General features: G+C 38.6%; 4 protein-coding genes across 5 annotated transcripts; 3 read left to right on the plus strand and 1 right to left on the minus strand.

The window, feature by feature from the left end:
* Positions 1-14,038: 14,038 nt before the first annotated feature.
* On the plus strand, positions 14,039-20,187 carry UPK3A (uroplakin 3A; the record flags this gene model as incomplete). The annotated part of the gene is made up of 6 exons (XM_084283711.1): positions 14,039-14,093; positions 14,273-14,428; positions 17,119-17,398; positions 18,601-18,683; positions 19,144-19,276; positions 20,100-20,187. The coding sequence occupies 6 exons, from the start codon at positions 14,039-14,041 to the stop codon at positions 20,185-20,187; spliced, it is 795 nt and encodes a 264-aa protein (XP_084139837.1).
* Positions 20,188-42,801: 22,614 nt separating this feature from the next.
* Positions 42,802-54,389, plus strand: FAM118A (family with sequence similarity 118 member A). Of its 2 annotated transcripts, XR_014619276.1 has the most exons (7): positions 42,802-42,976; positions 45,832-45,887; positions 47,220-47,472; positions 48,799-49,020; positions 49,580-49,708; positions 50,474-50,759; positions 54,271-54,389. XR_014619276.1 is itself a non-coding variant. In XM_084304534.1 (6 exons), the coding sequence occupies exons 2-6, from the start codon at positions 45,841-45,843 to the stop codon at positions 50,702-50,704; spliced, it is 882 nt and encodes a 293-aa protein (XP_084160660.1). In that variant the 5' UTR covers positions 42,802-42,976; positions 45,832-45,840; the 3' UTR covers positions 50,705-50,981. The 2 variants fall into 2 exon arrangements, 1 of the variants encoding a protein (XP_084160660.1); XM_084304534.1 differs by lacking the exon at positions 54,271-54,389 and having other exon boundaries at positions 50,474-50,981.
* Positions 54,390-54,407: 18 nt separating this feature from the next.
* SMC1B (structural maintenance of chromosomes 1B) lies at positions 54,408-93,982 on the minus strand (the record flags this gene model as incomplete). The annotated part of the gene is made up of 25 exons (XM_084304517.1): positions 54,408-59,109; positions 59,367-59,477; positions 62,469-62,538; positions 62,763-62,914; positions 64,272-64,426; positions 65,228-65,384; positions 66,266-66,361; positions 67,787-67,940; positions 68,742-68,887; positions 70,408-70,549; positions 72,276-72,382; positions 76,032-76,148; positions 76,643-76,780; positions 77,399-77,545; positions 78,555-78,734; positions 81,471-81,656; positions 84,572-84,779; positions 85,723-85,805; positions 87,166-87,306; positions 88,698-88,956; positions 89,325-89,563; positions 89,905-90,108; positions 91,322-91,434; positions 92,005-92,193; positions 93,874-93,982. 25 exons carry the CDS (start codon positions 93,980-93,982, stop codon positions 59,011-59,013), a joined length of 3,702 nt encoding a protein of 1,233 aa, XP_084160643.1. The 3' UTR covers positions 54,408-59,010.
* A 249-nt stretch (positions 93,983-94,231) lies between these two features.
* On the plus strand, positions 94,232-108,339 carry RIBC2 (RIB43A domain with coiled-coils 2; the record flags this gene model as incomplete). Its single annotated transcript, XM_084283363.1, has 7 exons — positions 94,232-94,354; positions 97,469-97,550; positions 98,230-98,574; positions 99,222-99,340; positions 105,158-105,385; positions 106,978-107,144; positions 108,258-108,339. The coding sequence occupies 7 exons, from the start codon at positions 94,232-94,234 to the stop codon at positions 108,337-108,339; spliced, it is 1,146 nt and encodes a 381-aa protein (XP_084139489.1).
* Between the last annotated feature and the right edge of the window lie 23,924 nt (positions 108,340-132,263).

The following is a 132,263-nucleotide window of genomic DNA, read 5'->3' on the forward strand; positions in this document are numbered from 1 at the left end:
TGTAAAACCAAGTACTGCTTGTACAAAAAGAAAATGGGGGAATTGTTGGGAATTGGCATAATTGTTCGATCTAAGCTTGCTTTAAGCAACCAGGGGTATGCCTTAGAAATCTCAGGGCCTGCTGTAGCTGAGCAAACCAAGCTGCCAGAGTAACTGTGAGAAGCTCCCACTGCAATGACTCCCACATCACCCAATTAAGGAACTCAGATAATATTGTTATCAGCAGCTGGCCTCAAGGACTAGGTCTACGTGGCCGTTAAGCACAAAGGGGGTTGTTTTCCTAACTTCTAATCAAAAGGGGGGTTCTTTTCTTGCAGGTGGTGTTATTTTCTTAACAGTTTGTCTGAGTGCTTTTGACCAATAATCTTGTGTGAAACACTGTCCACCCCTGTAAAATTCACTGTAAAAGTTGGGCTATTCGGGCAATAAAATGGTGAAGCATGATCTGACTCTGCTGGTGTCTGTCGTGCTTTCGTCCGTGCTTCGCAACAGTCATGCTAAACAATATATAGGGGTGGCTAGCTGGGGGAAGGGGGCCGGACTGCTCGGGGTTAGGCTGGGCATCGGTCAGCGGGTGGTGAGCAATTGCATTTTCTTTATCCTGTTTGCCAGCATTACTACACTTTGTAACTCATTCCCTCCCGTCACCATCACAGAATGCTGCCACCATGTCTGCGTAAGGCGTAGACCAGTGCTCTCAGCCCATATCATTCTCTCTGGATCTTTCATCAGAAAGCATCTTTCTGATTATCCACTTTACAACTGACTATCTAAAATGAACTAAAGGCTGTCTCAAATTAGAGGACATGGAGAGAAACAGGGGCATTGTGCCCCAGGAGGTCCTGCCACAGCTCTTTGGACACAGCTGAGCCTCAGGCTTGCAGTGCCAGCAGGCAGAGAGGTGCTGAGATATGGTGAAGCAGAGAGGAGAGGGTGGCCATGAGGCACCAAGGAGCCACCTCTGAAATGTGGCAGGAGGGGGCAGGCAGTGTCTCTGGATGGTGTACAACACCTGGGAATACTATACAGAGAATAAAATTTCAAATAATTTTTACATTCTTTTGTTTCTATTTTGATACTGATTGTGGTTTCAGGCAAACATGATATAATTACAAACTCTTGTCCTTGGCTATGAATGCATTCACAACTCAGTGCTTTTTTTTTTTTTTTTTTTGGGGGGGGTGGTGGTTAGTTCTAATTGCTGTTGCAGCTTTCTTTCTTTCTTCTTTTTTTTTTTTTTTCTTTCCAAAAAAAAAAAAAAGCCCTTTCTCCTTTTTCTCTCCCACCATCAGACCGACTTGCTTATAATTTTGAAATGTGACCAACAGAAGCACTGCTTGTATGCGGCACGGACTGGCACAGGTGGCATTCCCAGAGCCTGGCTGAAGGCTCAGCATTGCTTCAGTGTCACCCTGACAGCAGAAAGCAACACAGAGGGAACCTCAGTGCCAGACAGTGCTCACAGATGTGCAGCTTAGGAGGCATTTGCTGCTTCTCTGTTTTCTTCTTGTTGCTTAAAAGGAGCAGGTCCCCATGTTTGGGATGTGTAAGGTACTCTGACAAAATATAGAAAAACTTGATTTGGTATGTGCTGGCTGTCTCTTCACATTGGTCATGGAGCACTTTCTCTCTTTGTTTCTGGCATAACAGACCTTTTAGCTTGGGTCTAATGCTTATGATTTCAAACATATCCACTACCATTTTTTTTCCCCTCAAGTCTCTTCATCAACTTCTGTTCTGTTCCTTTTTGTCCTATTCAAGAGTCCTTTTTAAAGAATTACTAGTGGCACTAAGGAATGCAAGGCACATCTGGCATGTGTGGTTTACATGTATTTGCTTTTTCACTCTTTCCTCAAGGAAAGGTTTGTGCATGCAGAGTAACGCTTCATCTCAGGAAGCCTTTGTTTGCACTTTTTTCTATATGGCATTTTACATATTATATATATGCTGTGTTCTTGGATGTTTCGTTTTCTGGCAGTCATTAGTTTTCACAGAAGTTCCTTACGCATGCTGAGAAATCTGTCTCCTTCACATGTGCTGTATAATGTCTTTCGTCAAACCTTTTTTGGAGGAAACACAGATTTGCCATCCCCTTCCCTGTGTCTTTTCCTCTCATTGTTTGCAGAACATTTAAGGAGCCTACTGTCTATTAAGAAGGATTACTGCATGGAGGATTGTACAGATGTAACACTTGGTATAAACTTGGGTAGCTCCATTGGGTTTGGCTTACTGTATTAGCTCTATAATCATATTTATGACACTGAATTTATGATGTTATCCTTCTAGACGATAGCTATCTGTTGTTACTCTGTAACACAGCTGGAATGGTGGCAGTGACTTTTTATAAAAATAGTTAGATAATATTATTTAAAATGTATTTTTGCTGCTCTGATTAGTGAGGTACTTCAGTATTTAATGTAGAAAGCCATACATGATAATGTTAAACCTGTATTAAACATGCTGTACAAATTCCAGCATGTCAGTGTGAGTACATGTATCACTAGAGGTGGTTTTTAGTAGAAAAATTGCTTTGACTAAGCAGGATTGTGTCTGTGTAACACAGCTGCAGATGCCTGAGATGCTGGATGGTTCTTATTAAATATCATCTGTGTTGTATCCCATACATCCTCTGCATTTTGTAGAACTGACTCTAAAGAGAAAACTTTAGGCCTATATGATTATAAATCCACTTGCAGAAAGCTTGGTGGAATAAAGATCTATAATAAGCAATCGTCTTTGGGATGTGCAATTCTTTGTTAACAGAAGAATTGCTATATGAAGTTAAGCAAGGATACAAATTAAGCTTTCCTGAAGGAAATCTCTGAGTATGAGTTTGGAGCTTTTTGTTTGGTTGGTTGGTTTAGTTTGGTTGTGTATCTGCCTAAGTCTTGCCACTACCAGACAGGATACTTGAAAAGCAGTGCTACTGATAGGAAGTCATTGGGTTGGGTAAGTGCTGAACTAAACATAATCCTTTTTTAAGCTTGAAGACTAGATGAATTAAGCTTGCTCAAATCTTTCTCTCCAAGTTACCAGTGTGACTGATGTGTGATCTGTACGTATAAATGCTCAGATTCCCCTGTTTTAATGCTCTATTATTCATCAAATGAGATGTATTGACTGGCAGCATAATGTGCTTTTACACTGCTGCAGCTGTGTAATGAAACATGGCAGCTTAAGTGGTTTAAGTTACCTCATTTTCCTCCACAATGGCTGGGAGACCACAACACCCATCTCTCATGGCTCAGTTGACAAGCTGGAAGCTGGTAAATCCCAGCAATTTACTGATTACCTGTGATTATTTCTATCCAGTCACCAATGATACATTCATTGTGCTAGTTACTGTGAAAGAAGACATTGGGTTAAATTTCATGCCCAGTTTTAAAAGTATGAGGCTAGAGGAGCACATGGTTCCTTAATGTTTACAATGACCTGGGATGCCGAACTTCCAGAATTATGTCTGCTGAAATAGAATAATTCCACCAAACAGGAATGGCCTCTTGAAGCTGTGATTTGCTCTTGAGTATTTAGCAACAAAGATAGGGGAAAATGTCTTGAAAATGTAAAAGGCAAAAGACAGCAATGAACAATTCTGGTCTGCCTGGTAGAACAAGAATTACAGCTAGATTGAAAAAGGTGAAAAAGCTCATATGCATTTGACAAAGTCTATTTAATACATTTCCATCCTCATTTTCAAGGTTTGTGGATCAGAATACACTCTAGCAGACACTGTATGTGGATGTTTGCTATTAATCCCCAACCCAGCATAGAAAAAGAGGTTCAGATATCACAGAATCAGAGAACTGTAGGGGTTGGAAGGGACTTCAAGAGATCATCGGGTCCAACCCCCCTGCCAAAGCAAGTTCCCTAGAGCAGGTTGCCCAGGTAGGTGTCCAGATGGGCCTTGAATATCTCCAAAGGAGACTCCACAACCTCCCTGGGCAGCCTGTTCCAATGCTCCATCACCCTCACTGTGAAGAAGTTCTTTTGCGTGTTGGTGTGGAGGCACTTCCTGTGCTCCATTTTTTTGACCATTGCCCCTTGTCCTATCCCCATAAACCACTGAAAAGAGGTTGGCCAAATCCCTCTGTCTCCTGCACTTAAGATATTTGTAAACATTGATAAGATCCCCTCTCAGTCTTCTCTTCTCCAGGCTGAACAGACACAGGTCTCTCAGCCTTTCCTCATAGTGGAGGTGCTCCAGGCCCCATATCATCTTTGTGGCCCTCCACTGGACTCTTTCCAGGAGATCCCTGTCTTTCTTGTACTGGGGAGCCCAGAACTGGACACAGTACTCCAGGTGAGGCCTGACCAGGGCAGAGTAGAGGGGGAGGATCACCTCCCTTGACCTGCTGGCCACCCTCCTTTTAATGCACACCAGGATCCCATTGGCCTTCTTGGCCACAGGGGCACAGTGCTGGCTCATGGTCAACCTGTTGTCCACCAGGACCCCCAGGTCCTTCTCCTCAGAGCTCCTCTCCAGCAGGTCGTCCCCCAGCCTGTACTGATACGTCTGGTTGTTCCTTCCCAGGTGCAGGACTCTATACTCGCTCTTATTAAACCTCATTTGGTTTCTTCCTGCCCATCTCTCCAGCCTGTCCAGGTCTTGCTGAATGCACAGCCTTCTGGCATGTCAGCCACTCCTCCCAGCTTTGTGTCATCGGCGTACTTGCTGAGGGCAGACACTATTCCCTCATCAAGGTGGCCGATGAAGATGTTGAACAAGACCCCTGGGGAACACCGCCAGTCACAGGCCTCCAGCTGGACTCTGCTCCACTGATCACCACCCTCTGAGCTTGGCCAGTCAGCCGATTCCCAACCCACGTTACTGTCCACTCCTCTATCCCACACTTCCTCAGCTTTGCTATTAGGATGTTGTGGGAGTATCAACTTCAGTACCAAAAGCCTTGCTAAAGTCAAGGTAGATGACATCCACTGCTCTCTCCCCATCTACCCAGCTGGTGATGCCATCATAGAAGGCAACGAGGTTGGTCAAACGCAATTTTCCCTTGGTGAATCTATGCTCTCAATATCATCTGCTTTAGTTTTATCACAAAGGAGGTCTAAAGATGAATAATGGTGTTTTTGTCTGCAAATGAAGTTTTACACACTTTGTTCATGGTTCTGGGATCCAGGCAGTCTGCTTGGTCTCTGGTCTAGATTACAGCAGTTTCAGTCTACATAGTTCCACATGGGCATCTTCTAATCTGATGCGGTTGCTGATTATCATAATTGCAATATACTTAGGAATAGAACTCACATCATGCTTGGCTTATAGCCTTCCTGACATAGCTTTTCTTAAAAATTTGAATGAGTTTTAGAGCAAGCCATTTTCTCACTGCCTATTGTTTACATTGCTGATGGACACCCCTTAGTACAGCATACAGTATCTTCATTTGGTGCTATTTTTCCACGTTTCTTTCTTTGTCTCCCTTCTTGCTATAGATTCTCTCTCATCACATATTTACACACATTGACCAGGTCCCCCTAGCTTTCTCTTCTCTAGGCTAAACAACTGCAGCACTCAGGAAGCCTCCTATGCCAGGTTCTCCAATCCTTTATCCCTCTTAGTGGCCCTTCCCTGGACTCATGTCTGTTGCTACATCTCTCTCCTGTACTGGGGAGCTCAGAACTGAGCCCAGTGATGCTGACGTCTCGCCAGTGCTGAGCAGAGAGGAAGGATCACCTCCCTTGACCTGCTGTCAATAATCTGTCAATGATCTTAATGCAGCCCATGCTGTTGCTGGCCACCTTTGCCACCAGGGCACGTCCTGCCTGGGTTAGTTTTTTGTCCATCAGGGCCACAGCTCCTCTTCTGTAGTGCTACTTCCCAGCCTGTTGGTATCCTGTGTACTGGTGTATAAGGTTATTCCTTCCCAGGTGCAGGACTTTGCACTTTCCTTTGTTCAACCTCATGAGATTCCTGTTGGTCCATTTCTTGTCCAGCTCCCTGTGAAAGGCAGCACAGCCCTGGTGTGTCAGCAGCTCCTCCCAGTTTTGTATTATCTGCAGATGTGCTGACGGTGTGCTCTGCCCCATCACCTGGGTCATTAATGAAGATATTAGATAGCATTGGCCCATGTCTCCTCTCATGGGGTTCACCATTACTGACTGGCCTCCAAATGGACTTAATGCTGCCAGTCACAATGCTCCACTTGTCCAGATTCCAGTGCCCCTTACTGTCCACTTACCCAGTCTGCACTTCATCAGCTGGTCTATGAGGACGTGCATATTGTTATATGCATAGATTAAACATTGAGCTCTAGAATTTGAGCTCGTGGTATGTGGCAATAACGAAAACAGCTTGCTCAAGTACCAAGCCCTGTCATGCTACAAAATGGTGTGTACGCAGAAAAAAAAATAGCTGGGTCTCAGCCCCTGATCAGGAATATCTATGTAGGCTGTGTTCATGTAAAGTTCATTCTTGCAAGCCAGATGTATTTAAATTATTTTGATAGCTTGTACATATGACAAGCTGTTCATTGAGGGCTTTCTTTCCAGAGGTTTTGTGTACACACTTGGAAACTGAAAGTGAGCTTGAGGGTTGTATTCTCTGCCTACCCAGAGCTGACTAGTGAATTGTATTACTCTGAAGCCTAATTCTTCTTTTAAAAACTAAAATAGCCAGTACATATATATAATAGAGAGTAATCTTTTCCCCAAAACATATATAGCCCGAATAGATAGGAAAACCAAAAGCTGTGAGAGGAACAACTTTATTCCTATTTTATAAGTGGGCAGCTGAAAAACAGAAATTGAGTGGGTTGTTTTCAGAAGGAGTCCCTAACCCCACATAATCTTTTGGATCCTCAACCCACATCCTAGCCACCAAATAACTCTTCTTTGAGGGAGTAATTAGCAACTGAGAGCTGAAACAAGTGGACTGCAGCTGTGTGCAGACTGGAGATGACGACAAGATAGGCAATTAGAAATGAAGTTTAGAAAGCAGGTTATAACAAAATATTGCTTACTGAATCCCACTTAGAGCACCTTGAAAGGAGAAAGAGAAGGTTTAAGTAGCTTTATATAAGAAAAGCAAGCTTCTGCCTACCAAGTTAAGTAAAAAAACTTAGCTCAGTCTATTAGGTATTGGATTAGGAGCCATGAGAGTAGAGACCTGGGTTTTCTTTACTACTGTAATACAAGTCCTTGTAGTTTACATGCCTCTGTTTTCACATGTACATATCAGTTTAAAGCAAGCAATGCTTGCTTTTTTCAGATAACCTTTTTTTTTTTTTTTTTTTTTTTTAATAAAATTGGAATTTAACTTCTCCTCTCTTTAAGGACTGTGGGTTTATCCCTGTTGATGGCAAAGGAACTCACACCAGCATAGCTGAAATTCTAATACTGCTTTATCTATTGCATCGCTCCTCCAGCAACTATTTACACTGAATCCTGCCTGCGATCAATTATTAACTTATATTTGCCAGTAAAATCAGCTGAAACTTCAGATCATCAGAAGCGCATGAATCAGGAGAAGTTTCTTAATTTTTTTTAGTATTGTTTCTTGAGTGGCTGCTTCACTTTTCAACATCAGAAATTACCCTGGGATGGATTTTTGCAAATGTTTTGTAGTATAAAATTGGCATTTCTTCAGCCTTCAGTCACTGACCAAAGCTATTTACAGCCAAGCATATCTAACATACAAGCATATCTAACAGTCTTAAAGGAACTGTAGAAAAACTGTAAAGTACCTCAGTTTATATTAAATTGAAACTATAAACAGTGTGTTAAACTAGAAACCATACAAACACAGTTTGGGTCAAGTGTTTCTCTAAAGGCAACTGTGATTCACAGTACTTGACTGCATCGTGACACTTCTTCCCAAATGAAAGATTTCCCCAAATGCAAATTTTCCACAAATTTCTTGGTCTAGTCATATTCCAGATGTATTTGTGCATCGTGATACATTTGGGACATTCCTTTAAAGGGGCTTTGAGAAGTTACTGTACATGTATATCATGTTATTAGACCATGAGAATGAGCTCTTTAAATGAGCAGTCTTCTGATGCTGCTGTTCATTGGCTTACAGATTATTCAGTACAGGACTGGCAGCATTCCTGCTTGACAAGTTCTTACAGCTTTCATTCAAGTCAAGAGCTGAACAAGAAGTCAGTACTCAGAAGAACAGTTTGTATAATATACAAAGAGGAACAGACCTGAAACTGGATCATTCAAACTTTATCAGTAGGAACATATACGTAGATTTTATAGAGAACTACAGGTAGCCAGGCATATGAGCACTGTATGGAACAAATTCTGACTAGCAGCAGATGGACATTCAGTGTCCTCCTTGTAGCTTACTCCATCTCCCTGCATAGTCTGCAATGGAACCACAGGTATGAAGACCAGGGACCTGGATACCAGAATTGTTTCACAAAACACATTTACTGTTCTTGGGAAGCAACAGAATGGGGCATTTCTGTGATATTGTCTGAAGAATGAAGATCCAGACTAGGCAACATATAATTAATTTATACACTTTTTTCTATGGGGTAGTTCTGTTCTAGCACTTATTTGGCTCTAATCTTCAAACAGCATCTATCAGAATTGAGCTTAAAGTATTTTGGCTACAACCTGTAGACTGCAGACACAGCAGCGTATATTTTTTTTTCCTCCTGGGAACAATTAATAAACTGGTGGAGTCACAATTCAGTGAGTAAAGGAAATCCTCATGGAAGGCTTTTTCAATGTACAATTATGATATTATGATATAATTCATCATACAATTCTGATATAATTAATCATTTTGTTAGAAAACTTTTACATGGATGTGAGCGCAGTGGAATTTGGCACACTACTCAGCACAGGAGCCTGGTTGTGTTGTACTTAACATTCATTTAAAACCACAGCCACTGCGCTGAAGTTCAGCCGAGTGTCAAAGGTACTCAAGTGGTTCCATGAAGGGACATTTCAGGACTCTAGACTTAGAGGGGTGTTCCAAGCACTAATAGAATCTATGTGAGTAAAGAGCCTACACTCCAGCCCTTATACAGAGATCCCTCCTAAACCTCAAATATTAATTAAGTTCCATCCCATTAAAATTCACTCTTGGAGTAAAGTTTTTAATTTAATTTAAATTAAAAGTACTCCATCATACAAATACTCTGGGCCATCCTGAGGACAAAGGTGGGAGATTACACTCACCATGTGGGAAGGGCTGCTTCCTTTCACCAGCCATCACATTCACTGATGTCGTGCCAACACAGTGAAGTTACTTTTGCAGCTCCATCCTCTGTCACCTTTGCTTAGCTCTTCATCAAAAACCGTATCACTTGGTCATAGATATAACACAATTATCCAGCTGATGACATTTTATCTTCCCTTTCTTCTACATCAGTGACTCCTCATTGTAACTGCTGCTTAGAACAAGCTCCTCAACCAACAGCGGATTCACTGAAGCAGAAAACTATTATTATCACCATTTGTAAATGCAGAAGTGTGGGACTGACCTATATGGACCTGCCTGGCATGAACGATCCCTCACAAGGGGCAGTTCTGAAAAGGCTGCAGCAAACAAAGGGTGCTTGCTTTTTATTAGGGACATCTCTACCATCACGTAAGCCCAGGAATTTCTTAAACAGAAGTACTTCTTAGTGGTTCTCAGCACTAACAGATTAAAGTTCAAGCAGATATCTGTAGATGATAAGACGTTTCCTCAGCAAAGAAAACACTAACTTCTGTGTAACAAAGGGGCCTTCCATTTTAATCCCTGGCTCCTCCAAGCTGCAGATGTTCCACTGTTCTGAGATTGTCTGGGGTTTGCTGCAACAATAACGTCTTGTACATGATTTCTGGGGGGACCAGTTCTGTTAGTAAAAAATTCATCTCAATGGAGCCATGCCAATTTATATTTGACAATGGTGTGGCCCTGATTTCCTGTGTAGAAAGCTGCTTTCCCAGTCCTGATGTTTCTACTGCTTCATCTTCCAGGTTTGCACAGAATTAATTGCCACCAGATGATAAAATAAGTTCAACGATCTCATCTTTATAACTGAACCTCTCTATTTCCATATGGACACATGAAAGATGTTTGATTTAAGGAGATCAATGGCTCAGTGAGTCATATTGCTCAGATCTTTGCACAGATGGGGACCCCCACTCAGCACATAAGACTTCCTGTGCAGAGTGAATGTAGGATGGGGCTTATCTCCATCACTTTGGTCCCTTTTTAACATTGCAAGGCTCATCCTGAGATCCATAAATGCTAAGGGACTTTATTAGGAAAAGAGCAAGAGAGCCCCTGAAAATGAATCCTGAGTCTATGTTGCTAGTTGTGTAGATTTCAAGATCTGAAGTGTATGTCCCTTGTGGCAACAACAAAGGACAGAAATACTTCTCCAGGAAGCCAAAGACATATCAAAGAAATTACAGAACTGCACAAGGGTACCAAACATCCATGTGGCCTTTGTGCAGCAGAGCTTGAGATATTAATCTCTTACTCTCAAAATATTCTGGGATGACTTTGAGAGAGAAATGTCATAAAAAATATTTCACCTCCTGCTTCAGTGAGGAGTTTTTTGCTTTGGGTAGATGGAAAATTTCACCTTTTTACCAACAGCGCTATGATATAAATAGAGTGTGCTAGTGACTGAAAGTTATATAGCAATAAATGAAAGTTTCCATTGCCAGGATTTCCAGATACGGCCTGTAACAATGTTAACAGTAGCCCCCAGAACAACCACATCTGAAGTCCGTGGTGGCAGCTTATTAACCTCGGAGAACTGATGTTTGGGTTTCAGCATGACTCTCAAATGGACAAATGTCCTTCTCAGACCAGCAGCACTACAGCTGCTCTCCTTGCAGTTAGCCTCTGCAGGCCCAGTGATGCTCAAGACTGGGCAGCAGAGGTGGTTATGGATCTGCCAGATGGTCTGGAGGGGTTGGGCAGAAGGAGAAACTCTTCCATTATACCGCATTCCAACCTTTCCTCACTTTCAAGACTTTTTTTGTTGTATCTCTGTACTTCCCCATTTTTTATGTATTGGCTCTGCACCACTCTCCCAACCCCTGATCACCTGTTTCATCAACATTTTTTTTTTTCTTTTACCATCTCTGCACTCCCTTTCAGATCTCCCTTATTGATGGAAAGCTTTTTAAAAATTAATTCACAAAGGCTTTACTTCTCTCCTCTTTCTGCTCCTTCCTCAAGATTTACACCCACCAGAATATTTGCAGGAAATTGCAAGCTAATAATAGCTTTGCAGACAACCAGTGATGATGGTCAAATGTCTTTGAAATGGGTTCAGTTTTATTTGTCTTTCTCACTCTTTGGATTAGATTATCTCTTGACTTGTAGATGTCACCACCAAGTTTTTTAATCTCTTTGCTAAGCACTATAATTTCTCTACATGGAGCTCTGCTTGCAAGTTGTGCACTAATTTTAGCCTGGACCAGAGAGATGGAGCACAGTGGAGCATGGAGGGTTATCTCCACTATGTCCACAGTTGAACATGTAAAGAAGGTTTGGACTTTAGATCCTGGAGGACTCCATACGCTTCAAGGCATTTGGGACCCTATCCTCCCCAGCTCCTAATGGGCATCACACAGCACTGGGAAGCTAGGGCTACACACATTTTTTTTTCTCATATCTCCACTAATCCAAACTGGTTCTGGAGGCTTCTGTGAATTATTACAGAATTGTCCAAAAGGTAACAAAAGAAAGGAAATTGGCATTGCTACTTAAACAGACACAGAAATTTACATTTTTTTCTTCTCTTATGCTTGCTTTAGGGAACCCTATAATTATAGTAAGATTAAGTTCATGGTAACATCCTGTAAAAATCCAGACCAGGCCCCCTGAATGCAGTGGAGTTAAAATGAGTGTAAGCAAGGATGGAATCTGGCCCTAATTTAGGCCACATCTGTTGGCACTGATGGAGCTGAGGAAACTTATTGTCATGTTATTTTCCTACCTTTGAGATTCTTTTGAACATAGACCAAACCAACCATTTTAAAATCTCAGGTCACAGGCAATGTTATCCATCCTCTCATGTGTTGCCGGTGAATTCCACCACAGCACAGGATGGCCTTGTACTCACTCAGCTAAATCACGATGGCTTGAGAAAATAGCTTCATGAAAAATAATAGCTAAAATTGTCATCTTGTAACCCTTTTAAAAGGTGATTCACTTTTCTATGATGAGTAATTCTGTGGACATACTTCTGACAGCTGTAAAATTAATCAGGAGTGACAATTTGTATGACCAGCCCAAGGAGTAGTATACCACAGTCTTCATCCAGGCAAAACTCCAAGAAGGTCATGCAGAGATTTGCCTGAGTGATGAATTTATTGCTTGATGGCTGTGAATTTATTGCTTGATGGCTGTGAATCTAAAAAAAAAAAAAAAAAAGAAAAAAAAATACCTTTGAACCACATTTTGTATTGTGATCCTGAGCCTTAACTTGCTGATTTTTAAAACTTATATTCTTGCTGTTTTCCATCTGTTTTGACCCTTTCCAAAGTGAATGAGGGAGCAGCACTTTGATATAAAGCATAGAAGGGTATTCTGTACCACATGTAAGTAGCTTGCATGCCATGAAATAGAATATTTCTTTTTCTCTGACATCCAGTATATCCTGGTGTTGATTTATGTATTTAACTTAGACAAATAATGTGTGTCTTTTCTGTCTTAAGAAGGGAAAAGACTACTGCTTATTGCTCCAGAATAGTTACCATCTAAGGAATTCAGAATCTGATTTTACAGGAAACACTGTTTGGAGAAAGTACTGATTTTGTGATGGAGAAAGAGATTCCACTGTTTTTAAGCCATGCTTTTACTTCTGAGTCAGAAGCTTCCCAGGTTTTGTGCACCACTGTTAGTGCTTTAAGGGGCAAAAATACTCTTGAGCAGATGAATACCAAGTTTGTATAACTAACCCTCCTAGTGCAAATGTTAAAAATAAATTTCCCAGGAATTAAAGGTGAAGAAGGGGTAAGATTTTTTTTTCTGATTTACATGAGTATTTTTAACCTGATTTACCTGAGTATTGCCTGCACAGCCTCAGAGTTCATTGCAAACTGTGAATGAATAATAATAATATTCATCCTTACCCTATAGCAGTACAAATATGGGCTAACTCCTGTGTTCAATATTCTCCCTAAGAAGTGATGCAAGAAAAAGTCAAACCAAACACAACAAAGTTGGTGTGCAGAATTTTAAATAAAATGAGACATATGGAGAGGAAATTACAGTATAATCATTTGATTACATATTTCAAACAGATTTCAGGGGCTCATAGCATATTCATAAAGAAGATGGATTTGTTAATGTAAAAATAGTGATACTAATGTAAATCTGGAGTTGATTCACTGGCATCAAGGTAGCTCTATTTATTCTGTAAAATCTTGCTGGTATTTTTCCCCTTGGCCCATTTTTAGCAGGTAATTATTAGTTTTGTAATCTGATCTCTTATGTAATAGACCATCCATAATAACAACATTCATCAGGAATGGATAAACAATTCTGCACAACAGGTGCAATTCAGCTTTCCCAATGGATTATTATTCATGTAGATGTTCTGAATCCCACTGAGGTTATCCAGAAACAGAATTGGAAGGCTTATGTTTTTCAAGATGTAACCCAGGAAACAAAATAGAGAAGGCAGAGTTATGAATCAGAATCATCCATGATACAGACTGAATGCAGGATGCAGATATTCAGTCCTAAACCTTCCCTACACAAGAGATTTCAGAAGTTTTTAGGGAGAAGAAGGTAAAGAAAAAAGACACCCATCATCTATGCACATGAAAAAAAACAACCACTATCTTGACACTCATAGCGCCGCTGACAGATAAAAATCTTGTAACTCCCTCTCTCACCTGGGAGCAGATAACAGCTGGGGTGGTTGGCACCACCTGAGAAGGAGGGCGATAAGCACACAGGGAGGTGCTGAGCTCCTTATCCTAAGGAGCTTGTGAAAAGGAGCAGGTGTGCTCGACTTCAGGGAGGGAGTGGGCATGGGAGATCTTCAGCAGGAACTAAAAGATTTACTAGCCTTTGTTTTCTTTTTATGACTGGTCCCTGCAGGGCTCAGGCATGTGTAGCTGTTGTGTTGTGTTAGTCCTTTGCTGCTTGGGATTGCTGTCTGCAGGTAAGTGGCACCTCTCTGCAATCTCTTCTCTTTTGGTGCTCCTCTCTGCATCTCTTATCTTTCTGTCTCACTTGGGTGCTTTTGCTTCTTTTTGGATGTTAACTCTGTTTTAGGACCTGTGTAGAGAAAGATTTTGAAGTGTGTTTTTTTTTTTTCTTTTTGGTAAGTTTTTCTTCCAGATCAGAGCCTGAAACCTCAGCTTGGAGACCCTCAGCTTGCAACAAATAATCCCACTCTTACCACAGTTTCTCTAGAGAAACCTTTCTGTATGTTTGATAGCTCACTGTATCCAAACAGATCTTATACCATCTATTTGTATGTAATGAAGGAATCAGGTGAGTATCCAGCATTACTTTTTCTCTGGAAAATAATTACTTCATGTGGCTGTTGCATGTGGTTTTTCAGGATCTGGTGGGAGTGAGTCTGAATGAGGGGAAAGAGAAAAATACACAGCTGAAAGCTATGTGCAGGTTGAATGCCTGGTCTAAGTTTATAATAAGACCTTAAAAAAAAAAAAAGTGTATTATAAGCATAAAAAAAATATAAAAAATAAGTTATGACTTCAATTAGAATGATTAAAGATAACAACAGTTAGCACTGGTGTTAGCTGATTCCTAGTAGGTGCAGAGCAGTATTATCAACTATAAATGGTCTGCCCAGATCTTGCTAACAAAGCCAAGTGGTCCGTTGTCTGATACCTTTGTCTAAACATGAATATCTTATATGAAAGCCTGAACTCCCCCACGTAAATCTGCTGAAAAAAGCTGTGTAACTGCTTTGCTGCTGTTTGCTTCATAGTTAAGGTTGCCAGCCCTTACAGGGACTTGTCTTTTTTTTTGGGGGGGGAAGAGGAGGGGGGGGAGGGAGAAATAAAATAAAAGTCATGCTAGGCTTGTGGTCAAAGATGCCTGGCCCATGGGTTCATTCATAAAATGAATTTCATAACTGCTTGGCAATGAAACACTGCTGGCAGTGCCCAAGAAGCTGCCCTCACTGATCCCTGCTGTTCTGGCAGACTGCTTTGCACACCAAATAGAGCTCCTCTGTAAGCTGACAGAGACAAATGATTTCCTTGTATCATACAACTGTCTGCAAAGGCTGTAAGCAACCTCCTGTTCTGAGGGGCATGGAGAAGAGATCTTAGTGGGCAGTAGGGAGAAACTGGTCAAGAGCCAAAGCAGTCTAAAACTTCCACTGCTGAGTGTTGCTCTTTTAGGAAAAAAAAAAAAAAAAAAAAAAAAATTGAATGGAAGAGGCTTCCTTATTGCCTCAGACTAGTAGAAGACTTAGCCAGACTTAACAAGATACAGATGTGAGGGCACTGCCTTCTGAGATGCCTCCCATGAATGAAGCGTGCATTTTTGTACGTCTGAAGCAGATCATACAAGTGAATTGTATGGATATAAAAGGCTACGATGACTTGATACCAGTCTTACCTACAAATAGGCAACTGTATCTGATGTTTTTGTTTAAAAACTACATCAGCTACCCTGTGTTCCATGGGTTTTGTGGCAAAAGCTTTCTGCACAGATGGTTGAATCTCTCTGCAAAAGGGGCTATAGAGAGAGAAATCTCTGCTGCTGCTTTTAAAACAAGCAGATGCAAACTTGTTACTTGGCAGATTGGAAGGAATTTTGTTTGGATTTTTCTCTGGTCTGCAGAAAAACACATTTGCTCACCCTTGAAGGCTTTTGGAGCAGAGAGAGGGAAAACTTAGAATGTTAAGAAAATTAAATCTTAAGTTCAGCTCTGCAAGTAAGGAAATGCATCAGCTTTCAAACAGCTGAGGGTCTAGCAAATTTCTGAATGACTAATGTAATCTTTAGGTCTTTTCTTGTTAGTTCACTATCAAACTTGATCTACCTAAAGAATTTTAAAACAAACAAAAACCTGAACTTGTTTAGAAAATAGCGTTTGCTTGCTCACCACAGCCAGGCTAAGAGATATGGAGATTGGGAGAGTGAGGAGGCCTAGTTATAAGAAATTTTATAATTTGGGGAAGCCAGCCCCAGTAGAGCATGTTTTCGCTAGTCTTCACTTATACATTATTGTCTTCTGAGCCCTGGCACCTCTCTGCTCAACTAGCTTGAGCACTGACCTTGAAGTTAGATTTTGAACCTGTGCTAGAAACACTTCGCTTTCAAAGCAGATTTAATTTTGCATTGGATCATAACTAAAAACTTCACATGACCAAGCAGTTGCTGCTCTAGGAGCACAGCAGAGTGCTTACAAACTTAAGAAGTTCTCAATATACTGCAGCTTTGGAAAAACTGGCCATCTTCCACTACTGACAGCACTGAACAGCTGGAGGGAGCTCCCAGAATAAACCAACTCACAGTTGCAGAACTTGGGAACATCTCTTGAGACTTGTGCCTTGGCTTTATATTAGGAAAAGTTTGAGTTCAAACTGAGCTTTCCAAACAATGTTGTAGAGCTGGGTGTGGATGTACGCTTTCCTTGATGCTGTGAAGACTTTCAGGCTTGGTGTTGTGCTGTCTGGAAACATGGGCATGTCTGGCTGGTCAGAAGTGTAGAGAATGCATCTGCTCCAGCATGCAGGGCTGTGAGTCTGCATACTGTGGTGTTCTGAGAGGTGTAGCTGCTATGCAACCAAAGGTCTCAGGGCTTCTGTTCCAGAGGATAGAGGAGTTGTGGTCCTATAGAAACTCAGGCTTGGTTATAGTGTTAAATCTGACATGGCAGGACTTACTGGAGGCATGTAGGCTGTGGTGGAAGGGCAGCCTTTGCCACCAAGCTCCATCAGATTCTTCTTGGGAAAGACGAATTTGGGGAGGGTGGCAAAGAGAGACCTTCTACATACATCCTTCATGGACTTGTCTGAGGGACAAGTGTAGAAAGCTTCAAAAACAAGAGGAAGGGGTAAGATCACTGCACAGACTGGCAGTAGATTTCTGGCTTCCTGCTTGAGCTTTTTCTGGATAGAAGAGCAAGCAGTCAAACACAGGATGAATGGAAAGGGCTGATCTAGTTCTAACAGTATTGTTAAAAACCACCTCTCCCACAGCAAGTGTGATGAGCTCCCTCGTGACTGATGACAGTAACAAGCCCCTGGGCAGCACGTTCCAGCAAACAAGCGGGGGACATCTCGGACCTTACAATGCTGCCTTCTTCGATGTACCTGACTGTGCAGTGCCCCCCAGGCTTGCTGATGTAGGAGGCATGAACAAAGCTCCTGATGTCTTGAAGCAATATCTCTTCAGAGTTGGGGACGATGGGACTTGTCTGTATGACCCGAACTTCCTAGGGGTCTGTAACCCACCGCTTGCCCCAGACACTACATACAGGTATAATTCTTGTTTCTGAAATGGTGGTTGCTGCTCTGAGTACTCAATAGGAAGCAAAATTTACCCTGTTGTAGACCTTTGAAATAGTATGATGTGAATTACCTCTCTCTACCAGAACTTCTCTATTGCAGGGGCAGTTGTGAGGCTGGCTTAGCTTTGGTCCAGCACCCTGCAGATGGTGTTCTGTGGTGCTCTTGCTGGGGTGAGCTCTATCAGGTTAAATTAATGGATCAGTAGAAAAATTCACATGTGAACTGCTGGCTCTATACTGAAGCTGGAGCATCTGATCAGAAACTGCTGGAAGAAAAGGATTTGACTGGAAAATGATGTCAGAATGATTCACTGTGTATTGTGTTAGATGAGTCTGCCAAACCGCAGACACGGGCTTGGCCCTGCTTGCTTTGTTTTGATGGGGCTCTGGGGAGCCAGACCTCTAAGTGGCCTCCAGCTCCGTCCAGGAAGTCCATGATGTGACTGGAGACTTCACAGTGAGAGCCAGGTGGCTTGCAGGCTCATCTGACCCCTGCTGTCTGGGGAAGCTGGCCCTCAGGAGAGTCTGGGAGCCCTGACAGCTGTCACCTGTGACACTTGGTTTGCTGCTGCCTGCTCTTTAAAAGCTATATTAAAGGCAGCAGTCACATGAAGCTGTGGAGACTGAATATGCTTCTGAAACAAAATATTATGGGCAGGTTTTCAGAACTGTTTTGCTTCCTCTGTCTCCATGGGACAATTCTGTAAACTCAAACTATTGCAGGATGGAAACTTAATTCCTTTGCCAAATCTGTTGTTAGCCTGTCTTTTCAATGCTTTCTCTAACAGGGAAAGTGCCAAAGGTTTCTATTGTTGGACAAAATCTTTGACTTCCATATGGAAATCAAAACCACTTGCTGTTCTAAATAATGAGGCCCTTCACAACAGGGAATAGCAAGCTGGGAAAAACTGTTTTTGGAAAGCTATCATCTGTCAAGGTTCACAAGAATGGAGCACAAGCTCTGCGTGACATAGCACAGAATACTTTTTCTATTATTAATTCTGTTTGTTCCCTATAAGGTCTCTGGAAAAAAGCTGGTTACCTTTGATTGTTTCTGCTGAATGCTTTTCCAAAAACTGGAGTCTGACTAGCTAATCTGGTAGCTTACAAAATGATAGAAAGGCAACTCAAACTTTGAAATACCTAATTTAATGCTTTTTTCCCCCCACAGGTTTAAATACGTGTTGGTGGATAACTCTGAAGGTATGATGAAAGATCAAACTCTTTGGTCTGATCCAATCAAAACCAGAAGAGGTAAGTCTGTGGCTCTGCTCAGGTCTTCTGAGCAGCCATACTTGCCTTAGGACAATGTTGATCTTCTAGTGAGCAATGTCTAGTCTTTTCCTACAGTTTCAGCAATTTTGTCAGCTGTCCAGCACTGGAGTAGCAGACTTTAATATGGAATACTGATCTGCTTCTTTTGTATACTTCAGAACAGTTCTCTGATAAAGGTTGTACGCACAGTTTATGATTTGGTGCTTGCCATGGTATCTTGTGCTGAAGAAATTTCTAGGTAATGCAGGTACTTGCCACCCTGGCTAACCTGCTGAGCCAAGCTAATAACCTCTAAATGCTGACATTGTCTTAAAACTTTTTCCTACAAATCACTTAGTCATCCGTTTTCCTCTCCAAAACAACTAGTTTTCCCTCATTTAGTAAGGGCACACATGGTGAAAAATAGTTCATAGCAGCATTCTTTCCATGATTTTTCTAGCCAAACTTCCCATGAAAATTGATACCTGGCCTGGTCGAAGGAGTGGAGGCATGATTGTCATCACATCAATTCTAAGTGTTTTGGTGTTCCTTCTGCTTACTGGCTTTCTTGCTTCTGTGTTTTTTGCTGTTATGTAAGTACTGCTACACCTTGCAACTTCTAGTCAGAGTGCCTAACACATTAGTAATCAGACTTCTTGCCCCTAGTTCCAAGCTGCTGTTGCTAGCGATGTTTAAGGTGATGTACCAGAGGATGTCCTTTTAATTTTGGACCTGGTAACAGAGGAAAAAGGCTACTTCTGTCATAATCTTCCCTACCGAGGCTAAGATCGATGCCTCTCATAATTATCATGTAGACCGAAACTCACTGGCTGTCAGACTTCAGTAAGGACAGCTGGGGGCTGGGGGGGAAAGTAGAGCTGTACATACCTAAAGTTTATGTATTCTTTTACATATGACAGCTTTCCATTTATTAATGAGTTTGGAAACAGTCTTAAGGAGTTCAGGTCTTCATAGAGATCACATACTGTGCTAATTAGAGCCTGCTTAACTGTTTTACCTCTTCCACAGGAGAAAGAAGTTACCACTTTGAATTAATAACTGAGGTCTTCCTGATGCTGTATAACTGAATTAGTCTATGCATGTTCCTGACTTCTATGTCCCCTGCCTCAGGAAATTAAGGCAGCCTGGTTGATCCCTAAGCTGGGAGAATTAATCAAATTTCAGAAACTGGGTTTCAGGGATAATAAAATCTAACTCTTTTACTTGAAAATAATGCAAGTACTCTGTATTCAATGTGGAAAGCAAATACTGCAGATTATCTTAAAAATAATAATAAAATCCATAGGCTTCTCTGATACTAAGTGATTTAAGTAGCAATTGGCCTCTGCAAAATGTTCTGACAGTAGGCTCCACTTAGTCTCTGCTGGAACTTAAAGCCTTTCACTTCCATGTTAGGAGATCAGAAGATGCTTCTGAAGAGACAAAGGGCACATCTCCAACTGTTCAACAAAGTGAATCAAGACCACAGCTGAGCTCTGAGTGAAAAACCTGGTTCATGTCAAGCTGGAAACACAATTGAATTGTTACAGGTGTTAGACCTACAGGACTGTCTCCTACTGGACTCAACACTGGTCCACTGCTACAGTATGCAAACATGCAACTGCACATGAATAACACGGATGAAATAAGGACAATTTTAAAAAATAATAATGCAGTCTGTGATATCCTGTCTTTCCCTAATGAGATTTCATTTAGCTAACTGGCTTTTACAACACCCATCAGGTACGTGGTCTGAAGTAAGAAGATTAATGAGATCCTTCAACTTCAGTGGTGTGATGACAGGTTGTCTTGTACGTGTTCTCATGTTGAGTCTGCAGACTTCTGATGTGCTTCTCATGATCAGACTAACATGATGCAGCCATTTGTATCTCAACCTTTCTCTATAGTGACTGCTGTGAAACTAAAGAAAAACAGGCTGCTTTAGAAAAAGATGTTCTTAGATAAAAAGATATTCTTAGAGAAAACTAAGGATTAAAAGGTAGACAACAGGGTACAAAAGGTACCTGCTTCCTCAGGATTTTGGTGACCATTTGTCATAAGTCATCCATTCTTTTCTCTCTTTCCTTAAAAAGAAGCAACCAAGTTCCAATTGCCCTGTATGTAGCAGAATAATTTTCATCTCCAGTACTTAAATACTTTCAAACAGCTTTACAAGGTCAATAGCAAACAAAATTACTTTAATTAATGTGTGCTCTTTCAGAGCTCAGTATAATCTGTTGATGGGCTAGTAACGGGGAGATACTGCTTCAGTGGAAAAAACATGAGTATATTCACTGCACTCAGGGTTGGCCTCATTCCTGACCTTTACCTTAGGCAGCAGCAAGCCAGAACTCCTCACATCTTAGTATCTGGGTTGGGGGGAGTTGGAGGGTCGTTTGAACTATTTCTCTGTTTCTTCATTTTATGATCAGTTGGAGAGTAGAAATAAAGTTTTGCATCGGATTTAAATTATGTGCTACTCTTTTTTTGTTCCCCCATTGATGCCAGTTTCTTTACACACTGTTTTGTCTCTGTAAATGACTTATGATGATTCACTTTCAAAGCCCTCTTCAGGAGGTATAAGCAACTGTCCCACTGTAGCAAGTGTTTCCTGGTGATAAGCAGAGAGCTGTAAGTGGTTATTATTGATGTTCTTCTAAATTATCTTTAAATTAGTTGTCTCAGTTTATAAATGAGTAACAACTCTTTCAACACAGGTAGTTTACTGTCACTAGTACAACTAGACAATTCTTGTACCACAACTTACTTCAGGGAGTGGGACTTATTCTCCTCAGAGCACGAAAATTAACATTTTTTGTGTAAAGTGAAACACTGTCAGGATGGAGTGCTGAGACTCCAGCTTCTGGTGACTGCAAAACTTAGGCCCAAGAGATTTGTATGTGAGGTCCCTCTGTTCAGTTGTCCTGAAGTGCAGCGTGTTAAAGCTTGCCTGCTTGCTGCCTGGGTTTCAGGCTGGGCTGACAGGGAGGTGGGAGAAAGCACTTTAAGGTGGTTGCTGTGCCTGCTGATGGGAAATAATGGATGCCAAAGTACCAGGAATGCTATGGGTGGTTTTCTGTTGATGTTTGTTTTGTGTGTTTGTGTTTAAATTGGTGCCTTGCCTTCCCTGTTCTTTGCTGCCTAGAGGCTGCTCTAAACACTGTTCTGAGGTGCTTTCCCATCCATCTATTGGGTAATCTGGAAGCAAGGGATATCTGGAGGAAAAGGCAGCATGAGCTGTAGGCGTGCAATGCTGAGCATCAGAGTACATAAGAGATCCTTGTCCTGTTTGGCAAACATTTTGCTGAAGATGACAATTCTAAAAATACTCTTTCTAGGCAGTCCTGTTCTTAATCAGGGGGGGCTGTGAATGGAGTAGCTTTGGATTTTTGCAAGATCTTGCATGTCAGTGCCCATTTGTTATGCTGTGAACTAACAGGACTCTATATGGATAAAACAGCAGCCACGATGAATACCAGAACGTGTTCACAACTACTTTTGCCTCTCCATGTGGTATTTTCACTGACTTAAATACTGACTTTTCTCCTCTGCTTCTGACTCCTTACTGAAGAAATGGTATGGAAATTCCTGTTTGGAGCCTATCAGAGGCTCCTGACTTTCATCCTGGTCACACAGGAAAAAAATATAAGAGATTAATAGCATTTCTTCAGTACACAGGTTTAAGATATGGAAGGTTTGGAGGGCATTGCCTAATTTTTGAAAGAGTGCAGATGCAAAAAGACTACATCAATTTTTTTCATGAATTGTTGCCAAGTCTATTTGCATTTTTGTTCAAATATGATATGGATAAAACAAAAGGATATTTTCTGACCCTTACATAGGTTTCCATTACAGCACCAACAGAAATGAGACAAAACTGAACTATGATACTTGCTAGATGTTTTCTAGGTATTGTAGGTGACCCCACAAAATGTATTGAAAATGCTGATTGCAAGTGCTGTTTTGTGGTGGAAAAGAAAAATGCCATCTATGGAGAGAGTCCAGGAACTGAAGTTCTGCTTGCACTTAACACTTTTATGTTGTACTCAGGTTTTAACAATGTTACACACAATGATGATGAACAAGCTGAACTTGAGATCCCTTTTCAAGAGCAGCTCTGAGACTTTGACCCATGCCTGCTGTTCTGCGCAGAGGAAAATGTAAACCTAATGGCATTAACTTGCCTGTAGTTGCGATCTCTGCTTCTGTTATTTTTTATTTGGATCTGGTATTTCTCTGGATGCTGCAATGATTTAATCACAGAAATCACAGAATTTTCTAGGTTGGAAGAGACCTCAAGATCATCGAGTCCAACCTCTGACCTAACGCTAACAGTCCCCACTAAACCATTTCCCTAAGCTCTACATCTAAACGTCTTTTGAAGACTTCCAGGGATGGTGACTCCACCACTTCCCTGGGCAGCCTGTTCCAGTGCCTCACAACCCTTTCAGTGAAGAAGTTCTTCCTAACATCTAACCTAAAACTCCCCTGGCTCAACTTAAGCCCATTCCCCCTCGTCCTGTCACCAGGCACGTGGGAGAACAGGCCAACCCCCAAACAATAAATAAATAAATGAATAAACCAAACTGTGCTGTAGAAAAACTAGTGCTAGGATGCAGCTGTGGTAAATGTTTTTACCTATACTCTAGGTTGAGATTCTAATACTGGTCTTCAGGACTGACTGGCAAACTATATTAAATTGTGTCTGCATCCCTCACCCCAGCATGCTCTCAGCTGAGGCCCCAGCAGAAAGTTGCCTCAGGTTCATTAGCAGAAGGACTGACTGCACTGAGATTCAGTACAGCTGAAAGCTGAAGTTCGCCACTAGCAGCTATGTGACCCAACTTGTTTGTGGAACTTGGATGTGGAAGAGAAGTGGGACAGGGTAAGAGCTAGACAATATGTCTGGTTTCAGGCACTCCCTTGATTGTGTGGTTTTGCCGATCCTGGGGCTGTCAGCTGCTAAAACATGGCTTTAATAACAGTGAATCATGTGAGTCTTGGGTTAACTAAAGACTCTTTTCTGTGCCAACTGTAATGATTTTTGTGAGGCATACAGAAGCAGATTGCTAAATTGTAGCATATCAAATAAAAATAACCTTTTAACGGGGGATAAATGAGCATAAATATGGCAAAGACATGAAACAGGAGAAACAGTACATTGTGTTTCTTGAATGAGGTGTGTTCAGAAGACAAGGCCTTCTGCTGCTTCAAACAAGTCTTCTCTGCTTTACTTTCACAAAACAAGTGCATAATTTATCACAAAAAAATATTTTATATTATTTATATTTTTTTATTTATTATTTTTAGGTAGATCTGTGCGGTGTCAAGAGTTGGACTTGATGATCCTTAAGGGTCCCTTCCAACTCAGGATATTCTATGATTCTATGATTTAATATTCCCCAGGGTGAGGGGAAGAGGTCATCGTCTCCAAACCTACTTTTTCTTATTGTAAGCAATTCTGCAAATTATTTAATTGATTGTATGTTAGTAATAGACATTGTTTATGTCTTGGCTTATGTCACTGCAACAGCCAATGCAGTAATGCATACACAATGAGAAGGTCTATCAGGCACCAATGAACTCCCTCCCATTTTGAGCCTACCCCTAACAGTTGGAAACAGGACTAAGATGAAGGACATTGGTCTCAACAATATATACAGCCTTATTACTATGTTTCTGTTCTTTGAATTTATCAAAAGTATTTTTACTAGTTTTCAAATTTGGAAATGGTTTTGGAATGCTGGCTGTAACTGCATACATTGACTGTTATTTCAGACAGGCCCTAGCTTATTTCTGCTTTACTTAGAAGCACGTGCCTGCTTGGGGGGAAAAATCTGAGTGCTACTGCATTATAACTGCTGGCAGCTGCTATTCTACTTGGTTAAAGTACAGTTCTTACCCTGGTTTTGGGAGGTCACAATCCAATGAGCAATCAATACATTTAGCAACTCAGAGAAGCTGTAATAACGTGGCACTGAACACCTCTCAAACCTCTCAAATCTAAATCCTAAGGAACTAGCAATGAGCTTTTGGCCTTAAGTAAGCGGCTTTGTTCTCACTCTTTCCTGCATCTTGTCCCATCTTATAACATCTGCCTGGTTAAGGTTAATGTTTAGTATGCTTTTCTATACAGAACAGCTAAACATTATCTAACTGTGAAAAATAGTAACAGGCTGGCAATTCTTTCATGTATAGCTGAAGCTTATTGTGGCCAAAAAATATTACAATAAGTTGTCTGCTTTTATGGGAGACTAGTTTGTGAGTTTTGAGCCATTCTCATTTGAACAAGTGTGTGTATATTGCAAATCCTCTACCGTAATTAGTAACACCTTTCAATGGCAAAGTCACAGCAGAATGAACTAGTTGCAAATGGCTTTTAAATGGCATTTAATCCTCCACTGGCTACACTCGGTAAACTACACCATCCTCTGTACATGGTTTATTGCAAGTTCTGACTGATGCAATAAAGTATGCCAACTGTCAATCTAAGCATTGACAGTGCTGCTTGAAGAAATGTTCTGACTTTTTGCATCTTTGCTTGCAGGGGCTACGTGCTAACCTAAGCAAAATAACTGAGTACTGATTGCCTCATGCATTCATATGTCTGGCTGAGGGATTCAGGCTTCACAGTAGCGGAGGCCAGGTATAATGAATTGAAATTGTTTGGATTAAAATACAACAATTTTGTGTATGCTGAATGCTAGGTAGAGTTTAGTGGCATGAAGTTAAAATACAAAAACTTTCCCAATATTACAGATATTTTTAGCTGTTGTGTTTGCACAAATGTTTTTTGCTTTGTGCAGCCAGAACTGGGGTGCAGCCAGAACTGGGGTGCAGTGAGGTAGGCGTATCTCACTGGTATCATTATAATGCATTGGACAACAGTTTTGCAGGCATGAAAAGCCTATACCGGGAGACTACAAAACACTTTGCAACTAAAGATCATCAAACTTAAATTAGCTGTTGTGATGTTTATCAAATATCAAAATAATCCAGGCATTACTCTGCGTTCATTCCTTTGTAGGTTTGTTGTTTCATCCTAAAACATCCTGTAAATTCCTCCAGATTAAGACTGCCTTTGGGTGACATGCAAGCTCACCGTATTGCTGTTTCACAACTGGACATATTTTGATGTACAGCTATAATGTTGTTAATATTGTCAAAATGTATCAATGCTGCAGGATGCATTTGCCTTTGCAGAATATATGTATCTAGGATACTAGGTAAGGTACTACTTTTATCCCGCAACATTCCCGTCATAGAACAGTTTTAGTTGCAAGGGACCTTAAAGATCTACACCAACCCCTCTGCTGTGGGCAGGGACATCTTTCATGAGATCAGGTTGCTCAAAGCCCCCATCACACCTGGACCTGAACGCTTTCAGTGTTTCAATTGACTGCAGTTGATAGCATGTCATCTACCATCATTCACGTCCTCAATATCCAACATCAATATATTTATATAATGCTTTGTCTGCACACTTCTAGTTCTAGCCAAGTTTCAGTAATGTTGATAAAAATCAGACATTTCAGACCTCTTTTGCCATTTTGCCTACCTAGAGCTCTACTGGAGAAGTCTATGCCTCAGTCAGTAATAGAAAACTGATTATTTGCTGACTGATTATTTGCTATCTATTCTTCCTCAAGCCTTCTAATAGAACAACAGCCAAAGATTCCAGAAAAGATTACTTACATTCTGTAAACAAAGTTGGTGACATTTTCTGCATTATCTCTATAATCTAAAACTGTACATTAAGAAACATAGTAAGACTCCCTAGAAACTTTAATGTCTCATCCCTAGAAAAAACTTTTTGAATACTGGATGGATTTTGCCACATCTTTGGCTGATCCACAGAATGTTAACGATCTTCCACATGTGCTAAAGGAAACTGAAAGGATACAAATCTGATCACAGGGTAATGTATTGCTTTCTCATATCTAATCGTTAAGGACATCATTATATTAGTCTTCATGCCTTGGTTCATTCCAGATAATATTCTCAATCCATTCTTTATTTAAATAGTATGCAATATTTGGAAAAGAGAAAATGGATGCAACACTTCTAGCAGAATGTTGCAGTTCTACAGTTATACAAATTGTACAAACTCAGCTCAATTTTTCTCCATTCAAAAAGCAGTAACCAGAGAAATTCAGAATCTTTTAGTTCTACTTCTCTTTTCCTTTCCATTAATACATTTTCTGTAGAGATTCTTGACTTGAAATTTTTGGATAATCTTACTCTTGAAACCGCCTGTAGCATTGTAAGGGAAATGCTTTCTGTTGAACAGAACCTGTTTTATTTTAAAAAGAAAAGGGGTTTTGGTTTCTGCTAGGATATGGATCTTTTAGCTGAATATAATTTGCTGTGAGTTATCAAACTAATGTTTATTAATTTCTGAGAGCATCAACCATCTTTAGTACATAATATCAAATCAGAATTTTTTATTAAAGGCCACATGATAAAAAGTGTTGTTTTAAAGATTATGTGCATCAGCATCTTCTCTTTTCCTTTTTCCATATGTTTCTGCTTTGCTTCTATTTAATGAAAGTAAATCTGTCTCTCTTTCCAATGATGCAAACTCAACAGCCCCAGAACAGCCTCTCACCAGGCTGACAAGCTGGAGTACTTCCTGTACTGTGCCTTGGAATTGGAAGGGCTGTTCAGTTCAGACAGCGTCTACAAGTGCCCTTTGGTCATTTCAGCATTTGGGTTTTATACCACGATATATACCAAATTGCTGATTGGGGGCTGCTAATTTTATGTAGCGGTTCTTAAACACAAAGTTCTGTGTGTCTGTTGCTTCTGATTATATATGTGAAAAACAATAATATTACTCTGGATACATCCATCTAGAAGGTATATTGATCTTTCAAACTGCATAACAATAGCATACCTACCAAAGAATGAGAAAGGACAGGAATACTATTGTATGCAACTGAAAAGATATCCTTTAAAATCTGGTTCTTTACTAATAACAGTGTTTGAATTTAGCCTCAGGACAGGAATTTCTTTTTTCCAAAGTAGCTTGCAAGAGTATGGGAGAAGCTTGTGCTGCGGTATAACCATTTTGCCCAGTTCAGGCAGACTTCAGCAGCATATATATGAAGGCTTAAAAGCACTTGGAATAATTTTCCCTATATTTCCCTGACAAAAGAAGGCAAAAAGGATAGTTGTTTACAATATCTAGTTCTACATCAACACGTTCAGGACTAAAGGGGAAACAGAAGTACACAGGTGCAACATGAGGGTTTGCTATGAGACTGATGTTTCTGAGGGAAATGCCTAATTTCCTTGTTTATCTGTAAGCTAGTATTTATAGACACAATCGGTGGGTGTCCTCAGTCTTCAACTGTTGTGACATTTCATTATTGCACTTAGTCATTTGGTGCTTTATGGCCAAAAATGAAGCACCAGCTGAATTCAGTTAGTCTTTCCACTGATTTTGTTTAAAATAGCTCTTGTATTATGACTTTGGGGAATGATATATATATATTCTTCAAAACACTGTAAATTCCTTCTGGATGAAAGGAGTTATTTAAATACTGTTATAATTTCCTTAATGGTATGAGTAACTTTGGGATAGACTCTGTTCCACACTTGCCAGTGTAATACAAGCCAAATCCACTGCAGCCTGTCCATTTTCTCTGCATTTATACAAGGGGACTTAGCAGCAGAATGCACTCTAGGACTGCAGTCCATTCTCAGGCAACACCCCGCTGAGATTAGCTGAAGGTTTGAAAGATTCTGCACAGTTGGAATCAGTTTATCAATACATGTTTTCTCCCATGGCTCTTTCCACCTCCTGGCATTAGCACAGCTGGCTAGAGTCCAGCTAGAGCACACAGAACCAGACCCATTGAAGAACATCAGTCTGCAGGCCCACTGAAGTGGTGATTCTGCTCTTGGCAGGCACAGTAGAATCCTAGGGGCTAACTCAAATTTGGCTTAAGGGAAGGAATTCTCAGCTTAAAACATCAGTAAAGATTCATGCATTACTGATAGCATAAAAGGCAATTACAAGAGGATATGATGGGAATGGTTCTGTGTATTTTTGTATGCCTTTTAAACCCAATTCAATTAGAAGTTTAAGCCTGAACCTAGTTTTTAAGAATGAATAAGGACAATGACTTTTCAATACAGAGACCTCTACGATCAACAAGTCCAACCGTTAACCTGGCACTGCCAAGTCTATCTCTAAACTGTGACCCTAAGCACCTCTAATAGAAAGGAACTGGCTTTGAGAACAGTACTATATGAAGAGTAGTGTTCTTCTGAGCTACTATGAAGAATATGAAACAGTGCAAACTGGGTAGTGGTGATGTGTAATTTATCAAGTGTATGCAGTGACAGTGTTCGCCCCAATTCATCAAAGAGAATGACTACGGACATATGACGCTGGGGACATATGTATGCTTATAGCCTTCAGTCAGAAATCATCATCTTCTGCCTATGATTCAAGCCTGATATTTCAAATCAGTAGGAAAATTCACAGTTTGGTGTAGTTGTCTCAAGTATCTGATCATCAGAGTAGCTGAACAAGTTATTCTGTTGATTCAGTTTTAAAGGCTCCGTACAAATATTTGAAAGCTGAAGTTCTTAGTGCATCTTCAAATCCAGTCTTAAAGATGTGCTGTGGATGACCTGAGAAATTTCCTGCTTCATATGCCAAATTACTGTATCATTTAATCTCCTAAATATTTCAGGCATCCATTATCACTTGAAATATTTTGGCTGACATTACTTAGGCTTCTTGAATAACCGATAGTTTTCACCTGGAATAGTATTTAGTGGTTGTATATCTCATTCTCATATCTCGTCAGTGACCAGAACTTATTTTGATCTTGTAACAGTCACACTTGCATCTAAAAAACTGCTGCTGTGATCTCAAGGAAGAAAGATGCCAAGTCATTTTTGCAAAATAATGTTGAAAAATGTTACTGTGATGCTAGAGTGACTAAAATAGCAATACAGCAAGAATGCAGAATTCTGTAGTAATTTTCACATAATACATGGTCCATAATTAGGTATAAATATCAACTTCAATTCACCATTCTCAATTGGATTCTATTTTCAATCTAACTCATGGAAGGTCCATTGAGTTCAATGGGAACTTGCATGTTTAAGCACAGACAGACTATTTCTTTGGGCTTGATCCAAAGACCATTAAATTCATACAGAGAACATTCCATACACATGCAGTGGACTTAAAATTAACCTCTCTTGGTTGTTTATCTTTCAGGAAATTAGTATTTTTGATTCCTAAGAATTAGCTAAAGACAGTGACTGGTGATTACTTGCATAAAATGGCAATGGTATATCAAAGTTCTTGGCAACATACAGCAAGAAACCGAAGGGAACAATAATAATGGAAATGTAGCTGCAGTACTCAGATAACCCATACTGATGAAAAGGATGCTTGTCCAGCCCATGCCAGGGAAAAAAGCTCTGTGACACTCCATGGAATTTACTGACTGTTATAAAAGCAATAAATATAATCCAAATTTACCTTGTATTGTTGCTGAAATTAAAAACACACAAGCTATATACCTGAAATATGATATTAACAAAGTTACAGTTAACAAAGTTAACAATAATATGGTATTTGCAAAGTTGTCTTGTGTCTACCATTACCATTAGCTGTAATTTCACTGTTCTTATTTTCTAATTAGACATTTGCATCTTTTAGCTGAAAAAAATACACAGTAGTCTATATTTTTTGGTCTTGATAAATTACATTTGGACTTCCAACAAACAGGAATTCTTCCCCCACCTCTCTCATTTGTTTTTCTCTCCCCCCCTACCCCTCTATTCTGGCCATTATTTATAGAGTTAAATAAAAATGAATGATGTTCATAAGCTAAAGATAAACACAAATATGTCCTGATTCAAACTGCAATACCTCTGAACTTTGGTTTAAAGGAAAGCTATTCGTTAGTTAATAGAGAAAGGGATTCAAATAATTTACTTGTAAAGGTGTATTATTAAAGAAGCTAAAACCACATCATAAAATATTTAAAAAGAATTTTCTTAGCATTTTCTATATGCTTTCCAAGTCAACTAAACCTGCTCAATACTTGGGAGTTCCACCTGTCCATCTACATGAAACTGGGCTGTGAATTTTTAAAATCCTATGAAAGTATACTTGCAATCAAAATCCCTTCTATGGGCATAACTGCATATTCACACTGTTGGTGACTCTGGTCACTCATGAATCATACTCGTTATGTACATTTAGTGAACCAGTGATTTAAGAGAAACTTTGGCAAGTCCTGTATCCTGGCTGGTAGCATCTGGCACAGCGGAAAGCTCAGCAAAAGCGTGGGTGAAGCATAATTTGGCTATCATTACAAATCCTAGAGAGAGACACATTCTTAACACACAGCACAGAGGTGCCCAAATTCTGCCACAAAGCAGCTAAGCCCCAGGCAGTCTTGGTACTGTCTTCTGCTTGATGAACAAAAGCAGAGGATGAACACTGCAGGACCCAGATAACTCACTTCCTCTGTGGTAAAAGGCAGGGAGTCCCAGACGAAGACAAAAGAGACACCCAAAGACAAACTGTGGGTGTCCCTTAGATGCACTATGGTGTCCCTTTCGCTTCACCTGGACAAAGTACCTTTAACTACCTGGTACTTTTAAAGGTATAAAATATAACATCTCTAGTGGTATAATGTCCATCATCTTCCATGGATTAAAGTTTTCACTCTGTTTTACTTCCAGATTTTCTTTATTATTTGTGAAAAGTCATGGGAAACTTTCGTTGTTAATGTTTGGAATGTTACTACTATGCAAGGTGAGAGAAAAGCACCAGTTCTTCTTATCACTGAGTTACCTCAATCCAGGGATTATTTCAATAGCTTTAGGAGAATACACTGCAAATGAATTACACAACAGCATGAAACCCCAAATATTTATTAATAACCTGGATGATAGGATGCAGTATGCTCTCAGCAAACTTGTGAACCACACCAAATTGGAGTGAGCAATTGATAAACTGAGGTGCAGGACTGCTATTCAGCAAGACCTCAACAGGCTGGAAAAAGTGGCTGGCATGAACTTCATGAAGTTCAGCAAAGACAAATACCAGGTTTTGAGCCTGAGATGGAATAACCCAACACAACAATCCAGCCTGATATGAACTGATTAGAAGGCAGCTTTGCAAAAATAAAATAAATATATAAATATATATACTGTCAATAGACAAGTTGAGCATGAACCAGCATTTTGCCAACCACGTCCTGAGCAGTGATGCAGCCTGCTGGTTGAGAGGAGCAATTCTCCTACATTTGGCATCTGTGATACCACATTTGGACCATTGCATCCAGTTCTGGATCCCTCACTGGGAGAAGGAACAACAAATCAGAAGGGCCAGCAAGGGGTTGTATGCATTGTATAAAAGGAGAGGTTGAGAGATTTTTTTTTTTCAGCCTTGAGATAAATAGGCTGAGGGGAAGATCTTATTACTGTCTTCAGTCACGTAATGGGAGAGTATAGCAAAGACAGGCAGACTTTTACTGTAGGTAAAAGTGTTAGGAGAAGAAATAGAGAAAAGCTAGAACACAGGAAATTCTGGCTCAACATACAGAAAAACTTCTCCATGAGGTCAAACAGTGGGACAGGTGCTCAGAGAATTTGTGGATTCTCCATCCTTGGAGATATTCAAAACTCAATTAGACAAGACACTATTGGTTCTGCTTTAAAAGTTGAACTAGATGATCGCCAGAGGTCTCTTCTAACATAAATTATTGTATAATTTTATGATATTACACAGTTTACATACTCATTTGTATGCATCAGGAACTAAGTATGTATCTGTCTTGTAACACAGAAATAAACTGTCCACAAATGCACAATTATACAGTTAAAAATAATTATGATATGAATAGAGTACATAAACTATACAGTAGAGTTGCCACACATATGAACTGTAATAAAGAGGGTATCCTCCAAAGAATTATTATCATAATACTTTAGGTTACTCCTCTCTAAATACCATTTGACAGATGCATCTGCTGCGGGACATTATGCCAATGTTTAAAATGTCCTACAAGTCATAAAGCACTATTCAGAGTTCATTTCTAAAGAGAGTTATTTCAGCCTGAGTGTGCAGTTCTGGTTCATAGGAACCATTAAGATACACAGGGCACTGAGAGTTGAACTACTTGTGTAAATACTTGTGCCCTTATTTGCATTTTGCAACATTTAAAAGCTCCTCTTGTAAAAACAAGACCTCACTGTGCTATCTGATCTGGAAAGAGAGAGCAAACCTGGCCCAGAGCATAGCTGGGTGAAGCAGCCCAACGCTGCTTCTTTTGGTACCAGAGAAACTTCCACACAACTGAGGCAAGCCCCAGATCCCATACCTGAAAAAGACTGATTTTTGAAAACAGATGACCAGGTTGTTAGTACAGAACTACTGCAACAGAAAAAAATAAATAAATAATAATCGTAAATGGAATGCAAGATTCCCCTTATATTATTCAAGGGGAATACTTCCCCAGAGGATGAAAAGTATAATGTTTGCTTGAAGGCAAACATCTGTATCATACATTTGATCATTCAAGCCCATAAATTCATTTTTTTATTCCCCCACTGTATGCACTGGGGCAGTGCATTCGCCTGGCATGCTTCCTATGTTATGCATTGTTTTCTAAGAGATGGAATCATTACTTCCAAAGCGTTATCTGCACTCAGAATTGAATCATCTGTAGCTGAACCAGTGTATATTGTTTCAGATACAATGTGCCCTTGGCACTCATCCCACAGGTCCTGGATCCAAGCCCAGAAGCAGTGGGTTCTGGGAGAATTTTAAAACCACTTTTGAACTGTTGGATGACAGACAACTAAATAAAGTTTTTAACTACATTTAGTTGAGAAGAAAAAAATCCAGGAAACATTTACATTTCTTTACTTGTAGTGTACTAGTTTGATTTGGAAAGTTATATTCCACATCAGCTTCATGCATTACCTGTACCAAGCATGCTCACCGACATCAGAAGCTCGTGCATTTTCACTATGTACTGCATATTATCTATATATTATTAATGACCATCTGAAAATAGGCATCAGGTAAAATATTTAATTGAGTTTTCTGGCAGAAGTTTCTTCACAAATAATCTTGCATTTCTATCATGTCTCTACTCTATGGGATATCTTTTTATAATAGGACCAATAGTGAAGTTTTCCTATCCATTAAGGGGCCTAATCTTTAGCTGTTTTATGATCTACTCAATGTCTAACCAATCTGTCTGACATTTTGCAAGAGGGCAAGAAATACTCCAGAAAATGAACTTAAACAATTCAGCACTTTCTAAGAGCAAGGCTAAGGAGAATCATTTGTTTCATCCCTGTTAAATAGGCAAGAGAGAAAGAGAAGAGAAAAGAGAGGAGAAGGAGAAGGAGAAGGAGAAGGAGAAGGAGAAGGAGAAGGAGAAGGAGAAGGAGAAGGAGAAGGAGAAGGAGAAGGAGAAGGAGAAGGAGAAGGAGAAGGAGAAGGAGAAGGAGAAGGAGAAGGAGAAGGAGAAGGAGGAGAGAAAAAGAGTGCCTATAGCACTTTGGTGTCTTGTGGCAGGAATGTGCAGTTTCATGAATGGGTGAGGAAAGACATAGAATGTGTTCAGAATAGAAACTGCCTTACCATCTTCTCCTCGTAAAGGCCAACCTTAACAAGCTAAAGCATACTTAATACATATTTCTATGTGGGAAAGGCCAAGCAAGCCCCTGGTGAGCCCTAGCAATCTCCCCTCCTGCCTTCTGACTTTGCTCTCACCTCCCAAGTGCCGCCTCTCCAAAACTGGATGTACCAGCTGGGGACACCAGAGGGACGGGGTAGTATGGCTGTCACCTACAGCACCAGGGCCAACAAATTTGGCTGCACAGAAGGCCAAAGGGAGGATATTGAGGACGGCGAGGATGTGTGGCCCTGCCCTCCTCTATGGGCCCTGTGTGGAGGTGGCCTGGCTGCCTTGTAGTCAGCTTCTACTTGACAAAATGGCGAGGGGGGTAGGTTCTCTTTTTCTGGTGTTTAGGACAAAACAGGAACAAATCTACAGGTATCTCTTGGAGAACTGGGGGTGAAGTAACTCTTGGGAGCCACAGGGGAGGCAGGTGAGCAGCAGGGCTCCTGGCTCAAGGGCTGAAGGGGTGGCAGAGCCATGATGGCACAGGGGAGAAAGGTGGCTCCTGGGACCATGGCCGCCTGGCCACTCAGCTGGGGAATGTATACTGGTTCTCAGGCAGACTGACACAGAAACGGACAGGGGATTAATCTCCTAAAACATCTCCAATGAGAGAAAAAAAACAAACAAACAAACAAAAAAACACCCACTCCCAGCTACTTAATCTCTGGCTTTCCTCCTCCTGCTGACTGAAGACTGAGTTTTCCTCAGCAACAATAGGCAATCTTGGGACAGGCAGACCTTGCAGGTCCATACTCTGCAGCCAGGCCCTGGTGGCACCAAGATAACTACTATTCACCTTAATTAGCAACAGTGCCAGCAGCTGGGCTGAGAAGGTAGCTGTCCTGCTGCAGGGAAGGTGAAGAACTGTCACTGGGACAGCCTGGACAGGGACTCTGTGACTGGGTGGTTTGGCAGTGAGCCTGGTTTAGCAATGACAAGTCTGACAGGGAGCCAAGATGCTCAAGGAAAAGGGGTTTGTAGGGCACAAGGAGCCAGAAAAGGGACAAAGTAGGACAGGACCTTACTGTGCAAGGGTGAGAAAAGAACAGGCTAGGTGCTGAGGAATAAGGAAAGAGGAAATTACATGTGATCTGGCAAAGAAACTGTATTGAATGTATTAGCAATCAGTGGCTCTCCCTCAGGCTGAGGGGCAGGCTGGCTGGGTAAAGAAACTGAGACTGGACTAGGAAGAATGAGGAACATGGAAGGTACTAGGGACAAAGGATCAACGTGCATAGAGACAGGACTCCAACAGACGGGTTGAGACACAACAGAAATCGTATAGTGTGGGTGAAACTGAAAATACAGAATATAAAACACTTCCTTACTTAGCACACTTAGCAAACTTAGCACACAAATCCATGGGTCCTGATGGGATGCATCTGTGTATGCTAAGGGAGCTGGCAGATGTGATCACCAAACCGCTCTCTATCATCTTTGAAAGGTCCTGGAGAACGGGTGAGGTGCCTGAAGACTGGAGGATAGCCAATGTCACTCCGGTCTTCAAGAAGGGCAGGAAGGAGGATCCAGGAAACTACAGGCCAGTCAGTCTCACCTCTGTTCCTGGAAACATATTGGAGCAGCTTGTTCTGGATGCCATCTCCAAGCAACTGGAAGAGAAGAAGGTTATGAGGAGTAGTCAGCATGGATTCACTGAGGGTGAATCCATGGGTTGGGCTCAACCCATCTCGTTGCCTTCTATGATGGCATCACCAGCTGGGTAGATGGGGGAAGAGCGGTGGATGTCATCTACCTTGACTTTAGCAAGGCTTTCAATACTGTCTCCCATGACATCCTACTAGCAAAGCTGAGAAAGTGTGGGATAGATGAGTGGATGGCAAGGTAGGTTGAGAACTGGCTGACTGGCCAAGCTCAGAGGGTGGTGATCGGTGGAGCAGAGTCTGGCTGGAGGCCTGTGACTAGCGGTGTTCCCCAGGGGTCTTGTTCAACATCTTCATTGACGACCTTGATGAGGGAATAGTGTCTGCCCTCAGCAAGTACGCCGATGACACAAAGCTGGGAGGAGTGGCTGACATGCCAGAAGGCTGTGCATTCAGCAAGACCTGGACAGGCTGGAGAGATGGGCAGGAAGAAACCAAATGAGGTTTAACAAGAGCAAGTGTAGAGTCCTGCACCTGGGAAGGAACAACCAGACGTATCAGTACAGGCTGGGGGACGACCTGCTGGAGAGGAGCTCTGAGGAGAAGGACCTGGGGGTTCTGGTGGACAACAGGTTGACCATGAGCCAGCACTGTGCCCTTGTGGCCAAGAGGGCCAATGGGATCCTGGTGTGCATTAAAAGGAGCATGGCCAGCAGGTCAAGGGAGGTGATCCTCCCCCTCTACTCTGCCCTGGTCAGGCCTCACCTGGAGTACTGTGTCCAGTTCTGGGCTCCCCAGTACAAGAAAGACAGGGATCTCCTGGAAAGAGTCCAGTGGAGGGCCACAAAGATGATACGGGGCCTGGAGCATCTTCCCTATGAGGAAAGGCTGAAAGACCTGGGTCTGTTCAGCCTGGAGAAGAAAAGACTGAGAGGGGATCTCCTCAGTGTATATAAATATCTGAGGGGTGGGGGTCAGAAGGATGTAGCCAACCTCTTCTCAGTGGTTTGTGGGGATAGGACAAGGGGCAATGGCCACAAAATGAAGCACGGGAAGTTCTGCACTGACATGCAAAAGAACTTCTTCACAGTGAGGGTGATGGAGCATTGGAACAGGCTGCCCAGGGAGGTTGTGGAGTCTCTTTTGGAGATATTCAAGGCCTGTCTGGACACCTACCTGGGCAACCTGCTCTAGGGAACTTGCTTTGGCAGGGGGGTTGGACCCGATGATCTCTTGAGGTCCCTTCCAACCCCTACAGTTCTGTGATTCTGTGATTCAAAGAGAGCCCAGGTTTCCTGAATCTCAGCATTCCTCTGCTGTCCCCTGTTATCTGTGAAACCCATGGGGAAAGAGCTCCACCCATTACAAGTGTCTGTGTATTCAGAGCACATTAAATTTTCTTTTATCAGTTGCTTTGTTCCCTTAAGTGACAAAGGTCCTTGAATTGCTTCTAAAGTTGCCAGTCCTAAAGTCACATAATGGAATTTTGTTTGTCTTTCACTGAAGTTACACTCAAAACAGTGTTAAAAGAATGCTAAGGCTGCAAAGTCAGGTTAGTTAAAAGAGTGGAAATCAGTATTATGGACATTTCTTCAATATTAATTTAGCCTCTTATTTATAGATATTATGGTACCATCCTGAATTACACAATCAGTTATTATTTCTTCCATACGCTTGCAGCCCCTGCAGATGAGTCAGGTCTGTATGTCAGATGACAACACTGCTTTGCATCAAAGAGGGAAAGAAAACTTATGATATTAAAGTTAAGGCAGTCAACACTACTCAGGAGGTAGGTTTAGTCTCTTCAGCTATCTTAGTGTTCCTGTGCTAATCTCGACAAACCACTTCAACAAAAAAGTTTGTTGTAATGAGTAGTATTTTGTTCTTTGTTACCAGGGTACAAAGTTTGAGGATCCAAATCTGATTTGGAGAAATACTTAATGTTGCCAGCTACCACTGAAGTCAGTGGAAACTGTGCTTTGAATATTTAAGGCACTCTAAAATGCAAGGAAGTAGAAGAAAACAGATTCTAGTCACCTATACCTAGGCACCAAAATTAATAAATATTTTTGATGCCTCATTGGAGGCTTGGAGACAGCAAAATAAAAGAATGAAAACTGATTACAGGAATTTCTTACAGTAGTGAATAAACTCAAGTAAAATTTGAAAACTCAAAAGTAACTTATTAACTGTTCTAGTTCTGTATGAAGCAGGACTTTCATATTATACCTTTTCAAGAATTTATTTGTTACATAGAATTCATATGGATAAAACTAAGGCCTGAAGACTTTGTTATGATAATCCTGCCTGAATGTCCTGTTTCTGTGTTATAGTATCTACAGGTTTCTGTGTGAAGGCCCAGATTCTCAAATGAAAAAATGGAGATGAGCATCCAAATATCCCTGACTCATAGGCCTGTATCTGCCTTTTAACAGATGAAGACCTTAGTCTTTATTGGAACGAGATGACACATTACAGCAAAACACATTGTTACATCATGGATTTAAATGAGATTTTTAACTGAGATATCTCACGCCAAAAATTATATATGACACGTTTCTCATATGTTGGTGATGGTAATCCAAGCAAATGTAACAGCAGGGTGGTGGATTCTTCATTTTGTTTAAATCCTTCATTCTCTTTAGGTATAGTACAGAGTATAAGGCATGGCAGCTGGCTGGATACAAAGAACTTTGCTTCTTAAGTAAGATTTGGCTTGCATTCCTGGACTAAAGTGCTACATTTGCAGTTTCCCTATAGACTGTCATGACTGCACAGGAATTAGGAATATAGACAACTGCAGCTATACCCGCAAATTAGGAGCTAGGCCTAACTATTTGGACAAAATTTGATTATTTGCAACTTCCTAGCCTTCTCTCTGACCAGTGTTTACAGTAACACGCTTGTTTTAAATCCATTCTTTCAAGTCTCCATGTCTTCTTTCATTTTACCTTTTTTTCTTGCATTGTCTTCTATTTGGTTTTGGTTTTCCTACTTTATTACAATTCTGTCTCTCCTTAGCAAGAGCTTTTCTCCCTTTCACACTGCACTGCTTCATACATTGTCACAATTCAGAAATGATATGGGCCTTGTGACAGGGCTCCTTTGTTTTTTTCCTGGAAAGGTGCAAAAGGCCACCTGTGTTATAAAAGGACATTCCAGTCAGTTACACTCCCCAGTTTTCAAATATTCAGTCTATGTTATAAATAGTTCAAGGTCAGAAAGACTGCAACTAACAGAGCTAATTTCCCTCACCATTTACCTTTTTTTTTTTTTTTTAAATGTATTTTTCCATATTTGACTTCACTGAAATGATTATACTCTCACTAATGCTGATGTTACTGTACTCTAGAAAATGGATTTTCTCTTTTAATTTGTTATTGGAAAAAAAAAAAGCCATGGTAAATGAATTTAACAGGTTGTGTTTGATCCTAAAAGGGGTGAGATTGTATCCTGTATTCACTGTAAAGTCAAATCTATTATTAAAATCTTTTACTATTAAAGCTTATACTGCTATTCAACACAGACTTCAACAGTTTTTTCCCCAGGAAGATGCAGCTTGTCATTTTTTCCGTGTGTCACTGAAAGCATGGGACAGCATTAGCAAATTATGTACACGGAAGAACTGACAATGTGAGAGAGGTAGGTGGAAAGTAATGCAAAACTTGCATGTAGCTATGCTCTATTAAGTAAGAGTTCTCTGCAGACAACAAAGGAAAGCTTTGTAAGCATCTGTCACTGAGGATGCGCTTATCACTTGGCAATTTTAAAAGCAAACTCAAATGTGCACTTGCATTTACATACTGGGTTATTTCAAAGATCTTGTCACTAGATCTTGCAGGTCTTATGCACATACAATTCTGGAAGTAACAATTTAAAGGTTGCCTTAGAAAATTCATTTCTATATTCAATCATAGTTAAACTCCAAGTGAACTGACACTGGCTTTTGAAAACATACTTTGAATTTCTGATAGTATCTTTCTTCTTCAAAGCATTTTACAAGCTCTTCTGTTTACAAAGATGACAAACTAGTAAGATCCAGCCAGCTCTGAGTTAGAAAAGACTAATCAACTATCAGGGAGTAACTAGCCACTCCATTGTGCATGTTGAAGGAATTTTATCTCAATCAACAGGGGCATATGGGCTTCCTGTTATGAATAAACTTAAGAAACGAGTTGGTCGGTGTCTTAAAGATACTTCTCAGCAAGCTCAATAAATTTTAATTGAGAGTTTTACTTGTTTTCTTTTAAATCAGAAGAATCTGGCGTAATATAAGCAAGGATTTATTTTATCATAACTTATTAAACAGCAAGATGTCAAAAGTAAATCAACATTACATCTCATTGCATACAAACACAGCTGAATAACCAGACCCATTGCCTCTTCTAGCCAAAAACAACCAGCTGCATTGCTTATCCTGATTACATCAATTTAAGCAGTATTTCCAAAAGCAGCAAGAAAGCCCAAAATAAGCAATTGAATGAAAATATTGTTTGGTACATTTGGATAAACATATGAATTTACTGTAATAGGAGAGATAGATCTTAGGTTGAATCAAGTGGTAAGCTTCTGTAGCTATTTAATTTAAAACATATTCTACCTGTCACTGAGTTTCTCAGTTACAGTGACACCACTCACCTTTCTTTGTTGCTTCCTGGAAGAAAATCCTTCCAATTTGAGAGTTTAAGTTTCAACACACTTTATCATTCTTTTTTAACTGTGACGTTTGTTACCAACTTTATGCCAGTATTCTTGCAACAGTGTTTGCTTGTCTCTGCCATAAGGGAAAGGAAATGTAATGAAAAATGTAATGAAAAAATAATACATTGTTGTCTCCTTGTAGGTTTGGAAAACTATACAAAAGCTCCTTTTTATTTTATTTTATCTGGATATATGTGGACTGTATTTAATTGGAAAGTATTGATATTCTTTGTCCTTAGTGACTTTTGCAACCACTTGCAAGTGAAATCTAGAGCTTATATAATTTATTATTGTTGTGATTACTGCTGCTGTTTTTAAATAATAGTTATTGTAGTCTAAGAATATAAAAGGGGCAAGACTTACAGGAAAAGGTAATAACATTTTTGAGATTAATTCGCACAGACTAAAAAATGGAAAAACTTTTAAGAGCTTTTCTTCACAAATATTTCCTCTCATATTACTTTTTCCATTAATGTGAAACAAAGAAGAATATTAAGTATTGTAAATCAACAGGTGGTCTGACCTTGAGTCTCAAGCTCTGGAAAATATTTGGCAATATGACTCCTATCCACAGCTAGCAAAATATTCAAAGATATTCAGCAAATTATTTAGTAATACATTCCTACTTTATTGCAAGGCAGTGTCAAATAGCATTCCAAGCACAATGATGCTGGGTTTCACACTGGGGTCTCTGGGCAGAATATCACCTGTTTGTTTGTTTTTTTCTTAAACACAAGATCATTGACTTTCAATATTTCATCTAAATACCATCATGTTAAAATTCCTTTCTGACTGGCAATAGTGAATGGTGAGAGGCAAAATAGCTAGAAGCGTTGTAGGGCTCCTTTAACTCACTCAATCTTAAATTTTCAGGTTGGACTATGGGTTAGACTGTATTCTTTCTTCTCCCTTTCTGTTCTCTCTGATCCTATATTCTATCTTTCTTATCACTACGAACGTGCTTCTCCAAATGTTTGTTAAGACTTTCTATGGACAGTGCAATATAGTAACAATAAAATATGACTAAGTGAGAAATGACGTCTAGGGAAGATTACATTAATATTTCATGAGGACACAGTGTTCTTATGCAAACTAAGAGTAAAGTCAGTGGGGTAAACACAGATATTCTTGCCAAAAGTATCACAGGCTATGGAGTATAAACACTGTGGGTTTTCTTGTTGTTTGTTTGTTTCATCTGTAAAACTGGCCATCCTTACCAAAATTCTTCCTAAATCTACATCAGAATATCAATACAACACTGATATTTGACAGATGAAAGAGAATGTTCATATACTATCATACAGGCATACAGCTCCCCTGAATCCTGACTGTACTCCACAGGCATACAGCTCCCCTGAATCCTGACTGTACTCCAAAACAATAGGACTATAGGAAAAAAAATATCTACACCCTATGTTTAGGAAGCTTCTTCTCATAAGTACTTCAAGACTTCAGAAGTCCATTAAACTGGTTTCACAGGTATCCCTGAAAAGTCCTGTTAAGAAATTAGAGTTAGAAAATGACATGTTTTCAACACAGTTCAAACTGGAATTTGGGGGTACAATTTGGGCTCAAAGTACCCCTAGGTGCAACATGCAGCAGTGCAAATAAAGCTGGGCACTGCTGCTAGAAAATATGGTGGAACTGAGGTAAATATTGTTAATCAAACACCATAATAAGTCATGGTGAAGGAACATTGAGTTTTTAGGCTTCGAGAGATTAAAAGTTAAAAAAAAAAAAAAAAAAAAAGTAATTTGAAGAGGAGGAGAGCTTTAGCTATTGGCTTTTGAATGTGCCTAGCTAAGGCAAGCTAGCTGTATTTGAACAACACCCAGTGTTGCTGTCCCTGCAGATAACATATTCCACCTGCTGCCAGCACATCACAGAATCAAGCCTATCCCTGATCAGATCTGCTGAAGGTAATTCTGACGTGTCTTTTTTTTTTTTTTTTTTTTTTTTTTTTCTGTTTTGCTTTCTCATCACCCTAATACATTTCAGTGTTAGTAGGGACCGCGCCGGGCCGGCCCCTCGCTGCCGCGGCGGCTGTTTCCCAACCGGCGGGTGAAACTTCGGCAGAGCCCGGCCCTGGGGGCATGGGGACGGGCGGGGCGGTGCCACGGCCGTAATGGCGGCAGAGAGACGGTAACGGCGGGTAACGGCCCGGCACGGCACGGCACGGCCAGGCCGTTAAAGCCGCCGTTCCGCGTCCGGCTCCGTGTTTGGCTCCGCCTCTGCCTGCGGGGCTGGCCGAGGGGCGGCGGCGGCGGCGGGAGCCGGCGGATGGAGGAGCCGCGTCCGTTCAGCTGCGGTTCGTAACACGGCGGGGGGAGGGCGGCCGCTAGCTCGTCCCCGAGCTGCCTCAGGAAGCCTCAGCCGGGTAAAAGCCACTACTAAGGTCTAAAGCACCAGGTGGTGATAGCATTTTGTTCGTTTGGGCAAGTTAATCGTGTAGTTGTTCAAGTTTTTTTTTTCTCCTTTTTTTTTTCTTTTTCTTTTTTTTTTTTTTTTTTTTCTTCTCCCAAATGCTTCAATGAAACAGTTTCTTTTCTAAGTAAATGAGTCCCATTTCCTTCATGAGGGGTTTTTGCATTGGGAACTCATACATTTTCTGTAGAGAAAGGTATTTTGTTCTCCAGATCTTTGAGTATTTTGCTCGAGATTGCTTATTCTACGTATTAAGCATGGTAGTGTTCTTTAGCTTATAGTATAGTGCTTTTATAGGATGCTGTTTGCAAATGGAGTGTGGAGAAAATAACTGTCACAAGAAAAGATTTTTCTACTTGAAAAGAATCCTTGGATGCTTTCCTCAGAAACGTTGATGTCTGTGTGTCAGATGATCTCCAGGCTTAGGCCTCCTGCTTCCAAATTAGCTTTCATCAGGTGAGCTTTGGAGTTGGCAAGCCGTAGGAAGCACAGGGTCTGGTAGGGTGCTTTTCTGGGGATTTAGGGTCTGCAGTCTTGGCGGCCACAAACTAAGGTGGGTTTCAAAGCCAAACGAAAGTATGTCCTTATAAAAACAAACCTAAGAATTAATATAATTAAACTTGGTGATTTTTAAGTTTTGATACTGTAGCCAAAGTCTCTTGTCAACATTATTCCTATGCTTTAGATTGAAATTGGCTTGAGAAGATTGTTGGAGAGAGACAGACTAAAAGAAAGTTTTCTATACTTAAAGATTGTTATAGAAAGATGACATCTTGGACCTTACCCCGATGAATGAGCTTCTTGAGAGGAGGAGTAGTTTTACAGTAGCTTGCTAATCGTGTGTTGGAAGCCACAGAGACAAATAAGGATCTGCCCAATATGAACGTCATGGTGGGGAGAGATGCAGGGTTATCTGCCTAAATGCTGTTAACTTGTGAAACGAATTAGATCAGATTCCTGATTATTTAGGTTACTGTTTTTCTTTTTTTTTTTTTTTTTTTCCTCTATCTGATGTGTTGTGTTTATAACGTGAAGCCCTGAGCAAATGTTTCTGTGGTCTTATGGACTTCAGAGTATGAGACACAATTGCAATGTTGATGATAACAGTAAAAGCCTAGAATAACTCCAGAGTGTCTTAATTCTAGGTTTACAGTTGGTAGCAGAGTTTCTCTTCATTTTAACTATGCATTTTTCAATAAAGAGCTCAAACTGGTTCTGCCTTTGAAACATATCATAGAGCTTCAATGAACTAGAAGGTAGAATTAGGAATTTCATTTAATGTCTGACTTACAGAGAACCCATTGCTGAGATCCTTGTGCAGGGTTGTTTCTTCTGGGTCAGTTAGCGTGAATAATGCATACAAGATGAAAACTTACAGGGGTTTGCAGTGTGAATTGTAGTTGCCTGCTTAATATTTGTGACTTTGCTTATGTATATGGCATGTGTTAAACAAAATGTACCATAGAAATAGGAGTTACTAATAGCCTTTACTAGAGGGAGACTAATTAAAACTATAAATGCTGAACTTCTCATCTGAAAAGTATGTTTTCTTTTTTTTTTTTTATTATTTTTTTATTTGTTGTGTCTATAATGTTAGTGTTTTGATTGTGTAATTTAATTTACGGTAATAAAAATGTAGTACTTGTTTTAGGCTGCACTGAGTTGTTCAGAACATGCAGAACTCTAAAATCTGAATGTGTAGCTGCTGTTCTAGAAGTACCTGATGAGATCTTTCAGGTTCCTGTGGAAAACTGGCTTTGTAGGTGTTTTTTTTATTTTTTTTTTAATGAAATGTTGAACCTAATATTTTGTCTATCAGCTTGGTTTTGGGAAAAGAATTTTCGCTCTCAAGAACATTTTTCATTTCTTTAGTAGGAAAGTAGGAGACCGCATGCACAAATACCATTACAGAGGGATCCTGTAGTAGTTTGATTTTTGGTATAAGATTTGTGTCTATAATTTTGAAAGTATAATGCTTTTTATATTTTGTTCTTTCTTTGGCTTATATTGTCTAAAAAGTGCACTTTTCTGCTCTGCATTCCATAATCTGCTGAAACTGTAATGAATGAATTGCTGTTTGTTTAGATTTTCAGAAACTTACATGGTTGTTTGCAAACAGAAATGATGCCTAAGTTTTGTAGAAGTTAAACTGAAAAAAAAATAATAAATAATTTGGAACAGTTATCTGACAATTCTGGGACAAGGATCTTGACTGGATGCTAGTTCAAGTGATAGTATAGAAGATACAGAAAGAAGTTTCTATTTAAAAATCCTTCTGAGGGGGTGGAAAATCTTCTTTATATTTTGGTGTGGTAGGGTAATTAATAATAATTACAAATTAAGTCTTGATTATTCAATCATTGCTTTTTTTTTTTTTAGCAGTTAGGTCTTCTATGATCAAGAATCTGTGTGTGCATTTACTTATTTTTAAGAAAAGCATTCTTTTACTTGAAATGAATTAACATTTTTGTGGTTATGATAAACTTTAACTGAAATGCACCTGTATCTAAATTCAAGATGTGTTAAAAGCTCCGTCTCCATTAGCATCAAAATACCTACTGGCTGAGCTAACATGGAACTGTGGCAGTTCGTCTTGCTTAACTGGGACATGATATAGAGATTATTATTATTTTTTTTTTTTAATAATTTTAAATACTTGATAAAAATAAACAGAAATGCTGACTAATGCTGTTCTAAGGTAGATGCATTAAGAGTTATTTTACTTTTTCTTTTACTTAGGGCTCAGAGATGGATTCTTTGGAAAGGTCAACAATTAGAAGTGAGCAAAAATCCAGGTAACTAGTGTTGCAGAGACTAGTTATTCTGCAAAACTATTAATGAAAATCTGAAAACATAATGGAAATACATTATTGAAAGTCAAGTATGAGAACAACATCATACTTGACAACTTGAAATGATCTTCAAAAACTAGTTTCTCCTCTAACCATGTGCTTCTTATTTGCTTAATTTGTTCTTGGGGCATGAATAATATGCTTGCTGAGTAGAAACAATTCCTGCTCAATGTAGCAGGAAGACAAGGGGGTTATCAACAACATTTTCTTTGTAGGCTTTAGCTACAAGCATTACCATTATGAACAGGATTATTAATTTCTTTGCCTGAGGCCATTTCAAATTAAATGTTTCAGTTTTAGTTAGTTTCAGGTGATTGTGAAATAAGAGGTATTGAAGAACTGTGATACTGGATTAACAGTAATTAACTGTAGAGGTAGGTTTGAAAGTCAAGGGAATGTTGTTTTTTATTACTGAAATCTTTGTTTGTCTACAGTGATTTAAATGTCTTTACACTTCTTTGCAGAGTAATGGTGGAAAGAATAATTGGTGAGGAAACATCAGTTCTTTTACACTGGCTTGGTGCTAAAATACATATTTGGAATAAGGGGTTAAATGGAATTATTTTGTATAAACATCAGGATTATTACTGAAACACAGCCAGACTCTCGTGGTAGTTTCTTCTGCTGTCTTGTTCAGTGAATACTGGGATACTCTCAAAGGTGCATTTGGCTGTAACCTGTAGCATCAGAACAGGGGGCTAGATAAACCCTTGGTCTGAACAAGCATGACTGTTCTTATGTTTGTGTGTCCTAACGTGAGAATAAGTGGGAATAAATACACTGCTTTTTTTTTTTTGTTTTTTTTGCTAGATAAAAACAAGTTTTGTTTGAAATAGTAGAACCTTCCCATTTCTAATAGTTCTAATTACTTTCTGTCTTGTGCATTAAATAAATGATTGGGCAGTCCTCTGACTGCTTTTTCAAAATTTCGTTTGAAATGGTGTCTGGCTAGCCCAGTGAACTGAAAATTGTTAGTCAACTGTTTTGGGTCTCAAAAGTATTAGTGATTTAAAGTTGCTGTCATCTTACGGCTTTTATTATGCATGTTAACGTGGGGGGAGAAGTCCATTTTAGCTTTGGGGAAGATTGTTAACTGCTGCCATGCTTCTGCACAGAAAAGGAGGACTCACTTCCTTCTGGGTGTTCAATATTTTGCACAAGTGTTAATATCTCATACAAACTTCTTGAGTGACAGGAAATCTTCAGACAAGTTAGAAATAGAAAATGTGCTAAACTGCAGAAAATGATCTGTGTTTTTTGTTTGCTTCTTTTGAGAAAATTCTTAAAAAGCCTAATAACAAAGCAGCCTCGGGACCTTCTTCTTGTAATTGGAACCGGAGTAAGTGCTGCTGTTGCACCAGGAATCCCAGCGCTGTGCTCCTGGAGAAGCTGCATCGAGGCTGTAATTGAAGCAGCAGAACAGTTGAAGGTGCTGCATCCAGGAGACATGGCTGAATTTCGTAAAAAAGTGATCAAAGATAGAGACCTGCTTGTGGTTGCACATGATCTCATCAGGAAAATGTCACCAGTGAGTGTTTTTATAACATATGCTGACTTCTGGAATTATTATACATTTTTACTTTGTCACCAACTAAAATTTTTGCCTGTTTGCCAAAACTCAAATTTTACTGTTTAAAATTGAAATTTTGCTCATACTCATATAGTAAACTGAACATGTGGAGAGGCTTAAAAACAAAACAAAAATAACAACAACAAAACACCTGTGTTTTAGTGTAAGTAAGCTTTCATCATAATTAATGCAAGCAAGAATCTTGACTATTAAATATTCTCCATAATGTTGCCTGCCATTGAAAGAGAAACTTACAGCTCTGCTTGCTAAAGGTAGCGAGACCGTGAAAATACAGGTAGACTTAGACCCCATTGACAGCTTTAGATCACACAAACTGAACTGCTGTAGCTCACACTTCACTGAAGTCAGTCCATACATGCCTGGGTTCTCAGCCTTTGATTCTAGGCCCCAGAGGTTTTCAGATTGTGTATTAATAGGTTTGCCAAGTCTTTGCCAATTAGTGACATACAAGCAGAGTGATGTAAATGTGATGTTCTGCAACAGGTGGTGAGGATTACAAGCTTCTCTACAGGTGAAGTATAATAGTAACCTCCCTTTTGGGAGGAGTCTGTTAGGCTTTGCAGCAAATTTAATGTTTAAGAAATTCTTTCACAATTGGGAAGCAAAAATACAAACAAAACCACAAAACAACCCACACCCTCTAGTAGTATATCACAAACTTCACATCTAGGGAATGATAATTTTAGTACACTAGCTGATATTCAAAGCAGTAAAAGCATATTGAGAAAGATGAGGTTTCCATGTAGGTAGGCAGTAACTGCTTGAGGTGTAGACATTTGTTCTGTGTTTATTGAATATGAAGTCTGTACATTTTATAGAATTGATGTATGGTCGTGACTGTCCCAGCAGGTACTCAGGGCAAAAAAAAAAAGCCACCAGTGCTTTTAGGACAGCAGACCTTCATGTTTATTGTGCCTTTTTTTTTTTTTTTTTTTTTTACAGTGAGGATTTAACTGTAGCGAAACAATTTGGTTTTACTGTACCTACATTACAAACTTCCTTGAGCAAACTACAGTATTACTTTTAAGTGGTATAAAGTGGAGGCAAGAGCACCTGAATAATTTGTGATTATTTCTGATTTTTTTTGTACATTCTAACATTTATGCTTTATATGCTGTGCGAGTTCCTAGGTTATTACACCTATTTCTCTTTTAAAGAAATGCTTTGGAATTAAGTAAATATGGGTTTTCTGTTAGAGGTATTCATGTCACACGTCCTACTTATGAAGTGTTCATCTTTATTTTATTTTTTTTCCTTCTTCAGCGTACTGGGGATACAAAGCCCAACTTCTTCCAGGATTGCTTAATGGAGGTGTTTGATAACTTAGAACAACACATTCAGAACCCTGTTGTTCTGCAAGCAATCCTGAGACTAATGGAGAGAGGCACAATTGTTCTGACTACAAATTATGACAATTTACTTGAAATATTTGGTCATCAACAGGGTAAACCTATGGAGTCTTTGGACTTGAAAGATAAGGATAAGGTATGACTTAAAAGAGAAGGCAGCTCTGAGTCTTCATTGACAGATTGTTTTTCTGTGTAAAGCCTGTTAAGGCTAAAACTTCTTAATTGTTAAAGCATACTTTTAAGTTAACAGCTGATGCACTAACATTTATTTTCAGTATTTGTTTATTCTGAATAATCTGATAACAAATCACCAAATGACATTTCAGCAGCACGTTTATTAACCGCTCCCTACATTCCCTGGAAAAATAAAAACTGATAACTTTCATGAAATAATTGTAACAATCACAAATAAGATTTCACCTAGCGGATAATTAATTTGCTTTTCATATATTTTCTGTCAGCATTGCTGGAATTTGCTTGTTGGTTGAATGCTTGTTTGGACTGAAAAGCTGCAACTATCTTCAGTATCAGTAATCACCTCTTTGTAATTTAAAATAAGCTTAGGGATGAAATTAAACTCTTGCTGCAGGAAAAATGCAGAAGTTACTTCTGCTTTAAGTGGGTTTAGATGTTAGGACAGTTGTATATTTTTGCAATATCTTACTATAGTAGACGTAATGTTTAATTTTCTTTAGGTTCTTCAGTGGGCAAGAGGTCATATAAAATATGGAGTTCTTCATATTCATGGCTTGTATATGGATCCTTGTGGAATGGTGCTAGATCCTTCGGGATATAAGGATGTTACTCAAGATCCTGAAGTCATGGTTTGTGTGATCTTTAAAATACTTACCGTGTGTTTCCAAATTATTTTGTTTTTGTCATTTCATACACATTACCTTAGCCTATATGATCCAACAAAACCCTAGCTTAAATAATTGGGACACAGAAAAATGACATTATTCAGAAAGCCAGCTATGTTCTTAGGGCAGTGTATGCCCCTGTATACTGCTTCTTTGCAAGTCACAATTAAAAACCCCAGTTGTATGTCATAGTTCTAAAGCTAGTTCTAAAGCTCTTTGAATTTATCTTAAGGAAGAACACCAGACCCAGAATATCAGACAACATTGCAATAATTCTTTACCATATTTTACCATGTGGTAGGTTGGGTTCATTTTTTAGGGGCATAAGCTATAACTAGGTCCAGATCTTGGATCCTTAATGCTGTGTTACATGTTTGGAGAAATAAAACATTTGGTAAAGAATATTAATTTTCTGTACTTACTGATTGACCTATCAGGAGTCTAATATTCTATAATCATTATTCTTTCTGTTTAAAATGTCCTTACTGGAAATATTTATATGTACATAATTTTCTATGGTAACTTTTGATTTTGAGAATTTATTGTTTTGTAGAAACAGTACTTATGAAATGTCAGTTTGCTGCAATCCTAAAATATATACTTAATTCAGTTCAATAGTGATAGATGCTCTGCTTCTCCTTTTATGCCTGATGCATTTTAAAAGCTCTTACTTTGATCTTTTGGCTGTCAAAATAAATGTAGCTCTTCTGTTTTTATATTTCTGAACAGGAAGTTATCCAAAATTTGTATCAAACAAAGTCTTTTTTGTTTTTGGGCTGTGGAGAGACTCTACGTGATCATATATTCCAAGCTCTTTTTCTTTATACTGTAAAGAATAAGGTGGATTTAGAACATTACATGCTGGTGCTTAAAGAAAACGAAGAGCATTTTTTTAAGCTCCAGGCAGATATGCTTCTGCATGGAATAAAAGTAGTATCTTATGGGGACTGCTTTAAATAATTCCCAGAGTATGTACAAGATCTGACTACTCAAATCTGCAAGCACAGAAGTCCAGGTAATGTATTAATTCAGAAAATTTAGAGTAGGTACAGTTATCTGAACAGTTAGGCTGAAATGATGACAGTGTGTGTCGCTAGCACTAGGCCTGTGGAACATCTCCATTTATTATTGACTTGTAGAACTGAAACACATGCCAAAGTTGTAACCACATTTATTTCTGTAAGTTCTTTTTGTCTATTTGTAGTATTTGGTTAAGATACTCGCTCTCATGTTTGTTTGTTTATTGGTCTGGACTATTCTTGTATATTGAGTATTACATTATATGTGTCATAGTAGTAAAAGATAATTAAAAAATATGTAATAATTGGTGGGATAAACTGACCCAAAATTCATGATTACGCTTAAAGTGGGAAACTAAATCAGAAAAGGATGTAAACAGTACACCCAGTAGCATTTAGCTTAACACAGTTAGGACTGTGTTAGAGTACCTGAGTGTAAGCATAGTCTTTTGTGAAAGAAAAGTAGGAACTGTGGAATAATATTCCACTTTTTGACAGTAAATGATGTTCTGTAGAGTGTATTTTATGCTAGAATGGGAAATAATTCAATACCTTTGCAGAAGGTAACAGCTATGCATAGACAAGATAAGTTTTACCAAGTAGATCCTTCTACCCACTTTTTTTTTTTTCTTTTCCCTTGCATCCTGTGGTTTCTCATCTCTTAAAATCTCTAAGCCATAACAATAAAGAGCCTTTAGTATAAAACGGTAGAAAAAGAGCAATTTGAAGGAAAGGAGAGAGATTTCTTTACCATTTCCCAAACAAGGACAGTTCTACTATGGCTTATTCAGACAGCTGGGGAAAATAACCTTGGGAAGAATCTCATTTCAAAAATCTTATTTATGTCAGTGAAACTGCTTTGTCTACAGTTATTGCAAAGTGGTGCATAGCAGGTATCTTGTCCTTGCTCTCTACAAAAGAAGATCACAGGTAAAAGCCCAAACTATGTAATGGTTTCTGTAAGTGCATTTAGACTGGCTTTCTGTAAGTCCATTTAGACTGGCTTAGATTTTTCTGACCATGAAAGCTAGAGAAGTATTATAGCATCTAGGTTTTGGAAGGTCTGTCTGCAGTGTAGACACTGAAAAATACATTGGGGTGGAATGTCAGACACTAAAATAGCCTTAGCCTGCTAGTTTGTTTGGTCTTTGCCACACTAATATTGATTGTTATGCATATACTTTCATAGTCTGAGAAGTATCTAGAGTATGCGGAATCCAGACTATCCAATATATTGCACAGCAGCCATTGAGCTCAAAACAGGGTGAGAAATATATGTAACTGAACTCTAAATATGAAATAAAAAGGGTGATTATTGTTGGAAATGACTGCAAGATCAGACCATAATGCTGCCCTTTTCATTCAGTGGGATTACTGATTGGCATACTACTTCCAAGAAGAGGGACCTCTGACTTCTAACTCTTGTTGTTCTTATTTACAAGTCCCCAACGGACTTATTTACAAGGATCCCAAAGAAAACTGATTTTAGATGTAACTACTCCCTGTGGTACCCAACTGCCAGGTTTCATTATTTTCACTTTTGCTTTATAACAGACCTTGACAATATATTATTTTGTTATTGTTTCAGGGCTTATTCTGCAGAGAACTCTTTTCTTTCCCCTACTCATGAACTTTCAGTGATTTCTTACTGCCCATAAAAGTATTTCTTCCTTTTTTTGTGTTTTTATTTTAAACCGGGGTTCTTATGCAAAATCTATTTTTAAAAATAGCACAAGAAACTTGTCAGGCTATATGAAAGAAATATAACTTTGGTATTTTGGGGCATTACCTTAAAGGTGCAATATCTGGATGCTAACTTGTGCTGTTGCTGTGTCTCACCCTCCTCTAGATGCTGATTGAGTGGACAGCACAACGCTGTTGGATAAACAGTGTTCTTCTTTTCACAAAGTTTCATTATCTACCAGAGATACAAAAATAAGTCTGTAACTTACAATGTAATCAAATGACAACTGTGTAGTTCTCTGATTTAGTTGTAAAAGTCTACTTAACGGATTATTTCTCTTCTTTCCATATAGTAGCAGGTAACTGCTGGGTGTCATCAGTCAGTAAAATGACAAACTCCAGCAAACATATCAAAAACATATCATATTAGCGCTGATCAAATTAAGATATTAACATCGATGAGTTTTGGCTTAAATTTCCAAATGTAGATTCTCTCTTTTTAAAGATGACATTCATGTAAGGTATGTAATACTAAAGGTGAATTTTTGAAGTGTTGTACAATTATCTTTGTGATCCTTTGTGAAGATGGATCACAGGGAAGTTCCACACCAACATGCGAAAGAACTTTATCATAAGGGTGACAGAGCACTGGAACAGGCTGCCCAGGGAGGTTGTGGAGTCTCCTTCTCTGGAGATATTCAAGGCCCATCTGGATGCCTACCTGGGCAGCCTGCTCTAAGGAACCTGCTTTGGCAGCGGGATAGGACTTGATCTCTTCCAACCCCTACAATTCTGTGATCCCTCTGAAGCAGAGCAATAATACATTCACTTTTTTATTTTTTGTATAAAATAGCAAAGTATCCCTTTGAAACAACACTTCAACTTAAAAACATAGCAAAAACATAGCATTTCTAAAATCTTTGTGCTGCTGCAGCAAGTGTCAGGATTACAATGGATCAAAATTGTATAGAAGTATCACTTCATTATTGTATGTTAAGGGTCTTCTGCATTGCAGGAGATGAAAAACCCCACTCTTCCACAACCAAAAAATTATGCAAGGCCCAAGATATTTATGGGCAGGTGTAATAGATTAATTTTGGAATTTGATTTTACGCATATCCCTCTTTGAGATGAGGTCATAAATCCCTTTTTTCAGGAATGCACAACCAGGCACCAGTGGAGAAGAAACCAGAACAACTTAATCCAGTTCAACTTAGTGAGTTAGTAAGGAGCTTTTAGTTACCACCTTCCTTACAAGTAATTTTAGCACCTGTTATACTTGTATTTTGGAATACGTATCACACTAAACATCTCCTAACACAGCTTTGCATAGTAAAAATTCAAAACTAGTTTTAGGTGATGTATGTCTTAACTTTGAGGGCCTTTCCCTTCCATTAATTTTTACTGTTCACCTTTGCTGTTTCTGCTTCAGCAGTAGCTTATATCTAAAACTGCTTTTTTGAATAACAGCTCCAGACTTTTTACAGAAGCTTCTTGCCTGTGAACTCCACAGGCATTATCACACAAAACCAGAAAACTCATTTTCTTCAAAAGGCAGCTGTATAATTAGCTAGTTACTGTTTTATATCTTAGTACCACAGCTCAGTGTTGGGAGAAGCCTTGGGGTCACTGAATTGCTGCAGATGTTTACTAGGTGTTAGAATCCAAGTATAAGAACCTTAGTGGACCAGTATTGTGTTTAAATATTTAGTGCTTGTAAACAAAACAAAACAAAAACCATGTATTTATGCACATTCACACTACATGTATGTAGGATGATTAAAATACTATTTCTTACTGTTTTTTTCCCCTCTCTTTCCACAGGAACTTCATGTATGGACAGTGCTAAAAGGAAATTAAGAGAAAATGGTACTGACTCTCCCAAGAGAATCAAGCAGTCAGATAATGGTATATCTACTATTGAATGGGAGGGGGAAAAACACACACAAAACAGTTAAAATCTGCTGTTTTTAACAGCAGATGTTTTATTTCTGCATTGAAGGTTTTGAGCTAAGTATTTCCATGGTTTCAAGTGGGATAAAAATCGTGTATGTCTTAGCATTTTCTTTTCTAGGGATGTAAATGGTAATGCATGTGAAATTTTGAGTGATACTAGTCACTCTGCAGGCACTTCTGAACTAGTGAACTACTGAAACTGTATCTGTAAGGTCATTTAACAGCACAAGTTTTACCTGCCTGTTTTTGAAGCCAGATGGACCATGTTCTTAACATTTTGGCCTGAATATGGTGATTTGAAGCACAATGGAGGTGCTGTTCAGATCTGTCAATTACTGTTGGCATACTATGGAACTACCTGTTAGTTGCCTTTAAAATGAAGGATTTTTTAAAATTCTTTTTCTCATCAGCTGATCTGCAATTAGGCTGCATGAGGTTGATTTCTTCAGGGGGGGGTCTGTCAGCACAAGTTTGCAAGATTCAGACCTCTCTAAGCTGCTTTGAGCAGGAAGTGTTTTGCATTTATGGAACCTACATCACAGTAACTTCCCTATTTTATGTTTTTAGCACAAGCATTCGTTTTCACTTGTCAGTCTACTAAGGCATGAGTTTACAGGGAGGGAAATCAAGAAAAATACAGTGGCATGCATGGGGGTTTACTGACCCTTTTGCACTATATTTTCATGGAAATATTCTAGTGGTTGTCTAACCACACTATGTTGCCAGTTATCTCAGCAGATAATGGACAGTCTTAATGCAGTGGGAATAAAACAGGGTAGTATCTGATCATGTATCTGACATTTTCTAGTGTGTAACTTCGATGACAGCTGAACTACTCAAATGACTAAAGTTAGGCAGTATGCTCACTTCTTTCCTGAGTTACTGTCACTTTACCTTGCACTGAATTGTTCCAGCACTTGACTGACAGAATTACTGCTTTAGTTGCTAACACTGATCTGGCATTTTCTAGTCAGCTGCCTCTCACCTCAATGTCTGCAGGAGAGCATATTCAGGGTCATTTTTGTGCTGATACGAGCCCATTTATATCTGGGGGTCCTGGAGGTTGCTTCAGGTAGGTTTCTCTGAGGTTCCTTGTGGAGCTGATCTGTAATGCCTTGTGAGAGTGCACAACACACGTGATGTTGTATGGGGAAGTGAAAGTCATAGGGCTGGGGGGCTGGGCCCACATAGTTGTAAATGGAATAAACTCCAGCTGGAGGCCAGTCACCAGCAGTGTCCCCCAGCGCTCAGTAATAGGGTCAGTTCTCTTCAGTATCTTTATCAATGATCTGGACAAGGAGACTGCAAGCTTACTGACAGTGCACACGGTGTTGATCTGCTCGAGGGCAGGAGGGCTTTGCAGAGAGATCTGGGTAGGCTGGACCAATGGGCTGAGGCCAACTGTATGAGGTTCAACAAGGCTCAGTGCTGGGTCCTGCACCTGGGGCACAACCCCATGAAGTGCTACAGGCTGGGAGATGAGTGGCTAGCTGGAAAGCTGCCTGGCAGAAAGGGACCTGGGGGCATTGGTTGATAGCTGGCTGAATATGAGCCAGCAGTGTGCTCAGATGGCCAAGGCCAACGGCATCCTGGAGAAGAGGATGCTTAGGGGAGACCTTATTGCTCTCTACAGCTACCTGAAAGGAGGCTGTAGCGAGATGATGATTGGCCTCTTCTCTGACTGAGAAGCAATATGCCTCAAGTTGTGCCAGTAGAGGCCTAGGGTTGGTATTAGGAAAAACTTCTTCACTGAAAATTATGAAGCATTGGAAAAGGCTGCCCAAGGAACGGGTTGAGTCACCATCACTGGAGGTATTTAAGATGTGTAGATGTGGTGCTTAGGGCTATGGGTTAGTGGTAGACTTGGCAGTGCTATGTTAGTGGTTGGCCTTGATGATCTTAGAGGTCTTTTCAAAACTACATTAGTCTATGGAAAACAACTTCTGCATGTTCTGTAGTCTGTATGTTTACAAAATGAAAAGCTTGAAACTAAGACACATGCTTCTTTCTAGACTAATCACTAATGAGATGGTTAGAGTTCTTTTGGTGGGGTATGTCCTTGTCCCTTTTCTGAAGTAGGCAAATGAAAGTTCTGAAGATACTTTACATAGAAAAGCAATCTAAACAATACACATGCACTCCTATCTCAGAGGAAAATACTCCATATTTAGAAACCATACTTAAGAATACTATCTTACACCAAAACCCAAAGAACCCAACTACCGGTTCACATGTTTTCAGCTGTTTTTTTTTTTTAAAGTTAAACCAGCCGGAAAGGTGGCCATATGCATCCTCTCATTTATGGCATTGCATTTCTGCACACATCACTTTTGAAAATTGTCTTTTAGCCTCGTGTACCATTACTGGTAAGACTAACCTATGGAACTTGCCCTTTCCAATCAGCATGAATGTGTAGTTTCAGTGGTTAGGCATGCTGGCTTGGACGATGATGTATCAGATTAGAACACTTATGCTGCAGGTTGAAGCATCAGTTTAATTTACAAATAAATAGTCAGTCCTTAAGAGGTCAGTTTAAGCTGTACTCTAAAATTGTGTAGCACTTTATCCTGTGCCTCAGATCAGATCCACATTAGAAAACCACATTCCCTTCCTCTTGTAAGGATCAACTTGCAACTGAACATTAGTGATTCTTTGGTTTTGTAGACAATGGTGACTTGTACAACAGCCTTTCCTTACTCAAGTGCTTTGCATTTGAATCTGGAAAAGCAGATAAGTAATTAATGGGTTATTCTGGGGGTTATACCCCTATCACATGACTACTGTCATCCATTTACATTTTAGCCACTGTATGGAAAGGGTTGCCTTAAAGCTACCTCAGGGTTTAAAACAGTCAAAAGGGACAGAAGGTGCAGGCTGTTGCATTTGATTTATGAGTTATGCAAAAGAGTAACATGTTTAGAACTTCATTGAAATTACTACCTCTGTACAGTGAAGAAACTACCCCTAGAACTGGACATGTTAAATGTTTGCTGAGTCTACTCTAGATGGTTCTTTTTGTAATTTTTTAAAATGGGTCTAAGATACTTACTGACTGAAACAGTCTCCTTGACCATTTATTATCCTGTTTTGTTTATGCTACATAATAAGGTGGTAGGAAATCTAGTACATACTCTAATATTTAAAATCAACCATGCCAGTCTTGTATAATAGCTAATACACGTAGCTTTTACCTTTCTTCCCACATTTAGTTCTTTCCTGTATTTTTCTATTTCAACTATGTGTTCTGCAAAAATGGTTAAAACCCCAAGCTTCTGTATTTGCAATATGCAGACTGATCAGGATCAAAGATCTTTGAAAAACATTAGCAGTAGCTCTTCTATTCATCCTTCATCCAATGAATAGTGCTTCTATTCATCCAATAGAAGCACTGCCATGCTTGTTAAAAGATGTTTAAATAAGTGTTACAAACTTGCAGAGTATGTTCAGAGTAAATCATTTTTATTTAATGGAGTGTAGCAGCAACATTAACTATTTGATAAACATTTCTCTACAGTTAAGTGGACACATTCAAGTCACTGAAATGCCTTCCATAGGAACACACTAATGCTCATCTTTCATTCCTTCCTTATGCAGTAACCTCAACCATCCAGTGTTTGTGTGCAACAAGCACTATAGAAGCAAGACATTACAAGGTGTAAGTGTGTAATAAGCATGGTGGACTACAGGAAGTTAGTATATGAACACAAGATATAATTAGGAGCAAGCATAAGCCAAATGAAGGTCTTCAGTATGCACCAAGATAAAACCCAGGCCAGATTAATTGATTCTAGCTCTCAAATAATGTTCTGTAACCAACTTTGTTATTGCTGTTTCTTAGATGAAGCACAGCCAGCAAGATTGATGGCACTAGGACAGCTATACAACAGGTAGTTGTCAGCTCAACTGCAAAATAATAGCAGATAACTTTTTCTAAGGCTGCTACCTCTATGGCAGCTGCCTCACACCTGTTTTATTCTTCTCTGTTGTGGATAGGGTACAATACCTTGGAAGTTTTCTCCAGGTCACATTAAACCTCTAAAAAGGTGTAAGGCAAGCTTTTGTAAAGCTCACTCTTTTCATAAGGTATCAGGGGACAGCTGAAGTATTAAAGGCATCACACAAGTCATGCAAGACATTAGCTATATTCCTGTTTTTTAAAATACCAAGATAGTGGAAATAATCCTATCTGAAAGCAAACAGATGCACGTGCAACACAAAGACCTGTAAAGGTCCTGACAAGACCAGTGTTAACATGCACTGGAAATAAATCTAAACACATTTCTTCTCATAAAAAGTCTTACTCTCTGTAATACAGTGCGCTTATGTGAACCCATAGTCCTTCATCTTAAGACAGAAAAAAAAAAAAAAAAAACACAAAAAATACCTTTGAGGAAAAGGCTTTGCTTACCAGAATAACACACACTTAATAAGAACCTCTGTCTTGTTAACAAACTGTATCAATGAGTGACTCCCTCAAAGTTTTAGAACACTTTTTTTTTTAAATGTAAACATTTATCTATTGATCTGTAATACCCACTTTCAGATTTTAACAGTCAGCTGTAAACATGCTTTGTATCACCTGGCCCTGAAGTTATCCTTGTTTTATTTTTATAAAGAACTGTGTACATATTTCTCCATTTCTTCTTGGTCATCTGGATACTCGGTAAGATCCAAAGTCAGTACCTGACTGAACATACCATTATCATGCTGAAAAGAGGAAGAATCACACAATTCAAAACATTTCTGTTACTTGAAGTAAACACTTCATAAATGACTGCGATACAATAATGAGCTTGAGTTACCAAAGTGGTCTTTTCATCAAATCAGTACATGCAGTTACATCTGAAAACAAAATTGTTCAAACCCAGCAACAACTTCATACATAATTCACTAGTAATTCTGCACATGTAAATTGGTACTTCAACAAAACCAGCTTGTGTTAGTTAACAAAACTTAATTTTTACCTCTGGACACACTCCAATCAATGCATCTGCTTTGGAATAAAACTCTTCCTTCAGAGAAATAACTATCATTTGAAACTGTTCATGTGCCTGCTCCCTAATGAAACTTGATACCTTTAGAAAGAAGCCAAATGATAAAGTTAGTTCTGGCCAACTGAAACCACGCTGTAATTACTGTAATCACGGAATGGTGAGGAAAGAACTTAACTACATTAGCATCAGAAGTCAATGATTCAGTTGTGAAATAAGGAAGATAAAAAAGAGAAAACTGTCTTAAGACATACAGTGCATATTAAGAACCTCCCTCTGATTTGCTGCTTTGATAACAATCATTCAATCCAATGAATAAAGCTACAGAAGAACATCAGTGCCAATGGAAGTTATTTTATGTATTAGAATTTAGAAGGGAGGTAGAAATTCCCAAATCTGAATAAAAAAATGTGAAAAAGCTGTTACTGGTTGTTTACTAGTATTCATTTAATGTTAGTCCACATTGTAGGTGACAATTTTTTTCCCAATGATCTGCAAAATGAAAAGTACAAATAATAAGCTATAAACTGGAGACTGAGTAAGGCAGCACCCCATAATATAAATTACATAGTAAAGGAAAACAAGTACTTTTTTAGTCAATCTGTACAGTTTTATCCATGTGTGGTAGAAGATATTATTTGAGGAACAGCCTTTAGTGAATTACATCATTAACATTCAATTTATGATATAATTACAAGAAGATTATTGAATATCTGCTTCAGCAAATCTTTAAACCAGAAAAACATAAAGGAAAAAGATTTCTTCATTCAAAGCATAAAAGCTAGATATCACAGAGTACCAGCAACATATAACATTTCCACATATCATTTTTGCTCACTTGCTGTATTAAATGCCTGTGAATATTTGGGTGCTTTCTAGTATCAGGCTAATAAAAAATGCATTTTACTGATAAGGAAAGAGATAAGGAAGACGCTGGGAGCAGGGAAGGGAATTTTGGTTTTGCTCATTCTGCAGTTTAAGACACTTCATACATGCTTAGAGCATAGTCTAACTCTCCCTACAGGCAGCTCTAGATAGATATTCAAACTAATGAAACAATTATTTATTTAGGAAACCACTATTTTGTTACCCTTGTTCTGAATCATATGGGCAGCTACTCTGCAAGTAGCTATCAGTTACAGCCTCCATCACAGGCTGCCTGCTTTATGTGAAAAGAGCAGCCACTTTGATAAACTCCCCCAGCCCCTTCCATGCCACATCCAGTGGCAGGAGCAGCAGACAGGAACTGTTTGGTTAACAACTGTTAATGTGACTCTTTTGGAAAATACTTAGTGAGCAATGAATGTGTTTTTTAATGTAAAGAGAAGTAAATCAATCAGATCAGAAATATGTTTTAATTAAGAAACTAGGCTACTCATTGCTTATAGCATTCTGAGAAGGAATATTGCTTAGCATATTCTAAGATATAAAGTGGACATCTCTTCTGTCAGAGGTAGCAGAATAAGCCTACAGAGAGAGGCAAATTGCAGAAAACTCACTGCTGTGTCTATCATCAGTTGCGTTAAGGCACAATTTGTAGTCTCTATGGAAAGAGAGAGCGTTACCAATGAAGCCACAGACTTCAATGAATGCATACATAATTGACCAGAAAGGTAAAATAGGAGAACTTGGAGGCAGTCTGCTTAACTCTGTAGCAATCTTCAGCAGCCAGAATTAAGACTCCAGAATTAAGAATAACATCCAGAAAATGCAATACTAGTATTTAACCAAACACATCACCTTCAACTGTTGTGATAAGCCATAGTGGTCCTGAGTGAAAGGCTAGTAACTAGAGAAGTATCCTATTGGATTATGGAGGTGTTTTGTGATCACTTCATTTGTAATCTCATTAACAATCACGTAATTGACAGGCTAACTCTAATGCTTGCTTAGATATCTTCATTACAGTTCTATTACATCTGATCTAGTATCGCTGAAACATGGTAAACTGTGTTAAAACACATGCAGCATATATCATCTCCTCAAAAGTAGCGGATGATGGGTACCCCTCACGGACTTGGATCCTGTGAAACCTTTAAGGAACTTAGATTCTGGAAAAGGCGTCTCCCAAGGCTTGAGGGGTGAGTAACCTCTGAGATGGAATTCTTCCATCCAGCAGGCACAACTAATGGATCTTCCTAAGCTGTTTACTACAGAGGTACCCTCCAAGCAAACTCTGCAGTGCACTTGACACAACACAGTTAGATCCAGTAGGAAAACAAACCAAAACTGTTTGGTGTTCATAAAATTGCTCTCATTAATTAAGTTCTACCAAGACTGACATCACTGTTAATACTGCTAGAAATATGCCTCTTACTTTTAGTAGAAAGGAATATTTCCATAATAAAAAAAAAATCCATGTACATGTGGAGATCTTTTTGATTCCTCTCCTAAACAAGGACTCCGTGTACCATGTCTTCTCTTCCCAGAGACTGACACCTACAGTTGGCAATCTTTCTTTGTATTCTGTCATAATTTTCTTTCTAGTGACTAACTGCTACCAAAAGGAAAAAAAAAAATGAAGCAAGAGCAACTGGAAGCTTTTTTTCAATCAAACAAGAATTCTAAAGTGACTGGAGTGATAGCTCTTAATTGGTGCTAATGAGGATGAAAATATTTAGTAAGCCAATCAAATTAAATATATAAAATTAATACTCCAGTAATAGAATGACTTGATTTTCAACACCCAGATAGGCTCCTTTCTGCTTCTTAGTATTAAGGGAACACAAAGTCCTTAAAAATTCAAACTAAACAAACCCAGTCACGGATGACCTTTATGTTCGATTTTATCACACCCGTTCGTGCTGCGTACTTTCATAGTCCTGACCTATTTTCTCCAATTCAGTTTTGAGAATGATTAAGATACTGTTAGATTTATGAATTTAAACCTAGCCTTAGTCAAGCACCTCATATACAACATTTATTTCTGTTCTAAACATATCATATTTTGAAATGGGTTAACACAGTGTAATCAATCTCTTTATCCCTACAACCTCTAACAGTAAGTAGCCATCCTTCTGCAAAACATACCATTATATTGCAAATAAAAGGATAAGGTAAAAGGGACCAACTTACTTTATCAATGTTTGTGTTATCCAGGGCAGCATCTATCTCATCTAAAATAAAAAAAGGTGCTGGCCGAAAACTGTGAAAGAAAATACAGTACTTTGCATTTAGGTACAAAAATATTAATAAACATTTTGATTACTTTGCAAGTTACTATCATAAAATTCTCATAAAAAGTAATGACAGGTAAGGGATTTTAGTAAGTGACTGCATACTGTATTAGCATGTTTGTAGCATATATAAGTATGCTTTCTTCTTGCAACTTAAGCAGCCGAATACTTGGAAAATACAAGAATTTCTTACCTGTGTATAGCAAATATAAGAGCCAGAGCTGCCACAGTTTTTTCTCCTCCTGACAAACTGTCCATTGGCATAAATCGCTTCCCTGGAGCCACACAGTTAAAGCCAATGCCTTCTAGGTAAGGCTCCTCGGGATTTTCAGGACTAAGGAATGCCTGGAAATGCATACATTTCAATATTAATGACATTTATAAAATTATTATGATGGGTATTTCTAAGATTAAATACGGAGTGAGCTATGTTTGAAGCTGGTAAATCAGTTTCATTTGTTGAAAACACTTGTTCATCCATACTGAAGAGCAGTGCTATAAAACTTCCCAGTGAACATTCCTCTTAATGAAGCACAAGCAAGGAAGCTAATTAACAAAATTATTTTGAAAAGGCTCCACATATTTGTTACTTACAAACTTTTACCTACTAAATAAATTTGTTTTTCAACCTTTTATGTAGTTTTTATTTTTCTAATGCAAACTCTACTATGAAAACAGTTTTCTTTATGGCTTGGAAGTAAAGATAGTTCAAAAACTACTTATTTTTTTGGTGAAACATTAGTTTATAAAATCTAGCTTTGAGTTGCTACTACAGTTCATGCTATCTGAAGAAAGATTTTAATATAGGTAGGCCTTCTCCTATACTTTGTATGTCAGTTCCCACATTTAAAATTTACAACTATTATTTTAAAGGAACGGCTATTTTACTAAAACATTAAAAAGTATGACAGAAACTAAATGGTACATGGTTTATGACACAAAGTCAAGACCTGCCTACTATTTAGTCTAGGTTAAAAGGTATGGGACCAGTGATCATAAGGAAAGAAATACTTGACTATACAGTCCAACCTAGAAGCAGAAAGGATATGTTTAAAGATATTTTAGCATTTACTGAATTTAAATTAAATAAATTTAAATATTTACCAATTTAAATTTAATAAATTTAAAGCATTTACCAAGTATACGATTCTGAAGAAAAACACAAAATCTGAAGTTTAAGATGACAAAACTTCAAGCCTGCACTCTAAACATTCAGCCACCTACTGAATCTGATGTGACAGAAGTGTTTGGGTGTTTCCTCTTTACTTGCAGCATTAATACTGAAACCATAGCAAAGATTAATTGTGACATAATTTTTCCACAGATCCCTTAAAAGTTACCAACCTATTAAGTCTATCATTTTAAAAATATACTTAAGAGGGACATAAGAAGTTTCAGAACATCATACAAAAAAACAGCATTGAAATATTAATTGATTATTTTTATAATTATTGATACTAATGATTAAGTATTTTGAATTATTTGTCACTGGTAACACTTCAAGCTCACGTATCTGTCTGATGTCAAGCACTGTCTGGTGTATTATTCTCCTCCGATCTTAAAATTCTCAAGTCATTATTATTTAAGTTTCTCCTTCAGAGCTGAAACTGTCTTAAGGATACTAAAAACAATAAGTCTTCTTATTCTGTATAACAAAGTTTCAGGTACCATTTTAAGCCAAGTACCAGAGAACATGACACACCTGAGCACTACCGTTCCTGCAAAGTTTTTTGTAGATCTGATCAATAGCTATGGAGGCATGCTCAAAGCACCGGCTAAAAAGCTCGTATCTCCTTTTCTTCACCTGTTCAAATTCTTGTTTGGATATTCTGGCCTCCTTTCTGCTGGTCTCAAAAGCTATTAAAAAAAAACACAAAACAAACAAACAAACAAAAAAAAACACACACTAAAATTATTCCGTAACAAGCCTCTAAGAAAATACACAGAACAAATATGTATTGTACCCCATAACAAGCATCAAAGGAAATACTACAGAAAAAGGTTCCAATGCACATGCAAGCAGCATATCAACACCGAGTTTCCTTCCAGACTTCAACTGGTGGCCCCCAAAACTATAAAGTTGGTATGTATTCAGTCTGTTCTATGCCACATTGCTCTGGACTAAGCAACAAAATTTTGCCTCCCAATTGTCTCTTTACGCTGGCTGGTCTAAGCAGCACCAGAGTTTACTGATTACAGCTTCAGAACTCCTTGGTTTTGGTAGCATTTTAATGTCTGTGATGTTCTTTGAGGACACCAATAATTTGGTAGTGATGCTCATGTCTGTGATTCTGGGCAAACTTTTAATTATGAAAAAATAGAAGAATTTTACTGTTGAAGTTAGCCATTTTTAGAAAATAAGCAGAAATACTTTATAATGCCATTTGGCTAAGAAAGAAATTGCTTGTGATTGCTTGTGCAAAGTGATTCTTTGCTACACATACAAACTGTATTTTAATAAAATACTGTAAAAATATATTTTAATACACTACTTACATATAATTAAAAAGACAACTGAGGATAAACACTTAAGCACAGGAAATACCTCAATGCCCAAAAGAAGCAAAACCACCAAGATTGACCCCAGAAAAAAAAGTAATTTTAATTAGGGCGAGAACTCTCACAGCCACTGAAGAGATGAATAGGACTCAGTGTTACCATCCATTGATTCTTGGAACTTGTCCCGAGCTATCTGTAATTTCTCCAATGCTCTCAGGTTTGGAGCAGCTGTCTTCATTAAAGTACTCTCTTTAGATTTCATTTCCTGCTGCATTTGGTTCAGATGAGCCTCTCTTTCTTCATCAGACTCTAGGTCCTAAAGAAATAAACAACACCAATGAAAAAGACATAAAATTTGCTTTTAGGCCAAGACATTTCAACACATACAACAACCAGTCATGGTTTCTGGAGAAGCACCCACTCATCTAATAGTTTTATCTGGAAACACAACTAAACAAAAAACTCAACCCAGGATCTTAGCTCTCTGAATCAACTTACTAGGTCCTAAGTATTGTTCTACAAGACCTTTAAAAACAGACAAATTTCCTTCAGCATAGAAGTCCATGTTTAAATACAACATAAGAGGGAGACTAGCAGAAATGACTACTCAATTTCTGAGAAAAGCTTTCAAGACACAATGTTGAAGACTTTTTGAGATAAGTTAAAATGACAGATTCCTCCTTGTTCTGCACCTAACCTCTGATGCTTAATTATTTTCCTGATTAAAAAGAAACAGATACACACACAAAATCCAGCTAAGAATATGTGACTGTTACAGAGGGAAATATTCTAAGTTTCAGTTTCTGAAAATACTACAGAAAGAAGATGGTGCAGCTCCCTCACATCACCTCTGGCAGCCAATCTCTAGTTTTCTAGAGTTTTGTGTCATAACCTATTGCGGTGGAAATTAAAGGCAGAAGGTAAAGAGCAAGGAAAAAAATCGGTTATATTTACTATTTCTCTATTCTATTCTTATGGTTTAAGTAAGCGTTAAATTAAATTTAGTAACGTAGTTAACCAAGCTATCTAAAAATCCCATATACTGCTATGTACAATTACAAAACCAAAACAAACACAAACACACACTCTTTAGCTTACCAGTGTTTTAAAAATCTTTCAATTGAAGGCTAAGGTGAGGACTAAAATGTCAACAAAATATTTTAAATAAAACTGTGTTTATTTTAAACAAGAGATTACCTTCAGATCACTTGCTAGGCCACTATAGTCTATCTTAATTGCCTCTTCCCTCTCATAGATAGTTGTAGTCTGAGTGCCTTCCGTTTCAGTTCCCAGCTATAAATACAGTGGACATTCCAGTTCAGAAATATGAAAAGTGAAGTTTTAAACTCTTTAAACAATACATTGAAAGGACAGGAAAAGACAAGACAGTTGTAAGAGGGTATGAGGTAACCTTTTCACTGCTCCTCCCTCATACAAAACTTAAGTAACTTAAGATCCTACAAATCTAAAGAAATAAATGCACCTTTTATATAAAGATGAAAATATCTGCCAATTTCAGTTTAAAGCTAAGATGAAAGCAGCAGTAGTATATTTGAAATCAATTTTGGAACAATTTGCACACTGAAAATCTACCATTATCTCTTGATGGGAAGTAATTTACTTTTCTGTAATAACTCATTCCCCTTTCAAGAAAAGGCTCTGCAGTGTGTAAGTCAAGGCATTTCTTCTATTCAGTTGGCCTCAGGAAAAAAAAAATCAATTCTGTTTAACACAGGCAGCGCATCTTCTGGACTCTGTAAGTCTCAATTTTAAACAGCTACCTGCCCTTGAATGAAACACGTATCATTGTCAGTTCCTTTCCTACCAAACTTATTTCTCAGAACCAAATATAATAATGTCCTCTCAATGTTATGACCTAGGAATCAAATTTGTTACTCCTACTGTGTACCTCCTTGTTTTCTGTCTTCCATATTCATAAACTGATAATTGAGCTACCTACATACTCTGATGATTATCAATTCATCTCTTTCCCCTTCACATGAGCGCCTATTTCACTTTTTGCTTCTGACCCACCCATTTATATCTATCATCCAATAAAACCACCTAAGGAATGAGCTCAACAAGATTCCTTCCAAATTTGCAGACACAACTCCCTCAAAAGCAATAGTGCGTGTTTTTTTGTTTGTTTGTTTGTTTTCAATAGTGGAGAAAGTATCCTTTCTTCTCACAAGAGATCAGCTGGAGAAAGAGGGAAGACTGAGAAAAATAGTAAGGTTCAATTCCCTGCTAGCAGAAATATTTCTATTTTAGCCTATCCCTGATTTCTCTAAGTATCTGTATCTACTGAAGACAAAAGGAAGATTTTAGACTGTATTTATGTTATGAATACATGATTAACTAAGTATTATCTTGACCCATGTACATGCCACATTTACTTATGGTTGACTTGAACCTTTTGTCTATCTTATGTCTATCTAGAATACTCCTTCAGGTCAATTTGTACCACTGATTTTAGATATCGTGCAGGAATACTTTTCAAGCACAGGCAGAAACACTTGCAAACAACATTTCAGCAGACAAAAATAAACAAAAATCCTTCCTTTGAAAGAAGGCGGCCTGATCATATCAAAGCAATTAATTTATTTTAGCATTAGTCTTTGAGACAACCAGAAAGCAAGTAAGAAAAAAATATCATTAAATTCAAGACTGGATAATTGCTCCTGCATGGTATCTATCTTACATAAACATTTTAAGTACCTCTATTTCACTGATATCATCCAGTGATCCAAATAGGAGATTTATTTTCAAGTCCTGCACCTTGCACTCAAGAAGCATATTATGCCTTCTTAATCTTTTATCTTCCAATGAGGTTTCTATAGCTGCAGCTTCCTTTTGTAATTTTGCAGCTTCCCTACATAAACAAATGGCACAAAACCATTAAGAGCAGCAACATCACTGCCAATAACATCTACAGTCAAACAGCATGAAAAACAGTTACCTTTGTAATCCCCATCAAAAATAAAGTGGTACTTAAATTTCTCCATCCTCTTTATGACCTGAAAGCACCAAGATCCTACAAGTCTGTGTCAACATATGTTTTTTAAACATCATAAATTTAACGATTAAGAGACAGAACATTAAACACATTAGTAATAAACAAGCATGAGGAAACTGAAATGTAAACTGTCTCTGAAACAGTTGACTTAAAAGAAGGATAAAGACAAAACCGTGACAAAAAATTAACATTAGGTTAAGGTATCCAACACTTGATAGGACTGGAGAAAATTGGAACGCTAAAATCAGAAAAAAATAAAAATCTCATTAAGTAAACTAGCTGTACAACCCGAATGAATATATAAAACTACCAGCAAACATCTGCAGTAAAACACTTCAAGAAGCGTTTAACATCTTTGAACATGTTCCCTTCAGAACTATCGCTAGGTATATAAAATATATATATATATGTATATAAACTATGTAGAATAACATTCTCATTATGGGATGCTCTCATGAGGTAATCTCATCCACATTACTTTTGGGAACCACATATGGAAGTGGAAGCCCTTTTTACCTCATGCATACTGTAAATGCCAGTTACCATGTCTCTAATGATCTTTCACATGAAAACAGAACATGAAAAATTCAGACATCGCAAGAACTCCTCTAAAGATTATAGCGTATCATTTTTCTCAGGCATATAATTCATAATTACCTATTAAGAGTTAACAACTTCTTTCTGAATTCTTCAACTTCACTTTGGGTTTTCATAATCTCAGATTTATGAGCACTTAATGTATCCTTAAGATGTTGCTCCTCCTCCACAATTTCGTTCACTCTTTTTAGATGTTTTTCCTCATCCTGCATCAAAATATTTTCATTTTTAACCTTTTACCAAAAACCTTTTAGTATACAGCTATATATAAAGTTGATGTTTAAACCCAATACAATACTTCAAAATGTGTTGCAGCACAGTCTGAAGGGCATGGTGAAAAAAGCCCATCTTACACATTAGAATATCCAGCTGTTTTGTATACTTAGGCATGGCCAGCTCCAGATTTGTGACTGTACCAGACTAGATGATAATGCCACCACACAAGGCAGGGATCCTAAGACTCCTACAATCCCATGGACTACTCTTTTCCTCAGTTATTCCCATAGCCCTACTAAAAAGAACCCATCTGCTGCACTTGTACGACACATTTAGCAACACCTTAGGTACCCGAAATCATTTAAAAAGTATTGTTCATTAGAAGAGAAATCCTGAGGCAATCTGCATAAAAGAAAGAATCTCTGAAAAGTATCTGCAAAGGAGCAAAACACAATTGAAGTACTTTAGGTAAGTCTACCCCTGTATAACCCATACAACTGCTACATTGCTAGAAACGAGGTGCCAGAATATAGCAAACCTAATGCTACATGCATGAAGACATACTGCTTGCGAATCCAGCACTACGGCAACTTGATCAAGACCTGCTGCCATTACAGCATCAGGACAAAGTATCTTCAGAATTTAATGTATTTCAACAGAATTACATGCATGGGCCATCAAGTCAGAGGGTTTTGTGCATGACTGAGTCACGGTCTGTTGTTTTTCTCAGTATCAGAAATACATATCTTCTTATGTATTATTTGTTTCTCTAAAAGTTCCTAGAATGTGCATGTCAAATGATGCGTTTCCTCCCCTCCCCCCTCCCACACACACTTTGGAGCAGTTTTTACTTTATTCAAAGCACTGTTTTAGTGCACCATAAGCACAGTTTATTTAACAAGCAAAATACTATAAAAATTAATTATGAATATTTTTTTCCATATTACCAACATGATCTTGCTGAAGTAATTAAAAACAACAAAAAATGCTATGTAAGAAGAGTTCATGCATATTATTTCCATTAAAAATCTAAATTGGCTTTCATACTAGGTTATTTTATGCCTATTTGTATTTGTGAAGCACCATAAAGATGCAAAGCACCAGCGTTATTTACTATTAATCATAAAATATGCTGGAGTCTCAGCTACATACTATTAGTTTTATCTGTAGACATATGCTGCCATTTCATATAAACTGAACACAACCCTGTACAAACAGTAATCCCAGTTTTATTTTTAGTGAATTTATTTTAAGTAATTAATAAATATTCGAATATGACAGGCTATTCCAAGGTTAAAAGAATAACGTGCAGCTGTGTTTTTTTTTTTGTTGTTGGTGGTGGGTTTTGTTTGTTTTGTTTTGTTTGTTGTTGTTTTTTTGTTTCTTAACTTACAAAGTCAGGACCAAATTAGGCACTAGAAGAATTACTCAACAGAATTTGTGATGTTTAAAATTGTAACTTGGCGCATTCCGTCCTCTCAGCCCCACATATATTATATATGTGCATTACCTTAAGTAGCCCAGTAATCTCAAATTCATCTTTTTGAATTGTTTCCCTCAGCTTGCTGACTGTGTCTATTAATTTCTGTAGATGACCACGATTATATTCCAGCTGAACATTTAGTCGCATCTTCTGATTTTCAAACTCCAGTCTAGTGAAAGTACAGTATTTCAAGCCAACACTTACAAACCAGGATAGTAACTGTGATTTTACATTATTAAAAGATACATTTTCAACTTCTACTATTTAGATATGCATTTTTTTTTTTGAATCTTCTACTGGATCACAGAAATTTGCATACATAGATTTCACTACACCAAATCATGGATATATACTGGAATTTATAAAAATACAGTGGTAATCCTTCTACAAATACAATATAAGGATCTAATGTGGTCACATTCGACATCAAATTTAATGCTAAATGTTCCTGTATCTCAGGATCCTTTATCCTAAGGGATAAAGATAAGTGATAGAGAGATGAGATGGGCAAAAGCTACCCTAGTGCTGTGTCCAATGCCTGCACTCCCTGTTCAGCCTTAGGAGTAAGCCTCATCAGCAGACACATACGTGTATCTAATTATAAAGAGCCTATCTCAGCTGGGAGGCAGTAATTAAGTAACATGAGACCAGAACTTTTTAGGCCATCTTCAGCCATGCTCATCCTCTCTTAATTAAGACCTGTATTTGTTTATAGGGGTACAACAGAAGAAGCTTTCTCACTTTCTGCTGTGAGAAATTAATGAAGTAAAAACCAAGTGGCTGCTCACAGAAAGGTTCCCTCTCAGCTGTTACTATCTGTCTCTCAGCTTTAAGCTCCTGGATAACGTACCACCAGCACTACATCTGTTGTTCAGGCAAAAGGGCTGACAACACCAGCTTCAGGCTCTTTAGGCCAAAGTAAGAATGCACTCTAGCACAGGCTTGCGGAACTAATGATAGCAAGTTAGGACACAAGCAAAACCAAAGCCATATGTGCAGGGTAGCATACAGCCATGCAAAAAGCTGCTCTTTCCACGATTATATTAACAGCTTTCTACACACCACCATTACTTCCGTTCTCGCCAACATAAATAAATGATCGAATCACTTCTGTCAGGTGCTTTTAACTTCAACAGAATGTACTGCACTATCTCACTGCAATTCTAGCCAAAGAGGCACATTTAGCCACATTACTGGAAGGCAGCCAGAGGTCTCTTTGTAAATACTGCTGAAAAGAAAATAGAGTTCAGCACTAGACATCACACTAGTTGTGTTAAAAAAAAAAAGTGTACTTTCTATAAACTATGTCAGGAAATGCATTGTTATCTGCCAGAAAATACCTGCTCCACAAGCAGACATTTCATTTTAACATTTTCATTCCTTAAGATACAAATTTGTGATCCTATGACATTTTCCTTCTTGAGTTGAAAGTTACCTGTAAGAAAATTAAGATGCCATTTTCCCTCAATAGTACGTTCCTATACTGAATCACTGCATTTTACATCCAGTTCTTCTCTAAGATTTATGACCATGACGAAGCCTTCACATCATCTTCAACTGTCATTTCTCAATGTGGATTTTAGATAACTATGCCTTAGCAACTATGCTACATTTTAACTTCAAGTTTGTTGCATAACATCTCTGGCTGTAACCGTCTAATAAACCCAAACCATGGTAGTGCCACTGCTAATTCTTGCAATGGTAATATACCTTCTTCAGTCTTATAGGCTTTTGGGGTATCTCCTGTGATGGAGTTACTTGTTTACTGATGTGCACAATCTGATATGTGTATATATATATATATATATATATATATATATATATATATATAAAAGTGTGTATATATATATACACACACACACTTTTTTTTTTAACATTTCAATTACAAATACAACCTTCTTCTATCAATCTCCTCTTGCTGTCTCACATGTTCTTGTTCATACACACGTATGTTTTCTATGCCAATTTCTTCACAGAATTCCTTGAAAACAGCATCTTCAGCCTTTGAATAAATAAAGAAGGAACACAATGTTTATGCTGTTTTGCAGCCCAAGGAAGGAAAACACTTAAATAATCATCTCATGCTACAGACTACATTTTCAAGATACTTCAAGGAAACAACAAATGGAACTAAGAATCTGTACTTGACATTTTCAAATAACACCTTCACTACAAATGCCCAATAGAAGGTGTATGACCTGCAAAATGTTAACTCCCATATAAGCTCTTCTTGACAGCGCCTGGTCATTATAAAGGCAATTGAAGTCATTACAGTATAATAAACATCCATAGTTTTGTCTGTGGTTTCCACTCACCTGAAGGAAAGAAAACTAAGTGGTATACAAGCTACTAGTGAGCTACAGGCTTCTTGATGTAGTTCATTTCTTCACTTTAATCCTTTCAAGTGATCCATAAATATTAATTGCTACATCCCATTTAAAGCAGAGCCACATCAAAAGAACTGCTACAGAATCTCCCATTTCCTAATTATACAGTACATACTAACAAAAACAATGGACTGAACAACATTTTAAGACAACTTTACAGACCAAAAAACAACTGTTTACATTGTTTTGGTCTGTAACCCTGTTTAACCAGATACCAAATGCTGTATCTAACCAAGTAATATTATTCACAGGAAACAGACAGGCAGATTTATTTTTTTTTTGGAGGGAGGGGAAGGTTGTTTTTTGTTTGTTTTCCCCCAATACAAGCAAAAGAAAATTTACCTGGATTTGTGATTCTTATGGTGCAAACACTAAGGACTTCCTCAGTGTCTGAGGATGACACACACGTGCACTCCCCCATGCCCGTACCACAACCAAGACAATACGCTGTAATTTTGGTTTCTCTTCACATGTAGAATTTCAGTCACAGATTAATTCAAGGAAGTTTCTAGCCTCTGACCCATTCTTATCAGTTTAAGCTATATAATGTACTATGCACCTCACGTAACTCCTGATAGTGGTGAGGAATATGTGTTTAAAAATGTACATCTACATAAGCATCAGGGTGCAGGGCTGTGAATTTCCAGATTAACTGCACCACCCCTCTTCCAAAGGATGTACCAGATTCCTTAGTGTTTGGCAAGACCTATGACAAAGGTGGCTTTCAGAGAGCAGTAGAGAATAACATACTTATTTTTCAGAAACACCAGAGCTCTTATCTGAATTCTAGCAGAACACACTATGAAACCCCTTTTGGTACTATATTGGGCTTTAGTTCTATTTACGTCACTGAATGCCTTCTATCTCTTCACAATAATCAACCTCTTGAATGTCAGCTGTCTGCATGAACTATTCTGGAGACCATCTGAAGGGAATGAGAGGGAGCTGAGGCTATGAGATGGCGGAACTATCTACAGAAAAGACAGCCTAGAAATCTAACCTGTTAGATCACGTAACATCTTTGAGAACATCTGTTGCTGATAAAAATGGAGAAGGAGTAGGCTTCAATGACAATAGTCATTAGCATACAATGGTCTTAAAAAAACAAACATAACCATAAAATGAAACAAAGAAGAAAATCAGTGCAATGAAGAATTTGCTGACTCAGCCACTACAACGGGCGATGAAGAGGCTGAACAGTACAGCCCAAAGCATCGCAGTGACTGGGGCTGCATCTGGCTGGCAGCTGGTCACCAGCAGTGTTTCCTGAGGTTCACATCTAGGACTGATGGATGCAGGAGCTGAGTTCATCCTCAGCAAGTCTGATGATACTAAACTGGGAGATGCAGTGCTGGTATATCCCAGGAAGAACAACAGGCACAAAGAATAAATGCTGGGTGCTGCACCTGGACACAGGCACAGACTGGGAGCCAAGTGGCTGAAGAGCAGCTCAGCAGACAGGGGCCTGGGGGTGCTGGTTTGCAGCAGGCTCAGCATAAGGCAGCAGCGTGCCCTGGCAACCAAGGAGCAAACTGCGTTTTGGGATATATTAAACACAGCACAGCTGTACAGTCAAAAGAGATGATGCTCCTGCTATATTAATGTTGGCACAGCCTTATCGTGAATATTGTGTGCAGTCTGGGCTCCACAATATGAAAAGGATATTAAGGCCCTTGAAAGCATCCAGAGGAGGGCAACAAAGCTGGTAAGAGGGCTGGCAGGCATGTCCTGTGAGGAGAGGCTAAGGACACTTGTGTTGCCCAGTCTAGAGAAAAGGAGCCAAGAGGTGACCTCCCTGCAGCTCCCTGAGGAGGGGAGTGCCGAGGGAGGTGCTGGGCTCTGCTCCTGGTCATCGATGACAGGATGTGAGGGAACAGCATAAAGCTGTGCCAGGGGAGGGTCAGACTAGGCATTAGGAAAAAATTCTTTACTCTGAGGGTGGTCCAACATTAGAATGGGCTTCTCAGAGGAGTGGTTGATTCCCCACGCCTGTCAACACTCAAGAGGCTGGACAATGTCTCCATTACTAGGCTTCAATTTCTGGCTAGCCCTGAAGAGGACAGGCAAATGGACTACATCACTATAGATCCCTTCCAACAGAAGGGCTCTGTTCATTCCCCCAGTGTAATCAAAGCACACAGAAAACACAGGTATTTGTCACTTTCCAACAACAACAACAAAAAAAAGGACTCTACACTGCTGCTCTTTATTTGCTTTTCAAGTATATAGTGGTGTAATGTCATCACCTAGACACAAGACCTGCAGAGTCCAGAATAAAGTATTCTAGCAGCACTAAGATCTGGTCTCAGCTCTAGAAAACAGATAGAGCTCTATTCCTGATGGCATGCACATGCCTAATCTGTCTTTGGGTTCCAGAAGTATGGATCATCTCTTTTTCAGAAGAAGAGATACCAGAAGAGATACCTCTACAGACATCTGCTTAGTGCTGATTACCAAGAGATTTGTAAATGTTGTAGGTGTATAGGTGTACGGAGAGTTTAAAATTGGGCTTCGTGTATGTGTATGTTGTCACAGACCCATGTGAGCCAGGAAGACTTCATGGCAAAAGGTAGTCATGGTCTAGTCATGCAATCACACTCTATAATTATCTTTCTACATTAAAATACGTACATGATTTTTTCTTTTTCTTACCAAAATCTTAGACACTGGAGTCTCAGAACAAGTAAGATAAGACTTTTGAAATTACACTCTCAGACATGAAAAAGCTGGAGTATTTTTCTGTGATTTGATCCACACTGGAAGTTTGTACTGTACAGCTCTAAAGTTGTGAAATTTGGTAGACCATCTACGCTCAATACAAAGAGTAAATCATATTTAATAGCAGAGGAGGAAGGGGAAAGAGAAGAAAACCCCTATTCTTCAAACTCAGAATTATTTTCTCGGGTATCAACTGGAATTATAGCATATAGATTAGGCATAGCATCATCTAGTATTCAAAGTATATGCATTCCCTTGGTTGGGTTTGTGTTTGGCACATGTAAATCACAGAATTTTGATTTTAATGAAACTGATTTGCGAAGCTATGCTTCATACATACTAACACCCAACTGTAAAGTAAGGACATTTCAGTTCACTTGGTAAGTGACCAAGGTAGAAAAGGTGGGATGATTACTGGAGTAATTGTAACCTACTTTGTAGACTAGGTTTGTAAAAGTTTGAAGTTTTCCAAACTCTAATATGGTACAGAAAGAAGTTTCTGTAGAATAACAACATAAACTGTGTGACTATGACAGAAGGACCTACCTCATTGATTTTCTTCTGAAATTCTTTTATTTTTAATTCTCTCTGTAGTACTCCTTCATTTATCATATCATGCTGGGACTCAGTATTTACTAGTTCACTTTCCAGCTTTGATTTCTCCTACATAGAAGGAAAAAGATGCTAATTTTTCTTAACAGGATGGTTAACTTCCTAGAAACTAACACCTTTCTGATCCAGATGAACTGTACTTTTCTGGTTAGAAATACTATTTTTTTCCTCAAATGCTACTTACTCACAGTTGTTGCTAATTTACATGCAATAGTTACAGTAGAGAAGCAAATTACATAAGTATCATTTAAGTGTCTGTTGAGTTAAACCAGACATTGGGAAGTTACTAAATGATAGGCCAAACTTAGTTTTTAAATCAATTTGAATTTCTGCTAATTTAGAAAAAGCCTCATTTAGATTATTTTGTCATTTAAAAAATACACGTTTTAGTAATTCTTTAGTCATAACTGCTGTATGTGAAACAAATTAAGGTAAAAAACCCTACGTTAGGAAGCAATACATCACTGCTGGTAATCACAATTTATGAAGATATATACAAAAATACAATGATTAAGCATGAAAATTATAAAGGCTTAGTACTACACCATGTAGAGATTAGCAAGATGTTTCTTTTTAATAAGGTCTAATTCACTTTGTGAATATTTAAGTCGCGTCTGAGTTCCATGACACTGAGCATGCAAGTGCTTCAAATCAGTCTCCTTACGTTTGATTTTCATTAAGTCCTAGAAAAATATTACAACAGGAGAAGAGAAAAAGCATTTAAAATGAAATTTGATGTATTGAGAAATTATTTGTTTTTCAGGTTTGTTAACTATTTAACGCTAGCCTCACTGAAAACGGCCACGTTCAAAGTAAATGCTGATATCATTGGTCACACTCATGTGTCATTTCACATAGATTTATTTCTTAAAAGAAAGCACAGACTTGCAAATTCCTACTCTCTGCCCTGACTCCTCATTCCCCCCCCAAAACTAGAGGTTTGGAGAATCATTTTATATTGACAGGTTTTGGTCTGTGCAAATGTTTTCATGTTAGCAGAATGTATTGACTTTTTTTTGCTACAAGTTGTAGGGTACTTTAAACCCCAGTTTTTTCCTTGAAGGAATATGAATATTATATATATATATATTAACAACACTGTCCTTGTTCTCCACCTCTGTGATACATGAGCCAACCCACCAGCTGAAGACAGGGACTCACAGTATATTACTAAAAACTAGAAGAGTATAAACAACTACTATGTCCTGTTTACTGCTTAAGGAATCACCTTCATTTCTCCCACTCTTAAATTAAATTAGACTTTATGCCTTTTGCAGTTAAGTGCTCTTTAAGAGGCCTACCTTTAACTCATTAATCAAGCTCTCTCTTCTTTCTTTCATTTTATTCATTTCTTTATCATCCCAACATCTGGCTTTGAATTTTAAATCGCTTGATCCTCCAGAAATCACTCCAGATTTCAAAAATAAAGTTCCATCAAGCGCCACCGTCTGCAAGTAAAAATTAATAAGTAACTAACTAAATTCTTAACACAAAGCAGTGAACTAGTGCATCAAAATAACATAGTTAAACAAGTGACAAACATATTCTTGTTGGACTCTGTATTCCAAACCCACTGATATGAAATATACTAAGCCACAAAAAAGCCTGCTGTTTATGGCTTGGGTCACATTCTGTTATTATTACAACAGATCGGAAAAGGAAATGAAATCTTGTGATTTCCTTCCATTTAAGAAGTTTAAGACATTCCTGTATGTTAGTAATTTAGGTTCTGGCCAGGTCAGTAGAGCAAAACAAGCAAGGTGATAATGGAAGGAAAACTCTACAGCTGGAAGAGTGACCACCTCATTACAAACAGAAAACTTCAGTCTTAGTAAGCTTCAGTCTTAGTAAGGAACATTTTTTTTGTGAGTCATCTCAATTTCAAGCAACCCAGATGCCACGCTCACCTTCAACTTAAAGCTGTTCTAACCAAGATTTTTAAAAGCTTTAGTAAGTGTATAAAAGTGTTCCACAGACAGTGACAGAAATAGAGATATGGCAAAAAAAGAAAAAACTGCAAGATACAAAGAAGCTGTTTCATCTGTCTACAGTCTATATCTGCAACTATCAGATTCTTAAAATATTTTTTAAAGCATTTCTTCACAGAAAAGCTATCAAGATATTCGTATTTTTAAAATCAACTATTTTAAGAACAGGATTATCCATTTTTCCTTATCTTTCCTTTTATCAACAGAGGACTATGTCAAGAAACAAGTCTGAATGCTAACTAACAATCTTTTCTAATTTGCCTCCTTTACCTAGGAAATCATTTAAATATACTATTATAGAGAGAAAAATGCAAGCATGTAAAATACCTGGCTATTTGTTTATGTGGGAATAGACTAGAGAGCACAGCATCATTTTTTGTTTATCTGCAGTATTTTGTAGGATGTACATAGAATAAATATTTAAATGGCATTAAATACCTAACATATAGAACAAAATTCAACTTCTTACTTTCAACCTCACTGGTCCATCAAATGCTATTTGTCTTGCTTCTTTAACTGTTTCACAGACCAAGCCATTCCCACTCACAAACTGAATTACTTTTTTCAGTGGATCAAATGGAGTTTGTACAACATCCACCAGCATTTTAGCTCCTTTTATCTCTCTTAACTTCTCATTAATTGGCTTAACCTGTAATGCAAACATGCAGTGTTTAAAATTCACGTTGTAATAGCAAACCGTATCTAAATCTCAGTGGTCTGGGGACAGGATGTACAAATCAAAATAATGGGTCACTCAGTCACTACAAAAGTAGAAACAGATCTGTTTTTCATGTTCTGTGTACAAAACAGTCCTGAAACCTGTAAAGCCTCACTTTCAACCAACCCTTGTACTCATGGGGACTTCAACCAAGCAGCTCTCTGCTCAATGGACAACACAGCAGGACGTAAGCAATATAGGAGGCTCCTGAAAATCACGGACAACTTCCTCACCCACGTGTGGGAGGCATCTGTGAGGAGAGGTGCTCTGCTGGACCTCATACCAACAAGGAGAGTCTTGATGCAAAAGATGAAAGCAACTTCGACTGCAGTGACCCTGTGATAGGAGAGTTCAGGATCTTAAGAGGAGAAATTAGGTCAAAAAGCAAGATGATGACACTGGATGTCAAGAGAGTAGACTTTGGTCCCTTTAGGAATCTGCTTGGAAGAGTCCCATGGGACAAGGCCTTGAAGGGAAGAGTGGGTCACAAATGCTGGTTAATTTCAAGGATCCCCTCCCTCCAGGAGAGGTCTATACCAACATGCAGGAAGTCAAGTAAAAATGACAGGAAGGCTACAAGGAAGAAAAACAAACAAAAAAAAAAAACAAAACACAAACAGAAGTATACAGAAGATAGAAGCATGGACACAAGACCTGGTAGGAAAAGAGAGGCACTACGCAAGTACACAGATTACAGTTAAGGAAGACAAATTCCAAACAGAATTGAGTATGTCCAGGGATGCCAAAGGAGGAGCTTCGGTAAGTGCATAGATGGCAAAAGAAAGATGAGAGAAAACACACACTTTCTGCTGAATGAGGCAGAGGACCTGGTGTCAAATGGTATGATAGAAGACCTCCTTTACCTCAGACTATACTAGCAAGACCAACCTTCAGGAACACCAGGTCCCAGACATCAGTTGAAGGCTTAAACAAGGAAAACATGCCCTTCGTGAAAGATCAGGTCAGTGAATGCTAAAGCAAACCAGAAATACAGAAGTCCACGGGCTCAGATGGGATGAACACACAAGAGCTGAGGGAACTGGCTGATGTAATTGCAAGGCCACTTTCAATAACATTTGAACAATCATGATGACTGGGAGAGACGCTTGAGGACTGCAGGAGAACAAACATCTTTCTCATCTTCAAAAGGGACCAAGAAGGAGGACCCACAACACTACAGGCCAAACAGCTTCACCTACAACCCTGGGAAGGTGATGGAGCAACTAATTCTGGAATCCATTTCCAGGCACATGAACAAGAAAGTAACCAGGAGCAGTCAGCACAGACTCACCAGATAGCCTTCCACAATGAAACGACTGGCCTGGTAGATGAGGGAAGAGCAGTGGATACTGTCTGCCTGGACTTCAGTAAAGGCTTTTAACCCTGTACCCAACACGATCCTCACAGACAAGCTGTTGACGTATGAGCATTCAGTGAGGTGCCCTGAAAACTGGCTGAACTGCCAGGCTCGAAATGGAGGAGGCCAGAGGCCAGTAACAAGCTATGTATCCCAGTAGTCAGCACTAGCATGTTCCTGCTGAACATCTTCATTAATGACCTGGATGATGGGGCAGGGCGCACCCTCAGCAAGTCTGCAAATGGCACAGAACTGGGAGAAGCAGCTGACAGACCAGAGGGTCATGTTGCCACCCAGACAGAGCTGGACAGGCTGGAGAACCAGGCAGTAAAGATCTTCATGACATTCAGCTGAGGGAAATGTTAAGTCCTGCCCCTGGGGAGGAATAATCCCATGCTCCGCAACACACCGAGGGCTAAAAAACTGGAAAGCAGTCCAGCAGAAAAGGACCGTGGGGTCCTGGTAGACACCAAGTTTAGTACGAGCCAGCAAAGTGCCTTTACAACAGAGAAGGCTAATGGTATCCTAGACTCAACTGACAGCACTGTGGCCAGCAGGTCAAGGGAGATTATCCTTTTCCTCCCCTCAGCAGTGCTGTGGGAAGTATTGTGTCCAGGCCTGGTCTCCCCAGGACAAGAAAGATATAGAGCTACTGGAGTGCAGCAGAGGACTGCTAAGATGATTAAAGGGACTGGAATGTTTCTCCTGTGAGGAAAGGCTGAGATACCTGGATCTGTTTAGCCTGGAGAAAAGAAGGCTCAAGGTGATCTCAACAGCATGTACAAATACCTGTAGAGACAGTATAAAGAACAGAGACAGGTTTTTGCACTGAGGTGCCCAGTGCCAGGACAAGAAGCAACAGGCACAAACAGAACACAGAAGGTTTCACCTGAACACTAGGAAGCCCTTCTGTGCTATGGGTCACAGAGCAATGGACTAAGCTGCCCAGAGAGGTCGTGGAGCCTCCCTTCCTGGAAGCATTCAAGAGCTGTCTGCACATAGCCCTGGGAAATGTGCCCTACATGGCCCTGCTTTAGCAGAGTGGTTGGACAAGAACACTTCCAGGTCCCTTCCAACCTCAACTGGTCTGTGATAATACTTCACAAGGCATAAAACATCTAAATATATAGGCAGAAGAAGGGTCTGAATCTCATCAAGAGCATGTAATGTTTTGAGCTTTACAGTCGTTCTCAAACCATGTTTGCTTTACTGTAGCACTTAAGCCTGTTTTAGTCAGCTTAAAGGAGACAGTATCAAGATTTACAAGTGTATTAAGTTGCTGATAACAGGAAAAAGAAAAATGTACTTACATCAAGGTAATCCAAAGCAAGAAAAGTTTCGGGTTCAGCTCGTTCTTGTTTTAGGAACCGAATGCAATCTCTTGCTGTTTTTTCCGTGGCAACAACAATAGCAGTCATGTATTTGCTGAACACTTTGGTGACAGCAAGCTGGTATTTTTTATGAATAGGTTGGCACAAGTCAAGCAGTCTTCCAAACTGAAGATAAAAAATATGGAGAAATAAAAATGTAATTAGTAGTCATCAGTCCAAATGGCAAAGTATGACTTCAAAATCTGAAAACGTTTAATTTCTTCCCCTAAGGTGACAGTTACATACATCTTATTGCATTACTTGCAATCTTTAGCATGTACTTTTAGAAGTACAACAGAGTGACAATAGTAAAATTGGCTAAGCATCTTTTTTGGCTGGAATGAAAGTGCCTAATACAATAAGATCTTTGACTGATAAGATCCTATGTAAATAGAACGGCTAACTGGAAAATGACAGCAAGAAAGACTAAACAGCCTACTGTAGTTTCAACTCAAAAAATAAGTTAACTTCTTATAATAGTAGCATGAAAAAGAGTCAAAACTGCTTTTCTTGTACTGTGCAGTCCAAATAATTAAGCCTATTTTGCCTTATATTGAAGTATCACCTCCAGAGATAAAATTAATTCCAAGTGCATACTAACTCCACAGAATGACAGTAAATCTAAATAACAATAACAAGATTATTTGCCACAGATCAAAACATATTAAAAAAAAAAGTATGATCAGATACAGGTATTATCAGATTATCACTGTGATGCAATAAACAACCACCTACTACCAAAAAGCAGTTACAAATTCTAACTATTCTTTCAAGTTCTGTAATACACTCGCTTTTGCTCTTTCAACAGCTGTTCCCACCCATGAGAACTCTCACCTACAAGAACTTCAGTTCTTTGCTGTGTATGTTCCCTAAAGATCTTTAGTTCTGTTCCTGTAATTTTAGTTACAGTTGAACTTTCCCTGAAAAATTAAAGCCAATGCACATTCTGAACATTGTAATCTATAATTTTATTGAAGAACAATTTTCCTGCTTGTTCACATATAGCTACTGGTCTCCTGCATTTCTATGATTTTATGTTTATCATCAAATGATAACAGGAAGACTGTATGTGAGCATGTGAGGAGCTGTATGTGATAGGTCATCCACAGCATTATCTGATGCCATAGTATAAATAATATAATTTACAGCAGATCAAATTGTAGCTTACTATGATCTGCTCTTTTACCCTTCTCCTGGTAAATGCTTTCAATTCTCTGAAACAAAAAGAATAATTGCAAGGATAACACACAACACTATAAACGCCTTCATTTAGTTTCCTCATTTTCCTCAGTTTCATCAACTTGGATGTTCCTGTCTGCAACTCAGGCATGTTATGTTTCAGACACTCAGAACTACACAGAGGCATTTGAGTCCAGGTGTAATGCCAGATTTCTATGGGAATAAATAACAGCCGCCTAACAATCTAAAAACAGTAACCTTGCCAATTAGAACTACTAGTGTAGGAATGACATTTTGAAAATTAAATTGTAAAAACTGTAGTAAGCTGCAAAGTTCACTATGTTAATCAGACAAAACCATGAGAAGTGCCATGTGGCCTTTACACAGCAGGACTCAAGATTGCTGGGTGGCTATTCCAGTACCTGGAACGTTCACTGACCATTAAAAAAAATATATTTCCAGAATAGAAACTTTAACACTGATTTAAGAACTAGATGTTTTGAAACAATAAGGCATTTGTATTTTTTTTTTTTTTTTGCCTATGAAATCCAAAAGACCAACACCAAAATTTCCTCTAGTTCTGACTGAGGACTTAGTGGACTATCAATCAGATGAAACCTGTCATGACCTTTCATCCTGAGACTTTAATTTGGATTGTGTTCAGTAATCTAGAATTAATACATCAAAGGAAGCAGCTCAAAGCAACTCTGCTGCCTCACATGCTGCTGTTTTAAGTTACCACTTTCTATTTCCAAAGCCATTGCATTGGTGAGTACTCTAAGTCTGCAGCTCTTGAAGGAAAATGACAGAACACCTAGGACACCAGCTCTCCCCTAGGCGAGCAAGGTATCACCAGTATGGTCCAATTCTTGTCATATAGGGATACAATGTAAAGAGAAAGCAAAAAGAGACATGCAGTCATTCTTCTGATTCTTTTTGAACATCTTGTGAGCATGTATTATAAAAAGCTAACACTTGCCACATGCTGAGGTTCTGTCAAAGACAAATAAGCAGAGCATAACTGAGAAAAAAATAAAATACTATGTTATTATGGCTGCACTAGGAAGCAGAGATGTCAACTTCTAAACATTTTTTTTTGTTGTTTTTCCAAAATGGAATTCCCAGCTTGTAAATCTCAAATGAGTATGCATACCAAAAAGGACTGAGTATACTGAGGTATACCCAGGGAGCAACTATTCAGTTGATTAGATTTATTAAAGAGTTCTTACTTGGAGTTGCTTTCAGAGTCAGAATAATTATCTTTAAAAGTATCTATAAAAGTGGTGTAGACATGCCTCATAAAGCATTCAATCAATTTTGGTAAATATCTTGAGATCTCGTGATAACTCAGAATACACAAAACACTGACATTATCGGTGGGTGATTTAAGTAAAGCATAGTATTTGATAAACAAACCATTTGTGAACAGAAGTCTGGAGTATCAAGAACAATCTGGGGAAAAAAATGGGAACAAATGCACCTGGAGTATTCTTCCTGGGATAGATGGGCTTAGAGCTGATCTTCCCATTCATTTGTTCAAAGTAAGCAAGTCAATATGTTTTAGTATAGACAATCACAGTTTAGAATAGGAAAAAAAAAATAAGTCACACTCCATAAAAAGCACACAAGCGATCAAAACTTTTTTGATGCAAGTACTAGTCTGTTACTGGAATCTCTGAAAAATAATGACAGCAAATACTCCTCTTTCAGTAGTACTATTTTGCCACGTGCACTTAAGCAGACCTGAACCTTAACATAACATACAAGAGAGTCCACTTTACTCTAGCTGCTTACACAGTCTTAAGCAGAATTCTCAGTTCTGAATTGTAATATAAGGCATCTAAGTGAGGTCATTCAATTACCACAGAATCTGGATACAGTCTTCTGAGACTTTCCAGCAACTCTGCTCTCATTTGCTGACGCTTTCCTTCATGGTAATCGATTTTGGCATTCTGCAGTTCACCAACTATTTTGTTCAATTCTTCATTCACTTCAGCCATTCGTATTGTTGAGTTTTTTATTTCTTCAGTAAGTGTTTCTTCCTGACGTTTCTTCTCTGCCAATGACTCACTTTGAACCAAAGCAAAGGGAGGAAAGCAGTTTACTGTTTCATGTATACAAGCTTTTGGTTTACAAAATTAAAATCATTCCAAGGCCACAGACTACAAAACAATCATTGAAGTCTTTTAGAATCTGTAAGAAGTCACTTACTGAGTTGCATTCTATAGCACAAGCTATTGCTAAGGTTTCCAAATTGAGTTCCAGTGTGAATTTATGACTGCAATATGAAACGCCATTATTGTATCCACCATCAATAAAAGGTCTGATATTGTAAAACTATGAAGGACTGAAGATTCTCATTCAAAACTATGACTCACTTCATGCTAATGCAAAGTCATTAAGGCTTTGCTAAACTCCACTACACAATACTTAATTAAAATAATTTTGTATCACAGTTGCAATGGGTTTGCTGCTATCTGACCATAGCAAAACTTTGTTCAGTGCATACACAGCACCGCTAAGCCAAAGTGCACGATACAGATGCATAGGAAGACAACAGGCTGGGAGAAATCTCTGAAGGTATCTATTCTGACCTGCAGAGAACAGGGCTAACATCAAAGCTAGATCGGGTTGGTCAACGTAGGGCTTATGTACTCTTATTTCACAAAGAGTGAAAATCAGGTAGAAAACAGAACAAGAACTGAGTTGTGCTCCTAATACAGTGTCAATATTAACTTGTTTCTAGAGCAGCACAACTACAACACTGCCCCTATTCTCTCTCTCAGAATTTCTACACTAATAGCCCCAAACCCTACGTGTAGTGATGTAATTTGCACACATACAAGAAATTAGAAGCGATTATAATAACGTTTCAAACAACATATGGGTGTCATCATATTTCCTACTTAATTTGACAGCTAAAGTAACAGGAAAAATTAATACCACAGCAGAAGAATTTGAAAATACGTTAACATACAAGAAATCTAATTAGCTTTTACTTTTTTAAACATACATGCATAACTTGGTGTACTCTTCCAGCTTCTCTATTCGTCTTTTATGCTCTTCTATCCGTTCCACAGTCTGTTTAATGTTTTCCTAAGAAATCACATATAGAATGTGTTAAGAATCAAATGATTTTATTTACTTATTTATTTCACAGCAATATATAAAGCTCTTAATTCCAAGTAAGTACTGAGATGCATCTTTTCTTCCTTGTAAGTATTTCATGCTGACGCAACAGCATCTATTTTCAATAGCAGATTAAGCTGCACTATGAATAACAAAAATAATTTTACCTTGCTGGAGACGTTACTGTACTTTTCATGTTTGGCAACAGTTCAGAGAAAGCCTCTTCAGCACAAAGAATCACGACACCATCAGTGGGATAATTTTACACACAGTGTTAGTAAATTACAGGTGTTAAAACAAAAAATGTGCTGTGCAAGAATAAAAGCTTTTTCCTAACCCCAAACAAAAACATTGTACTAGCAAAACCAAACCAACAACAAAACAAGCCTTTTCAACTACTCAAACTTAATAAAAACACATACTACATCAAGTGAAAAAAAATAATTAAGTCATAACTTCCAAAATCCTTGTGACCTATTGTTTTGTTTCAGAGTACGGTATGTATCTCTATCATCTCTAATTTTAAATCTATTGGTCTCCTTCTACTCCTTTCTATTTTTTAAAGGCATGTAACATTTTCTAGCAATGCACACTAATGATATTTTGATATCTATATTTAAAGGAGGTAAGAGAATTGTTATGCAAAAATAGAGAAGCACAAAGTTCCAATTTATTTTAATAGGAATTTCATATATATACACACATGAGTAATACCAACTCTGAATGGTAAGACATACATTTTATGAACTCTCAGCATCCCTTATGTCCTTCTCAACACTAAAACAGAATTTGTGGTGCACAAGGAATAGAATTTCACTTTTAGTTAGTGAATAGTTTCTTCTGGTACCTAGTGCCTCAATGAAAAAAGCATCCTATCAACAGCAAATGGATGTACAAGCATTAACTTAAATATGATGGCAAGAATGACTTTACACCCTCAAGCGATCATGTAAAATGTAGGCTTTTCTATACAAGCAAATTTACGTTTAGAACAATTAGATGTAAGGACCTCTAGAAATGGTAACATCCTGTCTGATGGACTTTTGAGTTTTCTGAATTCTGAGCAACTGTAAAATGCTACAGCCAGTGTTCACAAAATAAAATCTGGTTGCATGGGCCCATGCAACCATTCTCTGAACAAATATACAAGTCATTTTGTTAAACTTGTTGCAATACGAAAACTACACGAACACTCACAATCAATCTCCTTTGCTAAGGATTTGCGATAAAGCACTTTATGTATTTATATAGACATTTAAACCAGAGGCACAGGTACAGAAACAGAACATTTTTCTCTTTAAACGTAATTCTAGCTGGATACAAGTACCTCAACTTCTTTTTTCTTTCTCCTGTTAAGTTTCATCCTTTCTTGATCCGCTTTTTGCTCCCACTGAAGTTTTTCTAGCTGCTGGGTTAGCGTAGCCACTTTCCTTCTTGCTATTTCCTTTAGCTCTTTATACCGCTCCAACTGGGAAAATAACAAAAAATTTCACACCACTGAAAGTGGGATGGCTCATGGTTTTATATCCTCAGTTAGTAATTATCTACCTTATTAAAAAAATATTACAAAAGCCAAATAATTTAGTCATTCCAGCTATTAATTCCATTATCAGCAATTATATTAAAGGAAGAGTCAATTCAAAGCTTACACTTATTTAAGACCACAGACAAGAAATATTTAAACTTAAAACAATTTTTATCTTCCAGGAAAGTTCATAAAGTTGACAGTACTTTACAGCGAACGGTAACACAGAAGTCTTTGCACAGGCCAAAATTTGTGCAGATTTACTATAACACCATTCTTATTACAACATTTCTACATTATCAAATATATACTTTTAAGGTTAACATATGAAACAACACTTTAAGCAATGCCGCAAAGTTACAACTAATTTGACAAATGTGTCTAAAGTGCAGAACACAAAGATTCACATGCTAAAATAAGCAATCCCTCAGGTTCTCCATTAATTGATCAGAAAATACTTTAAGGAAGAGACAGTGGAGACGAGAAGCTAGTACTTGGTTTTAGAAGGGTTTTGTCACCAAATGGTTGCAAAGATAGCTTTCTAAAATGTGAATTTACTGTAAAATGATTCAGTACTTCCCTTCTAAAACTTGAAATAAGCTCACTTGTGAGTATCTCAATTTTAGATTCTGACCCACATTGGATGGGATTACAACACGATCTTGTTTGCATTTTTGTTTTCATTTTCCGAATTGAAAACAGATTTCAGCAATATTTAATTTCTCAAAATGGATCCCCTCAGCCCAAGACCCTACAAGATATTTTCTCGCCTACCCTCCCATACTGTACTTTCTGGACTTCCACGAAGAAAGAAAAACACTAACACCAACCAATCAACCCCAAACAGATAAAATAGCCTAACCATGGATAATTACATGCAGCTATAACCCTAACCCATAGAGGCAAGTCCCTGCCTACAACTCTTCTGAAAGTTTCCATCAAACTCTTCAACTTCTTATTCACTTGAAATTCATTGCTTCTTTCAATAGAATACCTTCTCATATTGCTTAGAAGACTACACACCCTGAGATATGTACCACATCTAATGTCAGAACAGGACATTTCTAATATTCAGATTTCCTAGAACTGTTCACTGCTTGGAACTTCCCAGAAATCTGCCTGTTTTTTCCCCTTCTACCAGAAAGGAGACAGCTCAGTACCCCAAAAGACTGCAGCATCATTTCTATTTATCTGATTAAGAGTCTCTGAATAAAAGCTAAAATCTTGTTTTTGTTTGAACTCAACAGCAAGAACATTAGAAATCACAGATTCATCAGTGTGGATTTCAGACTTCACTAGTAAACAACATTTTGGCTTTTGTTCTCCCAATTCACCTGACTTTCTCTCAGCTCAATATCTGCTGCTCTCAGCAATATCTCCTCTTTAGTTTTCTTCTCAAATTCTCTCCACGCCTTCTCAGTTTCATACAGTTCTATCTCCAGGTCTTTTATGTTCTGCTTTTCCTTATCACAGTATTTCTCCTTGTCCCTCAGAAATTTTTTAGACATTTCTATTTTCTTGATTTGGTAGGAAGTGTTTTCTTTTGCTTTTACATAGAGGGCTCTATGCTGAACCAGTGACACTTGAAGAGTCCTAAAGGAACAAAAAACAAAACCATCCCCTCAAACAAACATACAAATCAAAAATGGTTGCCAGCTGCAAGGCTACATACCCACAGATGATTTTTTTTATTTTAATATCCATGGAAAATATAAATGTCAGTGAAGTATAACAGTCTAAAATCTCATGGTAAACACATTATTTCTATAATAAAATTACTGAAAACTTTGGGAAGGATGGTACGACCCCAATATCTAGTTATTACTTTAACTGCTACGAACTGACTTCCATAGTAGCATAGAGATATCACACTACCTGCTTCAGCAGGAAATGCCTGCCTTCCAAGCAATTCCCTTAAAGACTGTGCTTTAACTATCAGAGAACTTGATTGGAAAACTTACTTCATTTCTCCTTCCAAGCGCTGTTGGTCTCTATTTAGTACACCAAGCACTTTTTTCTTGGCTCTAAATTCATTTTCTGCTGTAGCAAGAGAATCTTTCTTGATACTAGCCTCCATATTCTTTTCATCCAAACTTTTTTTCATAAAGTCAATGTTTTTTTCATTGTAATAAAGCTGGAAAAGCTGTAGCTGTATCCTGTTTTCATGCATTTCCTTGATGAGCATCTGGTAACGATCTGCCTACCAACATTAAATTTATTAGTTCAAAACAAGATTTTAAAATAACCAGAAGTCTAATTTCAAGTCCAAAGTGGTATTGGCTAACATACCAACAGCTATAATTCATGTAATGTGCACTAATCAAAACTCAGATACCTAAGTCATACCCTTAAATCAATTATCCTGGCAAATCTACCCTTTAAATTATCACATTTTTATAATTATATACTTAAAAGTACAGAAAATTACGTATATTAAAGCATATTGAAAAAATACTGTATGAATGAAGTGAATTTTAAAAAACATATCTAAATTCCTAAATGATGTAAAATTATGCAGAAAAATTAGGCAATTTGAGTTACCTCCTCTTTTTCCATCTTTGCTTGTTTGCGTTCTGCTGCAATACTTTTTTTCTTGTTATAATTAAAGTGTGCATCCTCTTCTGCTTGCTCCATTTTTTTCTTTTTTCTTTCATATTCCTCAGCATATTGCCATGAATTACTGATTTGTTCAAAAAGTTGAGTTCTTTCCTTTGGCTTCTTCATTGCAATCAGTTCTACTGTTCCCTACAACAAAATTGAAAAAAAACAAACAAACAAAAAAAACCAACCTGCAGATTATTATGCTATGTAATGTGAATTTCTTCTCCATAAGTATATAATGAAGATTTATCTCCTGATATTTTAAGGGTTAGCATAATTGCAAGTATGTACTTTTAGATTCAACCCCGAAGTATAGAAACAAAAGGACTACAACCTAGCCACTTCATCTGATTACATAATTTTATAATACCAGTAATTGACTAACAGAAACACCTTCAAACAAAATCTACCTGAACAAATCAGTGAGCAGTATCAGAAAGCCAAAATTAAATGTCATTAGTCTCTTTAAAGGAACTGAAAGTAATTTTCAATGAAAAATAAGGAAACAAGAAAGATTTTAAATAACAGTTTCAAAAGCTTAATAGCTGAAGTCAGTGCACTAGAAAATTCTTTAACTCCCAAAGTTAATGGGTGCACAATTTTTATCCATACATTAGCTAGTCAAATCTTTGCTGACCTGAAGGAATTTCAGTAAACTGTATGACTTATTTTTTTTTTATTGGTGGGCAAATGCCCTCACCACAGTAAGTATTATCACAAGAAGCACCTATACCTACTCCTTCTATAAGAGGGAAAAAATTAGTTCTTCCTTTGGAATTTTACATCCATAGTTCAGTAAATATAAGGAAAACAATCTCATGAAATGTATTTATCATAAGCACGTGACATTTCTGACCAGTACCACTAAATACTTCTGAAGCAATAAATCAATAGCATTTTCAATCCCTAAATCTTAACACAGACGTATAAATTTTCATTTATCTTGACTAACAAGGAAGTTATGTGATGCAATAATCTTTTTCTAGCACTAAATTCTAAATTCATAAAATAAACATTTCAAAATCTAAGAATCTTTAGTTTCTTTAGTTTTCTTTAATTTTTAGTTTTTTTTTTTTTTTTAATTTTTAGTTTAGAAGTCTTTAGTTTTAAGCATCCAAGTCCTGAATTTCTTCCAAAATACTTTCTTTCTTACTAATACACTCATGTATACAAAAATCCATAATTTACGTTTCACAGTCTTACAATTCTTAAATGAGATCAGGATAAAGTTTATTGGATTTAAACTATCTAAGTCTATCAAATTAGAAAACTAGCTTGACTATTAAATAGATACCTGTTACAGATATAAAATAATCTCAGAAATTTGTTTGCTTTACAAAATACCTTAAATGCTCACCTGAAAAATAAGACAATTCCTAGCTTTGACAAGTATGCCTATTTTTTCAAGCTCAGATATGTAAGTAGATCGGGTGACTGTTTTATCATTGAAAATAAATTCAGAACAACTATCTAAAGGAAGAAAGAAGAAATAATCACTGTAAAACGGCTATAACACAAAACACATAGGTAAAATTATTCCGCTTATATTTCCCCCTAACCGAGCAACCTCCTCGAAGAAGAAAATGGATTTCAACTTTTCCCTTAATCATTTCAGTAACTTCACTCTTCTGTACTGAAATTCTAGCTGCATGCTTACAAAAAGGTAACAGATGCTTAAGGGCTTGTACTTCCAGCAAGGCATCACACTCTAGTTTCTAGACTATGGAGTTCCTACACCATATATGTATTCCTAATGAAAATTCTACAGATCAAAAGTACAGAGCAAATAGCATATTCATGGTTTGGTTAATTTTTAACTTTGCCCTTACTGTTTTTTCCATGCAGTTTTTCAGTGCACTTTTCAATGCTATCAAGATGCTGCTGATGGACTGTAAGAAGTATTTCAAGACTCATGGGCTCAATTTAACCAAACATGACAGAGTATTAGGCATTTGAAATTGAAAGTTAAAATTCCTGGTCTCCATTTTTTTATTTATCAGTCAGGTACAGAATGTACCTCCAGAAGAATCTACTACGTACCACGGATAACTCTTGAAAATGTTTTTTCTTCCCCATCTTCTTCACAATATACTATCTTTACGCTTGCTGTAGAAGAAACTGGTTTTCCAACATGCGCTCCATGAATAAGTTCTCGAACACTTTTAACTCGCAAGTTAGATATCTTTTCACACATCACAAAACTAACAGCATCCATTATGTTAGATTTTCCTAAAGGAAAAAAAAAACAACACACATGAAAAACATAAAACAGTGAGTTTAACATGGCAGAAATTAAGAGATTTGATTAACAATTAACTTAAAAAACACACATGTAGATACACAATTCTATATTAATTCTAATTCTGCATTCCACTGAGGAAAAAAAATAATATTATACAGAATAAAGAAATCCATTCCTAAGATGCAACATACTGGCAGCAGATAAGCCTATCTGTAATAAAAATCACAACTAAACTGTTACATCCAGCCTGCTAGAACCAGGTGAACCAATTTTACACAGGCATTTCTAGAGGTCATTAAACTGAACTAGCAACATCATAATCCTCACAGTTTCCTTTGCATATATTATTCTACAGTTTCTTTATATATATTATTATATATCTATTATATAATTATTAAATAATGCTGTCAGAGAGTTCTGCTGCATAAGGACTCTTTCACATAGCAATAGCCTTTGCCCTAGGACTGTGGTGTTCTGGAGAACACAAGTACTTTCCCACATCCATTCACCGCAACAATAGAGTTTTCTGAAAATACTCCTTAGACTAAAAAAGAAATCTCTTCATTGAATCCTTTTTCCTTTAGTATTGATCATTTCTATTGACAGTTTAATTAGCATCTGTCTTTAACCTTGCTACTTTAGCAATAATTTGACTCATTTACCAGAATATCAAAAAGGGATTAATATCAGAGTGAAAATAGAAGGAATAAAATATAATTCAGATATCACGCAACTTTCCCATTATTTTTTCCTGAATCATCTATAAGATTCACCTCAAACAGTGGCTGGAAAAAAATATGCAGTTTTGAGACTTGCAAATATTTAAAAGTGAGGATAAGTCAGGATGATTCAGGATATGATAATGAAGCTAACTGACAATAGCTAGCTATTTATATTCATCGAACACACTCCAATTAAAAGAAAAAAAGGAACATAAGGATCTAAAAGCTAAATCCTAAATTAAATTACTAATATACTGGGGAACTAAGACCAAAACCTATCCCCATCTTTGTGGTTCTTCATCAGGACATCTCACACTGCATATCACATTGCTCTCAGTCAAATAAAAGATTAAATCCCATTTTTCAAATGCAGCTTTCAAAATTTGGTTTGCTTCTGCTGAAAAGTTCCACCACCCAGTGCATAACAACGCTTAGTCACATCTACAAGCAAAGGCTCTTGTGGACTAAAATACCATAAGCAAAGTAGCAGCCATCCCAAACGGCTGCTCTCTCCCCTCCAGAAGTGCTTACTCATAATGCAAAGACTACATATTCTAACCAAGAAGCGTCTTTGCATTACTACACTTTACAACCCTAAGCATTAAAGATGCCTTTACTTCAGGAAAAGAATAGGGAAAACTAGAAATCCACCTCTCTAATTGAAGAAGCAATGGCAGCTCAGAAGCTTCCAGAAGAAGGTGTATGTAAAGGGATTTGAAGCAGGCCCACAAGGTCTACCTTGCCCTGGGCCAAACCTTGCAACTCAACAACCTGCTACTGCCATCCTTATCCACTCAGCCCCTACTGCTCTACCAACACACCTACCACTTTCTCCTCATTAGGCCCCCAGAGCTAAACGTGGGCAAGCAGAGCAACCAAAACCTCTATCTTTGTATCTACAGTGAAGAAGACTGTCTGCCCCCAAGCCCTGCAGCACACCGCTACCTGCTCCGTTGGGCCCGATGATGCAGTTGAACCTCATGAAGGGGCCAATGACCTGTTCCCCCCGCCAGGACTTGAAGTCCTTCATCACCAGCAGCTTCAGGTAGCCCATCCCTGCAGGGACACACACAGCCCACAAACCGCCCGCACAAGATTTAAATAATCGTTGTTTTTTTTTTTTTTTTTAATTAGGTTACGTCCCGGGACCGAGAGGAGAAGAAAAGCTCACGCCGCCTCGCCCCTCAGTAGGCGTCGAACAGCGCCGCCGTTAAGAGGCGTTATTAGCGGCCGCCATTAACAGGTGGGGCTTCGGTTGCCCTAGCGACCCGCTGTGTTGCTGCCGCCGCCTGTGCCCGGCGCCATGAGCGGCCTGGGGCCGGGTCGGGAGGCGCAGGAGGCGGCGGCGGCCGCCCTGGAGCGGCGACGGCAGCGGGAGCTGCAGCGGCAGAGCCGCATCTTCAACGCGCGGCTCCGGACCATAGGGGTGAGGCCGAAGCACGGGGTGAGGGGAGTCCGTGTCTGGCCGAGCCAGGAGGCGAACGCCCTTCAGTCTGTGGTGGCGAGAGCTTCGCCCTAGTGGGTGTTGTCTTCGGTCGGCTATGCTACTTGCAATCCGAGTGTCAGGAGGTTAAGTTATATATTATAGCTGTTTAAACTCTCGATGCAAGAGCAGCTCCCTCACGAGGGGAGCAGAGGGTCAGGCGCTGAGCTCTGCTCTCTGGGGACAGCGACAGGACCCGAGGGAACAGCCGAGGAGCTGGGACAGGGGAGGGTCAGGCTGGGGGTTAGGGACAGGTTCTGTGCCCAGAGGGTGGTTGGGCACTGGGATAGACTGCCCAGGGCAGTGGGCACAGCACTGAGCCTGATGGAATTCAAGAAGCACTTGGGCAATGCACTCAGATGTGTGGTCTGAAATTTTAGGCGTTCTTTGGGGACCCAGGAGTTGGACTCAATGATCCTTGTGGGTCCTTTCCGACCCAGGATATTTTAAGAGTCCATGCAAGGGTTTACAACACTTAAATTAATTTTCCGACGATGTGGCCAAAGGCGCACATTAAGATTCTGTGTGTGTCTGTGCAGGAAAAAAGAATGCCAAAAGGGAAAATAAATTTAAATCTTGCTTGTAAGTTATTCTAGACTACTGTGCTGATGCATACATACATCATGAGTATACGCTGTAGTGTTAATGAGTGCAGAACCAAATTTAGAACTGGTGGAAATAAATCCAATCTGTTAACTTCATTGTGCTGGTAGGGTTGCAGTGATTTCGTCTAAATCCTCTCTAGTACTGAAACATGTTTCCTATGTCAGTGGAAGGATAAATTTACATTATTTCTGTCAGCACCTCCGATTTATTCTTGTGACTTGTATGCAACAGTCACCCGCGTGGTCAAGTAGCAGTTCCCACTTAACAAACTGGACAGGTTGTCCCCTTGACGAAGCATCCTGACACACATGGTAGCCAGCACTACAAGTAAATGACAGGAGCTAATAACTTTTTTTTTTCCTCTGCAAAGCTTTTCTGGAGCCTTAAAAATTAAATGTGAAATATGCTGACCTTCACTAGCTGAGAATTTGTATCACAGTGCAGTTTGTTGAGCAATACTTCTTTACAACATCTGAAGGTCTCTCCCAAATACTCTGTTGTAGAACTAACTTACCAGACAGGTTTTGATAGATCCATTTACAGGAGACAAACATCTAAAGTGGAAGAGGAGTTGGAGGAACTCTGTCCATGTTATCATGAATTTCATTCAGTATTTGTTGGCCGAACAATGACTGCTGACAGAAGGGGCTGTTCCTGTGGTTTGAAATTAAGCCAAGTTCAAAACACAAGGAGTCAACAAAGCAGTTCAGTGATATCGTATTATCAGTATTTCCAGCGTGGCTTTCAATTCATTGTTTTCTCATTCCCTTTTTAATTTAGCTGAGTGGCTGTCTATGACTCAATTAAAAATCAAGGCAATGTTTGGCATAGATGCAAAAATATTTAAGTGGTATGTGAGTAACTTAAAAATGTGGAAATCATACTGACTGGAAAGCAGAATGGGAACTGAGACATTTTTTCCTTGATTATTAGAAGTTGCTTTGACTTCTGTATGTTTCTTCATCTGAGAAATGGAAAAATAAGATACATCTCTCTTCATTTACAGATCTAAGAATTTATCCTCAGTAAATGAGTAATTTTTTAAAAGTTCAGATGAATAGTTCTAATGAAAAATAGCACATTCCATTTGTATATGAATTGTTATGCATAAATCCAAGTATATGAGAAATCAACTGCTTCCAACTGTTCATAGTATGGAATTTATAATTTTAATCCTATTTGCATCTCTCAGTCTTAAAGTTGCTAATTTTTCAGCTAGACAGGTTACTGTTCCGGAATGCACAAGTTCAATCTGTAGCTTTACGTGACTAGGAATGGTCTTTTTAGGGATGTATTCTCGTCAAGTGAAATGTGTTCAAATGGGAGACAGCTGATAATGTAAATCTGAAATCAGACACACGGCTGAAAACATTGACTTATCTGTATTATTCCCAGTAACTGCTAATGGAGTTAAATTGAATTTCTGCTAACAGTGATTCCCATAGTTATATTGAAAGCTTGGTTTCTAAAATGAGTCCTCTAAATGAGTTTAAAGCCTACTATACTACATAAAATTACATTCTTAAAAATTACATTATTATTATTATTTGACAATGATATACTGTAGAATTCTTCATGGTTTCACCCTTATTAGTTAACAAATTTACCTCTCTGCCTGATTGGTGTAGTCAGTAAGCCTTTTACAGCATTAAAAATGTGTGTTTTCACCTGTTATCTGTTAAGTCACTCTATCTTGATCTGAATAGTTTTCAGGCAAGGACTATCAGAGTACCATGCTCTTAAAGAATTGTATCATTGTTATTTGATACAGCTTTTAAATACATCAAGTGACAGTAAAAAAATAAAATCCTGATTTCTGCATATCAATTTGTCACTTCTGTCAGCAAACATGACAGTTCTTTTGGCTAAATAGGATACACTGCCTTGCTCAGCAACTACTATCCAGGGCTATACTGAATATCCTTTAGCAAGTCAGCTCATTGCAGTTGTCTGGGTGTTTCTCAAGCGGCACCCAATATTGCATTTTGGGGACTATATCAAGCCCCCAACATAGCTTGTTTCTCTGATACGACTGGAATATTGCTTCCCATTCCCTGTTAATTCTTCAGTGTACGTTTAGGCAACCAACTGTATTTTTTTCAAAGCTGAACTAATTCAACTTCTTGTCATCTTGACTGGCAAAATAATTACTATAATGGGGAATTATGTTCTGTATAATGCAGCTAATGTATGTATATACTCATATTAAATAAATGTACTGTTTTGTTCTGATTAGATAGACCTTTCAGTATTAAAACAAAGCCAATAAGAATGTTGCTATTTCTGGATATTCCTTTATATGTATTAAATAGTGATGTATATGCATTCTGCTGGAAGCAAATTTTATCTAAAACAACTGTAAAGCAACAGAGCTCAACAATTCCTGCCTTTAATCCTTCAAACAGTATCTCCTACAGAGCTGTTTTGTTTTGTTTTTCTTCATTTTAATAGGTTGATAAAGATGCGTTGGATGCCCAGGTCAAGGATAGGAAAATTCAAGAAGCAGCTGAAAAAGCACAAAATGAAGAACTTGGTATACTTGTAGATAGTCTGATATTTCTATGAAGAGTTAAATGTAAACAGATTTGCCGTCCATGTCTTTCGAGCACCTGTATTAATTTCCAAATAGAGTATTTCTCTTTCAATCTTGAATTTATCTATCTATAGGTGCGCGTGCAATTATAGGCTTTTGTTTACGTTCAGGCATACATACTGAATCCTCTGTGTACTCCTATTTATGTTTATACATTTACATTGATACAGTATGTGTTTCCCTCAGTATCTGAGGTAGGAGCTCACTTTCATATTGACATGATTAAACGGGTATATATTTCTGTGTAGGTTGGAATCTACAATGTTTGCTTTTAATAAATGTAGACAAATAGCATTGTTTAGACACTTGAAGATATAGGTGGATTTAATGTCATAGTTATGGAAGTACTTACTATTGTCTCCTTTCACAAACGTATTTCATTTGTAACATTAATAAGAAAATTTATTCCTAAAAAACTGAAAGTATTTTATAAGCAAAGATTTCTAGAAATTCTAGTTTTTGCTAGTATAGTGCTTTGTATATAAAATACATTTTCATAACGTATTAAATGTGGAATATATGTGTTCTATTTATTCCTTTTCAAAGTTTGATTTTCCTTCTTAAGTGATACATGTACGCTTCTAAGAATTATATTTTCATTGTGCTTATTTTTCTCTAGCTAATGAAATTAAGCAAAATGACAAGATCATGTGTATGTTAGAAGAACGACAGAAATATGATATCAGAAACATAAATAAGGCTTTCAGTGACTTTCAGAAGAATTTTCAGAAGCCAGAAACAAGACGTGAATTTGACTTGTCTGATCCCCAAGCCCTAAAGAAGGATAGACCTGCTCGACTTTCAGACAGTGATCCTCGATGTACTGTATCTGGCTTGCAGAAGTTTATGGGTGAAGACTTAAACTATTCTCTGAGGATGAAATTTCAGAAGGAGCAGTTAAGAGAGTGGTCTCTTCAGCAACAGAGAGACTGGAAGAATGCACTAGCTGATAAAAAATTTTTAGGTATCGACAGAAAATAACAGGGTTTTTATCTGCTTTTTCTGAAATTCAGGTGTATATGACATTACTGTGGTAAAGCATATTACATCAGATTCTGGCGTAGCAGTATTTAAGTGTATTCAATATTTAGGCTTTAAAAATGCAGCAGTATTTATGTTTCAACTTCTAATATACTCAATATATCAATTCAGAAATTTGTATTTAATAACATGGTGATTTTATTACTACCTAGACTTCATTTCAGTTTTACACCTCAAGTGAATTATCAGAGCATTCTGAAAAAAACATCTGTAGTTTACATGCTTGATGATACTAGGACAAATTGTCTAATCTTTGCTTTTCTACAGCATACAAAGTAGTTGCTATTTTTCTCTTTCTCAGCCTGTCATGAAACATTTTTTTGCGATGCTTAACATACTTTTTTTTTTTCAGTTTAACTTTTTGTCTAGCTGTTAAGACAAGATTGATCACAAAATAAACTGATTTAATCAGTCACTGAAATTCCAAAATGGAAAGCTTCAGTGGTAGGATCTGGAAATATTTGTGTAATTCAGTTTACTGTAGGTGTAGTCCCACCCTTCCCAGTAGCTTAGTCATATGGCACGTTATTTCCATAAAAACTGAATAAATTTCATTTTAATGTAATTTAGATGATCTTCATGACAAGAATAGGATTGAACGTGACCGAAAGACTATGGAGCAACAACAAACAGAAGAAGAAACCCGTCGTGCTATCTGTGCAGTTACTAAAGAATTCAACAGAAGCCAAGTAAATTTGTGTTGGTGGTCTTTGTTATTGCTGTTTGTCTCGTTAAGGGTGGGTGAAAGGAAGTCAGATGACCAGTGTACAGGTACAATGAGTGGTGATGCTTTCACAGAGGTTTCCTAGAAGCTGACTTTAAATGTCGATTCAGAAGACAGGATTTATTCACTTCTTTGTCCTCTGCAAGGATCTAGCTATCCTCTGTCTAGTTATCTGCTATCAAAATTCTCCCTTCTGGTTCTCAGCTTGCTGACTAGCAGGCAGCCACAACTCCCCAGTCTTTCTGGAACTTCTAGTCTGTAAAATGGGCTACAACAAAAGCCTTCCATGCTTCCCTTCTGGTTTTATCTCAGTCATCTGATAATCTAAGCTCTCTGCCTACTTTTCTTTTTGCTTGAATGGAAATGTTACTACCAGTAGCTTTTAGTCTTCATTGCTTACGTTAGTGCCCTGAGAGTGTTGTTTTTAGTACTTCCTTGATATCTGTGTACCTGTGTCTCTTGGTTGTTTTTGAAACATTCTTCGGAACTTACTGAAACATAACAACAACCTTTCCGTGTCAAGGCAGTTGGTGATAGAATCATCGAATATGAGGGAATGGCAAAAAGCTGCAGCAGGGGAGGTTCAGACTGGACATTAGGAAAAATTTCTGTATCATGAAAATGGTCAGACCCTGGAACAGGCTTCATAGACAGTTGTTTGACCCAGGTCTGTCAGTGCTCAAGAGGTATTTAGGTAATACCCTTATTAATAGTAGGCTTCAACTTTTGCTTAGCCCTGAAGGGGTCAGGACTACACGGTCAGTGGACTGGATGATCTTTGAAGGTCTCTTCCAACTGAACTATTCTATTCTAGTCTATCTTAGTACCATTATCTGTCACGGTCCAGTTTTTCATCTTACTGTAGAGATTCTCTTACTGCATTCAGCTTCTACGTACAGCTTAAAGGGCTAGTTGGACACTATTACTTCAGTTACACCATATTTGGTTTGAATTAACTTTATTTAGTCACATCAATATAAGGCACATTTACATTACCTATGTAAAGTATGGTATTTTGGGATTAAAGAATATAAGTATACATGCCTTTCTGTAAGTGTTGCTTGAGCCCTTCATGATTTTTTATATATATATATGTGTGTGTGTGTGTGTACGTGTAGTTAGACGGAGGTAACTAAAAAAGGTTTTACTGCTTTAAATCAGGACTACTGAATAGTATTTTACATTAGTAGCTGCAAAAGTACCTGAAGTGGGTGGTGTGCTTAGGTTTACAGTAGTATCCAAAATAATCGTTGTCGTATCCATTTGTTCCATGTAATAGTTCCTGAGTTTATGACAGGGCTAGGGAAATGGAGTGAGGTGGGCATAAGTATGCATGTGGTGTGATTTATTTTTATTTTTTTATTTTTAAAGTTTAGGCTTATACATTCTACTTTACTGTTATTCATATTAGATGTATATGAAGACATGTTCTTTGGTTCTTTTTTTTTCCCATTTGTGTTTTGTTTTTCCAAATAAGGGTATAATGGAGACAGGGGCAACAACAATCTCTATTTAGTTGGTTTTTACTGTCCCTTGCTATATTGTACAGATCAGAGTTGTCTTGATATCTCTTTTTCTTTCCTCCTGAGGTAGGTAATTATGTTTACTTTTTTTTTTTAATACCATAGTATACTTTTCAGCCTTTTGGTGTTGTTTTTTTTTTTTTCTTAGAGTGGTTGAGAAGAGCCGTTCATTTTCCCTGAAATGATGTACTGATACAATTGCTGCTTTTCTTTGTTAAACATGCAAGACAGAAGTTTCAGGTTGCCAGGCCTGTTTTTCTACTTGTTTGTTTATTAAAGAAAGCTATGTTACAGAGGGATATTCTGTACATCCTTTTCCTGAGAGAGAAAACTAGGGCATTCAGCCTGAGAATGAATTTTACAGAAGGAATCTCTGTATCTGACCTCAAATATATTGATCAGGAGCCTCCATCAATTCTAGTGTTTTGAGTAGCCAATTTGAAGACCTTCACCACTTGAGGGTGTGGTCTCATACTGCATATAATTTGCTCTGACTGTGAGTGACTTCCAAAACAAGAACCCCTTTTCCTGTTACCAAAGCTTCATGCACTTGTTTCAGCTGTCTCTTGAAGTGGATCTAATGGTCATGAAGCTTCAGGATGTGTTATATCATTTCTCAAAACTCACAGGAAACAAACTGTGGTCTAGAATGTGACTGCTAGATCTGACATAGGAGTGAGTGCACAGTCTGTGGTGGTGCAAAACCACTCTGTAAGGCAATCTTTGATTACTGTAATTTGGATCAAGTGTAATATGACAATGCATCCTGAGAGAGGATGAAATGCCCTAGAATATGACTTTTGATCAATCATTATCTCCAAGCGCATCATCTTTAGTCTTTAAGGCTGTTGGTATCTGTAGGGAAATTTAAAAAGGGAAAGGGGAAGGAACGGGCCAAAAAAAACACAAGTCATGTACTCCAGGATTTTTTTTTCCTTTGTTATTTTTCTAGTCAGTAAGAAAAGAATCCTAGCATCTGACTGAAAGTAGGGTATCTCAGTTTAGTAAAGTCTGTCTTCATGAGTGAATTTGATGTGTTGCCCCCTGTGACAGTGGTTCAGCTTCCTATGCTTACAGTACTACTGTTGACAGTGACTTCATTGCTGACAAGCTAATTGCTAATGATCATTTTGTTCCGGAATTAATTAGCAGAACAATGAATTAATAGTATATCTGGTACCATTTTTTTCTCAGTCCTGAAGGATCCTGGACTGTAAACAACTTAATTGTTTTATGGCTATAAGATTAATGCTACCTTTCTTCTCAGATTTTCTCTCACAATAAGCATGTGTTTACCAGAAATGCCAATGGTGCTTTTGTCCTTGATATAACTGTTACTACAAGCTTAAACTGTCAGTTATTCCTGCTGACATCATTTGTTCGTAAGTAGTAAACACTTCAATTTGGAAAGCAAGGTAGCAGGAATTAAAATTACTTTGAGTTCTGACTAGAGTATATATATTTACAATTCTTTTGACATGTGATTATGCAATAATCAAAAACAAAGAGATTCCTCTCTAAGAACAAGAAGACTTGGGAATGCCCAGTTCAGCATTGCAGTGATAGATACACTGATTGTGCTCCTGAAATCAGACAGTCCTCTTACTTTGACACAGGACTTGAATCTTTGCCAAGATATTTTGGAGATCATGCTAAGAAAATAAGAGGACATGATAACAGAGGATCTTTAACTCATATTGATAGACTTCTAAACAGTCTTGCAGATTTCATATAGACAGAATTTATTCCTGGGAACACCACAATAGCTCAATAGCTCGACAGTTTTCCTGACAATGTTGTTGTTAGGGACTTTTGAAGGGTAGGATGGAATTATTCTGGTTCCTTACTCACTTGACATTATGCCATTACTAACACATACAGAGCCAGTAGCCACTTCGAATAAATACCTATTCAGGCTTTGAGTAAATAATGTATGTTTACCATGGAACCTTTTTTTATTTATTCATTTACCTGAAATTAAGTATATGTGTGCCTGAATATAGAAGAATGGTAGATCTGTTTTTAAGCATTCTTTGAGATGTGCTGTACAAATGTCTTTTTATCACTCACATCCTATTCTTGGTATTCAGTGTCTAGAACAATCAGTGTTTCTACATTTTTACCATATCTTCATGCATGAAGAAACATTGCATGTACTTGCTAAGCAGAAGTTCCCATCTTGTGCCATGGGCTGGGTGTGCAGTTCTCTACTATGACATAAATATCTGTGTAATATAGCCAAAGGAATTGCATTATTCATCTATGCTTCTTTTGCAGGTTCCTAAGACCCTGGATAGGTTGCTCTGGTCATTTGTGAGCTCTGTGACTTGTTATAAGGACTTCAGAAGCTGTGGTGCATTCCTTTAGCGCTGTGTTGGCAGCAGTTAGTTGCTTGTGCATGCAGAACTTGGCATTATTCTAAGCACATGAACTCTTGGCCTTGAAATGCTTCTCATGGAAATTTCTTTTGGTTTATGACTTGAATCAACAGAGTGGAAGCATTATAGTAGTAGAGAAGATACCCTATGAATGTTGGACCACAAATTAAAATAGATGAAAGAGCATGTATATGTGCATCTGTGTTTTTTTGATTGTTTTTGTTTTTCATGCTACACCAATGAATTACATTTTGTTGGGGATTTGACTCGATGGAAAATGTATCAGATTTTACCCAGTTTAAAGTATTTCTTTTGCAATGTCATTAATCATTTTTTTTTTTGTAGTGCTATATGCATGGCTATGCACAGAGCTAGGAGTTTCTTCCACGAAGATTCCAGGCAGCTTAGAAAATGTTAGGCTCTCCCTCTTATTGAGAAGGTTAGGATTACAAGGATTTTGGATCTGTTGCTAGATCACACTAGAATTACATTAATAAGGTGATCTAAATAAAAATTAGAACAAACTTCAATAAGTCTTCATCATAGTCTAGTATTTATTTATGTGAGGTCCATCCGAAATGACTTTTGGTTAAATGTAATTTACTTTGGAGCATTTTTGGAACTAAAAATAATTGATCAATTTGTAGTATCAATAAACTAAAAGTACATAACAAGGTATTCTGATATATATCATGATACTGAAAAATGTCATAACTTTAAAAATCTTTGGTGTTCGTGTTTTCTTTTTTTGTTGGTAATTGCAGTCTTCCCCTCAAATTGTTATTGACTCTTCTGGAGAAAAAGAAAACTTAATTAACATACATGTTTGGATTAAAAAATTGCTTAAGCTTCTGGTAAAAATTATACTAACTTCTGTGAGATTAATAAGTGACATTTAGTTTCTAATTTATTATTCCAGATTGTGATGGCAGAGCAGGTAACAGCTAGATCTCAAGTTACATTTTGGCACTTGAAGTTTGGTTTGCTTCATTTTTTTTTCAAAATTTTTTTTATTTGTTTAAATGTAGACTTTTCTTATTCTAGTGTTCAGTCTTAAAAATACTTACCAGCCATCTAATAAATAAAAGTTTTCTTTGTAGTCTAAGTTAAATTGAAGCTTAACTAATTTATCATTCAAGAAAAAGAGAATTTATCTTCTATTAGTTTGTTTGCACATGAAATACTTCTGTTATTTTAATAGAAACCATAAGGCTGTTTTCAGCCATGGTACCATATCCTAGATCAATAAATTCTTAGTCTTGTTTGCTATTTCTTCTTCTGTCCAATCTCTGATGGGTCATTGTCTATGTTTGCCTGTATCAAATAAAGGCCACCACATGGTATGCTACAGGCCTGATACTTGGCAGAACTGCTGTCGTACAAACTTAGTCCATAAATACAAACGTAGGGGTAAACCCAGCCAGGTTAGCAGTCTCCTCTAGTGGGATGAATCTCTATGCTTCCCTATGCTTCATTCTCTGTTGTTAATAACTTCTAGCTATTCTGCCTCTCATTTTTTACCTTTTCACTTTCAAAGTGAATATTCTCAAGCCAGTGGTCTTAAACAGAGTGTGAAACAGTCTTGGACAAACTAGAGAGATGGGTCTGTTGCAGTCAAGATGCATGTGCAAGAAACAGGTCTGACACCCTGTGCTCTGTTCCCTTGCCAGAAGGAGATCTGTTGACATTAAAGAAATGTATACCTTTAGATTTTCAATGTTATTAGCCAGTAGGGTCATGATCATAATGTTCACATGTGATGCTGTTGACAACTGTATGCAAGTTGAAAAGAAAACTATTGTGATGTGCTAACTATTGCATCCCTTTAGTTAACTTTTTTTCTTGGAAAAACTATTAGTACGCTCCTTTTGTTGCCTTCAGGCTGCTGAACTAGCTGAGAGAAAGAAGCGGGAAAAACATCAAAAAATGAAAGATGACATGGATGAGATTTCCAGCCTCCTTCAGGGAGACTTACTTTCTGAAAACCCTGAGCAAGCCATCAGTTCCTTTGGTAGGCATCGTGTGATTACGGATCGGTGGAAGGGAATGAATCAGGATCAGCTGATGGCAATCCGTTCATCTCAACAGCAACAAGTTCTGGAGAAGCTGGTATTTAAGCTTATTTGCATATTGTGTATTCTTGTGATAGTGTTATAAGCAATATGTGTAGAAGAAAATATATTTGTTTACTATGCACATTTCATTTTGAGACGGAAATTCAGAACAATAGAAAAATCAGAGATACTTTAATCATTCAAACGTAACACAATGTCTCTAAAGGAGTTGGGAAATGGCAGGGAGCAGCAAGAGTGGACTGGGAGGTAGGTTGCTGGGGAGCCTAGGGCTAAGGGGCCCGGGAGTCTTGGAGCATGGTCCTTGGTGGCCCAGCAGTGGAGCAAGGTTCTGCAGAGCCTGAGGGCCAGGCTTCACAGCGCTTGGTTTAGGACTTGAGACAGTATGAGCTGCCTGCAAGGGATGAGCAGGTGTGGTCTGCTCCATAGGGGAAGAGGAGCCAGGAGCTGAGGATGACTGCAGAACAGGCTGCAGCAGAGCCTAATGGACAAGGTTACTTCAGCAAGGCAAAGAGAGTAGGTCCAGTGAACCTACTTGTGCATATTTCTTAGTCTTAGATGTTTCTGAATGCAGTAGACCTTCCTTTCTACCATCCTACACAACTATGAGTCACGCTTTGGGATGGGGTTACAATAGAAAAAATAAATATTGATGATAATTGCTGCTTTACAGGTGGATGGAAGCAGGCATTCAAAATGAAGAAATCTGTATTTCCTTTGCAGTGATGAGTATATTGGTGCAGTTACTGTAATGTAAGAAACTGCTAACCTTATTTAGTGCAGAGGTTGAATTAGCTAATGAATTGAACAGGTGTTCAATTTTTTATTTTTGAATCCCTGCAATGTCCTATGTTATGCTATGTCTTGTCTACTCTATTATTAAGGCTGAAAATAGAGTTGTCATTTCTCTAAGGGTGTATTTATGAGACTTGCACTGGCTCTCCTCTGATCCTACACTAAACCCATTCAAATAGCTAAGGTGGCAGAACATGAGCCCTTCCAAGAAGGGTGAGAAGGTTTTTGCAGGCCCGGTTTCTTGAGTCAGTTCGCTGTAATGTCAGACACAAAGTGTGGAAGTGAGGGTATAACAGAGAGATGGCAGAAAAGAAAATGGTTTGCATCTATCATCTGGTGTGGATGGCTCAGTTATTGCACTGAGTCAGCAATATTGTAAGCCATACTGATGATTGTTAACTTCTGAACTCAGGAGGTTCTGTTAACTCCTGCCAACAACTTCTTTAAAGAAAGAAAAGTCCATTGTGCTGATCTTGGTTTGGGGATAGCTAACGTATTGGAGAGAAACAGTAGTCTACTGATGAACTTACTGACACTATAGTATTTTTGCTAGGCAGCAGGCCTAAATTACTTACCTTGTACAGAAGTAGGAGTCAGTTTGTCTTGCTTCCTGGAAAAAAACAGCTTCCTAATCTGAAGTATTTTACTTCTGCCTAATGCATGGGCTCCTACCTTATTTGGAAGTGTTTATTTTTTTCCTCCCTATTTTGAGCACTACCCCTAACATTCAGTAAAGACAAGCAAGTTTGTTGTTGGAGTGAATTTACCAATAAAACATTATATAGACTTTTTCACCTTTGAATAAAGACAAAACAAAACTCTTCCCTCCTGTAGAGACTAAAAGAGGAAGAACACAGAAGAGATGCTGAATGGGACAGGCGAAGTATACAGGCTGCAAGAGCACAGTTGATTTTAGGGCGGCATCAACAACGACAGAGTCGGGAACGCTGCCGAGCTCTGGATAGCATAAATGCAGAGCTATCCCAGGAGCAAAAATCAAAGTAAGTGCCAAAAGTGTTTTCGTACTTTCAAACATAACTGTTATTAATGCAATTGCTTAGAAGAGCTTTTCTGCTTTAATTAAGCTTGTTGTTTTTCTAATAAACTTAACTGCAAATTTATACTTTTTAAAAAGTCAACAATTCAGCTTAAGAATGTTTTTCAGAACTGTTGAAAAAAACCTTCAAAGTGTAGGTTATGATGGTTACTGACTTGCATACATGTATATGGAATAATAGCTGGAATTCCCCAGGGAAGTGGTCACTGCACCGAGCCTGTCTGAATTTAAGAAGAGATTGGACTGTGCACTTAGTCACATGGTCTGAACTTCTGGGTAGACCTGTGCGGTGTCAAGAGTTGGACTTGATGATCCTTAAGGGTCCCTTCCAACTCAGGATATTCTATGATTCTATGATTCTTAAGCGTTCCACTTAAAACAGATTAAGTTCATATCAATAACAAAGTAGCAAGTAAATACAGTTGGACAGTAAATTATATTATTGCTTCTGAAAGAATGTGTTTCTTTAATTTACCTTAGTTTTCTGAAACAACAAGGGTAGGTATCAACTGCCTTCAATAAGCACTGCTAGTTTCTGATACGTTAGGGCTAACAGCACATATGAAGCTTTTCCTTTATGTATGACAAAACCAGGTAATTCTTTAGCGAACCAGTGGACATGGTGTGTAGGTGTTTCTGCTGTGCTGAGAAAGTGGGAAGATAACATATGAAGGAAAAACAAAAATCAAGCTAAATGATTCAGTGTTCTAATCTTCCAGTCTGATTTTTTTTCTTCTCCTTTTCCATGAATGCATGCATATATCTTGCAAAAGAATATCCAGTACCTGGAGCTTTCTTGTTATACAAGCAAAACATTCTGAATTGTGTTAATTTAGCTTTTCACTGTGAGACATCTGGAAGGTTATTTTAGGAGGAGAAATAAAATTTGCTCTATCAAGATATGGTATACGTTTTGAAGATAGACTTACGTTTAATTCCATTTCTAATAATTCTGGATTTTATGGGCATTTCTGAGTTTATACTTTACATCTTTATGTTTCTCTTCTATACAATGAGAAAACATACTAACTGCATATTTTGTTTTTGTTATTGCTAGGAACATTTATCTTAAAGAAGAAGAATATTCAAATGTCCCAACAAGCCAGTACTTTGCACAGTTTAATACAACCAGTCGATGACATCCTAGATGCATCAATGTGAAATACATAGAAGTATGTAGACTTATTAAATCTTTTAACTGAGCAGTCTTTCTTCATGTTGCTGCCACTGCTCATTATTTGTATGTATTCCCTATGCTGCTTAAACAGTGCACTTGAACTAGAGGACAGCCTGTTAGACTACATTTGTGCTAGGAACAGGAAAACACTAATAAATTTTAAACATGATTGTTTTTCTAAAAAGTTCTAGTTGATTCTATAGTTAGGTTGTTTGACCATTGTGTCTGAGGCTTAACTGGAATACTTGCTATTTTTTTTTATAATTATATTTTGCTGTATTTAGAAATCAATTTCTGGAAAAGCATCAATTTAAAATGTGATGTTACTTGATCAGAGTTACTCATTCAGAGAGAACGGTGCCTGACATAGATCATGTACATCACAGGTGACGGAAACTTAGCCACATTCTGTGGGAGGGAAGAAAGATGGCTTAGGTAGAAAGTTGTAAGGCTTTTTTGTTTTGTTTTGTTTTTTAAATTGGAAAAAAAAATGAGGAAGAAATGAACAAGGTGATCAGAAGTGCAGAGGATAAAGTGATCCTGAACAGCAGAAACAAGAAGAAAAAATGTGTATATTTACCTAAGTGATTATAGCAGTGAGGCATGTTACAGAAATGTAATGAATTACAGTAAATGGGAGAAACTTTTCTACATACACCATCACTCATTAGACATAATGGAGAAACCTAAACAGCAATGTGCTTGTAAGGGAAAGTGTAGGGAGAGCTTAAAGATGTGATGAAAGAGGGGGAGGAAGTAGGTATGCATCAAACAAAACCAAGGAGTAAAAGTTCTCTGTGTGTAGGGTAATTCATGGAAACAGTTTGTTTGCCTTATGGTTAAAGAATTGACTTACCGATTGAAGAGCCAGGCACTGGTATTTGAAAAATGGGGAAGTGAAACATATGGGAAGAATATATGGAGATGCAAGGTAAGGAACTACATAAGATAAATGGATATGTGAATATCCAAAAAAAAAAAAAAAAAAAAGAAATCTGTGAGGGAAGGAGATGATATGCAAAAGACTGGAAAGAGAGTTAGAAGTCAATGATCTAAAGTAGCAGGAAGAATGAAAGACAGGCAGATATTCAGATAAACATTTAAGACCTTTAAGAGATAGTGTGTTCTAAATAAAAATAGATGCTGTTTATGAGAGTTAGTCTTGAAATAAGAACGTGTAGTTTGCAAGAATCTGGGATGTAAACTTGGGGTAGAAGCATCCTGATGATATTGGCACAGAGTCCACTGATTCTTCTTTGTATCAAGATAAGTGATAACTTCAAATTCTGGTGAAACAGGTTGAAGATGACTCCAGCATGCTAATTAGGAAAGATGTTTAAAGAAACTGAGGCAGAGGTAAACTCTCATCTTTGTGAAAATACTTTGTGAAAAGCAAGGTTCTCAAGGTAGATAGTATTAGAAGGATTTTTGAGTTGTTTAAGGAAGAATTCCTTGAAAGGACTGTATTCAAACAGGTCTATTTGCTTAGCTAAAATTTTGGCCCCATGGGATCAGGCTAATACAACTATTTACTGTTCTGAATCATGTAATAACAGAAGTTGTGAGATGTCTGTTATGTTTGATCCCACTAGGTGGAGTGGTGAAAGAAGATCAAGTAAGTATAACATGAAAATGCATAAAGAAATGTCTCAGTACCCGATAACCCATAGCAAGAAGAAATGTCATTGTTAGTTTATTAAAACAACTGAAACTAATTGTGATATAGATAGAAGTGAGACAGAAAAGGGGTGTGGCTAGAAAACAGGAACTGAAAATGTGCTATTCAGAAAAGTTGGTAGATAAATCTGAGGGGGAACACACTGCACTGTTAATGATGAGATTGACTTAAAAGAATTAAGAAGGGATGGTGTGTTCAAGAGATGCTAATATGACAGCATTTGAAAATTGATTTGTCAGGCTAGGTTTGAGACATGGCTGGCTATCTTTATATTATTACCAAGTACTGTAGTGTATTAAGTTATCAAACTAGGGAGTTGATTTGGTTGTCTTAAAATAAAGGCCACCAAATGGGGTGGGAAGACAAAACAATAGCTTTCATTTAATTAAAGTTTTTTCTTGATCTGTGTTGAATATTTCAGGCTCTGATTCTTTTATTTTTTTCTTCCTTTTTTTTCCCCCTTACTTAAGTTTTAGTTACCTGACAGAAAAAATGAATAAAGAAGCATTGAAAAGTTCATGCTGTTGTTGTCTTCATTTGTTCAACTTCCTTGAGTAGGTGTCTACAGTCTTCACAACTGTAAAAAGTATTTACCTACTACCTTTCTTGAAAGATCTTTGAAGTTAGTTTGAAACTTTTGAAAACTATTTGAAGTTACAAAGATACACTTCTCCAGTTACACTGAGAATAAGTCATTACATAGAAATTCAAGTAAGAGTACAATTCAATAACTGGGTAAGATCAGACATCCTTAAATTTCCCAGAAAACTTCTAGTATCATCAATCATATTTGCAACAAAAAAGATGCTGCATTCTATCTCTTTCAGAATACAAAAAATTAAATTTATTTTAGATCTTAAAAAAAAAAAGGCACAATTGAATTGTAGAGAATATGCTTAATGTAAAATAATTAATAATTGCTTATATTTTCACAGAATCACAGAATTGTCTAGGTTGGAAGAGACCTCAAGATCATCAAGTCCAACCTCTGACCTAACACTACCAAGTCCTCCACTAAACCATATTGCTAAATTCAACGTCTACATCTTTTAAAGACCTCCAGGGATGGTGACTCCACCACTTCCCTGGGCAGCCTGTTCCAATGCCTCACAACCCTCTCAGTAAAGAAGTTCTTCCTAATATCCAACCTAAAACAACCCTGGTGCAACTTTAGCCCGTTCCCCCTCGTCCTGTCACCAGGCACATGGGAGAATAGACCAACCCCCACCTCTCTACAGCCTCCTTTAATGTACTTAGAAAGAGTGATAAGGTCGCCCCTGAGCCTCCTTTTCTCCAGGCTGAACAAACCCAGCTGCCTCAGCCACTCCTCGTAAGACTTGTTCTCCAGACCCCTCACCAGCTTTGTTGCCCTTCTCTGGACTCACTCAAGCACCTCCATGTCCTTCTTGTAGCAAGGGGCCCAAAACTGAACACAGTACTCGAGGCGAGTACAGGGAGACAATTACTTCCCTAGACCTGCTAGCCACACTGCTTCTTATACAAGCCAGGATGCTGTTGGCCTTTTTGGCCACCTGAGCACACGGCTGGCTCATATTCAGCCGACTATCAACCAATACTCCCAGGTACTTCTCTGCCAGGCAGCTTTCCAACCACTCCTCTCTCTCCCAGCCTGTAGTGCTGCTTGGGGTTGTTGTGCCCCAGGTGCGGGACCTGACACTTGGCCTTGTTGAACTTCATACAGTTGACCTCAGCCCATCAGTGCGGCCTATCCAGATCCTCCTGCAGAGCCTTCCTACCCTTGAGCAGATCGACACACACACCTAACTTGGTGTCATCTGTGAACTTACTGAGGGTGCACTCAATCCCCTCATTCAGATCATTGATGAAGATATTAAAGAGGACCGGCCCCAGTACCGAGCCCTGGGGAACGCCACTAGTGACCGGCCTTCAACTGGATTTGACTCCATTCACCACAACTCTTTGGGCCTGGCTACCCAGCCAGTTTTTAACCCAACGAAGCGTATGCCAGTCCAAGCTGTGAGCAGTTTCTTGAGGAGAATGCTGTGGGAGACGGTGTCAAAAGCCTTGCTGAAGTCAAGGTAGACCATATCCACAGCCTTTCCCTCATCCACCAAGCGCGTCACTTTGTCACAGAAGGAGATCAGCTTCATCAAGCAGGACCATTCCTTTCATAAACCCATGCTGACTGGGTCTGATCACCTGGTTGCCCTGTAAGTGCTGCATGATGACACTTGTTGCAGGAAGCACGGCTGAAAGCACGACAGACACCAGTAGAGTCAGATCATGCTCCATTTTATTGCCCGAATAGCCTAACTTTTATAGAGAACTTAACAGGGGTGGACAGTGTTTCACACAAGATTATTGGTCAAAAGCACTCAGACAAACAGCTACAAGAAAACAACCCCACCTGCAAGAAAACAACGCCCTTGTGATTAGCAGTCACATAGACCTTGTCCTTGAGGCCAGCTACTGGTAACAATATTTTCCTGAATTCCTCAATTGGGCGATGTGGGAACACTGTCATGGGAACTTCTCATAGTTGCCCTGGTAGCTTGGTTTGCTCAGCTACAGCAAGCCATGGGATTTTTGCTGTTTCAAGAAATCCCTCAACAATTCCCCCTTCTTCTTTTGAGCAAACCAAGCCTGACACAGCAGTTTTACAAGTAACTTTTTAGCTATACTTACAACACACAACGATGATTACCACCACCATAAACCAAATCCTTAATCCCCTTGTGATTAAACCCAGCAACCATCTACACTTTGTTTCAAACAAGTCAGTGAACCATTGATTGAAAGGATTGATACCATATTGAATCTTTCTCATGTGCTCTTTCAGGAAAGTAATGGATTTGTGAATTGACTCATTATGATCAGAAAGGTTTAAACAGTACATTCCCTTAAAGTCCTCACACCCATTCCTTTGAGCCAAAAGCAAGATGTCAATAGCAGCTTGATCCTGTAAAAGCAGATGTCGCAGACTATTTTGATCTGGTAACATCTCCTCAAGTATCTCTGTCGTGGCATAGGCTTGCCTCTCGGCCCAGCATACCAATTTTTCTAAGTTGTTACGTGTGGCCGCAGATGCCACTCCAGGCACTGAAATTGCTAATGCCGCTCTAGCTGCAACCCCACACAATTCAACATTATCATTGCAATCCAATGCAAGCAATGTCCATTTATGTCTGGTGATCTCACGCAACTGTAACAAGCTAGGAGCAAATACAATGAGTTTATCTATGTAACATGGACATCTGATAGCATTTGCAGGGATACCCTGCCAGGCCATCCCCACAATTCAGAAGCACATCAGGAGGTAAGGCCAAAGCTGTACAATTGTTCCAAACACTGTAGTTGTTACCCCTTGTCTCCATGCTATAAACCCCTAAACCCTGCTTAGCAGTGTCATTGTAATCACAGGTGTTATTTGTGTCTTTGTACCAGTATGGCCTTTTCCAGGTTCCTGTAGCAGGAATCATCTGATATCCACGGCTACATTCACTTTTGTAGCCACCTTTCAGGTTGATACACATTTGACTACAGATACCAAGGTTTTGACATTCATCAATGTCTCCACAGTTTCTCTTGTCTATAAACTCAAACCCAGCTGGACAGTCACACTCATTTATGATGCATTCCTCCAGGGGCTCATCACCCCAGTCCTTGCAGTCTCTCTGCTGGTTACACACTTTATTGATATCTATGCATTCTCCACTTCTGCACTTTGAATTTGCCAGATCCAGAGCACTGAATAACATTGTTACAGTTTGCTTCATCAGTGCCATACAGACAGTCTCTCACACCACTGCACTGCCTACTCCCATGGACACAGTTCCCATCTTCACATCTGAACTGGTCTGGCCTGCAGGTCCGAGAAGGGCAGTTAATTTCATCACTTCCATCCTTGCAATCAGGATCTCCATCACATCGCCACTTCTTGTGGATACATTCACCTGAGCTGCACTGCACCTCACTCGTAGCACACTTCACTGGAGGTGCAGGCTGGCGGCCACACTGCTCCAAAGATTCATCCGAGTGGTTGGAGCAGTCAGCATCATCATCACACACCCAGCTGATAGGGATGCAGGTAGAACTCTTGCACTGAAACTCATGAACACCACAGGTAGGAGGTGCACACTCCAACTCATCGCTACCATCACTGCAGTCATCTTGAACATTGCAGACAAAGCTTTTGGAGATACATTGCCCACTACTGCATGTGAATTCTGCTGCACTACAAGTCACAATGCCACAATTCTCTTCATCTTCTCCACTGTCACAATCCTTTTCACCATCACATTTCCAGGACACTGGGATACACTGGGTTGACTGAGGACCACAGCTGATTTCATTTACCCGGCATGCTCTCATATGACACAGCTCAGCACTCTCATCAGACACATTTTCACAGTCCGGATCCCCATCACACTGCCATCTATTTGGCACACACTGACCACTGTTGCACACAAAGTCAGATTCAGCACACATCTTCACACAAGCACTCTCATCACTGCCATCTGAGCAATCTTCACATTTTGCTCTAGCACCGTCGGCAGCAGTGCACAGGCAGGCGAGGGCGAGCAGCAGGCAGAGTGCCCCGCAGCGCGGCAGCACCCACCGCCGCCCTGCACCTGTGTCACTTATACTACTCCTATTACCCGTGCTGTTAGTGTCAGTGGCATCCTCCTGGCACCGTTTCCGTCTTTGTCGCCCCTTACTCTCCCCCTTTTCTTTTTGCCACTGACCATTCACCACAAATGGATGAGACACATGATTACTAGTTAGGAAAGAGAGTGTAACGTCTGCTATACGGCTGCAGGCCGTGCCAGCTGCAACCCTAGAAGCTGTTTGTGAACGAGCCTGCCGGTGGTCATTTGGCAGTGTAATCTGCGTCTCTGCACTCCTGCCCCGCAATAGAGCTAAATTGTCACTAGTAATCTGTAGAATGTGGCAACCCCACGGAATCTTATCCAGAAACATAGTTATAACACCGATCTGGGGATGAATAGTCTTTTTTTTTTCATTGCAAGATAACCCTCTTATACAAAGAATGCCAGAGAGAAGCAGCACAGCCGCTGCTGCCGCTGTCTCCATGGTTACGTCAGACAGGCTGCAGGGTCCTGATGTCCGTCCCTCTGCTCTGTGCCGACTCGCCACACGGTGAGGGTCGGCTGCCGGTGTCCACTGACGCCTCTGGTCTCCCGTAGCAACTCGATCTCGGATGTCCCGTATTGCACCGCGATTACTTCAATTTCATGCGATTACTTCAAATTTCCCGCGTCCCCCCGCGATTCCGCGTCTCTCCGCGATTCCCTTTTCCGCGTCTCTCCGCGATTCCGCGTCTCACCGCGATTCCTTTTTCCGCGTCTCTCCGCGATTCCTTTTCTCACCCCGAGGCCGTTGCCCTGGTCGGTTAGTAGGGTGTTTCAATGCTTCTCTCTGTGCGGTGGTCGGCTTGCCGTGTGCCTCGGATCTCTGTTCCGGCGCCGCTCCGATGTCCCGGCCTCAGCCTGTTCGGGTCTCAGCCTGTTCGGGCGCCATATGTTGCAGGAAGCACGGCCGAAAGCACGACAGACACCAGTAGAGTCAGATCATGCTCCATTTTATTGCCCGAATAGCCTAACTTTTATAGAGAACTTAACAGGGGTGGACAGTGTTTCACACAAGATTATTGGTCAAAAGCACTCAGACAAACAGCTACAAGAAAACAACCCCACCTGCAAGAAAACAACCCCCTTGTGATTAGCAGTCACATAGACCTTGTCCTTGAGGCCAGCTACTGGTAACAATATTTTCCTGAATTCCTCAATTGGGCGATGTGGGAACACTGTCATGGGAACTTCTCATAGTTGCCCTGGTAGCTTGGTTTGCTCAGCTACAGCAAGCCATGGGATTTTTGCTGTTTCAAGAAATCCCTCAACAGACACTCAAGATAATCTGCTCCATGAGTTTCCCTGGCACTGAGGTCAAACTGACAGGCCTATAGTTCCCCGGGTCTGCCCTCCGGCCCTTCTTGTAGATGGGCGTCACATTTGCTAGCCACCAGTCGACTGGGACCTCCCCTGATAGCCAGGACTGCTGATAAATGATGGAAAGTGGCTTGGTCAGCTCCTCCGCCAGTTCTCTCAGTATCCTATCTGGCTCCATCGACTTGCGTACATCCAAGTGCCGTAGCAGGTCACCAACCATTTCCTCATGGATAGTGAGGGCCACATTCTGCTCCCCATTCCCTTCCACCAGTTCAGGGTACTGGGTATCCAGAGAACAACTGGTTTTGCCACAAAGACTGAGGCAAAGAAGGCATTAAGCACCACAGCCTTTTCCTCATCTTTTGTAACTAAGTTCCCCCCCGCATCCAGTAAAGGCTGGAGATTCTCCTTTGTCCTCCATTTTGCATTAATGTATTTATAAAAACATTTTCTGTTATCTTTAACAGCAGTAGCCAGGTTGAGCTCCAGATGAGCTTTGGCCTTTCTAATTTTGTCACTGTACTGCCTCGCAACATCCTTATAGTCCTCCTGAGTGGCCCACCCTCTTTTCCAAAGATTGTAAACCCTCTTTTTCCTGCTAAGCTCAAGCCACAGCTCTCTGTTCAGCCAGGCTGGTCTTCTTCCCTGCCGGCTCGTCTTTGGGCACGTGGGGACAGACCGCTCCTGCGCCATTTAGATTTCCTTCTTGAAGAGCGCCCAGCCTTCCTGGACTCCTCTGCCCTTCAGAACCGCCTCCCAAGGGACTCTACCAACCAGTGTCCTGAACAGTTCAAAGTCGGCCCTTTGGAAGTCCAGTACAGCAGTTTTACTGGTCCCCTTCCTGGCTTCTCCAAGAATGGAGAACTCTACCATTTCATGGTTGCTCTGCCCAAGACAGTTTCCAACCACCAAATCCTCCACCAGTCCTTCTCTGTTTGTGAAGAGAAGGTCTAGCGGGACACCTCCCCTGGTAGGCTCACTAACTGGCTGCGTCAAGAAGCTATCTTCCACGCTCTCCAGAAACCTCCTAGACTGCTTTCTCTGGCCTGTGTTGTGCTTCCAGGATATGTCTGGGAAGTTGAGGTCCCCCACAAGACCAAGCGCTGATGATTTCGCAACTTCTGTCAGCTGCCTTTAGAATTCCTCATCCGTCTCCTCATCCTGATTCAGTGGGCTATAACAGACCCCCACCAGGATGCTTGCCTTGTTGGCCTTCCTGCTGATCCTAACCCATCGGGACTCAACCTTATCATTCCCAGCCTCAAGTTCTGCGACATCAAAACTCTCTCTGATATAGAGAGCCACACCACCACCCCTTCCATGCTGCCTGTCCCTTCTGAAGAACCTATAGCCAGACATTGCAGCACTCCAGTCATGAGAGTGGTCCCACGACATTTCCATGATGGCAACCAAGTCGTAGCCTGCCTGCCGCACGATGGCTTCCAGCTCCTCCTGTTTGTTACCCATGCTGCATGCATTAGTGTAGATGCACTTCAGTTGGGCCACTGCCTTTTCTCCTAGCCTTGCCATTGTTCCCCCCTTCACAGCTCCAAGAAGCCTTGTTTCAGCCCCATCCCCCTTCTCACCTAGTTTAAAGCCCTCTCAATGAGCCCCGCCTGCTAATGGCCCAGGATCCGTTTTCCCCTTAGAGATAGGGACCCGTCTGCGGCCATCAGGCCGGGTGCCGAGTAAAGCGCCCCATGGTCAAAAAAAAAATATTTCTGTGTTGGCACCAGCCTCTGAGCCATGTGTTTTTCAGGTGGGCTTTCCATGTCCTCTCTGTACCCCTCCCTGCCATCGTAGGGAGGGACAAAAACACCACATTTACTCCCACCCCATCCACTAACCGTCCCAGTCCCCTAAAGTCTCATTTGATGGTCTTCAGGCTTCTCTCTTCAATGTCATCACTGCCAGCCTGGACTATTAAAAGAGAGTAACAGTCAGAGGGGCGAACCAGGTTGGGAAGCTTTCTGGCAATGTCCCTGACCCTGGCCCCAGGGAGGCAGCAGACTTCCCTACGGGTAGGGTCAGGCCGACAAATAGGTCCCTCTGTTCCTCTGAGAAGGGAGTCACCCACAACAATCACCCTTCTTTCTCTCCTGGTGGAGGCAGTCCTGAGGCGTGGAGTCGACTTCCTCGCCCTAGGCATCTTCCTGGTTAGACTTACTACCTCTTCCTCAGCTACTGGTCTCTCAAGCTCCAGGGCCTCAAACCTGTTGCGTAAGGATACCTGGGAAGGCGGGGCCGGGGGGGAGTGGGGGGGAGGGCATCGCCTGCGATGTCGAGCAGGGACCTGTTTCCATTCCTCCTCAACTCCTAGGTCCCCTGCTTCGGCCCAACAGCAACAGGGCAGGGGGTCAACCCCCATTTGGGGTGTCTCACCCTGGTGCCTGCCCTTCCGGCCGCGCAGGGAGTCGCTCCACAAGTCTATCTCTCGCTCACACTCCCTGATATCCCTCAACCTCTTGACCTCCTCCTTGAGTTCTGCCACGAGGCGAACCAGGTCGTCCACCTGCTCGCACCTCACGCACACAGTCTCTCTGCCCCCCGCAGGTGGTAGCAACAGGCTCAGGCACTCCCTGCACCGGGAGACCTGAACTGCTGCATTTTTGAGCGGGCAGTCAGTCTGGGTGTGTACAGACTTGAAGAGAGCGCTGTGCCTGGTGTACACCGTTGCAGCTGAGCTAGCGGTAGACCGCCGTTAGAGAAGGTGTTCGTATGGGCGGGGGGGAACGCTCTGCCCTTCTTGCGCGAACTGACACGCTACGCCCTGTTTGCCCGTCCTGGTCGCCACGCTCCCAAGGAGCGGCTTTTGAACGGCCAGGGAGGGGGCGCTTCTGGCTCCGCCTATGCCTCGTTATCGCCTCGTTCACCTCCCTCGCGAGGGCTGCCGGGTCCTGGTGGCTCTCTCGAGTGGGCTCGGTGCCGGAAACATTAGCCCTGCCTGTCCGATACCCCGCTCCGCTGCAGAACGCGTCTGCCCCGGTGCCCATTGCTTCGGCTATTTATACAAATTTGCTTTATTTTTACCAAAGTGAGACACATTGGCTTATCTTACCTGAGTAAGTGATACTCATTAAAATCTTGTGTGGCTGTATGACAAGACGTTGACTGTTGTATTCAGCCATTAGCTGAAGGCTTTAAAAGTACTTTTAAAATGTCGTTCTCATAATTGTCACTGCTGAATATTGAAATAAATAGACAAGGTGTATTAAAAGAGCATTAATTAATTGTAGGAACTGTTTGATAATGTTTGTTGATTTCCATTACTGAGATCCTCTTTTCTTTTGATATTTATAGATATTTATTAGAAATACAGCAGTGTAAAAGACCGTATCTTCCATATGAGGATTTGGATAGCTAGTTGGAATAAATTTAAATAAATAAATAAATAAATATAACAGCTGTTGGAATTAGAGGGCTAGCAACCACCTTGTGTTTTTGTTGTTGTTGTTGTTTCTTTTTAAAAACATCCAAGTACTAAATAAGACATTCCTAACACTTTTCAGTTCCTATTATTATCCTTATGACTAGCCTATTTAATAGGCTGGTACTACAAAATCATCCACATGTTTAAACGGTCTTCATGGAGCATCACTGAAGTAATTAGGGTAAGGAGTAGGCTCTAGGATTTGATTTCAGGGAGGAAAATGGTGATTAGTTCCTATCATGTTTACATTTGTATTCAAAATTTTTCTTGTATCACAGTTTTCTGTACTAGTAATACTTTGAATTAATAATCTGGGAAAAGGTATGCATTTAAAGCTTAAAAAACAATGTACAGTGGTTGAATTGAGTCCTTTTTTTTTTTCTTCAGATTTTTGTACAATGATATTTTTCATAATATCATGCAATGTATGCACAAAAGTTTTTTTCTTACTCTTCAGTAGTCTTCCCTGGAACACGTAACTTCATGTTACAGGCATTTTCTTACTAATTTTACATTTCTTTGAATGTCGATACTATGTTATAGGTTAACTTTTTTTTTTTTTTTTACCTTCTTTGAAGGGATCACTAACGTGAGATTGAACTTTGTATAGAGACTTTTTTTTCTTTCTTTTGGAAAAAAATATTCTGATACTATTAAATTTATGGATGTTCGTGCAAGCAAAATTTGCACAGCTAATACTGCCAGGACTAGATTATTCCCAGTCTGGTCTAGTTGTTCTCTCATCTACTTTAGAATCATAGAATGGCTAGGTTGGGGGGCATGTTAAAGATCATCTAGTTCCATCTCCTCTTCCTGAGTTATGTCTGTGGTATCCTTTTAACAATATCTACTTGCTTTTAATTTTACATGGTTATACTTTTATAACATTGGCATTAAGCATTGTATTGAACATCGCATATAACAATGTTGATATTTAACTTCCATGCTGCAATGGCAAGTATTAAATTTAATGTGCAGGTCACTGCCTTGTAATACAATTTTGCTCATTGTGAAATATTTATTCTATTTGCATTTAGTTTTGCTATAAACAAGATTAATGCATTAAAAAAAAAAAAAGTTGGACAAAAAAAGATGAACATAAACATGCAGGTAAAAAGGTGAAGTGGTATTGGTAGAATATACATGCAAAGTGTCCATGATTTTGTTGAGCTGAATGGGTGATTATAAATAATAAATAAATAAATATAAATAATATATTTATGATTATAAATATATATATTATATAAATAAGGGTGATTATTTTCAGGAAAAGAAAACAGAAATAATGTCATCTCTCCCTGCTGCGGGGACTTTTTGTCCTAAATCTCAAGTGAAGATCCAACACAAGCAAATTCTCACTATAGAAGATTCTTATGGCAATCAATGAATTGAATCAGTTCAAAGCTCTTTAGTGTCTATGTACTGGTGGTCTTCTGATTTAGACATCTCAATTTTTTACCAGCATAGTTTGGTTGGAACAGCCCTTAGTATGGATAGAGTTACGATATACTAATAATAATAATTATACTAATTATTAGTATAATATTATTAGTATAATATATTAGTATATTAATAATAATAATTATACTAATAATAATAATTATGCCAATATAGTATAATTGCTTAAATACACAGGATTATGCTGTCTTCGTATATGTGTGCTTAACAGATGCTATAAAGCTACTGTTGTGAAACATTTAACATCGTTGATTTCAAATCTGTGCTACAGCAGTGCAAACACTGCATATAGACCCATTTATGTATTGATCAGTTAACCTTTTTAATAGTACTTAAAAAGATTTATACCAATCCAATTTACGTTTCATTGGAACATGAGGTAGCTAATTATATGTAAACAAAGTGTATTTTTCAGTGTATCTGGCTATTTGTGATGTTGTGCAAAATGCATAGTTACTGCTTTGAAATGATAGGAATGACCAAATAAGTGTTTGAAATTCTGTGTATATCTACCTTTCTTCCATTTTCTCTCCCAAAAGAAGGACTAAGAAATGCAGCAGAACAAGCATCCACTAAGCAATCATCCTTTCTGATGGCAGGAATGTTAGATTCCAGCCAGCTTCCAGCAAGCTTTCTCAGGGACACTCAAAGCCATAGGTGATGGCATTGCATCTAGTAATTGTGATAGCAGTCTTGCATTTCTTGAATCCACATAAATTAAGCATCTGTGATGCCTTGTTGCTGACTCAGCACCTTTTTCAGTTTGTTTTTGAACCTGACATCTTCTAGCTTCATTTCATGCTTGATAATTTTTTTATCAAAATACAGGAAGCAGCTCTTCTTCATCTTTTCAAAGTGTTATCTACTTTTTTTTTTTTTTAAGATTTCTGCTATATCAGATTAACAGTTTAACTTCCCCTTTTTCAAGGCCGAAGAATCCCTAGTTTGTTCAGTTATTCCTCTTTAAAAGGCTATTCCATGGATTTCTCTGTCCTTGTTTCCCATTACTGTACTTTTTCAAATTTTACAACATATCCTTTTTGAAACGTGGGGTCAGAAGATTATGTCAATGACATTTTCTGTTTTATTCCCTATTTTCCATAGTAATTCCTAATCTCGTGTTTTCTTGGCCATTGTTGATCACTGAGAAACATTTTCATAGAACTGTATTCTGTAACTCAGAGGTCTTTTTCTCAGTGATAGTGGCTAGTTCAAGGCCACCAAAATTAATATATTTTTGGTTTTGTTGCTTTCCTCTCTCCTCCCACGTTCGCCACTATGTCAATTAAGAGTTCTTTGTAGTGAAGTTCACCTACCATTTTGTCTCCCCATCACTCAGTATCACTCTAAACATAAATGAAACAAACAAAAAAAACCCACCTCCTCTTAAACTGTCCACTGACATGAGAACATTTTCTTCCAATAATGCAGGATTTTCCCAGTTTTATTAATTAATGAAAAGTTCAAGAAAAAGTAACTCTGCTGTTGTATTTGATATTTTACATGAATATTTGGCTGAGGTACTAAGCTATGATAATGTAATATCATCTCTTTCCCCAGTTTATTTAAAAAAAAAAAGCTTCAGAAAAAAGATTCTAATAGTCTTACAGGTATTAGTGGGGTTAGGATCAGAATAGACAAGGTTCAACTCGTTTTGTGGTCGACCTAGTATCACAATTTAGTGCAATTAAACATGACAGTAAATGAAGGATAGCTTCAAAGTAAGATTTAATACTTCTATTAACATTAATGTGTTTGCATAGCATAGGAAAGATGTTTAAAGTGTATCACCTACCGAAGAAAAACATGTTGAAAAACAAATCATGGTTTTCCTTCAAAAAAAGTCCAAACAGAACACCAAAAATCCACAGGAATTAACAGACTTACAAAATAATTTCTTAGTGTTATCTTGACTCAAGTATGATGCCTCACTAAACTTTGTCATCAGTATTTTTAATCTATTGACTTGAGTAAAATTAACCTCTAAATTGAATCAATCAGAATTAAGTATATTACACTACTAAATTTATTATTTCATTGGGTAAAATAAATTCTCTTCATATCATCACAGGTAATTAATTTCTGCACGAACAGTCCTGATAGACTACAAACGTTCATGTGTGAAGTCAGTGTACTAATACAGATTTGCAAGAGTTCACTTTTCAGTATTGGTTAATTGCTGCTGTTATTTTGGCAAGTTGCATAAGCAAACAGTGAAATGGTGGTGGTACTTTCTTCTTATCTACCATTACTTTAGTAATGTTAATAAACAAATAAAAGCACTTAATGGGGGAAGCCAAGTCAGTTCTTTTCCTACTTTAATTGTGCTTTTCTTTATTTACTGTTTATTACTTTAATTATACTGTTCTTTATTCTTTCATATACCTGACACTTATTTCCTGAGAGTATTGTGTTTGTTCCCAGACCTCTAATACAATAAAAATGTACTTCAAATTCTTCAAGCAAGGAAATACTCTATATAAATTACGGATAAATTTAATGTTAAGTCTGTTCCAGTAAACTGTGTGTGGTATTTCAGTTGTACGGTGTTGCAACTACTAATGGAGTGAAACACTTCTCAAGTGGCAGCACATGGAACCAGGAGAAATTGACTATCTAGCAGACATTCTACTCACAAGCTGAAAATATAAAGGAAATATGAAGTGTGATCAGGATTATATATATGTATATTTGAAAGCAGAGATTTATTTATATAGGAAACTATTCAGCGTTTAAGGGTTGTTTTAGGTTATTGTTTTTTTATTAATTTCAACTACATTGTCACTATTGTTCTGTAAGTTTCTGCTGTTAAAGACATATTTTTGTAGCTTTTTCTGCATGAATATGGATAATTTTCTGTAGGACTGAAGCATACTTTCTATTGGTTTAAGTATTTCTTAAAAGATACTGTGTTCTTTTCGTCAAGCTTTGTTACAAAAGCTATTAAGTGTGACTGCACTGGGCAGGCAGATGCCTTACTGATTGTATTTATTACCTGCATTTTACAGAGTTAGCTTCAGAAAGATATTCATTACTGCAGTTCAAAGCAATGGTTCTTTCTGATTAACTACCAGCCAGGAGAATTGATTAAAATGTATACAAGAGAGTCGCCATGAAAAGTGAGTGCCATAATATAGATATGTCCCTGTTCTAGAAAAGTATGCATTAGATACTTTACTGGTAAGTAGAGAGTGAAGTATTTGCATAAGAATTTGATAGTCGGGAGAGGAGGATGTTGTTATTTGAATTTTTCTTTCTATGGATACTCGAACTCACAAATGTTTAGCAAAATTACAGTGAACTTTGACCTTGACAAATCTAATTCCTGTGGCTTCATATTAGCAATCCTAATTCTTCACAGAAGAAACCACAAAAATTTTGTCTGTAAAAGAAACCACAGAAAATAAACAGCAGCCACTAGACATCATAGTAGAAATAGCACAATCGCAGTTAGCACAGCAAAAAAATCTTAAGTTAAACTCCAAAGGCCCTCTTCTTTCAATCCTTAGAAAAGTTGAATAGGCATTACTTAAAGTAATTATTTTGTAATAATACTTGATCTAACCTAATTATGACATTTTTCAATAAAAAAGGAGAGTGCAAGTATTGAGGATCCTGATGCATCTTTATACAAGCTTGAAACAAAGCAGCAGTCCAATATGTACTCTGGCTTTCCCAAGAGAATATTTCCTGTCTTTGTGGTGGTGCTTGAAATATGTTTTAAAAAGAAAGACTACTCTAAGTCCTAGCTATCTATTGGTGAGCCAGTATATAAAAATGAAAATTACTCGGCTTTAAGCTTTATTAAATTTTCTGATGTTCCATCAATACATCTTAATTCGTACTCCATCCTTAATTGAAAATTCTAGAAAGGAAGTTATGATTGGGAAATACTGCATATGCAGGAGAAATTGACCAAAAGGGATAGCCAACTACATAAAGATGTTAAATATTTTTAAAACAAAAGATTTCCTTGGTAATATTAAAATATTATTTCCTATTTTATTGTTATAACTAGCAATTACGTGATGAGATATTAAAACAGGTATTAGGAAAATTGGATAGAATACTTGAAACCAACAACACTGCTCTGGCACAGGATGAATGAGTAAATAACTAAAAAAGTGGGTGAGAAAACAGTAGAAAGGGTGAACAGTTTACTAATGTAGTATGTGACAAGTGTGCTACGTTACTTTGAAGTTTCTTACAGTAGTTGGACTTTGATTGTTTTACCTATTTGTTACTCAGTGACCAGCCTCCACAAACCATCTAGCTGGAAGACGCTATCTGCCTTGTCACGTGCAGAAGGAGCCACTGTCAGTTCCCAGGTTTATGCTTTTGCTGGGCTAATTAGTTTCAATTCATGAAAAGTTTGACTTACAAATTCTTGGGAGATTCTGATCTCCTTATAACTGTAGAAACCCAAATCCAGCTCAGTTCTGGGTCCTAAATCTGTGGACTCAGGATTACTGAAATTGCCTACCAGTATATATGTATGAGAATATGTATACATATATAAATGGTATACTTACCATTTTAGCCTATCAATATACGTATGAGAATGTGTATATATATATGTATGAGAATGTAATGTCTGCATGTAGATGAATACACATAAAGAAATGTAAATGAAAGGACAATTTTCAAAGCCATCTGTTTAGCTCCTGCTGACTTTAAATAAATGAAAAATGACTGGGCTTCATTCTGACAAAGATCATAAGTGTTTTGTTTGTTTGTTTGTTTGTTTTTCTATAAAGAAAAGTGTTTTTCATTGAAAGCTTCAATGACTAGAGAATGAGAGATTCTGCCAAGGCTAGCCAAGTGTTACACAGCTGGTGTAGAGCTGGGAAAGGGCTTATTTCTTCTATGAACTACATTAAGGAAGCGTCTCAAGGCTCTTGGCTGTTATATTTTGTGGCGTTAGTAGGATGTATAAAAATTCTTACAAAACTAAGAGCATTAGTCATGTATGGCTCAAACAAATGAGCTCTAGTGGTGCATGTATGTATGTATGAAAGGTTTATAATATGTGAAAACCTAACCCCTGAGTGGAACCAGAGTTCCATTCAGTATCTTTCCTTGTTTTTCTGTTTTCCTCTTCCCTTCCCTCCCTGCCTTCCAAGTTCTACCTAGTGCCTTCATTAGGTATATTTTATACAAATTAAAGGGAGAAGACATCATTAGTAGAACTTCATTTATTAGATTGGACATATCTAATGATGGGAAAGAAACGTGAAAAGATAAAAGACTGAAATGGAGCAGAGAGTTGGTAACATAGGCTTGGGAAGAAATCAGTTTACATGTTAAGCTCTGGAAAGAAAAGGAAATAGATCCAAACCGTCAAGAAATGGTAGTACAATAAAAATGCACAAATTTAAAACAAAAACAAAAAACAAACAAACAAACAACCACGTTTAAAATGAAAAGTAGATGGAAAAAATCTCTATAAATCTTTCAAAGAGCCACTGAATTAACATGAGTGCTAATGTTGTTTGTAGGGAAAAGTTTGTGTCATTATGAATACCTTCATCTATAAGCTCAAGAAGCTCTGTTCTCATTTCAAAAAGTACTTGCTGCACTTAAGTTAGCTAGCAAAATTGTATGCAGAGAGGAAATATATAGATAAAGGACTTACGTTTCCTGAATAATATTAACATACTTTCTGAAGTTAGTTACAGCTAGACAACTAACTAATGACAAAAAACAGCAACTGTCAACAAATGGAAAAAGCAGCATTTTTTTCATTACTACTTGTCAGTCAGTACTAGGAAAAAACATAGTTTTCTGTAGGGTCATAGGATAATTTCATTGATGCAGGGGTTAGTGCCAAGAAGGTTTGTCTTAAAGGAAAACAGATTTTACAGTAGTTTACTAGAATCCTTTATGCTTTCAGATATCTAACCAAGAAACAGAATTGAAAATAAAAATCAATAATATTGGTGGGAAAAAAGCAGGAACTGTAAAGGATGGCAGTATGAAAATTAGTAAGCTATGAAACTAATGACTTTGCACTTTTGAGCCTCTTGAGATGAATTTATAAAGAAAATAGAGTTCACTAAGGTTCCAGTTGTGATATGGATCTTGTTGGTTGCAGGTATCATGTGAAAGTGAAAACCTGTACAGCTACAGACCACTCCCTGAAAACATGAGAAGCAGCATGTACCATGGTTGAGATACTGCAAGGCTACACTTCCTGTAACTCCTCTTTCTCTCTGAAATAAATTTGCCCCTGTTATTCTGACCAAGGAGTAGTTTACAAGGTGCATTGATTAATTAGTATTTTGCAAATATTTAAGGTTTTGCCACACACATACTACATTCTCTTCCTTGCTCATTCCTGATTTAGTTTATTATACCTGCCAGTTTGAGAAATTACATATTCTATACAGGCTCAATTGACACAGAAGGACATTTGGGAAGGTTGCTCCTCTTGCAGTCTAGATCCTTTTTTTGAGAGATTAAACAGAAATCTTCAAATTTATTTCTGCATCCCTTATCTAACTTTATACAATAGAGATGGAAGAACACAAGCAAACAATGGGCATGTATTTCAAGTTACATTTCATGTTAATAAATTAATATTAATGTCAATAAATTAAGCAAAATAATAAGTATCTTTAGTATAGAAAAAGAGAAGAACTCTCAGCAGTATTATTCTGACTTGCAATTTTCTTTCCCATCTGAAGTCTGAAAGACAGCCTTAGTTTTAAATTTAGCCTGTCTATAAAATGTGCTGCAGAACTGTGAAATAATTCAGTTTGAGGAAATGTATCAGAGTGGAGGGAGAAAAAGAAAAAGCCTCTGTTAGACGTGAGAAAGGCTGAAAAGGCTTTAAAGTAATAGTACAGATATTTTTGTCTTCTGGAAATATGCCTTACACTAAGGAAAACATATTTTGCATTTCTGTCAGATATAACCTATATGTACTGAAGACAATAATCTAAGACTCAACATCCCAAAGGCTTGGGGAAAAAGAAATGTATTCATATTGTCTCCTTCATCAGTGCCCTACTACATACTAGAAGAGTATTACACTCTCCTTGATCAATACAAAATGTCAGCTTATCAGAAAAAGCTAACGAACAACAAAAGTGTATGAAGTGTGGCCAACTGAGCAAATAACTTCTCTAGTTATTCTAGTATTATTTGTTAATAAGATTGGCTGTCAAAGTTTCCTGTATAATAATCATTGTCACAGGGTTTATTGATCTTCCTTTACTACTATGAATTTAAATTTTTGTTCAGTTGCATTATGTGTATTAATTCCAATGTTTCAGTTTGTTGGAAAATTTCATAGTATGTAACTAACTACTCTAGGACTAAATACTAGATTGCTGGTACTCTGCAATAAGAGTAAATAATAAGAGTAAATGTCAAGATAAACTATTTGAGTGATGCTAGCCTTTCTACTTAAAAATGAGTTTGTATGATAGATCTCTACCATATGAGAACTATGGCGTTGAGGTATTATGACACAGTTATAGAAAATACTTCATGGATTAATGAAGTAGAGGTATTTAAACTTATCATACCATAATTCATATTTGTAATAAAACTCCCAGTCTCCCTCCAATGTCACTTAACCACAAATTATATGGTTTATTCAGAGCTACAGAGCTCTTCCACTACCTGAAGGGTGCCTACAAGAAAGCTGGGGAGGGATGCTTTGTAAGGGCATGTAGTGATAGGACAAGGGGGAATGGTTTTAAACTAAAAGAGGGTAGATTTAGATTAAATATTCAAAAGTTCTTTACTCAGGGGTGGTGAGGTTGCCTGGAGAAGTTGTGGATGCCCCATCATGGAATTGCTCAAGGCCAGGTTGGATGGGGCTTTGAGCAACCTGGAGTGGGAGGTGTCCCTGCCTCTATCAATGGAGGTGGAATTATATGATTTTTAAAGTCCCTTCCAACACAAACCATTCTATGATACTACAGGTGTGCTGACTGAGTAGCTGCACAGCTAGCTTCAGCAGAAATGTTGAGCCTCTGCTGCATCCTTTCCTTAAATGGTGTGATTAACTTTGTGTGTTTTTTTTTTTTTTTCCCACTTCCTCTAAGCCAAACTTGTGAAATTCAAAGGAATCTATATTTGCAAATTTTCCTCTTATTTTGGTTGAAACTGGCAAGAGATTCAATGTTACTGTGAAAAGAGGCAATCTGGGCAATGTGTTTGTGCAAGTGTTATTTCTACAGAAAAGGAGCAACTCATGTTAACCTGTGAACATAGCATAAATATTATACATTCCCTAGTCCACATCTCTGAAAATGTTAAGATGCGTTATGAAGTAATTTTGTATAATAGTAACTATTTTAGAACACTTTGCTGTTAAAGTCAATAAGCAGCATGATACTTTAACCCATTGAAAAGTAATAATGCATCCTAAAAATAATAATGAAAATTATAAATTAGAAATTTCAACCACTGGAAGAAAAAAACAACCCTGAAGATGAGTACAGACAGATGGGGGAAAGTTTATAGCTACTGTTTGATACTGCCCTCTTCCCCCATATCTAAACTATAGATTAACAAGTCCTGTAACTCAGTAGCATTCAGTCTAATACATTGTGCTTGGCTCTGATTGTACCCTCTCAAAAAAATTAAAAGAGGAGGGAGATAGAGGGAGGGATTTTGGAGATGAGAAAGGAGGAAAAAAATACATATGTATGTATTTGAATCTTAAAAAATAGTTTTGTACAAAGGCTTAGAACAAGGGAGACCATGATTGTATATACTTGGTCTTCCACACGTCTGACCACAAGAACATTCTTTATGCTTTCTCCTCTTACATTTCTAGCATGAAAAATGAGAATGATAGTGTAGAGAAAAACATAAATTAGACCTACTCTTACTTTCTGTGCTCACTTGAAATTTAAAGAGATTGTTGCACAGCACTACTTTCATAAGATTGTTGTATCAAATGATAAAGACAACTGAAGCAGAAGAGCTGACTATAGCAGGTTAAATATACTGAAGATTGTACGTCACTTTGGAAAGGTACAAACATCATTAAAAAATTGATAGGTACAATGGTCTTCAAGTTTATCAGGCATCTCATAGGCTTGAACATCTAAGCCAATACACACACACATTGAGCCATTGCAGGTCTCGTATTATTCTGAGTTACTACTTCTGTAATTCTCTGTGGGTATCAGGTCTGTGAGGACCTTTCTTACCTGCCCTCTGCCATGTGATAACAATCACAGAATCAAGTTTGGAAGAGACCTCCAAGATCACCTAGTCCAACATCTGACCTAACACTAACAAGTCCTCCACTAAACCATATCACTAAGCTCCACATTTAAACGTCTTTTAAAACCTCCAAGGATGGTGACCTAACCACTTCACTGGGCAGCCAATTCCAATGCCTAACAACCATTTTGGTAAATAAGTTCTTCTGAAAATCTAACCTAAACCTCCCCTTGTGCAGCTTTAGCCCATTCCCCCTCATCTTCTCACCAGGCACATGGGAAAATAGACCAACCCACACCTCACTACAGCCTCCTTTAAGGTACCTCTAGAGAGCAATAAGGTCACCCCTGAGCCTCCTCTTCTCCAGGCTGAACAAACCCAGCTCCCTCAGCCGCTCCTCGTAGGACTTGTTCTCCAGGCCCCTCACTGGCTTTGTTGCCCTTCTCTGGACTCGCTCCAGACAGGCTGGGGGACGACCTGCTGGAGAGGAGCTCTGAGGAGAAGGACCTGGGGATCCTGGTGGACAACAGGTTGACCATGAGCCAGCACTGTGCCCTTGTGGCCAAGAGGGCTAATGGGATCCTGGTGTGCATTAAAAGGAGCGTGGCCAGCAGGTCAAGGGAGGTGATCCTCCCCCTCTACTCTGCCCTGGTCAGGCCTCACCTGGAGTACTGTGTCCAGTTCTGGGCTCCCCAGTACAAGAAAGACAGGGATCTCCTGGAAAGAGTCCAGCAGAGGGCCACAAGGGCCACAAAAATGATACGGGGCCTGGAGCATCTTCCTTATGTGGAAAGGCTGAGAGACCTGTGTCTGTTCAGCCTGGAGAAGAGAAGACTGAGAGGGCATCTCCTCAGTGTATATAAATATCTGAGGAGTGGGGGACAGAAGGATGTAGCCAACCTCTTCTCAGTGGTTTGTGGGGATAGGACAAGGGGTAATGGCCACAAAATGGAGCACGGGAAGTTCTTCTGACATGCAGAAGAACTTCTTCATGGTGAGGGTGACGGAGGGTGACGGAGCATTGGAACAGGCTGCCCAGGGAGGTTGTGGAGTCTCCTTCTCTGGAGATATTCAAGGCCTGTCTGGACGCCTACCTGGGCAGCCTGCTCTGAGGAACCTGCTTTGGCAGGGGGGGTTGGACCTGATGATCTTTCGAGGTCCCTTCCAACCTCTACAACCCCTACAAATTCTGTGATTCTGTGATTTCCTTCTTGTAGCAAGAGGCCCAAAACTGAACACAGTACTCAAGGTGTGGCCTCACCAGAGCCGAGTACAGGGGACAATCACTTCCCTAGACCCGTTGGCCACACTGTTTCTGATACAAACCAGAATGCTGTTTGCCTTCTTGGCCACCTGAGCACATGGCTGGCTCATATTCAGCCGACTATCAACCAATACTCCCAGGTACTTCTCTGCCAGGCATCTTTCCAACCACTCATCTCCCAGCTTGTAGCTCTGCTTGGGGTTGTTGTGCCCCAGGTGCAGGACCCGACACTTGGCCTTGTTGAACTTCATACAGTTGGCCTCAGCCCATCAGTGCAGCCTATCCAGATCCTCCTGCAGAGCCTTCCTACCCTCCAGCAGATTGACACACGCACCTAACTTGGTGTCATCTGCAAACTTACTGAGGGTGCACTCGATCCCCTCATCCAGATCATCGATAAAGATATTAAAGAAAACTGGGACACCAACTGCTTCTGAAAAACAGCAAGTCTTGAAAGTAGAGCATCTACATTCATACAGAAATGCAATCTAAATTAGTCCTAGTTTGGGCTAGCTCAGGAGTCTCCAGTCATTCAAGCTTTCCACAGATAGTACAGCTGACAACATAGAAAAAGTGAATGGGCCATTCTATTTATTCTCAGTTAACATGGTAGATAATGAAATTGGAAGGCAATGCATTTAAAATTGTAGAAGGAAATGTCTGAAAGCAGTTTCATCACATATAGTGATGAAACAGAATCTTTAAGACAGTTTAATAAAATCTAAAATCATTTGTTTATATGGTTAATGAGAATCTATGGAACTGCTTTGGGTATGATGTGAAAATTACTGTGTAAACAGTTGTGTGTCAAAGCTTAAGCTAATTATTAAGACAACCATCTGATAAATCACTAAAGTATTTTAAGAACATGTATAGTTTCATTCAAGGTAATGGAACTATTAGAGATGTTACGCAT

This window comes from Netta rufina, assembly GCF_964035555.1.
Source record: "Netta rufina genome assembly, chromosome: 1".
Taxonomy (NCBI): domain Eukaryota; kingdom Metazoa; phylum Chordata; class Aves; order Anseriformes; family Anatidae; genus Netta; species Netta rufina.

What these genes read in the sequence shown, in the direction of transcription:
- FAM118A (XM_084304534.1), top strand. Translation starts at nt 45,841, where the DNA reads ATGGATTCTTTGGAAAGGTCAACAATTAGAAGTGAGCAAAAATCCAG. An exon ending in TCATCAGGAAAATGTCACCA is followed by an intron (nt 47,473 to 48,798) that starts GTGAGTGTTTTT and finishes TTCCTTCTTCAG; the next exon opens with CGTACTGGGGATACAAAGCC. An exon ending in CTCAAGATCCTGAAGTCATG is followed by an intron (nt 49,709 to 50,473) that starts GTTTGTGTGATC and finishes ATTTCTGAACAG; the next exon opens with GAAGTTATCCAAAATTTGTA.